Genomic DNA, 144,179 nt, shown 5'->3' with positions numbered 1-144,179 from the left:
ACTAAAGAGTTTCTGCACAGCAAAGGAACTATCATCAGATTGAACAGGCAACCTACAAAATGTGAGGAGATTTTTTCAATCTATCCATCTGACAAAGGTCAAATATCCAGAATCTGCAAGGAACTTAAACAAATTTAGAAGAAAAAAACAACTCCATCAAAAAGTGGGCAAATGATATAAACAGACACTTCTCAAAAGAAGACATTTATGTGGCCAACCAACATATGAAAAATAGCTCAACATCACTGGTCATTAGAGCAATGCAAAAAAAAAAAACACACACACACACACACAACTAGATACCATCTCACGCCAGTTAGAATGATGATCATTAAAAAGTCAGGAAACAACAGATGCTGGAGAGGATATGGAGAAATAGAAATGCTTTTGCACTATTTGTGGGAGTATAAATTAGTTCAACTTGTGGAAGACAGTGTGGCAATTCCTCAGGATCTAGAACCAGAAACACAATTTGATCCAGCAATCCAATTACTGGGTATATACGTAAAGGATTATAAATCATTCTACTATAAAGACATATGCACACATATGTTTATTGCAGTGCAATTCGCAATAGCAAAGACTTGGAACCAACCCTAATATCCATCAATCATAGACTGGATAAAGAAAATGGGGCACATATACACCATGGAATACTATGCATTCATAAAAATAAAGTGAGTTCATGTCCTTTGCAGGGACATGGATGAATCTGGAAACCATCATTCTCAGCAAACTAACACAGGAACAGAAAACCAAACACCGCATGTTCTCACTCATAAGTGGGAGCTGAACAATGAGAACACATGGACACAGGGAGGGGAACATCACATACCAGGGCCTGTCAGGGGGTTGGGGGTAAGGGGAGGGAGAGCATTAGGACAAATACCTAATGCATGTGAGGCTTAAAACCTAGATGGTGGGTTGATGGGTGCAGCAAACCACCATGGCACATGTATACCTACTTAACAAACCTGCATAGTTCTGCACATGTATACCAGAACTTAAAGTTTAATAAATAATAATAAAAAGTAGTAGAAATTTAGGTGTGATGAGAAACTAACAATATTATCTAAAATAAAATGGGGAATGTGTGGTAGACAGGAGAGACCATGTTGGTAAAGTACATTAAGATTGGAAAAACACATCAGAATATTCACATTTTAAAACTGTATTATAAGAATATATATTTTTAATATACATCATGTATATTATAGGAATAGTCTATTACAAGAATAAAATTCTACTGGAAGGGAAAGAATATACAGAGATTTTCTTAGGATGGCATATAAACATAATCATACAATGTTAGACTGGAGAAAATTATGATAAAGACATAAGCCATATATTGCAATCTCATTTTTACATATGAAGCAACAGGCTTAGAGAGATTCAATGACTTCTCCAAGTTCTTACGTTTTGTGAATGGCAGTCATGGTTAGTATTCACAAACTTTACAGTATATTCTTCCTAAGAAAGACCATACCTTCTATAGAAAGAAACAATAGAATCTCCTTCTATGACTAACTTAAAAAAAATAGAAAAATCAACTCTCTTGTACATCTTAATAGTCAGAGTCTAAGCATTTTGATTTATTTTAAAATCAGCAATAAACTAATCATGTATGAATCCATAAATAGCTTTTAATACTCTGAAATGTTTTTTATCTTATTAATGCTCATTTAATTGTATAGAAATGACATAAATGACAAATACCTACAAAACTTGTGCATACAATGATAATTGCTGTGTAGCATAAGATCTTTAAATTAGAGTCATTAACAGCTGCTTTAAAATATAGGAGAATAAATTGAATTCCATTACATGATCCATTTTCACATATAACTTGACTTCATAGTTAGGATGCTTTAATTCTTTCACCCTTTTCCAGTTTTATTCCCGAACAATGTTAATCTTGTTTTCACACCCAGTATGAAAGTGGTCACTGCTTACAATTCTCCTGTTCTTCTACTCCAGATTCTCTGGTTCTTTCATTGTTTGTCCCAGGAACTTTGCACTTGTTTTTGTTCATACCTAGAATTTTTTCTTGAGACTCCTGCAAAGCTGCCTCTCTCTTATTATTGATCTTCCACCTCAACTCTCACTTTATTAGAAAAGTTATACCTTTCTCACTTTATCTCAAACAGTTTCTGCTTTCTGCATCTTTTCTATTGCATCCCTTTTTTCACTTTACATACTACTTTTAACTATCTGAAATTTTTTATTTGCTCATTATATGACTTCCCTCTAAGACTAGATTAAACATATGTTCTTTCAGTTTTTGGTTTTACTTGATTTCATTTCCCTACCTTCTCTAGGACATTTAGACTTTTTATCATGGCATTGTGGGGCTGCTATTTCCTAAGGTAGACATTGCACTCACTAATACTGCCCAAGACACTTTCTTAGCATATCATCTCATTGGCTCATGTGAAGCCTGTATGCATTAAGGTTTTCATGCAAGTTGCTATAAAGACTCTTCTCCCAAATTCTATAGATATTTAATTAACTTTTAAGCAAATTTAAGTGAAGGACTTTATAATTAAGTGCCATAAGAATTTCAAAATATAAGCCAAATCCTTTAGCCATGTCCTTAGAAAGTCTCTGTAGCGCTCATCTATCGAGAAAGCAGACAAGAAATCCAACATATAGCCCTGTTTAGTTTGCATTCCTTTTTACTTACTGAGCATACCTCATCACTTTAACTCCCCTGTGAAATTATGTTTCATGCATCTAAGAACTCTATATAATACCCATACAAAGGCTGCATTTTGAGTGGCTTGGGGAAATATTTTCAGAATCTTGTTTTGAAAGCAAAAAATATAATAGTGGTGACTCTAGGTGGAATGGCAAATTGCTTGTGTTATGTGTAAGGGAAGCTGTTGGCATGACTGGTGGAATGCTCTTTAGCTATTTGTGAATAAGAGATGCTGTTAATGTGTTAGATATGGTTCGTCTTCCAACTCAACCCATGCCTAATTACACTGTATTGGAAGTTAAGTAGACACTGAAGTTAGGGATGTGGAATCACAGGCAGTGTATCCCCATTGTGATTTCTCCCTAGCACCACACAGTTGTGTTTATTTTAATACTGTAGGGAACTTCATAATTATACATTTTCTGCCTCTGAGAGATCCAGTGTATAATTACACAGTTCAAATACAACAGTGCTGGTTACTGTCAAATGCATGTAGCTACATGGGATTAAAATATATTTAACCCTAATTGCATAGAAATTAGGTGTTTCTATGCAATTATGGGACCTATTACTTATTTTATTGTGAATGTGAAACGTGCAGGTATAATCTACTCCATTTATATGTGAAGGCAGTGTCTATCTCTGTATGTGACATTGTACAAGAATACAGTTAGTGTAATGCTTTTGATATTTTAACACATACTTTATAAACATTATACAAGAAAACGAATAAAATCTGCAGTGGGATGTATCTTGGGTACATAGTGCATATTTATCACTTATATATTTTGGAGTTATTTTGCTGTTTTTTCTTTTTCTTTTTCTTTTCATTTAACAAGAACTGTCAGCTAATCTCATCGGTGAACACCAGATGGCGCTGCATTGAATATCAGTGCCTTGGCAATTTTCCGTGAATGCTATAAACATTCTGGAGGTGAAGTGCATGTAAGAAATAATCTTGTCCAACTCTCATTTCTCAAATGAAAATACTCAAACTCATAGAGGTTATGTAATTTTTACAAAATTATGTTAAGTGTAAAAGTCTGACACTGCATTCACACCTTGCTGGGTTTTGCATATCCTATCCTATATTACTTGGGACCATGGTTTAGTTGCACTAAAGAAAAAGCAGCACAAGGATAACGGTCAAATTTTAAATCTATGATGTTTCATTTACTAGCTGTATGACAAGTAGGAAAGCCATTTAGCCATCTTCACCTTTAGTTTCCTCATTTGTGGAAAAAACGAAGGATTCAAAACCTACTTACTTTATAGTTTTATGTTGATTAAATATAAACTCTGTATTAAATAGCACAAAATGTGCTACACAGGAGATGCTGTAGATATGATTCCCTAGATGAATTTAAGGCACCATACATATTTCCTCATTTTCATAATCCCAAAGCCTTTATTACATACTTAATTTTACTTTACGCTGTATTTAAGATAATTTACCTTTTGCTTTTTAGGAGCTTACACCACAAGATAGATATTCTGATGTAGATATGTAGACGAACAGCAGAGTTCAAGTACTCCAAGGAAATAATAAGTAGAAAGATATTAGGCAGTGATGTGTGAAAGGGATATGGTGTTTCTGCTTGACCAGTGCAGGCAAGGGACAATGCAAATTAATTCTCAAGTGGGTTACTTAAAAGCAACTTCACAGGACTGGACTCTCAGACTCTCCACTGATTGGCTCTTTTAATCTCCACTTCAGCTGTGTTCAGCCCATGCATTCTACTCACATTCTTCACTATTACCGCATGCTGCAAACTCTCCATTAGAGCTTCTCCTCTGGATTTTGGTGTCATCTGCATTCTGAATCCAGTCTTTGACAATAGTTAGATTTATGTGCCTAGCCTGGCACTTTTCTATTGTGGCTCCAATTTATTTACATGTAAAATGAAGCGCTGAACTAGATAGATGGTGTCTCTCTGAAATTCTCTAGTTCTATTTTTCTCCCGCTCTAGTCTCCAATGACAAACCTTCTCCCCTCCACACACACATGCAAACGTAAGCCTAGTCCAAATGTACCTTCTGGTGGGTCTCAAAGCTCTCTAAAATGCCAGTATTGTATCTCTTGTCTTCTAGACCTTGTTTAATCCTCTCCCACAGTCACAGTACTTTTTCATGTGACTTGTTGTGGCCAGTGAGTTGTTAGCAAAAGTGATGCAAGCAGAGACTTAATAAACACTTTTTTAATGGACTTGTCTTTTGGAAAACTCGTTTGCAAGCATGAGATCACCATGCAGGGCTCATGCCAGAATTGTGGATAAATAGCAAGGGACCTAGACAATAAACAATTACAATAAACAAAATAAATAACAGACATATGGCTCACCCAGCTGTCCTATCCAGCCCCAGCCATTGAAGCCACCCCCAAATGACACCCTAGACCTTGTGAAGCCCCCACCCTCATGTCCAGCCCTGTAGTGCTGCCCCATGGTGACTCTACTGGGTCCAGCCCAATCTGTGGTAGAATCCAGAGATCCTGCAAATCTCTGACTGGTAGAATATAGAGCAAATAGAATGATGGATGTTTTCAAGCTATTAAATTTCTGAGTGGTTGTCACACTTCAGTTGATAACCAAAACAATGTGTAACCTTGTTGACTAGTTTTGGCTTAGCCTCTCTAAGCCTCAATTCCCTCATGTGCGAATGAGGGATAATAATGGTACCAATGTCACAAGATTAGGGTTATTAAGTGAGAATTCATGTTATTAATATGTAACAAATAGTGATTAAGGCAGTGATAGGAATAGAGAAAAATCTCAGTATATAATACTGGTTATTATTAAAGGAAAACACTGTCATGATTTGATAGATTTTGTCCCAAAAAATCTCATTCAAGTAAAATTAAGGATTGGTTATTAGAAGGTTAATGAAATAACTGTAGTTAATCTGCACAGCTGGCAATTAGAAATTCCAGTGTGGCCTTTGTGAACCAAATATTTCCCAGTTCCAACTGCTGTTTAGTGTACATGCTGATATTTTTTAGCTGTACCTTAAAAATGAATGGGAAGGACTTGGAGTTTTCTAAATGTTTGGGACTTCCAGAACTTCCCAGTTAATTGACATCTGTTTCTCTCACTCTATTGAAAGACACTAGGTCAAGAGATTAGTAGATTACTGGTGACACAAGGACCCACATTTTACTTCCTTGTTTCCCCTCTTTTTTTTTTTTTAACTATTCCCTCCCTTCTAATTTCTTTATCCCAATCACATTTTCATCAGATATAAAAACTTTTGCCTGCCTCCATTTGAGAACCAGGTTTGGGTGAAAGAAATGATGGGCTATTGCAAAGCATGTTTAGGTTATGTTATCATGGTGCTTTATTGCATTATAATTCTTTGTTATTATTACCATAATAATATGCTATTTTACACATTTTGTGTATTAGAATACAGATGTAATAAAATGTATACATTATTACTATACACATATTATATATTAAAAACTGCATATCAATAATGTTAAATCACATGCCTGAAATAGCATAATGAATAAGATTTGAACTGGAACAGACAATCATCTATCACTGATGGCATTTTCCCCATGTATATATTTGGGACAATTGTACCTACTACTACAGTCATTGTGAAGATTTTTAGTAATAATACATGTAGATAGCCTAAGATAGTGCCCGGTATAGAACTGTTACAGATCTACCTTCTTCCACTCTGGAAAATATTCCTCATCAAACATCCAGGACCTCGTTAGTGGTACTTTGTGTACATGAGATGATACCATCATCAAAGACCATGAAAAGACCTCTCATGAGTCCTTATGACAACTTAGCACTCTATAATGCACACCTGAATTACCTAATATATAAGTGATAAGATGAACATTTGCATTTTTATTTTTGGAGTTTGTTGTTAAATTACTGACCTGGATATCTCTTCTGCTGCAAGCACCATGCTCTGGAGTTTGTTAAGTCTCCTGTGTATTGTCGCTACTTCTATAGATCATTTCTGAGTTACTTTTTATTTCTACAGTAAATTAGATTGAAAGACTGCTAGTGCTGCTCAGTGCACCCAGGAGACAGCTGTAACTTGATCAGGGTCATGCAGCCAATCAGTAATGGAGGGAAGCAGAGGTAGGAGACCTCAGAGGAGAGTATTATTAGGCCAATGATAAGCTGTTATTTGGTCCTCTGGGGAAGCAGGTCATTAGGTAGGTATCAAGGCGAGTAACATGATGCACTTGCCTGAATCATATCACTGAGTGTCTCTTGGGAACCAAAGCATCATGCACCATGGCGTTCTCTCATTCTAAAACTGAGGCTGCTCTGTCGAAGGCAACTAACATTCTGTCCTTCTTTCCCTGGTTTCCCTACTTCTTGGTAGCCATTCTTAGGTTCACTTAGATCAAGCGAAGGAGCCAGGACAAAGCCCTGACAGGCTAGCCTGGATACTTTCCTATATTTTATGTGTGTTTTCATAGTATCATAGAATCAAAAATTTTGAGGTCAGAGTTTATTATCATCTGACATGGCCATTTCACAATACGTAAATTCTCTCTGTAATAATTCTTTTGGTAAACATTTAGTCTTCTATTTCAACACATTTCTTGTAGGGAAATTCATTACCAGGTAAGTAGTCCATTCATTTCTTCAGATTTTTCTAACTCAGTAAATATCTTGCTTTCCTTAAATTTTACTTATTTGTTTCTCTATTATCTTTTTGTCATTAATAAATCATCAGATATCTGAAGTACACAATCAAGACTTTTTTTCATTTTCACCACTCTTCATGCTTTCCAATGCCAAGGGAAAAAAAACTACAGTTCTAGTAATTCTTTATTTCTCATGTATTATGGTTTTGAATTTCCTCATCAGTGTTATTTCATGAAAAAAATATATATATAGCCTTTGGATTCAGATCTGGCTCCATTTCTAGCCATAGCAGTAGATTTGTGATTCAGTACAAGTTACTTAAATTTCATGCCCTTATTTCCTCTTCTGAAAAATGAGATGAAAATATTTTATAATTTGATGTTTCAGGCATTTATCCACCTGACTAGCTTCTTTATTGGAGGAGCCATATCATATGGTTGATTGATTAGGAAATTATATCAACTAAATACCCTAGATTTCCTTTCTATTTTTTTTTTTTTTTGTCCTTAACTCTGACCTCCTCACCTCATACTTACATAATTGGTGTTCTAACTTAACACAGTTATTTTTACTTTTCTCAAGTTTTAACTCAAAAGATTCATCCAGGAATACAGAGATTTAAGAATTGTTTCGCTATTTCTGACTAGATAGCCATATGATTGGCATTGGCTCATATTTTTATTAGGGAGTATGTGGTAGGTTAGCTTGATTGCTTAATGAAGGCTATAGAAACTAAGTGCAATCCTTGGGTGGGTAACTGTTGCAGTCAGAGACTAAGCAGGATCCTTGGCTAGCCTTCTTGCAATTGCACAACAATGGTGTCATAGTGATATATTGTGCCTGGATTCAAGACTGCAGCTCATAAATGAGTTAGGGTATATTTCATGTTTATGTGTGAAGAGCAAATGTTTCTTCAACAGTAGGGTCCTCATTTGAATTAGCATAGGATTTTCATTAAAATGGACATTTGACTGTTAATCTCGTAATTCGTTTATTTTTTGGAACTGGTGATATGACCCCTGAGACTCCTTAAATTTATAAAACAGCAGCTTATTGCCACCCCTACTCCAATAACAAACAGGTGGGAGTTACCAGGACTGCTAGTAAGAGTGACATATGTATATGACTTTGCTTTATTTACTCATTCAAATGTACTTGCAAATTACTTTACTTGAGTTTCATTAAGAAATTTGAAGTGACCAACACATTCCACAATATGTGGAATTTCTAAGTAAGTTTCTGGATATTCACCTGATCCATTTTAGGCTCTTTGTGGATAAGCCTGAGTTATATTGTTTGATTTTGGCTTTCTGCATTCCTTGGCAGGGTAGCTGTTAATACAAACATTCCCCTTAGTTCACTTAAATAAATGTGTGGTGGTGCATTTTTGACATATTATCTGATGTTGCAATCTTCTAAAACTGTATAAGCTGTTTCACTATTACATCTTGCTTCTGGCCTTATGGTATTTATAGTTTTCCTTTACCATCACCACTGTCTTTGAAAAATGTTTTATATGTTATCAAAACCTTTGTATGTCCTTAAAACCTTGTTTTCTTTCTGTAAGTCTCAACAGTTTATTTAAATCCAATATCTTGGAGACTAGCCATCTTATAAATTTTCCTAGATGAAATTTAAGACACCCAAAAAGTAGTTGAGTGTTGAATTGCCTGAAGGATGTGATGTTTTAAGGACTTCTTTTGTGGATATGAAGTCATGACTGGAATAGCAAAATCTTTATTTTGTGTCGAATCTAAGTTTGCTTCCATTAATAGGAAATTTGCTAGATAAACTGCATTTATCGTTAATATTTTTATGTAAAAAAGGCTTTCAATGTTTAGACACAATCTGTTTTCAGTGCTTAGCAGTGTGTAATTGAATACCAGAATGTTAAATACTTGCAAAGTAAATTTTTAATGCCTATTTCTCTATAGATCTGTGTACACTTAAAAATGTTAGTCACATATATTAACTCATTTACCATAATAACTCTGTAAGTGGTTATTATCACTTCAATTTATAGACGAGTATAACTAAGTCTAGAGAGGTCAAAGGACGGGCCTCAGGTCATTCAACTATTAAAGCAACTGAGCTGAGAGTCAAATTTTAGTTTTTTTGACGGTCAACAAAATGTTATTTCAATTGTGCTGGCTGTATATTTAGGAAAAGGTCTTATTCTTGGCCCTTAAGGGACAAAATACTTGTATATAAATAAGACAATTCCCAAAATACCAGAGGTATAAGATAGAAAAAATAAATAAATGCTGAAAGATTGTTGCAAAATCAAATATAAAGAAAAAACTGTCCTCTCTTTACGAGAACATTTATAAAAACAGATTTAATTTTGTGTCAATGTCCCTGCATCTCCTGGAAGATTATTAGCTCCCTACATTCTCAAACCTCTTCTGCCCTTCTCACAGTTGTAGTCCCAGTGACTAGCGCTGTGCTTGGCACACAGTATGCAATTAATAAAGTTTGCCATATGAATGTGAAATGCGTGCTATGAAGGCACATAGGAATTTTCTCTTTCCTGAATTTGCAGATGAGAACCCCACAAAGATTATAAAATCTTAAGGAGCAAGGAGAAAATATCCCATGATCTATGCTCAGCCCTAGGTTCCGATTTTGCCATCTTCCTTATTCCTTGAGTGAACATGAGCAATCCTAACCCAGAGACTTGCTGGTTTAATGAGGGTAATCATTTGAAAGTAAAAAATGCAATGTTCTCCTTTAAATTTTGTAATATACATTCTTTATCCTTCTCAGGTCTTGGCTTACATCTAACTAAGGAGAGTTTAGAAATGCAAAAATAAGGAATACAAATAAAACAAACAAAAACATATTTGTGACTTGTATTTAAAATTATAATTCAATAAAACAATTCTCCAAGTTTTATACAAAATAAGATTTTTCAAAATTCCCAAATTGCATTTTAAATATCAAATATTGACGTTCTCAGATTATTGCATTAGCCAGAATGGAAGAAAAAGTAATTATATAGAAATGAATCAACCTTTCTGGCCAAATAGATTATGGAAAGGAAGATAGAGATCTAGAGAGTTAAATGCATCTCTATTTTTTTTCCTTATACTGGCTTAGACTCAGGGAATATGAAGATGCTAAGGATAAATGACAGCAGTACTATTGCAGAAGTATTTTTAGCCACTGTCACTAGATTACGATTCTGGAAACAAATTATTTCTCTAGCAGTTATAACACCAAACTGGGATACAGCCATCTAAATTTGGCATTTCAGAGCTTTTTTCAGTTCCCAGTGACATGAAAACTGACATGAAAGCCAAGAAGATTCCATGGATTCTGCCCTGGTGGGAAGAGGCACCACTACCCCAGAGACCAGTGGGCCCACAGGTTTGATAAAGTAAAGAAGCTATGCAAGGATTTGCAGCCAGCAGGAACTAAAGTAAGACCTTCAAATGAAGTATCACCATTCTCTGATGAAACAACATTAGAAAGACTATGGGATGTAAACCCCAAATTTCAAGCATGGAGATCATTAATGCTCTCAGTGACCAGAAAAATACAGAATACAGTAAAAGGATATCAGAAGAATCTGAAGATCTTGTCCCTCTCAACTATAAAATAAGCCATAAAATTTCATAAACCACAACTCTCTCATAAAAAGCTAGATGTCATTTTTTTTTTTTTTTTTTTTTTTTTTGAGACAGAGTCTTGCCCTGTCACCCAGGCTGGAGTGCAGTGGCATGATCTTGGCTCACTGCAACCTCCACCTCCCAGATTCAAGTGGATTCAAGTGCTTCTCCTGCCTCAGCCTCCCGAGTAGTTGGGATTAGAGGGACGGGGTTTCACCACGTTGGTCAGGCTGGTGTTGAACTCCCGACCTTAGGTGATTTGCTTGCCTTGGCCTCCCAAAGTGCTGGGATTATAGGAGTGAGCCACTGCACCTGGCCTAGATGTCATCTTAATGAAAGCATCAGGGTCCTAGAGAAAGAACTGATAAGTTTTAATCATGTAATAATATTACCTAGAGGGATTATTTAAACTACTTAGCAGGCTAAGTTTATCAAATGGGATTAAATGAAATTTCTTAATTTTCTTTTCTTTTTTTTTTTTTTTTTTTGAGACAGAGTCTTGCTCTGTCCAGGCTGGACTGCAGCGGTGTGATCTTGGCTTACTGCAACCTCTGCCTCCTGGGTTCAATTGATTCTCATGTCTCAGCCTCCTTAGTAGCTGGGATTACAGGCATGTACCACCACACCCAGCTAATTTACATATTTTTAGTAGAGACAGGGTTTCACCATGTTGGCCAGGCTGGTCTCGAACTCCTGACTTCAGATGATCTGCCCACCTTGGCCTCCCAAAGTGTTGGGATACAGGCGTGAGCCATGGTGCCTGGCCCCAAATTTCTTAATTTTCTAATTAAATAGAAAGTGGCATTTTAAGTAAGAATAGGTTCATAACAGACTGAAGGTACTATTTTTATTTTTTTCCCATAGGTTCCAATTGTAGTGCAATTGAGTTTTGAGACTCATTACATTAATGAAATATGGATTTTTTTTGAGTTCTGTTTTTTCAACATCGGCAAAAGGACAGCTGAAGTTAGACAATCTGCATTTTGTGTATGTTTGTTATTGTCATAAGAGCAATAGGTTTTTCCAGTGTTCTTATCCCTTTGCTAGTTGATAGAAGAAACACAGGTGATAGCACTGCTCGGGGTTCAGATGGCAAAAACAATTCAATCAAAAATTGGTAGCCTGGGGTTTCCAGTTTCAGGTCCAACATCTAAAGAACTGTCCATCACTACCACCCTTACAACAAGAAAAACCTGAGCAAAAATCTTACCTTGAAATTACCCAGGAACTGCAGTTACAAGGCAAACTGCATCTCCCAAAATCTGGAGAAAGAAGCACTTACAGAGAGAGACAGCTGAGGCTTGCTCACCTGGAACAAAAGCTGTTACATCTCTTAGATGGTTAGAGGCAGCTAAGTGCTAGTTTTGATGATGTGCTGAAGGTTGAGCGCAGTCTATCATGAGAATGAGAAACACCTGAGGATCTTAGTCATAAGGTAAACCACATATTTTCGTAGGCTTTCACTCCAGGAAACCCTCGAGGTTCCCACTGTGAGGAACTGAGAAAGATCACCTCCTGGCCCTGGCAGGAATAGGGAAAAAAATGCTCTCATGAAACCCATCCAGTGTCTTCTCTTTAACAAAGACCTAGCATCCTGAGGAAGGAATTTTCCAGAGCATATGCTGAAACTTGATTCAAGCTAGGGGAAGGAGATTCCTTCACACTCCAGCCCTCTCCTAACTTCCACCTCACCTAACAGGGTAAAGGTGAGGGTAGACAACAGGGGAAAAGGCTTCAAGACAGTAGATTAGTGTACTGCAACCAGAAGAGGCAGTAGGGAAAAGCAAGCAAAACAAGCAAACAAAAAATGACCTTGGAAGATAGACTAGAATACTTTTGATGGCCATATCCCTGAAACATTGGTCCACTAAGACTAACACTTCATTAGAAGATTATAGAAATATGCCTCTTATTCGCATGCTTCCATGACAACAGAAAGCTTCAAATATAATAATAATAGTAATAATAATGAATTATGGCTGAAAGAGCTGCAAGTCTCAGATCTTCTTTAAGCATCATTACAAAGGGAAACTCAAAGTCAAGGAGTACAAACGCAAGAACAGGAGAGGAGTTTGAAGCCTCGGGTACTTCTGTGAGACATTAAGCAGAGCTCAACTAGCCACATTAACATAAATCCTCACATTGAAGGCCTATTTACTTCACTTCTGTAGCATGCTTGGCTTTCAACAAAAAAATTATCCATACCAAAAGACAAGAAAAAAACACAGTCTAAAGAGACAAAGCCAGTATCAGAATCAGTCTCAGATATAACAAAAATATTGAAATTATCAGATAGATAGGATATTTAAAATAATTGTGGTTAAGATCAAACAACTTTTAATAGGAAAACACACACACATACAACGTACAAGACCAGATGGACACTGTAACCAGAAAAAGAGGAATGATGGGAAAAAAAAGGAAATGTTGTAAATTACAAAAATAATCACAGAAATGAAGAATACATTCAACAGGATTATCATTAGATTCCACACATCTGGGGAATTACTCAATGAACTTAAATATAGGCCAACAGAAATTTTGCAAATTAAAAAGCACAGATTAAAAAGAGTGAAACAAAAAAAGACAACAAAAAATAGATCAGAATATGTAAGAACTGCAGGATAAAAGGTGTGATACAGGTAACCGGAATACCAGAAAGAGAAGAAAGAGAGAATGAAGCAGAAGAAATATTTAAAGTAATAATGACTGAAAGCTTCCTCCAATTATTGAAAATACCAAATCATAGATTCAGAAAATTCAGATTATATCAAACTGATTCATCTACTTACCATTCCGCTACCCTCTCCTTCCACAAGAAAACACCTAAGCAAATTATATTCAAACTGAAGTAAACAAAGACAACAAATATTGAAATCAGCCAGAAGAAGAAAAAAATAGTTTAAGTATAGAGTAACAAGATTAACTATTACTCTCATCAGAAAACAAACAGCAGGAAAATAGGGAAATAAACTATTTAATGTATGAAAGACAAAAAAACACCAAACTCAAATTTCAGATCTAGCGAAATTATCCTTCAAAAGTGAAGAAGAAATAGAGAACTCTCAGATGAACAAGAACCCACGGGCTTCATTGCCTGCAGATCTTCTGTACAAGAAATATTAAAGTAAGTTATTTATGAATGAAAAGAATATATTAAAAACTTGCATATACACAAAAAAGAGCATCAGAAAGAAAACAAATGAAGGTAAAATAAAGCATTTTATCTTTTAAACGTTCTTAATTTATCTAAAAGAAAACAATGTTTTAATCAGCTCGGGTATCATAACAAAATAACTGAGATTGGCTTACACAACAGAAATTTTATTTTCTCACCATTTTGGAAGCTGGCTGCGTTCTTCCCCGAAAGAAACCATAAAGCCAGTCTAACAATAAGAAAAATGTGACAAATGAATCTGAAGTATATTCTACAAAATATTTTATCTGTATTCCTCAAAAAAAAAAAAAAACAAAACAGAGAAAACATCTTAGTCTAAAGCAGTCTAAGGAGAAAAGACAAATATAATATGAAATCCAAATAGAATGCTGGAATAACAAAAAATATTAGATAACAACGAAGGAAATCTGAATAATATATTGATTTTAGTGAATAACTATCAATGTTGGTTTATCAGTTTTGACAGATGTGCCATGGTAAAGTACGATGTTAGTAGTGATGTCAACTGGGTTTAAGATATACGGGAACTCTCCGTGCTATTCTTACAATGTTTCTGTAAATTTAAAGCTATCCTAGAGTAAATAATTTAAAATATTTCATGTTGCCTCATGGTCAGAATAATAAATATGAACTCTCATTCAAAATTTGGGATGACTGTTAGTCTCCATTTTTACCTACACAGCAATTGAAAACTAGAGACAAATTTGAATTTAAGTGCCTATTTGAGACACACACCCTCCACTTTGCCCTTGTCCCTGTCACCTATTTCCTTGAGTATGCTCTACTTCATACATTTTTGTTACGTACCTATCTTCTTTAGGCATGTGAGTTGCAATCACTGATATAAAATCTATAACAGCCTAGAAATAATTTTGTACTGATAAATAAAATTTGATCATAAAAAATGTTTTAATCTGAAACATTGTCATGTCCTGACTCCCTGGATAAGATTAAGCAGTTGAAACAGACGTAGAACTGCCTCCCCATGCCCACTCCACCAGCACTACACAATACCCATGATGTGAGGGAGCTCAGAAGGTTTGAAAGGGAGGGACAAATGTGAATCAGTCTTGTTTGGTAAGGGGAGTGGATCTAATGAACAGTGAATTTATAAGATGGCCTAGCTCTTGCCAGGACAGTGGGCTTCACCCTTGATTGTTTATAATTATGCTCTCAGTCCCTATTGGAACTCTCTGATTCTTACTTAGAACAAACAACATCAGTTAAAATGGAAGACCTAGAATTAACTAAGTCTTAGTTTAAGATGAGTAATTTGGTGTCAAAACTATTTCAGCCACATTTATTTTAAGAGAAATAAATAAGTCTAGTTAAAATTCTTGGTGTTAAAGAAAACATAAACCACTTGAGCTGTAAGGGTAGACAATGAATTGAGCAATACTCCTATACTTTAACCCACCAAAGCCATCATCAATATATAATATGGCATATTGATGATATAATTTGGCTGATGATATGTGCAAAAGACTTAGAATGTACTAGCAGGTAGAACATATTAAAAACGTACAGATTGGCTTTCATTCTGATGTGTAGTAAATATGCAGGATGGAAGAATGGAGAGTTGGGGAAAGGAAGAACAGAGCCTATGGAAGAAATACCAAAGGAAATAGAAAGTACAGGGTGTATTTGACAGGGATAGAAAGTTTTAAAGCTCAGCTACAGAAGTTTCAGGAAATATTCATGATGTATTTCTTAAATTTTGTTTTCACCTAAAAAAAGTGGCAACCACAAAAACAGAAGTTTCATAAAACATTTAACTGGATTAACTTTGAGGACAGATCCAACTAGAATAATTTAGGGGTATCATCACACATTCCATTTTCATCCAAGAAAGTAGCAGTGTGCCTTACATGTCATAAGTACTGAATTACTAATTATTTAATTTATCCCTTTTGTTTTATATATATAACATATATGTTATACATATCATGTTTTATATATGTTATATATGATATATATGTTATGATATACATCATAGATAATATATATCATATATGTTGTATATAGTGTTATATATATCATATATAACATATATATGTTATATATCATGTTATATAATATATGATATATATCATAATATATATAACGTATATATTATATATATAACATATATAACATATATATAACATATATACATATATAACATATATATGTATATATATCTACATATATATGTATATATAACATATATATGTATATATACATATATATAAATATATATGTATATATAACATATATATAACATATATGTGTATATATATATAACATATATATATACACATATATATGTTCTTGTATGGTCCTCTTCACATAAAAAGAAAAGACTTTCTGGAACTTACTTGCCTTTGATATTTCTCTCTATTTGATTAGACTTCATTATGCAAATCAAAACCACAATGAGATACCATCTCACACCAGTTAGAATGGCAATCATTAAAAAGTCAGGAAACAACAGGTGCTGGAGAGGATGTGGAGAAACAGGAACACTTTTACACTGTTGGTGGCAATGTAAACTAGTTCAACCATTGTGGAAGTCAGTGTGGCGATTCCTCAGGGATCTAGAACTAGAAATACCATTTGACCCAGCCATCCCATTACTGGGTATATACCCAAAGGACTATAAATCATGCTGCTATAAAGACACATGCACACGTATGTTTATTGCAGCACTATTCACAATAGAAAAGACTTGGAACCAACCCAAATGTCCAACAATGATAGACTGGATTAAGAAAATGTGGCACATATACACCATGGAATACTATGCAGCCATAAAAAATGATGAGTTCATGTCCTTTGTGGGGACATGGATGAAATTGGAAATCATCATTCTCAGTAAACTATTGCAAGAACAAAAAACCAAACACCGCATGTTCTCACTCATAGGTGGGAATTGAACAGTGAGAACACATGGACACAGGAAGGGGAACATTACACACCGGGGCCTGTTGTGGGGTGGGGGGAGTGGGGAGGGAGAGCATTAGGAGATATACCTAATGCTAAATGACGAGTTAATGAGTGCAGCACACCAGCATGGCAAATGTATACATATGTAACTAACCTGCACATTGTGCACATGTACCCTAAAACTTAAAGTATAATAATAATAATTAATAATAATAATAATAAAAGAAAAAATAAAAAAATAAAAAACTAAGCCAAATTGGCCGGGCACAGTGGCTCAGGCCTGTAATCCCAGCACTTTGGGAGGCCGAGGCAGGCAGATCATTTGAGGTCAGGAGTTCGAGACCAGCCTGGCCAACATGGCGAAAACCCACCTCTACTAAAATATATAAAAATTAGCATCACTTAAAAAAAAACATATTAGAGACTATACATAAATGAATAACAAAATGTACTGCATACTGATGAAGATTTCAAAGAAACATATTTAATTTCTTAACTTAGTCCACATATTTTTCTTATAAAATAAATTTTTCTTATAAATCTGAAAATTATTACCTATAAGAATATTTGTTTTTTGTTCAGATTCTACTCATAAACCATGCCCTGGACTCTTCTCAATTGTTCGAAAGAGATTGCTGTTTTTTTGTTTCTTTTGTAAATGTAATATAAGCAGCAAAGAAGCAAAGGAAAGAAGAACTCTCTACATATTTGAGTCAGGAATTAAACTTTATTCAAAATCCTTTCCAATAGTACCTTCCCTCTTCCAAGTCCTTCAAAGTGTCGAGAGAAAAAAATTCAATCAAGATCCCATTTCACTTTATGACAGACCAAAGCTATTTCTTCTTCTCCTTCTTCTTTTCTGGAATTTCTGCATTTAAAAATTATTTTGTAATTTTTAATTTAAAAATTATATGGAATTTTCCAGTTTTAATATGAACTGAATTTCCTTTTCCCTGAGACCTAGGAGAAGCAAGAAAGAAAATAAAATTGTTGATAAATAAAATGTTTCTCTGAGGAAGACAATTATACATGCAACTAATTACAATTTCAAAGGGATGAAATACATTCTCTAACACTACTACTGTATGGGAGCCCAGAAAAAGAAATGATTAATTACAATAGGTGAATGGATTAAATACAAAGAAAAACTCCATGGGAAAAAAAATAAAACATTGAAATTGGCTCAGAATCATAAACAAGAGTGGCCATGCTGGAAGTCAGAGGGGTGATATCCCAGGCTCAGAGAAAAACTTGACCAAAATACAAAGCTGAAATCACATCTGATTGAGTTGGAATAGAAACCAATTCAATATGGTTAGAATGTAGTTTATTTGAAAGTGTATAATAGGAGCCAAGGCAGGCCAGGAACATGGCTAAATAGGTTAGAGGATTGGTTAAATCATTTAGTTTTTATAGGTAAAAATTAACTGCTGAAACTTCTGAAAAGGAGAGTTTTCAACCAATTGCTTCCTTTTTATTCCTTTTTATTCAATGTCAAGACATACAGGCTAAAATGTTGAATAATACTCCATTCTTACAGTGAGAAATTTTATGAAATGAATTATGCCCCCACAACCTTCATGTTGAAGCCCTAACTCCTTATGTGATTGTATTTAGAAATAGGGTCTTTAAAGAAGTAATTTTGGTTAAATAAGGCCCTGAAGGTGAAGTCATAATCTAGTATGACTTATTGTCCTTATAAGGAGCCTGGTCTGTAAAGTTTCCTCTACCACCTTATCCCCTTTTCGTGATTGTTATGGTTTCGCTCTGTCCCCGCCCAGCCCAAATCTCACCTTGAATTGTAATAATCCCCACGTGTCAAGGGTGGGACCAGGTGGAGATAATTGAATCATGGGCGTGGTTTCCTCCATACTATTCTTGTGATGGTGAATAAGTCTCACAAGATCTGATGGTTTTATAAATGGGAGCTGCCTTACCAAGCTCTCTTGCCTTGTGTTATGCGAGATGTGACTTTGCTCCTCATTCGCCTTCCACCGTGATTGTGAGGCCTCCCCAGCCATGTGGAACTGTGAGTCAATTAAATTTCTTTCTTTTATAAATTAAGTCTCGGGTATGTCTTTATCAGCAGCGTGAGAACAGACTAAACACTGATTTATTTTTCTCCATAGTTTTTATCACCAGCTGATATTCTACGTATTTTATTTCTTGATTTGTCTCACTGTCTCAACTACAATGTGTTCAATAAGGAATTGGGGGGCTTGTTTGTTTTGTTTTTTCCCTACTGTAGCCGCAAAACAGCCATACAACAGTGTGGGGCACATATTAAGAAATGAACAGGTATTTGCTGAATACCGAGTGCATGTACATAAAAAAAGAAAGAATATAGACAAAAAGGAAGACTTAAAAATAATTTAAATAGCTTACATTTATGAAATATGATTATTCTATACGAAGAACACAAAAATTATGAAAAGTTGCTGGTTTGAGGAAAAATCTAATAGTTAGCTTCGTATATATAGGTCTATATATAAGTCTGTAGGAAGCAGTGACATCTGTGTTTTAGATAGTGGGAAAAATGGGTCTAGAGTCCTAAGAAAAGATTAGACGTATAAAAATAGCCCCAAGAGATCTTCAACAATTAAAAGAGCACTTTTTATGAGAAATGTGGCCCTTAATGTCAGAAATCATTTTAAATTTAACTATATTTTCAATGATTATTTTACTAACCCCTATCTGCTTGTTAGTAACATCAGACATCATATATACACAAGATTGTTGGCATTCAATTTTTTAAATATGTTTTCCAAATGTGGGATTAATTAGTCCTCTTTGACAAGGCACTTGGGTCAGTGGCTTAGGTGTCTGTTAATAGTTTTAAAGAGTGTGAATTGTCCTTTCCATTACTTAACGAAAAGGGTCTATTCTCAGTAGACCTCTGCAGGTCTGGAAGGAGAAAGCCACTAACAGTCTCTGGGTTTTGTCAACATACTGAAAAGTAACATTTTCAAATGTAATTGTGATTATGCAGAGGCACTGGTGCTCTTCCTTCACCTTCCCTCTGTGGGTACTCTGGGTGTGACACCAGGATTTCCCTTTAATTTATCTGAAGCTATGTCAACTCTAACATGCAAAATGAAATGGGATAATGGGAGCGTATTTCACAATATTTTTCACTTCAAATTCAATAATTTTAACTCTAGATTAATTTTCAGCCAATTTTATCCAAATAAATGGTAGTGAGCCAGTTCTCTATTATATTAGAAAGTTAAATTATTTTAAAAAGGCAACAAGTGCTACTATGTTTTATAAAGAAATGATTAGTATGCACTTATATTTTCCTAACAAAAATATTGAAGGAGTCAAATGGACAGAGGTAGAGGGATAATGTGATAAGAGTAATCAGAAACATGTGCTTTAGAATGAGAGGATAATGAGCAAAAGAACCAAGTCTCAGCTGTTTGACTGTAAGTGAGACGAGAGTCTCATTTGCTACAGATTCTTCTGTGAAATGGGGATCATCACACTCACGTAATACCGTTGATTAGATGAGTTAATGTAGGTCGATTTTTGGCAACATTTTCTGTAGTTTGGAAGAACTCAATAAATGGCAGCTATTAATAGAAAATAGGCAGAGATAATAGAGCTTTGAAAAGTGGAATTTCCTAAACTATGCCTAGTGTTCCATTACTGGAACGCTTAGCACATGGGAGTTATTTATAGCCCACTGCTCAGGGTCATCACCAAGGTCTGATGGCAAATATTCAAAAAAATTGTAACCTCAGGCATAAGTGGGTTAAAATGATTCAAACTAAAAGGTATAATTTATTAGGCCAAATGAGTGGTTTTGAAGGTTAGTTTAAGAAAGAACTGCATAACAAATACGAGTTCTCATGTTTCTTTTTTTTTTTTTTTATCTTCAAAGGGTTATGTTAACACAGAACTCCTTGAGAGCTGCAACTGAGATCATTGTAGCTTCAAAATGTCATTGACATAGAAAAAAAAGTCCCATCAACTTATTTCAGGAAATAACTTAAGGATTGTGGAATGTGAGAGAAAGGCATAATTATCTTAGATAGTCTATGCATTTTTTGGAGGAAAAGAATTCAGTGGATCTGTGTAAGTCTTTCATAATCTGAAGACAGCTCATTTTGAAGTGTACTTAATGAGCTGGTCCTACAAAAGAACTTAAAAGTAAACACATTGCAGACCTAAGAGAAAGAACAATGTACTGGTACAGCACTCTTTTCATCTAGGTGGTTCTCTTGTTACCTGAGAGAGCTTTTACTAACCTCAGCCAATAGGATGGACTGGATCAGTGGCCTGGAGCTAAAGTGCAGTAACAACATCTCATAAAGGCAGCAAACCATATAGGTTTACATTGGCTTTGAAGTAAGAGTGTCAGGGTTCTAAAGTCTCCATTATTGGTTAGCAGTGACACTAAGGTCAAGTTACTTAATTTCTCCAAGTCTCACATTCTTCATTTGTATAATTGGGATAACGATAGTACCTATTTCATAGGATTTATCAGAAATTAAATAAGGTAATTCATTTAAAGCATAGCATACCACCTGGCACACAGTAGCAGATCACTAAACGGATTACTGGCTGTTATGATGCAAATAAAAAACATTTAATTCTTTTTTTTACAAAAGGTAAAGAAAACTCAGAGCTGGGCATCAAACATTCATCTTTGTATTTCCAATTACATTTCAAGAAGGACTGCTTTAATGCTTACATATTTTTAATAACATTTTCTTCTGCACCAAAGAGTTTTCTATACAGATAAAATTTTAGGGAGAAGGAGATATTATGGGAGATTGTATAATCTAAGATTGTTTGTGAAATTATTTCAATGTCTCTCATATTTCTTGCAGTGAAGAGGGGTAGAAATACAACCTTAGGAAAATAATCAAGTCACCCACCCCATGGGCCCCTCTAGCCTAAGTGAACACACAGAGGAGAATTGGAAGTGAGTGCAGCATGGTGCTGGGAATGTAGTCTCAGCAGACCTCACCACAAGACAGCGTTTTCTTGAATCTTGATTACTTTAATGAAGCATTTCAGGTCACCGGCCTCAAATTTTACAAATATGAATTTATGTTAGTTTCTTCAGTCTCTTAAAAACACTTTCTGTAGCTCTGTACCTGATTTTAAAATAACACTTGCATCTGTTATTTACAAGCCAAATTTCCATGGAAAATAAACATATCTTTGGAAATTGCTGAACTCTTGGACAATTCTAGTGAGTCTTTTCCTCTCTTTAAATTTATTTGAAGACATGGAGTCTCTTTTACTCTCTATTTTCTCTATTTATTTTTTATTCATTTTGTAACATAAAAGATAACCTCTGATAACCTACTATTCCTTATGTGGTTTATATTATCCAAACTTAATACTCCCTTTTAGTGGTACAAGTATTAATGGACTTTTTTTCTTGTTTTTACCAGTTTTGCTGTTTCTGAAATAAATATTATTGACTATAAAAGTAAGAATGCATCATTCAAAAGCATCTGTGTTTTTTTTCCAACACATGACAAATTATGTGTGAATAACTTACTGTCTGACAAAGGCTACTGTGACAGTGAAAAGCTCTGAAAAAAACTAGAAGGAAAACAAAATTAACTTAAGAAAAATCTTAATTTTAAGGTAAATTTCTTCCTTTGCCCAATTTTGTTATAGTAAATTGAGGTTACATTTTAATATAGGGTTCAGACACAAAGATTATTCATCTTAGATTGGTAACTATATATATATATGTACGTGTATATAAATATATGTATAAATATATATAAATATATATATATATAAAATCTCCACACATACACACACACACACACACACACATATATACACATATCTTGTTAATATTAAATGTATATGGTTTCTCAGGATACCATTTACACAATTTCTTCACTAATCACCTTCCCTTTTATTTGATGCTTTTTTTAGTTCTAATTCCTCATCTTAATTTTGAATCCAGAAAATATTAATATTTAGTGGTAATTTTCTTAGCCCTTTCACATAAATTATGTTGTAATAATTTTAGCCACCTTAAAAGGGCATACGAAAGAAATGCTATCATATTTATCACCATCTTGCAGATAGAGAAACTTAGGAAATTGCCTTTTGCTAGAAGTCAGCAAAATAATAAAAAGTAGAGCTAGCTCCCTATTTTCTAGTGTTTCCATATTTGGCACCAGCTGCAATATTAGGCAAAAGCATTGACTTATAGAATGCAGTATATGGTGTTAGGTGGCACATGGGAAACATAATGTCTGAGATGTGTCGGACAAGTCTGAAGTCTGGGTGCTGCCCAGAGGCCCCACTTTTCTTTCCCATAAGAGCCACCATTTTGCTTGAAATGCTATTTTCTACCATGCCTACCTGGTTGGCTCCAACTCCTCCTGCAGGATATAGAGGAGATGCTCCCTTTCCTGGAATATCTTTCCTGACCCCTCTATCTCTAATGAAAAGTTCTTTCATCTGATGCTATAATGCGCTGGGTTATCTCATTCATTGATTGAGCAATTATAGAACACTGTACTCTTAGAAATTAGAAAGGAATCACATTGTAATCACCTTCTTTGTTCAAATACCAACTCCTCGCCCAAACCTAGGAAACTATTTCTGGGCTGGCAAAATCTACCTATAGACAAATAAGCATTTGTTGACACATAATTTTTTTCATTTTTGTTTTTGTTTATTTCTATGCCTATATCCACCAAAAGATTATCATCAATTTGGAGGTTTAAATTTGCAACTTGTAAGTTTTACATTCTCAGAGATCAGAACATCTCCTGAATTTTATAAAAGAAATTAAGAGAGAAAAGGATAGCTAAAGAATGCATGCTTTAAGTGCTTGACCAAGTAGACATTTAATAATCTTTCAGGCTGTGTGACAAACATAACTCTTCATATTTCATCAGCTACACTAATCCTGTTCTCAGTACAACTCTGTAGACCCAGGCCTGATTATTAGGGAAAACAATATATTGTTTCTATGATATGTTGATTGTTAATAATTGTGGTCAACTAAACCATATTACACATATTAAAATCTATTCCCTAGTAGTCATCATTTTCTTCAGTTCTACTGGCTCCAGACAGTCTGGCATTGAATCAATTCTTTGTTCTGTGGAAGAAAAAAGAAGTATTTTTAGAACAGGAATGATTAAAAATAAACTAATATCATTCCACCTGGAGTTTATTTGTAAGAAACCATCTGGCCATGCTTGGATCAATACTATCAGGAAGCTTGAAAAATTAAGCTAGTATGATAACTTTCCTTGGTGACTGGTTATTAAAAGAAAATAAGGTGGTACTTATTTTGAGGGGGCTTCTTTTAATAAAAGCTTGTGCTTCCCTGAATCTTAAATATAAAATGTAGATTTCCATGAGAGGACTGGAGACCTTAGAAATGATTCAAGTCAGGTGTTAGATAATGTCACAACATTATGTGATATATTAGAGAATGCCACAGGATGTTGAAATGTAGTATACATAGTTTTTTAACTATAGAGAAACCATTTGTAAAAGCAGAAGGAAATCAAAATATGAGAATGTTTATTAATTGTGATGATTTATTCAGTAATAGTTATGGAGACTATATTATGTGTCAAACACTATGCTGAGCATCGAAAAGATTTAGGAGAGATGAAATTATCTCCTCAAGAGAGTACACTGTAGTGTGGCAAGGGGAAAAAGCAACAGGTAAAAAATTATTATAAAGTATGAGATAATAGTATAGTTGAGGTGTGTATAACATGGACAGGGATGCAAAGGAAGGCCACACAACTTGCAGTAGTATAAGGAGTTCTTAGAAAACTCTATAGAGTAGGAAATGCTCGCCCTGAGCCTTAAAAAATAAAATAAATGGACATATCTGCAAAGTAGATAAAGGATTCCAGTAGGAGAAACCAGATGGGCTAAGACAAAATCAAAGCATAATAATTTTGCAGAATGAGTAGTAATTTGGTACAGCTAAAGAATAGGGTTTCTTAAAGCTGGTATCAGTTTTGCAAATGTGGATTTAAATTTAATCTTAAGAGTATACCCCAATTAAGTAAGCTAAACATTTTTCAGCAATTAACTTCACATACATAAATATGAAGCAAAACCCACAGAGATTCTTAAGCATATGCAAATGAGAGAAACAAACTTTATTTGGGGTACCTGGGAATGTTATATCATCCTTGTGGTGTTCATAGGTTAAGTGATTAGACAATTGAGAGCATTGACTTTGGAGGCAGAAAAAGCTATTGTCACATCCTCACTTTGCCACTTATTACCTGGGTGACTTTGGGAACATTACATAAACTGCTTAATGTTAGTTTACTTGGCACACAAGATAATGTAAATAATAAACTCTTCTTGCAGAGGTATGCCTGGAACCTAGTAGGTCTTCAGGGAATAACAGCTATTATCTTTGTCATGCTGCTAATTACAATATTTTCAATTTGGTCTAGAAGAAGTATTACTATAACAAATAAGACATTGCACTTAGAGAATACACAACATTTTTTTTTATTATACTTTAAGTTCTAGGGTACATATGCACAATGTGCAGGTTTGTTACATATGTATACATGTGCCATGTTGGTGTGCTGCACCCATTAACTCGTCATTTACATTAGGTATATCTCCTAATGCTATCCCTTCCCCCTCCCCCTACCCCACAACAGGCCCCAGTGTGTGATGTTCCCTTTCCTGTGTCCAAATGTTCTCATTGTTCAATTCCCACCTATGAGTGAGAACATGTGGTGTTTGATTTTTTTGTCCTTGCGATAGTTTGCTGAGAATGATGGTTTCCAGCTTCATCCATGTCTCTACAAAGGACATGAACTCATCCTTTTTATGGCTGCATAGTATTCCATGGTGTATATGTGCCACATTTTCTTAATCCAGTCTATCATTGATGAACATTTGGGTTGGTTCCAAGTCTTTGCTATTGTGAATAGTGCTGCAATAAACATACGTGCGCATGTGTCTTTATAGCAGCATGACTTATAATCCTTTGGGTATATACCCAGTAATGGGATGGCTAGGTCAAATGGTATTTCTAGTTCTAGATCCCTGAGGAATCGCCACACTGACTTCCACAATGGTTGAACTAGTATACAGTCCCACCCACCAACAGTGTAAAAGTGTTCCTATTTCTCCACATCTTCTCCAGCACCTGTTGTTTCCTGACTTTTTAATGATTGCCATTCTAACTGGTGTGAGATGGTATCTCATTGTGGTTTTGATTTGCATTTCTCTGGCCAGTGATGATGAGCATTTTTTCATGTGTCTGTTGGCTGCATAAATGTCTTCTTTTGAGAAGTGTCTGTTCATACCATTTGCCCACTTTTTGATGGGGTTGTTTTTTTCTTGTAAATTTGTTTGAGTTCTTTGTAGATTCTGGATATTAGCCCTTTGTCAGATGAGTAGATTGCAAATATTTTCTCCCATTCTGTAGGTGCCGGTTTTCTTTTACTGTGCAGAAGCTCTTTAGCTTAATTAGATCCCATTTGTCAATTTTGGCTTTTGTTGCCATTGCTTTTGGTGTTTTAGACATGAAGTCCTTGCCCATGCCTATGTCCTGAGTGGTATTGCCTAGGTTTTCTTCTAGGGTTCTTATGGTTTTAAGTCTAACATTTAAGTCTTTAATCCATCTTGAATTTTTGTATAGGGTGTAAGGAAGGGATCGAGTTTCAGCTTTCTACATATGGCTGGCCAGTTTTCCCAGCACCATTTATTAAATAGGGAATCCTTTCCCCATTTCTCGTTTTTGTCAGGTTTGTCAAAGATCTGATGGTTGTAGATGTGTGGTATTATTTCTGAGGCTTCTGTTCTGTTCCATTGGTCTATATCTCTGCTTTGGTACCAGTACCATGCTGTTTTGGTTACTGTAGCCTTGTAGTATAGTTTGAAGTCAGGTAGTGTGATGCCTCCAGCTTTGTTCTTCTGGCTTAGGATTGACTTGGAAATGAGGGCTCTTTTTTGGTTCCATATGAACTTTAAAGTAGTTTTTTCCAATTCTGTGAAGAAAGTCATTCGTAGCTTGATGGGGATGGCATTGAATCTGCAAATTTCCTTGGGCAGTATGGCCATTTTCACTATATTGATTCTTCCTATCCATGAGCATGGAATGTTCTTCCATTTGTTTGTGTCCTCTTTTATTTTATTGAGCAGTGGTTTGTAGTTCTCCTTGAAGAGCTCCTTCACATCCGTTGTAAGTTGGATTCCTAGGTATTTTATTCTCTTTGAAGCAATTGTGAATGGGAGTTCACTCCTGATTTTGCTCTCTGTCTGTTACTGGTGTATAAGAATGCTTGTGGTTTTTGCACATTGATTTTGTATCCTGAGACTGCTGAAGTTGCTTATCAGCTTAAGGAGATTTTGAGATGAGACGATGCGGTTTTCTAAATATACAATCATGTCATCTGCAAACAGGGACAAGACAGGGATGCCCTCTCTCACCACTCCTATTCAACATAGTGTTCAAAGTTCTGGCCAGGGCAGTCAGGCAGGAGAAAGAAATAAAGGGTATTCAATTAGGAAAAGAGGAACACAACATATTTTCTAGTCAGTCAAACTTACGGGCAGGGCATCTTCGTCCCATGTGGGGCTATCCTTTTTACTAAAAATGTCTCAAGCGAGTCAGAAACTACAAGAGCAGAATTGTTATAATGTGAGTATAACTTTTGAGTCCTTTTCCACTACTGACTTCGTATTTCATGTCCCGTTCAAGCTTTGCTGTTTTATTCATAGAAATAGGCAACATAAACAGAGATATGGCCACAAAGTGAAGTGGTGATACAATTTTTTTCAGTGTAATGATCAATTATTAAATATATAAAATGTAATAAACAGCTTTCCAAGCTTTTGAACAATGATTACTAATTGATTAGTTAAATTATCTTATGTAATTTAGACCACAATTTCAAACCAGTATATCTTATTCCTACTTATTAACTACTTTTAAGATAGAATATATATAAATACAATAATTTCAAAACTATTCCTAGAGTTATAATAAAGCCTGAGACATCAACACTGATTTTAATTCATATTTCTCTTTCAGATCTTATGTTTTTCAAATGTTATACTTATTTTGAGAGCTTAGTAGGGTTTTATTATTTTGATGCTTTCCTAGGGTTTCTGTAATGTCATTAATTAAAAGTCTCATAATATAATACGTAAAACTTTGCTGTAGGAAAATAAAGGACTCCATTTAATGTTCCTACAAACAGGTCTAATATCTCAACCAATAAATAAATCAAGTGATGATGTTCTTATTGTTATTGCTCTGTTATATATTGAAGGGTTAACCTGTCACAGGCACTATGCTAATGGCTGTAAAAAATGCGTCCTTATTAATTTTCAGGACATCCTTGTGAGTTAGCTACTGTAATAATCTGCATTTTAGAGGTAGGAAAATTGAGGCTTAAAGTGGTTAAGTTTGATCTCACCCAAGGTCAAACATTTAGTAAGTGGTAGATCTAGAACCAGAATCCAGCCTATATTCTAACTCTCATAAAACTAACTGCTATGTTCAGGATAAAATTATATTATTGTAAATATAGAATATTTTGTGCAATTATAAAAAGGGCAGGAAATAAATGTCTCTATTTGCAATGTCTTTTTCGTGGCCTTGTTCTAATGTGTAGAAGTCTTGAAGGAGAAGACTGCAAACACGGTACATCCCCTAGCCTTTATACATCATATTATTCTTCCCTCTGATCATATATTAAGAAATATTTATTGAACAGCTACTTTGAATTAGGAACCGGGGTTTCTGTGATGCTCAAAGCACGTTTGCTACCTTTTCAGCTCTATAGAATGTACAATAATAAGAAAAATAGGGTTAAGCAATGCTTATAATACATTATGACAAGTGGTACATAACAATATTTGAAGGCATGAATAACTCTGCCTAGGTTGCAATTAACAAATTTCTTATTTGATAAACTGTATTGTAATAGGATAGTGCTATAGTGACAAATATAATTGATTTTTTTTTTTAGCTGGGCCATGAAAGAGTGCTTATAAGGTTAACTAATAGCCACGTACATTTCTGCCAGAATTACTGTATAAGGCATATTTATGGATTCATTTTAACTATAAATCAAAAAGCAAATGCCTGGGCTGCCTCCAATTTTGAGCAAGTGCCAACAACTCTAGAGTCTCCCTTACAGTTCCTTCTAAGTCTACCTTCTATTGATTTCTTTCTCAAAATTCAGTGTTTTATCCTGTTTGGGAGTCAGCCAGACTTGCAAGATTATAGGTCACTTACCTTAGAAGAGGTTCAAGAGGGACTGTTACATGCGCTATATTCAAGGACAAGCCAGGATTCCTGTTGCCCAGCAGGTATTGGTCTGACTGTCTTAGGTGGAGAATAATCTGAAATCTTGCATACCTTCCTGAAAAATGTGACACTTGATGGAAGTGTCCAGTCACTATGATAGGATGGGATACTTTAGTACATATGATAGCAAAATTTATTAAAATAATCCTTTATATTTTGTTTATATTGCTATTGAAATAAGGCTATAAAAATTACTAAAAATAATGGTCAGTTTTGACTCCCTTCCCTTTCTGATTGCAACCAGTGATGTTTTGAAAAAAGCAATACTATTTTTGGTTTTTTTTTTTTTTTTTTTTTTTTGAGACAAGATCTTGGTCTGTTGCCCAGGCTGGAGTACAGTGATGAGATCAAAACTCACTGCAGCCACAACCTCCAGGGCTCAAGCAATTATTCTACCTCAGCCTCCTGAGTAGCTGGGACTTCAGATGAACAGCACCATGCCCAGCTAATTCTTGTATTTTTTGTAGAGATGGGGCTTTGCCATGTTGCCCAAGCTGGTCTTGAACTCCTGGACTCAAGAGAAATGCAATACTTTAAAGAGCTGACTTTGACTTTGTTCCAGAGTAAAAACGTATTTATGTGGAAAAGAGCAGAATTGTTTTAGTGGAGGAACAACACGTGGGATAGAATCAAGGAAATGAACATTGGGTATAGGACTTGGAAAATGAGGAAGAAGTGGCCCATATTGGCAGTGTGTTTTAGAATGAAGCCTGTTAATTCTTAGAACAGTGAGCTGCTTAGCAGAAAATGACTCAGTGGTATACCTACAGATGCTGAATCTTGTTCACTGGGACTTCTGTCCTAATAAAAGTCTCCAACATGCAGATTCAGATTTTCAAGGATACAGTTACTTTTCAGGGCATAATGCAGCTTAAAAAATGAATATGTAAAGGTCACCAGGACAGACCCAAGCCAGAGGAGATGTGCTAGATATTTGGACTAAATAAAACCTTCTAGACTTCTTTATGTTTCTGGAAAAGAGGCAGTCCATCTCTGGCTAATATATAATTTCTCTAGCACAGTAGAGTAGAGGAGAGCTGCAGATGAAGTATGAGCTTTTAAGAAACGAATTCAATCTTCCTTATATATTCTCTGAGGGCTCCAATTAATATTTACCACGGAAGTAAAGCCTAAAGGCCATTTAGGCTATGATCCCTTGGGAAAGCTAGAATGGACACCAAAAGAGAAATGCACAAGCTTTAGGGAAAGGATTAAAAAAATGATTAATCCGTGGCATCAGTAGCCCTATTGATTAACTATGTTGACTGAATGCATTTGACTAAGCAGGCACATTTCTGCTTCCTCCCTTTCTACTTTATATGCATCTTTTCTGTAGCAGCTCACACTCTCAGATAAAGAAGTAAATTTTACTTTATATAGGGAGATCAAGTATTTTTAGAATCTAAGACAATTCTGACTCTAAATCCTTCTATTACCCACACAACAGACTTTGAGATATAATTTTCTCTGCGTATGAGAATCACCATATGCAAGCACAAAATCTTAGTTAACTTCACTGATTGTACTGAGGATAGCGATAGCAAGATTAAAATGAACATCAGATAACTTCTAAATCATTTATGTTTAAGCACCAGAATACATTTTATAATTTCCTTACTAAATCCTCACTCTTAACTTCTTTTGTGGGAGATAAATTTAAAATGGAATGTCCATTTATATTTGCAATCTCAGAATCCATCTGTGGTAGGCAGTCTTTAAAATGGCTTTCAATGATTTCTGCCTCCTAGTGTCCACAGCCTGTGTAACCCTCTCCCCTTGAGTGTAAGCTGGACTTAGTGCCTCATTTTTAACAAACACAGCATGGCAAAAATGTTATCATGCCATTTATTATATCCTTTTCTCTATCTTCATATTCTATCTTCTCTATCTCTCACTCCTGTGATTCTATGGAACCAAACCACCATGTTGTCACTAGCCATATAAAAAGTCCACATAGCAAAGTACTGGAGTCTCTGCGCAACATCCAGTGAAGGCCTGAAGACTACCAGTAGCTACTTGAGTGAGCTTGGAAGTGAATACTTCCCCCATCTGAGCCATGAGATGACTGTAGCCATTTATGACAGCACACAGCCTTGTGAAATTTCCTGAGTCAGAGACACCAGCCAAGCCATGCCCAGATTCCTGACTCAGAGAAAATGTGAGATAATAAATGTTGGTTATTTCAAGCTACTATGTTTTAGGATAATTGTTATGCAATATTAGTTAACTAATATACCAGCTGAATGGTGAGAGAAGGGCAAGAATGAGTATGGGCTAATGGATGCAGAGTAGAGAAACCACTGGTGAGAGGCAAGCTTGACATAGTCATCTGATCTAGGCTGAATAATCCTACCTGAATACTTACTTCTCTATATAATCAGAGAAAAGACAAGGTACAACTATTGCATCTACAGAAGACACATTCCAAGGAATACAGCTTTCTCAAAGCACATCACATGAGCCCTGGGCTCAGCTAACAAGAAATCCCCCTGAACATAAACAGATGTTTTCATGTGCAGCTTCTGTCAGCTAATCTTGTAAATGGTGCCACATTTGCTTTCTACAATGAACTTGTAATAGTATTTCCTTAATATATCAGCAATTATGTTCCTGAAACTCATATTTGTTGAACATTACAATTGTACATTGATTTACCAGTTCTGAAAATCAGTTCTTGACTGTTCTTTGTAAATTTGAGTGAGATTCCAGAATAGACAATTCCTTTATTTGAGAATGAAGTATGTTTATATGGTATCCTCTTATCATGAAACCCTCACTATGGCCTTGAGTTTAATGTTGTGTGTGCATGTGTGTGTGTGTGTGTGTGTGTATGTAATATAAACAGGAATCAAAGAGTTCTGGTAGTGCTACAGAAGAGAGATACATTGAACAAAATTCTGTTCTCAAAAAAGACAAGCGACTGTTAGGAATAAGTGACATGTTGATTTCTTGAGGCAAGATATGGGGTTACCATGGTGATAATTGCATAACATCTATATTTCTATAAAACCATCTGGGAGGGAGTAGAACATTCTTTTTAAAAAAGACATTATATCCTTGGCATATTATTTGTAGTTGGTTAAAAATAGCCCAGGCATGTGGGCGTTTGCTATTCTTGTCATAAGCTTAGGCTTAGAAGAAATGCACACCAAACATCTCTCTCCCACCTCACATTCAGTAATTGACACATTACTTTCTACTCTTCTGTCCAGTAATTCTATAGTTTCCTCTCCAGTCTGCAAGGAAAACCTAAGACTACAATTTGGAGTTAATTTCTTACTACTTTTAGTAGTAAGACTACCTTAAGACTAATGCCTTCAGTTACACAACAGGTAAATACCCTATACTGTCCTTCTCCAGGTTAGATTTTTCCCTAACTGGATGACACAGTCTTGCCTGAAGATGGTCAGTCACCACAACACTTAGACAGATAGCTTTTCATAACTACACTTAAAGTATTGAAAAGAAGTATAAACAGGTTTTGAGTGGCTGTGGCATCAGTGATGGGGGAGCCACAGCTGTTTTAGAACAAAGTTTTCTTGTTAGCAAGTGAGTTTTCTAAGGATAGAGGTTGTATCACATTCTTCTCTAAATGAAGTACCTAGCAAAATGAGGCAAACAAAATGTGTTGTGAACATTTTGGCTGAATATGGTTCATCAAAATATTGGTTACCAGTTGATATTCAAAGTGTCACCTTTTTCACAAGTTGAATTGTTCGTTCTGAAAGTATTAACCCTCTCAAGCTGTACTGAGTCATGTGATAAACTGTTTCTTCTCAATAATCTTACTAATTAGGACAAGAACAATTTATCTAAAGCAAGAAGTGTAGCTTAAATATATATAACTATTGATCTCATTTGTTTAGGATTTTCTGCCCTAATCACGTTCATCTGCTATTTATAGTGTGTTGTCTTAAGAATAGGCAGGCAAGCTTTTAGCTTGATACAAATGAATATATGTGACATTCTTTTGGATGACATATTATGAAGTTGAATTTTGTATATATTTTGATCTTATTATTTTCACTTTTTATTAAACTCTTAGAATTATTAACAGGTGAATTAGTAATAGGTGATTTATGAATCAAATTTTTTTGTTTGTCTCTTACCTGCCTAAGATTGTTTTCTAAAAGGACTTAGTCTCGTCAGATCCAACTTTCATTTTAGATAAAGTAAGAAGCTGCTGACAAGGATGTGATATGGGAAATATCAGGAAAGCCCCTTGACCCAGTTATCTCCTATTTCTTCCAGCTTGTATCTTTAAATTCCAGTTTTCTCTGGCTTAAAAGCTTGAAGACACTGTTTAAAGGGCAAGTACTAGCTGGACTAAATAGAGCATTTATTTAAAGTCTATTATTTTAAACTACCACATAATTACACTGTTGGTGAGGCATCCTATCAGAGAGCAGGGCACAAAGATGATAGTTTAAGCAACAGACAACTTTGGAGTAGAGCATTAACCTTTCTCTGGAAATGGGGACCATCTCTGAATACTCCATGAAATTTGAAGACTGTGGGACGGGGTACCTAAAAGGAAGTGAAGAGATACTGACTATAATTATTAATGATGTCGCAGTTTTACTTAGGCCCTTATGAGCTGCTGTGCGGAATCATTACATTTTTCGTTCCTGTCAGTAAATCATTCATATGTATAAGAGACAATGAAATAGGGAAACTGATGAACCACAGCAATAAAACATATGCATTCTAAAAATCCGAACTAGAAGTGTTAGTAGACATAATTTTGTCTTATCCTATTTTTCATCTTATATTACTCTCTTTTAAACTTTCAGGTTTAGATTGCTATCATTTATCCAATAATCACTTATTGGATCAAAAAGAAATGTGCTGAGAAGTCACTGTGCTTAACTGTCTAACATAGCAACTGCTAACACAGCAAGCTAATACAGAAAGTTTCAGATATTATGAAAACCCAAAATAGAACCTGTCAATTACTGCTGATAGATTGAGTACCTACTCCGCTCTAAGTATTCCTACTAAGATCAGGTCATGAATATGTTGTGATTACAGTGTGTTTGATTAAGTTAACATTTGTCAACCCCAGGAGTCCTGCACTAACAGAATCAGATATTTTATTCCTTTCCCCTTTAGTTAAAAACAAAAAGGGCTATTAGAAGTTTCTAGTATTCCATCACCAAGCAGAAAACCTGGTAAATGCCTACATTCAACACACCAACACAGCACCAAACAAAAAATAAAGCAATTACTTTTAGAGGAAGAAGCTCTGGTTTCATAGGAACCTCAGCCTGCTCCTGGCCTCTCTTAGATTGTTTTGAGTTATTTGGGTCTGACTCAAATCAGTAATAAATTTGGGAAAAAACAGCAGTTTTGGCTTAGCTTCCTCCACTTCCCTCTTTCAAGTGAACTGTGCAGAAGTTGCATTTCCCTTTGCTGCTTCTTGTTGAGTGTCTTATAGAGCAGGGGTCCCCAACCCCCAGACCATGGACCAGTACCAATCCATGGCCTTTTAGGACCTGGGCTGCACAGTAGGAGGTGAGCAGCTGGAGAAAGAGCATTACCCCCTGACCTCTGCCTCCTGTCAGATCAGCGGCATCAAACTCTCATAGGAGTGCAAATCCTGTTGTGAATTGCACATGTGAAGGATCTAGGTTGTGTGCTCCTTATGAGAATCTAATGATAAATGTAATGTGCTTGAATCATCCCATAACCATCCCTCTGCCCCGCCCTCATCCATGGAAACAGTGTCTTCCATAAAACCTGTCCTTGCTGCCAAAAAGACTGGGGCCACTGTATAGAGAGATGCTTACCCAAGTTTGACAGTGCCGTAACTTGGAAAACAGCTTGTCTTCTTTCTGGACTTCATTACTAGTAGTCCTACTTGCACAAGACATAAACCACGTCCTCTAACCTGAGTGCTACCATTAAGAAAAATGTTCTTTATGCTTCAATATTTACTTACTTAAAAAAAAATATTTTCAGAATTCAGAGATGGAAGGCAATACTATACACTCTGAGACCCTTAACAGGCACAACCGCAACCACATTTAAGGATAAATAGTAAGAGCTAATATTTGTTACATGCCTAATGAACATCAGACACTGTTTTATGTGCTTTACAAATATCTACTCCTTTAATCCTCATATAAAATTTTGGCATATGGATGTATGAAATGGTTACTATATATAGGAAACAGCTATTCTCTTAAATATCTTGAGATTATTGCCTCCCTGCAAAAATTGCAACAGATGGCTTTACATGCCCACCAATAATGTGTAAGAACATTCATGGCTTTACCTTTTTCCAAAAGGCATTTTGTAAGACTTCAACTTTTGAGATTATGTTAACAATAAAATTTATTTTGATCATTTTTAATTTGCAAATCCATTATTATTAAAGTTAAGTAACTCTTTGTTTATCCCATTATAATTTCTTGTTGTGTCAAATGCATGTTGCCTATTTTTATTTTGTGCTGTTTTTTTGTTACCTATTCTTAGTATATTTGATATATTATGCATAGTAGTCCTTTGTTCCTTCCTATGTTAAAAATATCACATCCCACTCTTTGACTTGTGTTTTTACTGCCTATAGAGTTTTATAATAAAGGTAATTTAAATATTATCAATCTTTCCTTCCTTTCTTTGTTAAGCATCTTTATTGAGATACAATTTAATATCATAGAGTTCCTCCACATCTTCACTAGCATTTCATGTTGTTGGTATTTTTCATTTAAGTCATTAGGATAGGTATTTAGTAACATCTTATTATGGTTTTATTTAGCACTTTCTTGATGACTAATGATGCTGAATATCTTTTCAGAGGATTATTTGTCATCTATGTATTCTCTTCTGTAAAGTATCTATTCATATCTTCTATCCATTTAATACATGGATTTTTTTTCTTTTACAATTGATTTTGTGTGCTGATTATATATTTTGGATTCTAGTCCCTTATCACATAGATGTTTTGCAAGTAGTTAAATAGTTTGCTCCAGTTCTGTTTTTTTTTTTTAAGTAGGGTTTTGCACAAAGTAAATGTTTTTAATTTTGATGAAATCCAATTTACCAAATTTTCTCTTCTGCATTGTGCTTTTTGTGCCAAGGCTAAGACCTCTTTGCCATTCCAAGGATGTCTATCACCTTTCAAAAGGCTTTTTGGTTTTTACTTTATGCTAAAATCCATGATCCATTTTAGGTTAATTTTTATATAAGGTGTGAATTTAGAAAGCCTTTTTTTTTGGCATATGGATATAAAATTGCACCAGCACCATTTGTTTAAAAGATATGTTCCTTCATTGAATTGTTTTTGCATCTTTTTCAAAAATTAATTAGACAATTTTTATGAGTCTTTTATGAGAGGTTCTGTATTTTACTCCACTGATCTGGAGATCATGTCAATTTATTCATTAATACCACAAAGATTTGATTACCGTTGGTACAGGATACATCTTAAAATCAGGTAGACTTATTCTTCCCACTTTATTCTTCTTCAAAATGGGTTTAGATATTCTATATCATTTGCCTTTTGATATAAAGTTTATGATAATGTTGTCTATAGGTAAACAAAATACCTTACAGAAATTTTTATATGAATTGCATTACATTGGAATACGTATTTGGGGGGAATTTGTTTTCACTCTGCTGAATCATTAAATCTATCAGCATTGCATCTATCCTTATTTATATATTATATATAATATATTATATATATTATTTATATATTATATATAATATATTATATATATTATTTATATATTATATATAATATATTATATATATTATTTATATATTATATATTATATATTATATATATTATTTATATATTATATATATATTATATATTATATATATTATATATTATATAATATATATAATGTATTATATATATTATATATTATATAATATATATAATGTATATTATTTATATATTATATATGTGTATATATATACACACACATAATATACATATACACACACATATATGTAGTGTGTGTGTGATTGCTGTTGTCAGTAGATTATAGATACATATTTATTATAATGTAAGTTTTTGTTTCTACTGGTACTGTCATATTACTAGCTAAAATGAGACATATATGTATATATACATACACACACATCTATTTGAATTTATTATTTATATTTATCTTATTTCTTGCACCTTTGTTGAATTTCCATTTTGGTTCTTGATTTTGTTGTAGATTCCTTGGAATTTCCTATGTAAGTAACCATGTCAACTATAAATAAGAACAGATATCCTTCTTCCCTCCCTCCCTCCCTCACTTCCTCCCTCCTTCCTACCCATCCATTCATTAAATAAATAAATTAAATTCATTTTATTATTTCTTTTGAGATTTCCTAAGTTATGCATTATTTAAAAATATATATATTTGATTTGCAAGTATTTGAAGGTTTTTCTGTTAACTTTTTATTAGTGATTTCTATTTTGCTTCTATTGTAGTCAAAGAACATAGTCTGTGTTCTCTTAATTCATTTAATTTTTTTAGACTCAATTAATAAATCAGCATATAATCCATCCTAGTTAATATTTTGTAGGCACTTGAATAGTATGTATATTCTGCTGTTGTGGGTTTGAATAGTCTATGAATTATTAGAACTTCATGTAGGTGACTTTTTTTTAGTTTTCTATTATATCTCTGTTAATACATGTGGCTGCTCTAACAATAGTTAAAACAAGGACATAAACATCTCCAACCATAATTTTGGATTTGTCTTTTTATTATTTAAAGTCTATCATTTTTTGATTCACATGTTTTCAGCTCTGTTGTTTGGTACATACACAGGCATCTCTTCTTTGTGAATTGACTCATCTGTAATTATATAATGTCCTCATTCACCAATAATTTTCTTTGCCATTCACTTTGGTTTATATTAATACAGGTACTTACTCCTTCTTATGGTTGATATATGTATGCTTTATATTTTTCCATACTTTTATTTTTACTTTGCCTATAGCATTATATTTGGAGTATGTTTCTTATAGATGGCATATAGTTGGATCATGTTTTATTCACTCTGTCAATCTGTCTTTTCATTGATGTATTTAAATCATTTACATTTAATATACCTATTGATATATTAGGGGTTAAGTTGGCCATTTTTGTTCCTTTTTCCATATGCTGTCTGTTTTTACTTTCTATGTTTTCTTTGTCCTGCCTTACACTGGGATACATGAATATTTTTAGAATGTCACTCTTATTTATCTCTACAATTTTTGAATGCATATTTTTGTATAGATTTTTCTGTGATTGCTGTTGGCAGTAGATTACAGATACATGATTTATTGCAATATAAATTTTTCATTTCTATTGGTACTGGCATATTACCAGCTAAAATGAGAAATATAAATATTATCCCCATTTTATCTCTTTACTTTCACTAATTTATAGTTTGTGTTAATTTCTCTTCCTACATTTGGAACTATATCAGATAATGTTATAATTTTTGCTTCACATATCAACTATAATTTAGGAAACTCAAGAGGTGAGAAAAATTCTATTGTATTTGCCTATATAGATGCTTCTCAACTTATAATGGAGTTACCTCCTGAAAAACGTATCATAAATTGAAAATATCATAAGGCAAAATGTATTTAATACACCTTATCTACAAAACATCATGGCCTAGCCTAGCTTATCTTAAATGTACTTAAAGCATTTACATTAGCCTACAGGTTGGAAAAATCACCTGACATAAACACTATTTTATAATAAGGTATAGAATATCTCATGTAATTTATTGAGTACTGTACTGACGTAGTTTCTACTGAATGCATTTCGCATCATTGTAGAGTTGAAAAATGGTAAAGCAAACCACTATAAGTCAGAGACTATCTTTGCTTACTGTTTCTTCTTTCTAGATACCTCAAGAATCTCTCTTGTATTATTTCCTTTCAGTTTAGAGAAATTCCTGCAGTTATTGGAAAATAAGGGAATATCTGCTTATGAAAAGCTTTTCTGCTCCTGATTTCTTGACTTAAAATGTCAAGAATTATCTTCATTTCTCTATCATTCCTGAGGCATAGTTTCACTAGATGTAGTAAGCAAAGTACAGCCTGAGTAACATGCTTTAATACTAAAAAACTTCCATTTTAAGATAGGTCTGCTACAAGCTTTTTATCTCAGTTTCTATTTATCTGGGAATATTTATATTTCACCAGGGCCTTTGAAACATATTTTTTTCTGGTTGTAATATTGTTGGTGGGCAGTTGTTGTTGTTATGGGTTTTTTTGTTTGTTCATTTTCTTTTAGCACTTTGAATATGTCAGTTTTCTTCCTTATGGCCTCCAGTGTTTCAAGTGATGAATTAGTATATTATCTTATTAAATTTCTGTTGTCTGTGAGGAGTCATTTTTCTCTTCCTACTTGGAACATTTTCTCTTTGCCTTTGGGTTTCAATATTTTGTTTGTAATGTGTTTGGTTGTGGATTATTTTATGTTTCTCCTACTTGGTGTCCCTTGAGCTTCTTTAATGTGAATATTAGTATATATCATCCATTTTGAGAAATTTCCTTTCATTATTTATTTAAATAATTTTTCATCTTCCTTTTTTCTCTTTGCTCCCATATAATGGGTACTCCCATTATATGTATCTAGGTGCAATTAATGGTGTCCAGATCTGTCAAAGGTTCCATTCACTTTTCTTTTTTTTCTCTGTTTCTCAGATTGTTTAATCTCTGTCCATCTGTCTTCATATTTGCCGATTATTTTTATGATAACTCAATTCTACCGTTGAATTATATAGTAATTTTTAATTTTATATGTTTACTTTTAAGATTTATTTACATTTATATGACATGTAAATATAATTTTTTTTTGTATTTATAATAGCTGATTTGATGTGTGTTTCTACCTCCGCCAATATATGCTTACTCTCACAGTCAGTTTGGTTTCTCTTAGACAAGGTTTTAATATCCAAATCTGTAAGGAACTTAAGAAATTCAACACACAAAAACCAAATAACCCCAGTAATAAGTGAACAAAATACATGGACAGATGCTTCTCAAAATAATACATACAAACAGCCAACAAACATATGAAAAAATTCTCAACATCATTAATCATAAGAGAAATGCATCAAAATCACAATGAGGTACCGTCTCTCACTAGTCAGAATGGCTATTACCAAAAAGTTAAAAAAAAAATATTCTGGTGAGTCTGGAAAAAAGGGAACATTTATACACTATTGATGGAAATGTAAATTAGTTCAGCAACTGTGGAAGAAGTTTGGAGCTTTCTCAAAGAACTTAGCACTACCATTTGACCCAACAATCTCATTACTCGTTATCTATCCAAAAGAAAATAAATTGTTCTACCAAAATGATGCATGTACTTGAATTTCCATCACAGCATTATTTAAAATATCAAAGACATGGAATCAAACCAAGTGCTCATTAATGGTGAATTGGATGAGGAAATGTGGTACATATACCCCATAGAATGCTACACAACCATAGAAAAGAGTCACATTGTCCTTTGTAACAACATGGATGCAGCTGAAGGCCATTATCCTAAGTAAATTATTTCAGGAACAGAAAACCAAATACCTCATGTTCTCACTTATGAGAACTAAACATAGGGTATTCATGAACATAAAGATGGCGACAATGTACATTGGGGACTACTAGACAGGGGAGAAGAAGGGAAGCAAGGGTTGAAAAACTAAGTATTGTGTTCTATGCTAGCTACTTGGATAACAGGATCAACCATACACCAAACCTCAGCATCACACAATATACTCAACAACAAATCTGCACATGTATCCCTTGAACCTAAAATAAAAGTTGAAATCATAAAAAAAAGGAAGAGAAACAAAAAAACTACATCACACCACACATACACACACACACACACACACACACACACACACACACACAAATAAAAAGCCTGAAAAAATTACAGTTACAATTTAAAAATATTTCCCTACACTCAGGTTCTAAAAGTATTCACTTTTGTTATTTGAAATCTTAATTGTTTTGGCCTTTTGGTATGGTTTGAGGTCTAACATTTAAGTCTTTAATCCATCTTGAGTTAATTTTTGTATAAGGTGTAAGGAAGGGGTCCAGTTTCTGTTTTCTGCATAGGTCTAGCCAGTTGTCCCAGCACCATTTATTAAATAGGCAATCCTTTCCCCATTGCTTGTTTTTGTCAGGGTTGTCAAACATCAGATGATTGTAGATGTATGGTGTTATTTCTGAGGTCTCTGTTCTGTTCTCTTGGTCTATATATCTGTTTTGGTAACAGTACCATGCTCTTTTGGTTACTGTAGCCTTGCAGTATAGTTCGAAGTCAAGTAGCGAGATGCCTCCAGCTTTGTTCTTTTCACTTAGAATTTTCTTGGCTATTCGGATTCTTTTTTGGTTCCATATGAAATTTAAAGTATTTTTTTTCTAATTCTGCAAAGAAAGTCACTGGTAGCTTGATGGGAATAGCATTGAATTCATAAATTACTTTGGGCAGTACAGCCATTTTCACAATATTGATTGTTTCTACCCATGAGCATGGGATGTTTCTCCATTTGTTTGTGTCCTCTCTTATTTCCCTGAGCAGTGTTTTGTAGTTCTCCTTGAAGAGGTACTTCACATCCCTTGTAAGTCGTATTCCTAGGTATTTTCTTTCTCTTTGTAGCAATTGTGAATGGGAGTTCACTCATGATTTGGCTCTCTGCTTTTCAATTCTTGGTGTATAGGAATGCTTGTGATTTTTGCACATTGATTTAGTATCCTGAGACTTTCCTGAAGTTGCTTATCAGCTTGAGGAGTTTTGGGCTGAGATGATGGGGTTTTCTAAATATAAAATGTCATCTGCTTTGCTTTTTTGTCTTGTTATTGTGTAGTATTTATTATGATGATATTTGTGTATTTATTTTTGTCTCTGATTTTAGCCTTTTATCAGTGAGTTTGTTTCATCCATTGTAATAAATTCCTGCATGTTATGTTCTCAAATACTTCATGTCTCTATTCTCTATTTCACATATTTCTCATGACCAAATTATTTACACACACACACACACACACACACACACAGAGTACTCTTATCTAGACTGGATATCTCTTAAATTATTCTACTTTTCATATCTTTTAGTCTGTTTGCATTCCACTCTGGTTGCATTCTTATCTCTTTTGCATTTTGAAGAAATAACTCACTCTTTTCCTAAACTATTTTAAAGCCACTGTTAAATCCATGTATTGAGTTAAATCTCAGTTATTATATTTTTTAGTAAAAATTGCGTTTAGGACTTTAAATGGATTGTTGATAATTTTTGTGTTAAGATTTATTTAAAGAATTTCCAATTTTTTTAATATACAGTAAGCATCATTATATTCTGTGCCTGGTCCCTCTGGATCTGAATATTAGCATATTAATTTCTCCTCTTTATTTTTTCAGCTGGTTCTTGCTCACAGTCCTTTGTTTCATAATTTTTTGAGAATGATTGCTCATATTCTTAGAAAATTAATTTTTATAGTCATTTACAAAATGGATGAATCATTTACAAAAAGAATGAAAGTATGTTTCTCTAGAGTTAGTCAGCTTTGTTTCTATAAAATGCTTATGAAAACATTATTAGAACAATTCAATTCAAATGAATTTAAGGCTTAAGGTATTGTTTTGTTTAGTTCTGTTTCTTTCCATTCATTGGAATGAAGAATCACATTTGTTCCCAAGTGACATTACAACATTTTTTCTTTCTCTGGAAAGTGCCAAAGAAATATTTATTATAGTTTTATTTTAATAAATTATTTCTAGTTTATCACCAAATGTATGCATTTTGGGCATCAGTTTCATTCAACATTCAGGGCAGAATGTTGACCTGCTGAGATTCCCCAGCATCAGTAAGCCCTATATTTTTTTTTTCTTCTTCCCATAGCCCTCTGACATAGGTGAACTAGAGTTTCAATTATCCAGGATTGGCAAATTACCTAACAACATGGTTTTACTGTTGTCATTTCTTTCTGGAGTCCTACCTTCACTTAGATTTGATATGATAATTCTTCACTATCTATGAGGCTTTTAACATTTTTATTATTTTTTTCTGGTGTTTTCATTTTCAGCAAGGAGTTTGGTTTGACCATGTAGGAAGCCATATTTCCAGAAATGGATGTCTATTCCCATCTTTATAGATACACTTTTACAGAAGGAATTTTGGATTGTAGTGCTATTTCCTCACACCCAAATTTTGCTGTAGAACCTCATTGCCACTCCAACTGCATATTTGATAAATCATATGTTTATACGTTTTCTGAAATATGTTCTTCCCTTTTCAATGTACATATTTTACCCTCAACTGGTCTTCTTATCTCTTTTAAAAGCAGACAAAAAACACAGGCAAGAACAGAAAGCTAAGATTGCTCTGCATTTTAATCAGCAATCTAAGCAAAATTAAAATGAAGACACTGGATGCATATTTAGTTCAATTAAGAATATATATCTAAAAATATCAATCTATGTAAAGGTGTAAGTCTGGTATAAGGACCCTTTCGTAAAATTATCTGATTCTATAATCATAAAATGTAGGTTCATCTCTTTTACTAGGTGAGTAATCTCCATATTTGAAGATATGAGCCACCATTCCATAATGCCCTACCAGAGTTTAATTAGTAATATTTATTGCTTTTTATGAAAACGAAAGGCATTATGTGCATGCACACAGTTTATAAAGCAAGGGATTTTCTCTAGTGTTTGGTTTACCTGATTTGTATTTACATGAACAAATTAGATCACTGGCAAATTGCCATTTCTGTTGATATGTGAATAAAAGCTCAAGTAAAATAGTACTCTGAAGAAACTATAGACAGAAAAAAATGAGTCATTGGGCTCTAATTCTCTCAGATGTATATAACTTATTGGATGTTCTCACATTGCCTTATACATCTTTTCTCTAGGTTTATCTCTCTAGGGAGGTCAGATTTTGCAAGGAATCTTGTGTATGACTTACATATATTATAGATTACTATAATTTTGAAGTTACTCAAAGGCAGTTCCTAGTTATTATTTTTACCCATGCTTTTTTGATTAATATAAAAACCTAAAACTGATGCACATGAAGTTTTGACCCCCGTTTAATGTTACTTAATAGTGCATGAAACCAAAATAAAACAATAATTTTGAATATATATTTTTGAATGATAAATGCTTCTCCTGAATTTCTGATACTAGTTTGAGTATCACATCCCTTTTCACACTGTGAGACTAATCATAGTGTATCTTCAGCTGATGGAACTTCCTGAGGTATTAGCTAAAATAGTGACCTTGCTCATATATTTACAATTTTGGTTTTAAAATTATTCTATTAAAGAATTGAATAAATGTCAGGCTTAATGACTCTACTGAGATTCTGTCCTCCTTCATGTGTGGTAGAGTGTCTTGCCTTTCCATACATCTATTATCAATTAAATAAGATGAAGGACATGAAAATAGAAAATAGTTAACAAAATTAAATGTTAAAAGTGATTTAAAAATCTGGCCAGTATATTTGGAATAATTCCTTCAAATAGGTTTCATTTGAATAACACTTCTATTTTGACACCTAACAGGAACTTTACTATCTCTGTATGAAAGATGGGATTTTGTCATAAATTAGACTTCAACAGGAATGTCTCCTGTTAGACTTAATCACTCTATATCAGCTGTGACAAAAAGAGTATAGCATATATTAGTATGTAATTTTCCTCCTCCTTCCTTCAAACTGGATAAAGGTCCAAGTTATCATTTTTTCAAAGTACCATCATTCTCAATTCCACTAATATTTTCATCTGGCATATAAGAAATCCAAGTCAGAACTGCAGAGAAAAATAACAGTTCTTATTTCTGGAGGGCTGAACAGAAACTGGAATATAAAAACTGGAGTGCCTGAGTAGAAGAAATTCTGTCCTTGAAACTTGGGAAACCAATTTTATGCAAAACAAAGAGCAATTTAAGGCCAAGAATAGGATATATTTGTGCTAGAGTAATAGTGAATACCTAAGTATCTATAAAATAAATAGATTCATGCTTTTTGGCATATTGCTAGAATAATATCATGTACCACTCTATTTGTTTTTAGACATAGTCCATTTTTGCTTGAGAGGTCTCATTACTGGCCTATTCACAGTCCATATTGGATGTTAGACACAATTCGATTATATTCTTTTTGTGAGTTTTGCCAAGTTCTGTGTGTTGGCATCATTAACAGTCTCATCCTCAACTCCAGTCCACTTGAAACTCCCTGTAACTGTTGCATGCACAAATTATTTCCTGACTGCCTGACTTTGCTTTGGTCTGGCTTATAGTAAAGTCCAAGAGAGAACATCCAGGAAAGTAGGAGCATAGGCTGCATAGCCCTTCTAAGTATTCAGTCTTGTATAGTACTGTGGTGATTTCTCCGTAAGGTCTACCTAGCATGGAATTCAAAATGATGTGGTGTGAATTTTATAATGACAAAATCAAAATTTAAACAAACCATAAAATTAGAAGGATGAAGAAGTGTAGCTTTATGAGAGCTCAACAACCAACACTTACTTTCTTCAGTCATAATTAAATCCAAAAGCATTTCTGTGGACTTAAATGCCCCATGTGAATCTGGCCCTTGCCGACCTATGAGGACCTATCATCACATTCCACTCTTTCCTTCAATCACTGTATACCAGAAAACCAATCTCTCCATTTCTCTTAACTCCTGAGCTCTTTTCTCCATAAGGTCTTTGCTGCTCTATCTTCCATAGGTTTTCCTTAGATTTCCATCTACATGATTGCTTAAGATCTCTGCTCAACTACTCATTAGAATAACCTTCTCTCACTACCTGCTCTACATTAGCTCTGCCAGTCACTCCTTATCACATTAGATATGGATACAGTAGATTACAAATTACATTTCCATTAAAACTGTCAAAGAAAGAAATGAATAACAAAATGATAATCCTCTGAAAAGTTTCCTGTGTGTGTTTTGACCTTTTTTATATTAAAATCCATAAACAAAGGAACATAAGCAAACTTTCAAAAAGTATTTTATCAAAATATCAAATAATTTTGGATTAATTTATTATACAGTTTTGTAGTCTATATGAATACATATGTATATAATATAGGTGCTTCCAAATATGAACTATGTAAATATATTCATAAATATACCTTGGTTTTACACATTAAAACAAATCTATTCTTAGTCACAGTAATATATTCAAGATGTTAAAATTCTAATACAAAACATATTGAGTATGATTTAAAATGAACAATTATAGTGCATGGATGAGTGAGTAACACAATAAAGGAAATTATCACGTGTCAAAAATATAAGAAAAGTATAAACCTGAGAAGTAAGCAAGCCCCAAAGCAGATGGCTGCCTAAAGGCATCTGATAATCTCCAGTGTTCTCAGACTTCGGCTGTAAAAAGATGCGATTCACTGTATGGGAAGTTAGTTTGGAGACCCCTGTATAAAATCAAGAACTTGAATGGGAATAACTCCAAGTGAAATTCTGGACTAGTAAAACAGTAAGCGAGAAATGAGGAAGAGCAAGGAAATATTCCTGTCTCCAACAATTAAAAAATGTAAAAGAAAACTCCAACAAAGGTTTGGAACATGGATTCAAACTACTCACATGGCCAGAGGGGAAAAAAGACTAGAAATTTAAAGGAGACTTGGATGATAAGGGCCCTAGGTACCTAGTAGAAACTAAAATAAATCTTCTCTGTCAAATACCCCACAACCAAGACCTCAGAGAAATCTCATCAAGTTTTAATGAGTATAATCTTAAACTCAAAAACAACACAAATGCATAATAAAACAAAAAAATTAGAAACTCTAAAGTGAAAATACAAACATATGTGTGATTTTGGAATTACTGTATGAAAAAATGAGAATATGTTATATGTTTAGAGAAATAAAAAGTAAATGAAATTATGAGTAATATCAAAGCCTATCACAAGAGTAATTTGAAAATTATAGTTAGATATTCTATATCTGAATACAATATTTCAATGAAAAATATTCTAATTAAAATCAAAAGCTCAATGAAAGGATTAAAAGGAAGATTAGACATAGATTAAGAATTACTGAACCAGAAGCTGAACTAAAAGTAAAAAGTCAACAAGAATTCAGCCTGAATTACTAAAAAAAAAAAACAGCTGCAGAGAAGTGTTGAACAAAGAAAGCATATAAGTTAATGGCATAGTTAATGGCATAGTTAATTCAGTTTATTATGTTATTTGGGAAAATAGTAAATATACTAAATACTAATAAACTTTGTTCATTGAATGTACATTATGTAATTAGGAATATCACTGTACATAAATGTCACATGTAATATCTATATTTTGAAACTTTGTGTGGTGAAGGAGAATTGAAGGTAAAAACATGTACAAATAAACAAACTTGAAACCTAAATCTATCCAAAACAAAGCAGAAAATCCCTTATCCTTTTATTTTTATTTTTAGAGATAGGGTCTTGCTCTATTGCCCAGGCTGGAGTGTAGTGGTGCAATTATGGCTCACTGTAATGTCAACTTCGTGGGCTCAAGCGATACTGCCACCTCAGCCTCCCTAGTAGCTGGGACTAAAGGTGCACACCACCATGCTCAACTTCTTTTAAAAATACTCTGTGGAGACAGGGTATTGCTCTGTTGCTCAGGCTGGTCCTGAACTTCTGGCTTCATGCCGTTCCTCCTTGGCCTCCCAAAATGCTGGGATTACAGGCATAAGCCACCATACCCAACTAGGAACAGTTTGCTAATGCATAAAGTAAATTCAAATTAAGAAGAAAACCAATTATATTGAAATGCTCTATTATCTACCAACTCCCTATGGGTCTGTCATGCTCCAGTTAAGAATTCCTATAAATCTCAGCCAGTGAACTATAGCAAGAAAAATAATAAAAAGATAAAATGATTTGAAAAGAAGAGAGAAAATATCTACAAGTGATAAATAAGAATACCTAGTAAAAATGTATTTGCATTGGTAGGATTTAACAAGGATGCTAGATTTAAAAAATTAATACCTAGATTTAAAATATTAATATACAAACAAAGCTTGTACTTTAATACTATAGCATCATGTAGTCAATACATTGCAGACAGGTACTATTTATAATAGGAACAATCATATCATGTACAGAAAAAGCATAATATAAAGCATGCAAGGCTGTTATGGAAATGTCTATAACATGTTAAATGCATGCAAAAAGTCTAGAGACACTTATACCATTTTTAATTAAAATATAATATTTTAAAAATGTAAATTATCCTGATAATGACTCATAATTTTGATTCTTTTCTAATCAAATACCAACAGATGTATTTTCTGGATGTTGATGCATTAATTCTAAAATATATGTGGAAGAGGAAAGAACCAGAAAAAGCCAAGACAAGCCTCAAAAACACCATGATTGCAGAGCACCATGGGACGTGTGAGAATGAGTGTGTGTGTGTGAGTGCGCACGTGCATATGTGTGTATGAGAGAGAGAGAGAGATCCTTACAGAATTCCAGACCTATAAAAAAGTTAGACTAATTGAGTCTATGTTTTATAGTTGTGGAGAAAGACAACAAATTAGGCCAAAATTAGAGAACAAAGTTTCCAAACACTGTCTCATGGATATAAGAAAACTGACATGAGACAGAGATGGCACTGGCATTGAAGGTCAGTAGGGAAAGATGAAACTATTGAGTAAGCAATTGTTCATGCAATTAATCCAATTATCTATGAGGAAAAGTATAAAACTGACTATCTACATTATTCTATATTAAAAAATCAATTCCAGGTAGAGTAAAGATAAATGTCAAAGACAAAACTTGAATTAAAAAAAAGAAAATGTAGAAAATAGTCTGTTTTATTAGGGGTTAGACAAGGATTTCTTCAGCAACACACACTTAGACTCTATTAAAATAATAATTGAAAAATTATCAATCAATAAAACTGAGAACTTTCATTTATCAAAAGATAATATTAAAAAGGAATATGGAGCCAAAAACTAAAAGATAGTTGTAATATGTTTAATTGAAAAAAAAGTAATATCTAGAATATATAGAGATAAGATATAGATAGCTGTATTTTAAGACTGTGTGTGTGTATACACATATGTATATATAATTATATATGTGTGTGTATACACATATGTATATATAATTATATATGTGTGTGTGTATATATATATATAAAATCAATATATCAAAGAAGAACAGCTCAGTAAAAAATGGGTCAAAGATATGAACAGAGTTTTATGGAATATGAAAGATAACCAATAAATATGTAAATATGCTCAACCTAATTCATAATAGGGGAATTGCTAACTAAAACCACAGTGAAATTTTACTACACATCCAACAGGATTAGGAAAAAAAGTCTTGAAATCTCAAGAATGTCGAACATCATGGATGTTCATAGGCTACTCTGGAAAGCTTCCCTGGTATTGTTGACTGTGCACACACTGATGATGCAGAATTACCAGTCCCAGGAATAGACTTTTGGCAGGTTCAGGAAAGATTTATATAAAAACATGTTTAAAGGCATCTTTAAGAAAAAAAAAGTCTCTGAAATTAATGCTATGCCTAATAAGAAAAAATTGAGAATAGTGGTCACTCTGATGGTAGTTTCTTTTGCTGTGCAAAAGCTCTTTAGTTTAATTAGATCCCATTTGTCAGTTTTGGCTTTTGTTGCCATTGCTTTTGGTGTTTTAGTCATGAAGTCCTTGCCCATGCCTATGGCCTGAATGGTATTGCCTAGGTTTTCTTCTAGGGTTTTTATGGTTTGAGGTCTAACATTTAAGTCTTTAATCCATCTTGAATTAATTTTTGTATAAGGTGTAAGGAAGGGATCCAGTTTCAGCTTTCTGCATATGGCTAGCCAGTTTTCCCAGCACCATTTATTAAATAGGGAATCCTTTCCCTATTTCTTGTTTTTGTCAGGTTTGTCAAAGATCAGATGGTTGTAGATGTGTGGTATTATTTCTGAGGGCTCTGTTCTGTTCCATTGGTCTATATCTCTGTTTTGGTACCAGTACCATGCATGCTGTTTTGGTTACTGTAGCCTTGCAGTATAGTTTGAAGTCAGGTAGTGTGATGCCTCCAGCTTTGTTCTTTTGGCTTAGGATTGTCTTGGCTGGAAACCATCATTCTGAGCAAACTATCGCAAGGACAAAAAACCAAACACCACATGTTCTAACTCATAGGTGGGAATTGAACACTGAGAACACTTGGACACAGGGTGGGGAACATCACACACTGGGGCCTGTTGTGGGGTGGGGGGAGGGGGGAGGGATAGCATTAGGAGATATACCTAACGTAAATGACCAGTTAATGGGTGCAGCACACCAACATGGCATGTGTATACATATGTAACAAACCTGCACGTTGTGCACATGTACCCTAGAACTTAAAGTATAATAAAAAATAAGTAAATAATGATGAATAGTGGTATATTCACATAATAAAATATATAGCAGATAAAATTAATAAACTGTGGATACACACTAAACATGGATGAATTTTTCTAAAATTTTGGGGTGTGAAAAACAATTTCAGAGTTTTTACTACATTATTTTGTTTATATAAAGTTCAAATTCAAACATATATTCATAGATACATAAACATACATTTCTTATATGCACATATACACAAACATACGCACACAGACACACTTAACTAAAACCATGAAAAAAGCAAAAAATTAGCTAACATAATGTTTAGGATAATGGTTATGTTTGCTGGGAAGGGAGGAGAATGCATCCCAGAGACAATCACAAAGATAAACACAGGGCCTTTGAGTATTGATGTTTTATTTGTAAAGTGGAGGTGTAGTTATATAGTCAATACAATTTATTATTCTTTCAATATTTTGTATATCTCAGTGAGACTCTTTTGTATGTATGAAAATAGAACTGAAAAATAAACACAGCGGAAGAAGACTGTAGCCATTGCAACTCTAACATTAGAAATAGTATAGTACACAGCCTGAGCATCCTGTGGGTATGGAACTTTACATGTGCAGAATAACTCTATTTTCTGTCAAATTTTTAAACTAATTAGCTGAAATAATGAGAATATGCTTTAAGAAATGTTGCAACTAATTTAAATTTGTTTTCTAAACCACCTTCATCTTCCTTTAGCATAGAGCAAATGTTAAGGATTATGCTAACGGTTTCCTGCAGAAAATGGGTGAACCAAAAACACTGTCTGGTCTCATCTTATTGTTTTGTTAGCTATATAACAGGCTCTATCAGGCCCTGAGCAAATTATTCGTTCATTCATTTTTATTCACCTGCGAATTGAAAATAAACTGTTGATATGTACTCTGCTGCAGGCACCGTGCCAGTGACTATGGGTACAAAGACGGATAAAGCATGAATTTGCCTGGACATAACTCACAGCTGACCAGAGCAGGAAAACCTTGGTACCATCGGTAAGTGATATCTGAGATTATACTTGCTTCCTTAGCCTTGGTTTACTTTTTAATTTCAGTGTGTTTCTGAAATCTAACCTATATCTTTAACTCTCAATATCCTTATCGGCATCCTGAAAACCTGATTTTCAAGAGATGTTTGTCACTGCCTCATCTGGAAATGAGGAGCATCAGAGAAGATCTTTTCCAAACATACTCCCACAATCCCTAAATGTTTCTGTGCCCAGGACTTCCTGCTGTTATGCCCTCACCTTTCCTTTGGTGGTCTCTGGGATACAGCTAGAGATATTCTGTATTGGCCTAACAGTTGGGATTTCCCTCTACAGTCAGGCCATGTTGATTTGCAGGGTCCTTTCTGGTTTTTGCTTCATTTCCTTCAAAGTCTAAAACCCTGAAAAGCTAGCATGCCTCAAGATTAAACCCCCAGCGTTTCTAACATTGTCTTCCTCTTAAGTGCTGCAGCAAGCAAAATGCCAGTGAGAAAATAGCCTGTGGGCAGTCCCTGAATTAGCTTAGCTTTGGGATGCTCTTGGACCCTGTGTGAAGTCTTCTGCAGAGGAATCTCTGGGGAATATTCCTCAGCCTGTGGTTACTTAAAGTTTCATTTTAAAAGAAAATGGTTCTCAGCTGAACAAACAGAATAGAAGGCAGCTGACTTGACTAAGGGAAGCTGAGATAACTGATTTTGACCATTTGGGCTTTTTTCTTCGGGAGCCAGAAAACACCTACATACCACATTGTGAGGCTGGAGACTTCTGGGTTCTGTGGTTAAACTGCTAGCCTGGCATTATTAAGATCCAGAATTCATGTGTTCCTCCCTTTAACAGCTGAATTAAAGGGGAAAAAAATTTCCCTAGGGAGAAAGTGGACAGTTCTTACAGGAAATTATAGTGAAAGGTTATCTCCATCATATATATAGGTTGTGCAAAAATTTCCCTTGGGAGAAGAACTGGAGAATGACTAGATTTAATAATAAAATAAACAAAATCCAAAAATGAGGGATTCATCACAATATTATTTAATAATATTTTTAGTAAAATATAACTTTTAAAAAATAAGCAGCTGTATTTTCAAAAGGGAATATCTGAAATCACAAATATAAATTTCATCTTCACACATATTTGTAAGCTTTTGTGTCTTTGAGGCCTTCAGTTAGATGCTATGGAGCATACAGTGATAAATCAGAAATGGGTTCTGCCCTCAAAAGAATGGCATTGAAGGAGAATAGATAACATGTACAAAAATATCTAAAATATAATGCATAAAAGGGTAAGTACTCTAATAGAGGTGTTAACAAAATTTTCTGAGCTGATGATGAAGTTTTCACTCACAGCTATCTAAGCAAGAAAATAAAGTAAACATCATCCAAAAAATTAAAGAATATGGGGGTTGAGAAATAGTACGTAGTACAGGTTTGTTAGGATAATAGTGATAATTATCACATAGGGAGTGAAATCTGAGACTGCTATGAATAGACTTCATGTCATAAGTGGATAGAGTTGAAAGTTTTTGATTGTATATGTTGTTTGGTTGGGGATATGTCATAATTATAACTTCTTTCTTGAAAAATTAACTGGCTGTAGCATCCATATTAGAAATGGTAGGGAAAATGAAGTTGGAGACCATGAAAAAAGTATTAAATAGAGATATGAGGAGGTCAGAAAATATAAATGTATCTATGAAATGGAGCAATAGGAATAAATATAAATGATACATTAGCCAAAGACTGTACCACACTTGACAAAATAATAAATATGAGAAGATTAAAAGTGAATTAAGAAATTCAATTTAGCAAATATTTTGAGCGCTTGTTATTTCAGAATATATTGAGTTCTGAGTTCTTTGATTAAAGAATTTATAATTTAACTATAATAATGATAGTATCACCACTAACAATAGATAAAATTGTCTTTGAAGGTAATCGATATAGCACAAATTGAGCTTGACATGGTAGAGACATTAAGAAAATCAAGTCAAAATGTAGTTGTAAATTTGGAGGGGTAGGTGGAGAACACAAAAGAGAAATTAAAAATGTGGGTGGAAATTCATAACCAAAAAGTGAGATATGAAACTGTAGAGAATAGTTGAAAAAATAGAGGAAAGAAAGCTTTCCCTATATCATTATCAACATTGAATGTTGTTAAAGGTAAAAAAAGATGTTAATAAGAGAGACGAGAAGACTTAGGGGAGAACTGATGAAATAAAAGGTATTTCAATGTCTTGGTGACTAAGAAAAGGCAGAATTTCAAGAGGTAGGTGTGATAAAGCCAAAATTGCATAGCTCATTACATTAATTGGCCTATGGGAGAGGGCAATAATGCAGTTATTAACACTTGATAATATGAGTTTGAATATAAGGCAGGAGAAATAAAAATGCAATAGTTTAGTGATACAATCATGACACAAAAGAATAGATGACATCGACAGTATTTTCAAAAAGCTTTAAAGTAAAAGAACAGATTATACTATGATGGTTGGTCCAAGGGAAATAGCTTCTAGTGACTTTTTTTCTATAATTTGTTCCCGTATAAAGAAGACATATATGTATAAGGACATATATAGAGAGAAAGAAATAGAGCCAACTACAGTAGTTATTGGTTGTCTTTTAGACATTTAATATTGTTTTACAAACTCATAACCCAATTTCTATTTGAAATATTAACCCTCTCTTCTTGGTCTATGTGACCATGGTGCAATTGACTTCGTACTCCCTTGCTCACTCACCTTCCTTAATTCTAGGCTTCCTGAATTCAGATCTGATCAATTTAAGCACTTCCTTCAACTGGAGAGACAGATTGACTTAGAAACGTTATATGATTGAAAGACTACTGTATCAGAGATATTGAGAGACTATTTCAGAGTTTTTGTTTTGTTTTGTTTTTTTGTGCCAACAAGGGAATAGATTCTTATTCTTCCCATAGATCTGATGATGGATTGAAGTGATACTGAAGTTTCTTATTACCTGTATCTGGAAACTGAGAATTAAGTCAGTGCAGCAGAATGCACAAGAGGAAAGTGGGGGAAAACACAGTCCCCATGGTAGCATTTGATCCTTTTATCTAGCCGTTCCTAAAGCCAATTTTACTTGTGGGATTTTTCACTTAAATGTATCTATACATTCTTGTAATTTTAATTTGAGTTTCTAACCACTTGCCACTGAAAGGGTCTTAGATGGTATGCTGGTTTCATTGGAGGGTGAGGGAAGTGGATTAAATTGGAGTATGGATTTTGAGAGACTGGGGGAAAAACTTTATCTAGATCAGAAGAAAAATAAGAGAATTTATAATTTATATCTGTCTATCTATCATCTAGAAAAAGAGAGATTGAAGATGGTAGCTTTAGAAGTCTTGCCTTGATAGATTATGAGACAATGACTACTATTGAGGATAAAGGAGGTGCAAATTTGACTTGGAGTTTGCAATGTATGGAAAAGTTTTGAGTCAGTTACTGTGCAAACAAGAGAGCTAACAAAAAATAATAAATAATTACTCAGTTACAGTAAAGCACAGTTGAAGCGGCTCTTTAATTTGGTACAAATTAGATCAATAAAAATACTTGGAAGCTCAGAATTAAGGGTTAAACAGCAGGCAGTGAGGCTTTTTTAAAGCATCAAGACTGGTAGATTTTTGGATAGATAAATATGGTATTTTGAGATGTACATCAATAACATGACTGATCATGAAATTCAAGTGTATAAGGAAGAATAGAAAGCCAAAGAGTGGTAAATATTCACTATAAGAAAAGTGAGAAAGGACAAGTAATCAGAGTATAAGAGGAAGTTCTCACTAGAAGAAAGAATTTGAAGAAGATACAGTATAAGAACTGGTTTTCAGAGTAGAGGATTTTAAGATTCCAAAACTTGAAAACTGAATAAGACTGCATGATGATTTGAGTTGAAGCTCTCTACTGGGTAGCTAAAATAGAGATGAAGTTTCTAAGATGGGAACTTAGAAAGAAATGTCAACAGACTTAAAAAGAATACTAAGTAGGCGATGGAATTTGTCAAGGAAAATAGTGGAAGATTAGTGTAAACAAGGTGTGTAAACCATAGGTTATTGAAGAAGCTAGGACAAGGCTGTCAACATTGGCAGCTACTGGATTTATCTTAGGTTGGAGACAAGGTGTTATAAGATGATAGAATGAATTTCAAAACAAGGGAATAATTTTGGAGCAATGGTTATCTGAATGAGACAGTGATGAACAAGCATATTTTAATTTCTGCATTAAAATGTACCCAGCATTTGTTTTAAGCAAGTAAGACATGCACACATAAAAATGATTGTCATAAAGGAAGAAGTTTATACTGACAGACCCCTAGAAGCAGGGGTCACATAATTATATGATCACATAATTATATCAATTTAATTGAAGATATAATTTTTCATATATATAAGAACTAAAGACAAATTGGGGGTAGTACTGTGTATGCTAAGCCACAAATCAGTAGAATAGGAGTTGATAATATATCCATTAAGGCATTACCTGCTGGTAGCCATGACTGGGATTAATTGGATTTCATATGTGCCTTCTTGTTAAAGAGCTGAACTGGGGTCCACTCACTGGGCACAGTAGAACCAGATATGTACAGCAAGGTTTGCAGCTGTAGAAAGGAAGGTGTTGGTCTGCAGGGCCCAAGCAAGGAGGATCAGGCAGCAAATGCTTAAATTTAGAAGACCTCTTCTAGGGGTCACATGCTTCATGTGACCATGAAGGGTCACAGGGGAAGGAAGAGGGTCATTCAGGAGACAAAGGAGCAAGAGGGGAGAACATGGCCCAGAGCCTTTATTGGGGCTTTTACAGGAAGAAATGACAAGGCAGGGTTGATATGCTAAAGTTTAAAATTAGGCTGTTTGAATAATTTCAGAGGGTTGTAAGTTATAGGGGTGGTTCTGACTTTTCTGGTATCTGGCCCAAGGGTGACTTGGGCAGGGGAAATACTGGCTTGATATGTGAAAATGTGATAAAGGAGAGGGCTGGCGGGGTAGGGGAGGGGGGCCGGTGCAGGTTTGATTGGTTGGTTTGTAATTCAAAGCAGCCCTTGCAGGGTAGTTCTTTGCTAATTCTAGGAATTAGCTAGCCCTGGTGGTGGGGGTAGTTTCTCTGGGAATCATAGCGCCAAATGTTAGAGCATCAAGAATACGGAAAATGGGAAAATACAGTGAATATACCTTCTCTTCCAAGTAACTATGGAGAATAGAGGAAGTGACTAATTACATATTTCCTTTCATTAGCTAATTTAACTCTGAATGTAAATTTATTAACATTAAGATTTGATTACTTTTTCTTGAAACAAATACTAAAATGAAGAAAAAGTTCATGACTTTAATGATAAAATTAGTCATTATTTTGAATACTTACCAGCTACTATGCTAAAAACTTTTCACACTTCATATACTATACAATCACTGATTACACTATATAATCATCAGGAAAACCATAATGAGATAACTACTGTTAATATGTATGTTTACACCTAAGGAAACTGAGGCTTAGATAGTTTAAGTAACTTGTCCACGTTCACTGGGATATAAATCTAGGTCTGTCTAGATTCAAAAACCTAGGCTTTCTGTAGCAATATCTACCTATTTTTCATGCAATGTGTTCTTAATTCAGGAAATCACCCATTCAATTCCATATCATTCATTGGAGGCACAAGTTATAATAAAATAAAAAAGTATAGAAGCTGGTATCTACCTTAGTGGTTTCTGATTTGCTTAGGATTTAACTGAATTTCATTAGTTTTTCACTCTGAATAAAAGCAATCCTTACAATGATACATGGCATACAGTCTATCTTAAGTTTTATTTTGAACATGACAGTGGCATGTAATTTAAAAAAAAAATCAGCCTAACACTAAGTGTATGAGGCAATAAATCTCAAGTCTCCAGAGCAACATTTTTCTGCCACCCCCTTCCTTCAGACATAAAGAGATGTGGGACTGCTGCCAGAGAAATATAATAAAATGTAAGAACATTTATAAATGAAATACAATCAGAGGCCAACAATCTGCTTCTTTGCTAGCTTGCTTTATTCCTTCCTTGAGGATTCTATTTCTTTCTCTCCTTCACCATGATATTCCATTTCCCTTGCTTTCATTTTCCTACATTTGCCACTATTTATAACATTTGCCCTTTCTCATTTATTCTCTTTTATGTGTTTTCTTTTTTCTTGAAGAAAAAAGATATCCTATGACTTCATTCCTATGTGTATTCAGGATCAGGGTTAGCTTTTTCTTTTGCCTTTTATTACTTTTTTTATACTGGATATTAATTTTTTCCCTCCTGTGTCTTTTTCCTGCATTTAGTTGGTATTAATACTGTGATCTTACTTCTGGGTTGGATGGAGCAGTTTCCTATGGACTATCATGTTTAGAGATTTTTTTTTCTCTTACCAAAGCCAGTCATAACTTTGCTTATGGGATCAGACACCAGAGTCCCTGAGTCTAAAGAACAGTGCCAAAGTATGTTGAAGGGGTTTACTCTTTCACTCTTTTACTTAGGTAGGTGAAGATATATTTATTCATTTACCCTTTCTTTCATCTCTGTATCCGTCCTTCCACCCTTTAACCAAGTATTTATTGAACACCTTATACTCATTTATTGACCCAGTTAATGATCATTTATGGAGCACCTATGATGTGCCAGGAGTCAGTGGCAAATGCGAGAATAGATGGAAGCAAAAGATAAGATATGCATTGTCATGAGGTAATTTAAAAGGAATATTGAAGTCAATTGTCAGTCTTTTTTTAATCATCCTCACGTATCCAGATTTCTAAACGATGCTAGTGATAATCCTTCCCATGGAGGCTGTTCACTTCTACCACTTTCCATCTCCCCATTGGTGTGGAACTTTCTAGTACAGAGCACAACAGATAAAAATTCCTGGCCTCTTGAAGGTTACATTCTAGAAGAAGTGGGTATATGTGTGTGTGCACATATATAACTATATTGATAATTATATCAATTTAATTGAAGATATAATTTTTCATACATATAAGAACTAAAGACAAATTGGGGGTAGCACTGTGTATGCTAAGCCACAAATCAGTAGAATAGAAGTTGATAATATATCCATTAAGGCATTACCTGCTGGTAGCCATGACTGGGATTAATTGGATTTCATATGTGCCTTCTTATTAAAGAGCTGAACTGGGGTCCACTCACCTGGCACAGTAGAACCAGATATGTAAAGCAAGGTTTGCAGCTGTAGAAAGGAAGGTGTTGGTCTGCAGGGCCCAAGCAAGGAGGATCAGGCAGCAAATGCTTAAGTCACAAACTCGCCGATGCCTTGTAGGTAAGGGTTTCTAAAAGCAGGGGTAAATTGGGAAAAAAAAAAAAAAGAAGTTACAGGCAAAACTGTAAATCAATGTATGGAGGTTACAGATTGGTTTTGGCTTAAAAGGCCAGGGTATCTGAAAGCAGAGGCTTATAGGTCATAGGTAGATTCAAAGATTTTCTGATTTGCATTTGGTTAAGGAAGAGAAGCTTTGCTTAAAAATTTGGGGTCAGTAGAAAAGAACGTTAGCTCTAGCTCATGGTATGACTTTCTTCAGGCTTCTTAGGAAGAAATTTAGAACAAGGAATGGCAGCCAAAGTTCAATCCTCAGTTTCCCCTTATCTGAGGTCTATGTGACAGCAGGTCAAGTCTGTGGGTGTCTGGGTTTCTGAAAAACAACTGAGAGCTACATGTTAAGACGTTATCTTTACTTTCTTTAGAAGAACCAAGCATCCCCGTGATTTCAGCTTCCTTGGCTATTGTTTTTTTACTACTGTTACCTTCTGACTTATCAAGGTCCTTATTTGCTTCTTAAGATGAGCTAAGTTTCTGGAATTTCCTTTGAAGGAACTAAATATTTTTCTTTATTTTCATATTTGGGGGACCTGGCAGGCCCCTGAAGGGGTCTTTTGTCTCATTCTGTCAGTGTTGTTACATGCACTTGAGCATCATAATCACCTAGGGGTGTTCTTACAAATAGAGGTGTCCTAGCCCCATTCAGAGAAATTTTAATTTCATTGCTCTGTTGTATGACCCAAGTGTGTATATTTTATAAATTCCTCAGATAATTTGGGCAATCAGTGCTGAGAAACATATACTACATGACCCAAAAAGATCATGAAAAGGAAGTTAAACTAGATGTTGTAGGTTTGTGTCTTCAAAAATATAATATTCCTGTGCCTCAGTATGTCAAAATATGACCTTATTTAAAAGTAGAATCATTATAGATATAATTAGTTAAGCTAAAATTGGATCTACTGGTGTAGGCTGGACCCTTAATTCAATATGACTGATGTCCTTATAAGATGATGTGGAGACATACAGGGAGAATGCCAGGTGACGATGGAGACAAAGATTGCAGTGATGCAGCTGCAAGCAGTGAACACCTGCCACCATCAGAAGCTAGGAAAAGGCAAGAAAGACTTCTACCCATAGCATCAGAGAGAGCAGGGCCCTGATAACACCTGGATTTTAGAGTTCTCCGTAACTGCAAGATAATAAATTTCTGTTGTTTTACAGTACCATATTTGTGTTACTTTTTCACAGCAGCTCTAGACAATGAATATAGTAGATTTTGTCATCTGATGTTTATTGTGAATTTATGGTGATGAAGCTAGGAAATATCTTTGCTTTGAGCAATATTTGCATCTGTGTCACCTATATTTAGCCCTGTTGCAGGAGAACAATACACAGTGTTGGACCATCAGGAGAAAAATGTCAAGGAAAATGATTCTAAAGAAAACACATCTTGACCTCTCCACCCATATGAACTTTATTTCTATGCAAACACTGAAGGTTCCTCTAATGTTGCCAGCCAGTTACTAAATTGTTGGTAGCTTAAAATCAACCTTGATAACAGTATATAAGCTATGGAGATCTGCAAATGCAAAAAGTCAGGCTTTTGTTATTGTTGTTGTTTTTCCAGAGAGTGTTCATCAGCATACTACTACAGGGCCTGGTGAGTCATATAAATGCGAGATGTTAAATGTAGAAAAAAAGATGGGAAAGTTAATGGGCTTTCTTGGGCATGATAGGATAATAGGAAAGCATGAAGTGTAAACACCTTCCCTGTAAACAGAGGAAATCATAATGCTACACAGCATCTCAAAGAAAAGTGAATATGGGTTCAAGTTTGACTAAGTGGTTGAACTAGCATGGCTGCTGGCTTCCACTCCCAAGTTCAGCTTCAGAGGAATCAGTAGGGACAAGGGAGAAAACTGACAAACCCCTGGGAGATGAGGTTTTAAATTGGTGTGTAGGAAGAAGTAGCTTTGACCTGTGACAGGAGGCAGTCAAGCACTGCTGAGGTTTAAGTACAGTGAGGATTATTGGAGTTATGCTCTTACTTTTTCCAGGACATTTCCTGGAGGCGAATAAGGCCTGTGCCACACAGCTGGGTCCAGGTGTATTAGGAATAACTATCAAAGAATCCCTAGGGCTTACTGACTTCAGTCAATTGCTCCTCCATTTCCCATCTTTTCCCTTTCAAAACTCTAAAGATTAGGAACTATATTCCAAGTACTTAATGAATACTTCTTGGGCTGAGAAGGATAAATAATTGATAAAAATGTTTGTTTTATAAGAAAAGGAATGATTGAATCTGATTTTCTTAGACGGCTCTACCCTTGGGCTTTTCTACTCCACATCTTCTGGATTTATCAGTCTGACAAATACTGGGGTTTCGGTCTTCCTTAACTCTCATTGCCTGAGGAAGAAAAAAAAAGCTAATATTCCTGAGGAAAATGAGTTCACAGATCAAAATAACAAGATATTTAGGTGAAAAAAAAACAATTTCAAACTGTCACTTCAATATGAGAACATGATAAAAACCATATTAGAAATGTACAGTATCAGAAGTATTGTAACTGAGAAACTCATTAAATTTTTGCATGTAATACTTAAATCAGGAGTGGAAGTGAGAAAGACCAAGACATGTAAAACGATGCTGATTTCTATTTTATTAAAAGAGGTATACAGTTATCAATTTAAAAAAGAAATAATTAAAATAGACATTGCAAAAATAGGATATAATACAAAAATAAGACAGTAACAGTTCTAAATAAATCAATAGTTACAATAAATAAATATGGACAACCTTAACAGTTCAAAGACAAATTCTGACAGACTGAGAATAACATCCAAAATTTTGCTATATACTGATTACAAAAGACACTTAAAACATGAGGATAAACAAAAATTCAAAGAGAAGAGATAAAGACATTTAACACATGTTTTTCATTTCATTTCATATACTAGCACAAGGAAATTGCCATACTGATATTAGATAAAATACAGTTAAGATAATGATACAGGGTAGTGTCACTATCTAATGATGCAATTTCAATTTACCAAGAATTTATAGCTATTAGTAATGAAGTAATTTTGAAATATATGATGCATAAGCTGAGAGAAATACAAAAATAATTTCATAAATCCAAAATTTTATCAGTAGATTGAACACACATCAGTCGTTTACTAACAGTTAAAAATGAAAATGAAAAGGGGTATATAAATATTTACAACAAAATCAGTAAACTTGCCCATAATCAATAAATTCATGGAATACATATATATATATTCTACGTTGAACAATTAATGAAAGACATTTTTCACAGACACTTGCAAAGCCTTAGAAAATTTCAAAGGCAGGTATCATAAAGATTATAATCTTTGGTCACAATATAAATTAGAAGTTAATGACAAAAATATAAATTTTTAAAATATCACACATTTGAATAATATAAAAACATTGCTAAATAATTCATGGTATAAAGAAGAAATTATACTAAGGAATGACTAGAACTGAATTTTAATGAAAACATTATATATCAAAGCTAGTAGGATACAACAAACCAATGCTTTACGAAACACATGTATAGCCTACTTAGTTTTTTTAGAAAATTAGAAAACTTCTAAATACATAAGCTAAATGCCCATCATAATAAAGTAGAAAAATAAAAATAAAACTTAAAGAAATTAGCAAGTGAAGTAAAAATCTAGCAAAACTCATTAAAATATAAACCAATACTACTGAGATCACCAAAGCCTAAGTAGTTGTTTGAAAAAAGAATTAAAGGGAGACAAACTTTTGTCAACAGTAAAAAAGAAAAAGATATACATATAGAATGATAGGAATAAAAGTTGTAACACTAGAAGTAATATGCCAACACTTTTGCCAATAATTTTGAATACTTTTGATTAAATTGAAATTTGCAGAAAATATATCTTACTAGAATTAAACCAAGGAGAAAAAAACAGCATGGATAATATAAGCATTCAAGTAATTGACACAGTGCTTAAAATAATCCCACAAGCAAACACTAGGCTCAGAAGGTTTTAAAGATGAGTTCTTGTAAGTGTTCAAGCACATGATACCAAGTTTATTTAGTCTCTGACATGAAATTTTAAAGGAGGAATATTTTCCAATGTCCTCTATGAGGCCTCATCAACCTGGTAAAAAAACTAGAGAAAACTATGTAAGAAAGAACAATTGCATGTCTATTTCACTTATGATGATAGTGCAAAAAAAATTAACATATTAAGAAATCAAACACAACAATGTACAGAAAAAATATTACACCACAACCATATTGGTGTTATTCCAGATATGAAAAGACAATATAGTATTAGACAGTCCAGAAATTCAATCCAACAAATTGATTAATTTAAAGGGAAAATAATATAATATTCTCTATACATGCAGTTTAAAAAATTAAAACCCATTTACAAGGAAGATTATTACCAAATTAATAATATAAGAGGATTTTCTTAATATAATAAAGGGTATAAAAAACCATGAGCAGCCATCATCCTAAATTAGAGACATCTTCTTTTAAGACAAAAATGTCTATTATATTAGTTACTTATTCCATGCCCCACATCCTTTTGGCTCTCCTTTTACTCAAGTCATATTCGTGGCATTCAGCTTCATTAAGGTGTAAACTGATAGCACTTTGCTTCAGTTACACCTCGCATTTTCGCTTTCGGCCTTGGATGTTTCTAAAAGCATGACTTAAGAGACAAGGGAAATCTAACTGATTTTTATGCATATGTGGTCTGGGAAGGTGAATGAATACCTCATGGACAATTCTTGACCAGGGTGAGACAGGAGCCAGTGAATAAATTCTCCCCTCTTTCTTTTCTCAAGTGAATAGTTGCGAAGTTCAGTCTACACAGTATCTTATATAACCTTGATGATGCAAATGGCCTCATTTATCATGGAGAGCAATCAAAAATCGGACGTACCCTCTGTATTGCCTTCCTCTCCTTACATATTTTACTCTCATTAGCTTTCTGCCTATCTTCCCTGAAATTTTTTCCACAATTAAAATCCTTGTTTTGTTCTGGATTAACCCTGGTTAAGACAGATGTTATCACTATTCTAGTCAACATTGTGTGAGCAGTCCTAGACTATGATTAAAGGCATAAGTATTAGAAGGAAACAGAAGCTAATGTAGCTATAGATGTTATGACCTCTCAATTAGAAAATTTAAAAGAATCCATACGCATATTATTAAATGTAATAAGAGCATTTAGCAAGCTGGCTGGATATAAGATTAAAATATAAAAACGATACATTTTTAAACAGTAACAGCATATTTTTTACACCAACTGCTGAATATTAAAGAAAAAATATTTTGTACAGTAGTAACATAATATCCAAAAACATATTTAATAAACTATAAGACTTCTGCAGGAAGAAATAAAACATTTTATGATGAGATATTAAAGAAAACAAATAGGGACATGTACCATCATGGATAACAGGAATTAATATTTTACAGATATTAATCATCAAAAGATCAACTTTTAAATTTAATAAAATTCCAAACAAATTTTAACAATTTTTATTTTGGGAACTTGATAAATTGCTTCTTTAATTTTATGAAAAATTACTGCACTAAGTATATTCGAGGCGTTACTGAAGGCAAAGTCAGGAGGAGAGGGATATTACTTGATTATATGTTAGAATTAAGTTTGAAGCTAAAGAATTACTTAAAAAAGAAGTAGGGAAAAAAAAGGAATGCACAAAAGTCCATCTTGGAGTTGTGCAATGGTAAAGGCAGTGATAAGTCTGGAATTTACATTAAAGATCATATTAGAGAATATCTTAAATTCCATAACATAAGGAATTTGTTTCCTGTAAAGCAGTGGGAAAAGTTTGGAACATGTCTAATGTGCTGGAATTTTAGCACATGTTGTGTAGCATACATTGAGAAGAAAGAAGACTTGAAAGAAGCCAGGATGAGAAGTTTTTAAGTTGTCAGGAAGTGAATAAGTAATTGGTTAATGTTTTTGGATATTCTTAAGAACCTCTGACTTAACATATTTAGATATTAAGATACCTCCTTTTGGATACACTTAAATTACCTCCAATTCAATATATTTAAATTGACTCCTATCATTTGTGTCTATTGATTTTATGATGCATAAGTACATTACTCTAACGATTAGCTAGGTATGATTTTTTATATAAATATTCTAGCCAATAATCATAAAACATTCAATGATAATAAACCCAGGGCTGCAAATTTACAATGATTGACATAACTTGCATTTATTTGTGTGTGTTTAGTTAACATAGTTAAAATTAATTTTATTATTTTGAAACTATATATTGCATATTTATGACTTATGAATTTAATATATGAAATAAAAATGTTTATGAGAATTCTTTAGACTTGAATCTCTCATAGGAAAAACTTTGATTAGTATTTTATAATTTCCACAGTTATAATATATGTGACTTTTTCCAGAGCTTGATCTTTGGACTCTTTAACATTATTTCTGAAAAGAACAAAATTTTTCATGCGTATGTAATAAAATATATGAATGATGAATTATTAAATAAAATTCAGGCCAGGCGCGGTGGCTCACGCCTGTAATCCCAGCACATTGGGAGGCTGAGATGGGCGGATCACAAGGTCAGGAGACCAAGACCATCCTGGCCAACACAGTGAAACCCCGTCTCTACTAAAAATACAAAAAATAGCTGGGCGTGGTGGTGGGAGTCTGTAGTCCCAGCAACTCGGGAGGCTGAGGCAGGAGAATGGCATGAACCCAGGAGGCGGAGGTTGCAGTGAGCCGAGATTGTGCCACTGCACTCCAGCCTGGGTGACAGAGCGAGACTCCATCTCAAAATAATAATAATAATAATAATAATAAATAAATAAAATTCAATTAATATTTTACTAATAACCTTGAAGATCTGGTAGCACAACAAATTTCAGAATTGAAATAGCTATTATAGATTGGTTTTCTTTTGGCTGTTATTGTTGTAATTATCAGGATATATGGGATTAAATAGACTCTCCAAACAGAATATAAACATTTTATCCTTTGCAGATATTTTTGGCCTCAGTTATAGATGACTAGTAAAAATTTACTGGTCTTTTTCTTTAGAAATTTTGAGAGATGGATATATATATTTTCTTTTTTCTCTTATTTTTGGTGTTTTCATTGCATTGGGATGACAAATGAAATAATGATTTTACTGACTATAAATTCTTTTTTCTATTTTCAAATATCACAGATTTAAAGTGGAATTATTTATCTCAAAGGATTTACTCCATGGCCAAAATAATAAGAACAAAAATGAAGTTTCTCTAGTTAGGTTGTAGTAAACTTCACCAAGGACTCAGACAAATCTATTAAACAGCAATTATTTGACTGGGCACTCAGTGCAAAGGATGTTATAGACCAGGGGTCCCCAACCCCTGGGCTGTGGATGGGTACTGGTCTGTGGCCAGTTAGGAACCGGGCTGTACAGCAGGAGGTGTGAGGCAGGCAAAGGAGCATTACAACTGAGCTCCCCCTCCTGTCAGATCAGTGGTGGCATTTGATTCTCATAGGAGCATGAACCCTATTTTGAACTCACATGTAAGGGATCTAGGTCAAGTGCTCTTTATGAGAACTAATGCCTGATGATCTGAGATAGAAGAGTTTTATCCAGAAACAACCCCCTCTGCCTTCCCTCCTTGGAAAAATTGTCTTCCATGAAACCAGTCCCTGGTGCCAAAAGGCTGGAGACCACTGCTGTAGACAATAAGATGAGAGAAGGCCTGGGCCATGCAATTCAGATAATTTTTATCTTTACAAACTATGAAAACATTGACGATTAATAGTGCAACAGAAATAGTCAAGATGTAACTACAGCTAAGAGATATAGTTGTGATGCAGGAGAACATTATCATTGTTTCTAGTGGAAAGAGATCATCTTTCAGTGGATGTAAACTCTTTTCAGAGAAAAGGGTTTAAGAGGTATTTTCAAGTTTAGCAACTTTTAGATAAATGGAGAAAGACAGTGAATAGGTGGTTGTAAGATAGATAAATATTTATTTACAGAAAACTTATGAGAAATTAGGACAGGAATGTACGTTGAGATAATGTATCTCAGGACTTGAATGCCAAACTAAAGATTTTGGACTGTTTTCTAGAAAATGGGGAAGAAATAAGCAGTTAAATAACTAGATGAAAGTAGTGGTTTCAGGAGATAAATGTAATCATAGATGGTTTTATATAGATGTGTGTGTGTGTGTGTGTGTGTATGTATGAGTATAAAAGTTACTACAAATTTACTACAAGAAGAAATACTGAGGGTAAAAAGAACAACTGGGAATAAAGACTGGTACAAAGACATAGTACTTTTTTACAATAATAAATGTGTATTTTTCTATACTTTGAATTACATAGTGGCCCCTCCTCCCCATTCCAATAATAGCTAAGGCATTTTTATCTTTATTGTTCAGCAAGGAGACAACACAGCAGTAAGGCAGAATACTTAGAATACTTGGGGTTTTATTTTTTAAGATAGCCACTTATAATTTATATTAGAGACAGCTTTGAGGGAAATAAACAAAAATTATGAGTTTCAAAACTCTGAACTTTTAAATGTCCTCTGCCATAAAGAAATTGCATAATACATGTATGCCATTAAGAAAAAGTAGTTTTAAAGTATAACCCATGGATCAGGTAACATCAGAATCCAGGAAGTAACACTGAGACAAGGGAACCTTCCCCACCCAAGGAAGTAGTGGGTAAACGTGCGACCCTGGGAAACCACACTTCTCCCACGGACCTTTGCATCCCTTGGGTCATAAGATCTCCTCATGAACCCACTCCATAAGGGCTTCTAGTCTGACACACAGAGCTGTATGCAGTCACATAGAGCAGCTGCTCAAGCACATGTAGAGACCCAGGAGCTTTAGATACTCTGGCTTTTTGGGCTTCCAAGAAAAGGTAATAGCAACTCCAGCAAAGTGGGAGGTTAGACCTCCATACATACCCTGAGGAAAGAGGCTGAATCCAGGTGGGCAAGCAGCAATGTTCTGCAGGCCCCACTTCCATGTGACATAGGTCTGTCTCACAGGACACGACCCACTGGCTTGGAGTTGCAGCCAGCCACCAGTAGCAGTGTTGCCCCTACCTGGGACAGAGCTCAGTCACTGTTTGGGCAACTTAGCCATTCTAGCCTATAGGCTTTGGAGAGTCCAAACCGATCAGGAGTGGAAAGGATCCTCCAGCACAGCATAGCTGCTCTACCAAAATGTGGCTAGCTTGCTCTTTAAAGTAGGCCCCACATCTATTCCTCCTCACTGGGCAGGACCTCCCAACTGGGACCTCCAGCCACTTCTGCTGGTGTTCTCCTGCTGATAGATATTTGAAAAGTCCCAGGGACAGCACTCCCAGAGAGAGGGGCATGCCACCATCTTTGCTGTTTGGTAGAGTTAGCTCTTCCAGCCTCCAGGCTCTGGAGAGCCCAGGCCAACCAGGGGCAGAGCAGTACCCCAGCATAGCACAGCTGCTCTATGAAAGCATGACCACACCACTTATTTAAGCAGGTCCCTGATCCCATTTCTCCTCACTGGAAGAAACCTGCAAACCTGGGCCTCCAGCCACCCCCAAAGATGTTCTCTGGCCTACAAAGATTTAAAAACTCCCTGGGCAGAAATCCCAGAGGGAGGGGTGGGCCACCATCTCTGCTGTTTGGGCAACTTAGCAGTTCCACCCTCCGGGATTTGGAGAGTCTAAGCCAACTGGGGGTGAAAACAGTACCCCAGCACAGCACAGAAACCTGATGAAGCTATCCAAATTGTTTTTATAAGTGAGTCCCCAACCCCATCCCTCATCACTGCGTGGAGCCTCCCAACCAGGGTCTCTGGCTACCCCCACTGGTGTTCTCTGACTGACAAAGGTTTTAGGCCACCCAGAGATGAAGGGGTAGGCAGAGGGTGATACCTTCAAGTGGACCCCCAGCATACCACAGCAACCCTGTGAAAAAGTAGGCAGACTGTTTAAAAAAAAAAAAAAAAAGACGCATTCAAAGGTCAGCAACCTCAAAGATTGAAGATGGGTAAGCCCCTAAGGATAGAAAGAATCAGCTCAAGGAAACTGAAAACTCAAAAAGCCCAGAGTATCCTCTTTCCTCCATATGACCATGTCATCTCTCCAGCAAGGGTTCAGAACCAGGCTGAGGCTCAGATGGCTGAAATGACAGACGTAGAATTCAGAATTTGAATAGGAAGAAAATTCACTGAGATAAAGAAGTACATTGTAATGGAATGCAAGGAAGCTAAAAATCATGATAAAACATTGCAGAAGATGGCAGACAAAAGAGACAGTATAAAGAATAATGTAGCTGACCTGATAGAACAGAAAAACATATTACAAGAACTTCACAATGCAATCACAAAAGTATTAATAGAAGAGTAGATCAAGTGGAGGAAAGAATATCAGTGCTCAAAGACTGGCTTTCTAAAGTAAGTCAGGCAGACACCAAACAAAGAAAAAAGAATGAAAACCTCTGAGAAACATGGGATTATGTAAAGAGGCTGAATCTATGACTGATTGGTGTACTTGAAAGAGATGGGGAGAATGGAAGCAACTTGGGAAACATATTCCAGGATATCATCCGTTAGAACTTTTCCAACCTAGCTAGAGAGGCCAACATTCAAATTCAGGAAATGCAGAGAACCCTAGTAAAATACTCCATGAGAAGATCATCCCAAAGACATATAATTATAATATTCTCCAAGTTCAAAATGAAAGAATGATAAAGGCAGCTAGAGATAAAGGCCAAGTCACCTACAAAGGCAAGCTCATCAGACTAACAATGGACCTCTCTGCTGAAACCCTATGACCCCAAAGAGAGTGGGGTATCAATATTCAATATTATTTTAAAAAGGAAGTTCAAACCTGAAATTTTGTATCTGGCCAAACTAAGCTTTATAAGCGAAGGAGAAATAAGATGCTTTCACACAAGCAAATGCTGAGGGAATTTGTTACCACCAGACCTGCCTTGCAAGAGTTTCTGAAGGAAGCACTAAAATGAAAAGACAAGACCATTACCAGACACAACAAAAACACAATGAAGTACCCAGACAGGTGACACTGTAAAGCAACCACATAAACAAGTGTGCAAAATAATCAGCTAACATCATGATGACAGGATCAAATTTTCACATATTAATATTAACCTTAAATGTAAATGGGCTAAATACCCCCAAATAAAAGACACCGAATGGCGAGTTGGATAAAGAACCAAGACCAATTGGTATTCTGTCTTCAAGAGACCTATCTCACATGGAATGACACATACAGGCTCAAAACGAAAGGATGGAGGAAAATCTACCAAGCAAATGAAAAACAGGAAAAAAGAAGAGTTTCCAATCCTAGTTTCTGACAAAATAGAGTTTAAACCAACAAAGACAAAGAAGGTACACCCAATACAGGAGCACAAAGATTCATAAGGCAAGTTCTTACAAATCTTCAGAGTTAGACTCTCACACAATAATAATGGGAGACGTTCACTCCCCACTGACAATATTAGAAAAATCATCAAGAGAGAAAATTAACAAAGATATTTAAGACTTGAACCCAGAACTGAATCAAATGGACCTCATAGATATCTATAGAATTCTCCACCCAAAAACAAGGGAATATACATTTTTCTCATTGCTACATGGCACTTACTCTAAAGTCAAGTGCATAATCAGAAGAAAACACTCCTCAGCAAATGCAAAAGAATTCAAATCATAACAAACAGTCTCTTGGACCACAGCACAATCAAATTCAAAATCAAGAGTAAGAAATTCACTCAAAATCATACAATTACATAAAAACTAAATAACCTGCTTCTGAGTGACTTTTGGGTGAATAATGAAATTAAGTCAGAAATAAATGCTATTGTGGAGTAAGTAAAGGGAATAGAGTTTTGACAAAGAAGTTTTAATATTGATAAATGTTTTCTGAGGTCCTGAAAAGATTATCTGAAGGCATTCTTCTCACAAAGAATATTAAATTGCTGGACCTAGCCCTAGAAAAAGAAAAGGAACTATGAGAACACATTGTCATTCTTCACCTGGTTTTTTCTCTTTTATAATTAGTATGTTATATGGTCAGTGTATAAGTAATAACTAACTTCAGTGGAACAATATTGTCTAGACCAAGATCAGGGAAATGTAGTAGTTAACTGTCAACAATGAGCAGAGAAGCAGAGGAAGACAATAAGTCAGCTACAGTCACAGAAAGTTAGTTGGAGAATGAAGGAGAGTGGTAGCAGCAAATGTAGGATGAGGTTTGGGTACAGTTACTAGGAAAGCAAAGGACAGATTCAATTTCTGAAATGATAAAGTAAGAGAAAAGATACTGTATCGGTTAAACATTGCAGAAACCAGTGATTCATGAACATAGAGGTGCTGGGTTTTGACTTCGAAAGCATATGTGCTAGGGTGCTTTCAGATGCCAATAATTGAAATTCTAAATTAAACTGTCTTACAAATAAAGAAACATACTGTCAATAAACCCAGCAATCTGGTGGTCTTCAGGTATTGGTATGGTCAGGATACTGACTCCATTTCTTTGTGATTCTTTGTGCTCTGCCTGTCTATGTGTGTTTACTTGATCCTCAGAAGGGTTTGCCTTCTGGTTGCAAAATGGCTAGCTAGCTACAACTGAATAGAATTCCTAGCTCACATTCAACTGATATGACACTCCTCCTCCAATCAAAAACTAGTCTCCCTTTAAGTTTATTGGTTCAGTTTAGTCTAAGCCATTCCCCAAATCAGTAGGAGTTTCCAGAGAAATGTTTTACATTCACTAGATTAAGCCTCAATCCCTGGAAAGAGAGATTAAATCATCATAGTTAACATAAAATGAACAAAATCAGCTTTTCCTGAGTCATAGGGATGCATAATTTAAGTTTTTGGAACAAAACTAAAGTTCTGTTAGGAAGAAAGAAAAGTTAATGTCTTCACTAGCCTTTATAGAATAGATTTTGTAAAATGCAGGATTTTCTTGATTCCAGGAGACATTTTTCTCCCCACAGGTTTTAATACCTCTAAAGTTGGGATGTAACTTACAATCAATGTCATCCTAAAGTTGAGTTGGCAATGATCTATTTTCTCTGTTTTAGAGTGACATAGGACACAGTGTTGCATATTAAAATTTTATACCGTTATAGATCTTAGGTAACATGGTATTTCCTTCAAATATTAAAACTTTGCAAAAACTAGGACTTTCTTTATATAATGTGACTAGTCCTTTCATTTCTGCAAATGCTTACTGAATCAATTCATTTAGGTATGTGAAGGAAATAATCTTGTCAATAACATGTAATAAACATATTTGAATTCTGTCAACTTCTTATTATGTATTCTACAATTTTAGCCCAAGCTACTGACACTTCTCTTACTGATTGTTTCAGTAGTCTCCTAACATCTTTCAGTATTCATTACTGGTCCCCTTTGAAATCTACCACATCACAGTTAGATGGGATTATGTGGAAGTTTGAATCTGCAATTCTGCTACAGGTAATTGTAGAACAGCTTGCATCAGACTTACTTGCAGATAAGTATGACAAAAACTACAAACAAAATATTAAAAATGACTTTCAAAATGGTAGACTTTCAAAAGCAGAAAAAAGCCAAAAGCAACCAACCACTGAAAGAAGTACCTGCACTCAATAAGATATCTGTTTATTGACATTTTACATTGGAACACACCCTAAAACAAGTTCTTTGCTAGAACTCAAGTCAAAAGAGCAAGTGGGGTGCTAGGACAAACAGGGGTGCTAGAATTCAACTAATATCAATCAGGGACTGTGGCTCAAGTAGTCAGACAACAGAGTTTGGGGCTTCTTGAGAATCCAGAAAGAGACAGAATGCAAAAAGAAAGGAGCCATAGAGTGGGCAGCCTCATCATAAGCTATGTATATTCTCCAGCTAAATACTTGGATAACCCTCCAACTAAATACATGTATGGTCCCAAAGTGCATTCACAGAAAAACTCCCAGGAGCCTGGTAGAAAGTAACATCTAGGGAGACGGAGTATAAAGTTTGAGTCCAGCCAAGTCAACAGCTCACTAAGAGGATGGCATCAGCAAAAACAACATTCTTCAGATAAAGATGAAAGATTCCAGACATCCTAGGATGTATTACAGCATTGTCCAGGATAAAAAAATAAAATAGCAATTATTTGCAGTAACCAGAAAAGTAGCCTCTCATCAAAAGAAAATCATTCAATAGAAACAAAAACTTAGCTCATATTTTGAAAACATAATGATAAAGTTTCAGATTTAAAAAGTACAATATCTAAAATTTAAAAGATTGCCAGCTAGGCTTAACAGAAAATCTGAAATGGCAGAAGAAAGGACTAGGTAACTTGAAGACAGTTCCATAAAAATTACCAATCTGAAATGCAGATACATGTATTGAAAAGATAAAGAGTCTCAGTAATTGGGAGAAAAAAACCCCTAGATATTGTACGTAGTTATACTTACTCATAGCTGTAATTGAAGTAAAAGAAAAAATATTAGGTCAGGAACAAATATTTGAAGAAATAATTTGGGAAGTTTTCTTGAATTTGATTTAAACACTCCTCCTTCCTCCCCATATACACTTAGGGGTTCAAGAATTTCAGCAAATCTTAAAGAAGATAAATACAACAAAATGCAGGATAAAAGACAACTCACATATATTATAGTTAAAAAGAAATACCTAGAAAGCAACCAGAGAAGCAATATACGTAGAGAGGAATAATGACACAAGGAGAGCTGACTCATCAGTAACCATGTAGGCCAGAGCATGATATAAGAGCATCTTTAAAGTGCCAAAATAAATCCAAAAATCTGTCAACCTAGAATTTTCTATCCGGTACTATTATATTTCATAAACATACGCAAGAAAAAGATAATTTCAACTGACATAAACTAAGGGAATTAGTCACCAGCAGATCTGCACTACAAAGAAAGCATTACAATATTCCTTAGAATGAAAAGATCTACAGAAAGGAGTTAAATGGTAAGTCTTTGGACAAATATAAAAGAATATATTAAGTTTCAAATAATTTTTATTTATAGACAAAATTTTTATTTATAGACAAAATTATTTATAGACAAAATAACCAAATAGTCATCATCATCCAATACCCAGAGAGCCCACCACCATGTGTCTCCTAACATGAAACACCAAGAAGGAAACATCAATTTTGTCAAAAATTGATTGCCTAAATCTAAGCATGAGAAAACATGGAGCAAACCCAAATTGAAGGACATTCTAAAAAATAACTGGTCTATGCTTTTCAAAAATATCATTGGCAAAAAAGGAAAGAAATGCTGAGGAGTTGTTCCAAATTAAAAGATAATATAAAGATATGGCTAGTAAGAGCAATGTCTGCTCCTGGGTTGGATAATAATCAAAAATAACATCTCTGAAAAAATATTACAACAGTTTGAATACAAACTGTTTATTAGTAATAATAATGTATGATTGCTTAATTTTCTCATAGTGATTTCTAAAAAGTATAGATGTGTTCAAGTCTCTTCCCTATTTGACATTGTATCAAGGCTTACTGTTGGTTTCAAAGAAATCCAACGTTAACATTAACAAGATCTAGATGGTTCCAAGCATTCTGGCTTCTGATTACCTAGCATCTTTCATCTCAGCTCCTTGTATGCTAACTTTGTTCAAAGCACACAAACATACATTTTGTGCACTCTGTATCTCTCTTTATTATCTCTCTTTTATTTTTCGTGATTTTGGTATTCCACCTGTTCTTTCTTATATGTATTTCAGCAGTTCTTTCTTTCAACTGTTCTTGTTTATATAGGGTTTTTGCTCCTATCTGGTTCTGTTAAAAAATGTTACTACCTAAGCCCTACTCACTCTTCAGAACTCTCCTTAAAAATTTCTTCCATAGAAAAATATTTTTTTCACATGCCTCATAATCCTTCTTTTATACACCACCCTAACATTATGTATATCTTCTTTATAAAATGTAGAATAATTGTAAGCCAGTAATCTACTGTGTTATTAGTTATATATTTATCAGTTCTTCCAGGTAGAATGTAAGCTTAATAAGGATAAGGAATGGATCATTACTCTTTAGTACTATAGCTCCAGCAATCAGCTCAGTGCTTGGCAAATAGACACCGCTGAATACATTTTGTTGAATGAATAAACAAGAAAGAGTGTGAGTATGGAGAGGAACAGTTATAGGTAAGTGTTGTTTGTGTAGAGAAAAAGACTGAAGAGACTCTTAAGTGTCTACTGCACTCCTAATTTCCTTTTGAAGAAAGTGGCTGCAGTTGTTGACACCTAAGAAAAGTTGTTCTCATTTTGCATCATATAACTATGGTTCACTGGCCACAGCTTATTGGCCTATGGATCACTCTAACCAACGGCATCCATTTAGAGGTTAGAAAAGAAATGAAAGTTTCTAATCTTTGAGATGACTCCAAATGTGAGTGCTGTACATTAGTTCTGTACTAGGTTTTGTATTGAATGGTGACTGATTGTGGTAATAAGTTTCTCACTTGGGTTAGGAGTTACGATTAAGAGACAAAGATATAAAGATTATTTAAAAAGAATGGTCAGCATTGTAGAAGATATCAAACATAAAAGATAAAATTAAAATAGATTGAATAGCAGAATCCTAAGAATGCCAGTCCTGAGAATGAAAATCTCTAGAATAAAAGAAAGTAGATATATTTTATCAGGAGTAACAGGATGGCACTACCATGGACTCCCCTTTTCTTTCTATTATATATTAAAAGAAAAGAATCTGAAAGAATTAAACATATGTCACCCCATCATATGCCAGTCTGGAATATGGACTATTTTGAGTTAAAGGTACTTAAAAACCAGCAGGTACAAGAAGATCACTGTGACCTTTGAGCTATTTCTTAAAAGCAGGAGATAAAATTCCCATATGAAAATGTCTTCTTTCTACCAGAAGGAAAGTATCATTCTAGTATCATTCTCATCTTCCAGGACATAAAGTTGGGGCTGAGAGAAATCTGTATAAACCTTGTTAAATTAAGCCTTATCTTTCTTGCCACATCTATACCCAATTAATTATCTTAGCCAAATCCCTTTTGCCTTGTCACATTTTCATAGTTTACTACTATTTCTCCAATTCAGTAGATAAGCTTTCAACTCTAACTGCATCTTTGGTTCTTCATTTACTTGAGGAAGACCGCTATGTCACATAAAATTTACTTTAAATAAATTTGTAGGCTTTTTTCCTGTTCATCTTTCTCTTGTCAATTTAATTATCAGATCCAGCCGAAACACCTCGAAGATATAGGTAAAATGTTGTCTCTCCTACAGATTCATCCTACTTTTCTATTTAAGACCTAGCTTTGTGTTTGCTGATATGGTTTCTTCTGTTGCGTTGCTCAACCCTAACTACCTCTGGTAACTTGATCGTGTGCCTTTTACATATGACACATCTTTCTGTTCTTCTAACACATCTTTTAAGAAAGAAAAATTGTAAACCATATCTTAGTTATATTGTCAGCCAGGAAGCATAATAATAATCATAAATTAGGGTATTTTTGAGATTTCTATTACACTGTTTTGTCATTTATTTTGAGTAATATTTCCTTCAGTGAAAATCAGTTTTACTCATAAATAAGTACAAATAAGTGCTACTTTCCATGTATACCTTAGAATTTTATCAGTTAGCAAGTTCACTACAGGTGTCCAGCTTAGAGCGTTAATATAACTTAAAGACAATGATTAGTCTACACAAAATTACAAACAGAATGGTATACATTCAACAGATTTTCAAGGGCATTAAATGACTTGTGTAACTAGTTGCTGTATAATCAAATCATGTTATAATAAATTACATAGAATAATGAAAATTCTCATAGGCATGCGCACAGGCAAGCATGCATCACAATTACACATGATGCTAGAAGTTAGACTGAGGCAATCACACTAAATTTATTCAGATGTTATTCATCCTAAATCATTTAAAATCTAGAACAAAGCTTATCAAATCTGAGATCAATAATATCTTACAAGGACTCTATATTATTTAATGAAGGACTTTTAAGGTCTTTTATTTTTCATAATGTATTTTTGGAAGTGCTGAATAGACATTAATGTAACTGCACTTTAATAATTTCAATTAAATACATTTGTCAGAACAATGTCACTTGTTAATGTTCCTCTACAGATATTTTCATGGAGGAAACCATATTAATGCTAAAGTCAGAGTCACTGCCTTTAAAAGCCCTTAAATGTTATTTGTGTAAAATGTGTGACTGGGAACATATACAACCAGTGAAATAGCAGGTTCCAGTATAGGAGATTATAACCCACCACAAATAACCTTGATAAAAGGCCAGTAACTTTCAAAAAAATCTTATCCAGTCTGCAGAGCCCACAAAATAAATTTTATAAGTGGCCCAGTAAAGAAGGTCAAATATTTTACACTGACAAAATTTTATTAAAGTGGCCCGGATCCTCAAAAGAATTACTGACAGAAGATATCTGAATCAAATAATGGCTTCTCTTATTTGCCCTATTGTATTTTCTTATTCCCTTTGGGCAACATCTCTCTTCAAATTGCCAAGGCTCCTCAGAGTCTCACACTGATATTTGCCATCTGTGTGTGCGTATGCTGATCCAGCTGTCACTGCCTAGTTACCTGATATATAGACTGGGTTTTGATTCTATCTGTTTTCTTCTAGTGTTTGAGCCTTGTGTATATACAAGTTGATTCTTTTCTCTATATCTGATGCAGTTTGGATATTTGTCCCTGGCTAAATCTCATATTGAGATGTAACTACCAGTGTTGGAGGTGGGGACTGGTAGAAGGTGTTTGGATCGTGGGGGTCGATCCCTCTTGAATGGCTTGGGTCATCTCCTTGGTGATAAGTGAGCTCTTGCTCTGAGTTAATAAGAGATCTGGTTGTTCAAAAGTGTGTAGTAGCTTCCCTCCCACTCTCTTGCTATTGCTTCTGTACTACCCATGTGAGGTTCCTGTTCCCCTTTTGCTTTCTGCCATGATCAGAAGTGCCTTGAGGCCTCCCCAGAAGCAGATGGAGCTATGCTTCCTGTACAGCCTGCAGAACAATGAACCAATTAAATCTCTTTTCTTATAAAATATTCAGTGTCAGGTATTTCTTCAGAGCAATGCAAGAATGACCTAATACAATATCATTGCTTAGTATTTCTCACTATAGGGTCAGCAAGTGGTTTGATGAGTAATGTCAAAGGAAAACAATGACGAAAACATTTTTAAGTATATTTCAAAATTTTGAGATGCTAAGTTAATTATGATTTTAGTATACATCCCATAGTATTCTTAATGGTTTTTACATTTCTAAAGGTTTTTTTAAAGAAAGAAATTGATCATTTAATATTATTTGATATTAAATAGCTTTTAATGTAATTTTCCAATGTCTTTAGCATGTGGTGGTTTATATTTATCAAACATGAATGTTTCGATAGAAATGATTTTTATATTCCCAAAAAATAAAAATAAAAAGAATAGCTTAAAAGTGGTTAATTAACATATCATCACATTGTCATTGTACTAGAAAATAAAGCCTAAAAAATGTAATAATAGTAAATAATTAAGAGGACATTTGGATGAATTTCTGTTTCTGGGGATAATGAAATTTAAAAGTGTCATGATTTTAAATAATTAGAAAGGTATGTAAAGGAAATGTTCCGATGATCATTTGAAAAAATAGATTTTTGGGGAACATCAATTCATTCTTCTCTAGTCCCCAGTGTGTTGTAAAATAGTGGCATGTAGCCATCAAGTGCTTTAATTTCTCCCCCAAAACAAAGTTAATTATTTTATAAAAATAATTGTTTTTCCCCCAGAGACAGTACAAAATAAAGCTCTCCATTATGAAACTGATTATTAATGTGGTTAAGACCACAAAAACCTCATTCAAATTTTATAATCTCAAAGACTGAGAGCAGAATGAGCTTTTGGCAAAATTTATCAAATGATACTTTTCAGTGTCCTAGAAGATGAAGTCCAACAGCATGGAAGAGTAAAACTACCAAATTTACATATTTACATTCTGGGTGATTTTTTTTTTTTTAACAAAGGAAGTGGGAAATACATTATCAGACAGCTTTATTTTCTTCCGAAAGTATCTTGTGAACATTACAGATAATTTAAATAACACAGAGGTGGTATAAGCTATAAGGCTGAAAGAATAATTAAGTGAAGAGAGGAGAAAAGATGCATGATTTAGAAAAGCATAGAATAAGCTGAAATTTGTAAAAAAAAAAAAATTAAAGTGGCATGTCTACTACAATTTGAAAACTAGCTTAAGCCTTCATTTGCCCTTTCATTTTGTGAAGGCACAGCATTTGTTCCCCCTGGAGGATGTAGCAAAAAGGAATCATCTTGGAAGCAGAGATGGGCCTCTCACCAGATACCAAATCTGCTAGCATCTTGATCTTGAATTTCACAGCACCCAGAACTGTGATACATAAATTTCTATTTTTTATAAATTCCCAAGAATGTGTCAATTTGTTATAGCAACAAAAATAAACTAAGACAACAGATAGATAGATAGCTTTATATCTATTTTATTGATTTTTTTCCAAAAACCATCTCCCAGATTTGTTGATTTTTAGAAGGGTTTTTCATGTCTCTATCTCCTTCATTTCCACTCTGTGCTTGGTTATTTCTTGTCTTCTGCTAGCTGTGGGGTTTGTTTGTTCTTGGTTCTCTAGTTTTTTAGTTGTGATGTTAGGGTGTTGATTTGAGACCTTTCTAGCTTTTTGAAGCTGGCATTTAGTGCTATAAAGCTCCCTCTTAACACTGCTTTAGCTGCGTCCCAGAGACTGTGGTACATTGTCTCATTGTTCTCATTGGTTTCAAAGAATGTCTTGATTTCTGCCTCGATTTCATTATTTACCCAGAAGTCATTCAGGAGCAGGTTGTTCAATTTCCATGTAGTTGTGTGGTTTTGAGTGGATTTTTCATCTTGAGTTCTAATTTGATTGTGCTGTGGTCTGAGAAGACTGACACGATTTCAGTTCTTTTGCATTTGCTGAGGCATGTTTTACTTCCAATTATGTGATCAGTTTTGCAGTAAGTGCCATGTGGCCCCAAGAAAAATGTATATTCTCTTGTTTTGGGGTGGAGAGTCCTGTAGATATCTATCAGGTCCAGAGCTGAGTTCAAGTCCTGAATATCTTTGTTAAATTTCTGCCTCAATGATCTGTCTAATACTGACAGTGTGATATTAAAATCTCCCACTATTATTGTGTGGGAGTCTAAGTCTATTTCTAGGTCTTTAAGAACTTGTTTTACGGATCTTGGTGTTCCTGTATTGGGTGAATATATATGTAGGATAGTGAACTCTTCTTGTTGAATTGATCCCTTTACCATTATATAATGCCCTTCTTTGTCATTTTGATCTTTGTTGGCTTAAAGTCTATTTTGTCAGAAAATAGGATTTCAACCCCTGCTTTTTTCTGCTTTCCATTTGCTTTGTAAAGTTTCCTCCATCCCTTTATTTTGAGCTTATGTGTGTCTTTGCATATACGATATGTCTCTTGAATACAGCACAATAATGGGTCCTTTTTTTGTTTGTTTGTTTTTGAGAAGAAGTCTCCCTCTGTTGCTCAGGCGGGAGTGCAGTGGCATGATTTTTGCTCACTGCAATCTCTGCCTCCTGGGTTCAAGTGATTCTCCTGCCTCAGCTTCCAGTGTAGCTGGGACTACAGGCACATGCCACCATGCCTGGCTAATTTTTGTATTTTTAGTAGAGATGGGATTTCACCATATTGGCCAGGCTGGTCTCAAGCTCCTGACCTCGTGATCCACCCGCCTTGGCCTCCCAAAGTGCTGGTATTACAGGTATGAGCCACTGTGCCCGGCTGGTCTTGTCTTTTTATCCAGCTTGTCATTTTGTCTTTTAATTGGGACATTTAGCCTATTTACATTTAGTGTTAATATTCTTATGTGTGAATTTGATTTTGTTGTCATGATGCTAGCTGGTTAATTTTTCAGACTTGTTAATGTAGTTGCTTCATAGTCTCATTAGTCTGTGTACTTCAGTGTCTTTTTGTATTGGTTGGTAATGGTTTTTCCTTTCCATGTTTACTGCTTCCTTCAGGAGCACTTACAAGGAAGGCCTAGTGATGATGAAATCCCTCAGCATTTTCTTGCCTGAGAAGGATTTTATTTCTTCTTTGTTTATGAAGCTTAGTTTGGCCAGATAGGAAATTCTGGGTTGGAAATTCTTTTTTTTTAAGTATGTTAAATATTGGCCCCCAATCTCTTCTGGCTTGTAGGGTCTCCGTTGAGAAGTCTGCTGTTAGTCTGATGTGCTTTTCTTTGTAGGTGACCTGGCTTTTCTGTCTGACTTAACATTTTTTCCTTCATTTTGACCTTGGAGAATCTGATAATTATATGTCTTGGGGTAGATCTTCTCATGGAGTATCCTATTGGGGTTCTCTGGATATCCTGAACTTGAATGTTGGTCTGTCTTGCTAGTTTGGAGAAGTTCTCCTGGATGATATCCTGAAGTGTGTTTTACAACTTGGTTCCATTCTCCTTATCTCTTTCAGGTATTCCAATCAGTCGTAGATCCAGTCTTTTTACATAGTCCCTTAGTTCTTGGAGGTTTTGTTCATTCCTTTTTGTTCTTTTTTTCTCTAATCTTGTCTGCCTGCCTTATCTCATTTGCTTGATATGTCTATTGATAGTTGTGTTTGCATTGTGAAGTTCTTGTGCTGTGTTTTTCAGCTCCATTGGGGTGTTTAGGTTTCTCTCAAAACTGGTTATTCTAGTTATCAGCTCCTGTAATCTTTTATCATGGTTCTTAGCTTTTTTGAGTTGGGTTAGAACATAATCCTTAAGCTCAGTGAAGTTTGTTATTACCCACTTTCTGAAGCCTACTTCTGACATTTCATCCATCTCAATTTCAGTACCATTCTGAGCCCTTGCTGGAGAAGTGTAGCAATCATTTGGAGGAGAAGAGACATCCTTGCTTTTGGAATTTTTAGTGTTTTTGTATTGTTTTTTTCTCATCTTTGTGGATTTATCTACCTTTGATCTTTGAGGCTGTTGACTTGACCTTTGGATGGGGTTTTTGTGGGGTCTTTATTGTTGATGTTGTTTCTGCTTTCTGTTTGTTTTTCTTCTAACAGTCAGGCCCCTCTTCTGCAGGTCTGCTGCAGTTTGCTGAGGGTCCACTCCAGACCCTGTTCATGTGGGTATCACAAGTGGAGGCTGTGGAACAGCAGATTGCTGCCTGCTCCTTCCTCCAGAAACTTCATGCCAGAGGCACACTTATCTGATACCATCCACAACTCTCCTGTATGAGGTTTCTGGCAACCCTTTTTGGGAGGTCTCACCTATTCAGAAGACACACGATCAGGGACCTGTTTAAGGAAGCAGTCTGACTGTTTCTTAGTAAAGCTGTTGCACTGTGCTATGCAATCTTCCTCGTCCAGATTGCCCAGGCTCTTTAGAGCCAGCAAGCAGGAAATATTAAGACCACTGAAACTGAATGGGTTTATGGAGTTTCTCATGCTGACATATTAGAATTCAAACTCCCCTAGTCTTTTTTTACTGATTGTCAGTTCAGAAAATCAAACCCTTTCATCTTCTGTTGTCTAATTTCTGACATATGCTTATAGCAAATATATTTTGCAGTACACCTGCTATATTTTAATGCTTCTATAAAAACATTATGTATTATTATAAACTTTGATTTATTCTCCCTACTATATTTCCAATCATCTTTAAGAATTTCAAAGCACTGCTACATTGGTTATCCATGCATATGCTCCATTAACCACTTTGCATGACTCTGGAAACATAGGTTTAAACATGTTTTCTAAGTAAATTGTAGGTGGGTCATAGTTAATTGTAAGCTTTCTTCCATCATGAACTTCAGATTCTAATAAACAATATGACATTGAAGAAGAATATGTTGTTATCAAAAAAGAAAACATCTCTTACAAGTCTTTCTGTCTACTTTACTCTTAAGCTCTTAATTAGTGATGGAAGGGAGGGCAAACAAGCCTTTAAAGACAACAGAGAAGTAATTGAAGGTGGTGTTTAGTGACAAGAAAAGGCTATCTATTATATATACCAAATGGTGTTTATTGGAACACTTTCTGCAAAGTCTGTAAGTGGCAGTGTCAATCCCCTGGAAAGATCTGCAACAATGTGGCTTAAAAGAGAGACCAAACCCTTAACCAGGAATGCCTGAAATCTTGACAGAATAAGTGAACCTTAAGCCTTCCAGCACTCTGATTATATGCTATATATTTCTGTTGACTTGGAGTTATTTCCCTAAGTGCCCTCTTTTGGGGTACTATCACTGAAATAGCATCAGGTGTAACATTCCTATTTTTCTCATGATATGATGAGGTGACTGTAGAAGAAAAAGAGATTAGTAGAAAAGCCTTTTTATTCAATTCACAATTACATAGATGCATATGCATGTAAATATGTAATAGTTTCCATAGATTAGAATAGATCATAATTATTGACCGAAAAGTAAAATTAGGTATAGTGCTTACTGTTATATTTTTAAAGATTCTAGCACTAATTATGCTCTGGTAATTTCACATTTAAAGTGATTCTGTCTTTTTTTTTTTTCTGAATCTTTTACCTCCTCCCTTGCTCTATATTCTCTGGCAGCAGCATCCTTCTCTCAACTTCTTCCGGTTTTACTATAATAATTTCTTATAAATACAGATCATCTGAAATAATACAAGGTTTAGCACCACATTTTACAACCAATTTGAGATATGGGCTGTTGTCATTGTTGTGAGAACATGGAAGAGTCTATGAATTAATCAACAAAAGGTAGTAAACATAAATAAATGAGACAGTATTTTCCACTTGTAGTTTAAAGTGCATTGAGTCTGATAACCTTTATTAAACCTTGTGTTCACTTGCGAGGAAATCACTATACCTGGTGGAGGTGACTCGGAGCCCTGATGTCCAATTTGCTGAATTCAAATCCCAATTTTACAACTTATGAGCTATTTGAGTTAAGGAACTTATTCAAATGTTTGTATCTTAATTTTCCCAATGATTAAATTTGGGTTAAAAACAATATCTACTTTAAAATTATACATGGATTAAATAAATTCATATGAAAGTGCTGAGAATAATGCCTGGTACATGGTGAATACTCAATAAACATTAGTTATTAATATAGTCATTCAATATACTGAAGCTAGTATTGCCGTTATCTTACCATCTCTTTTCCATTTTTTAACTGAATTTATTCTATGAATGCTTCCTATTTTATGCTTTTTTTAAAGTTCAAACATCGTATGTAGATATGTCTTATATCTCAATATAGCAGAGAATGTACTTCCAGTCTGTATAAAATATCTGTTTCTATAGCTAAATATTCTCACTCAGCTGGCTTTTTTTATTGTACTAACTCCCTGTCACAGTTTAGGCTTTCAAATTTTTTTGAACTCATAAATGACTTCATGATATGATTAACCACTGAACTGCAATATCATTTTTCCCATTTTATTTTTTAATCTAATAAATTTGGCTTGATGTTTCCTAACTGTGCTTATTATCCAACTAAATTATAACTCTTTGAGAATAAGGACTCTGTTTTATGCTTCCCCATATTATCTGAAAGATGTGTTGATTTAATGAAAATAGATTACATAAGTAACAATATAGCTGAGTTCTATAAAACTCACCAGTGACTAAATCAGGGCTCATAACATAATGAAATTGGGGTTCCTTAATGAAGTCTCACTTAGATTGGTTTGGTTGCTTCTTCCTGTTTCCTAAGTCACATGTAAAGACTTGTGATCCTCCAGTTTGAACTTGGTACAAAATGGTATTCTTGGAGAGTACTTTACTAAGTCTTTCTTGATGTAAGAGACACAGATTGTAGTCCTGTAACAGTGAAAGAGATATTTTTATTTTGGATTTTGCTTGCATTAGCACTTTCTTCATTATTCAGTTTAGGTCCCAAGCTAATATAGCACAAAGAAATAACTCTTCATACTTAAACATATTAGAATAATTATGTGGTCTGAAAAAAATATGGACTTTCTGGCAGAAATGTAGTACAGAATAAACACAGACCAATGAGTCAATAAAGATATATTAAAATGATTAAGTATGATAGCTATACCATTACCTCCAGGATCTACATTTGGATAGACTTCATTGATTTTACTTGCAGTCCTATCCAAATTTCCTTTACACTGTATTCTTTCTTGCAATGACTCATTAATATTTTGAGTTCCACTTTGCAGAGACTATATTTGCCTGAGTTGGAGACCTGTATATAGAAAAACATTTTACAAGTGAAAGTAAAGACTACCTTAGAATTTTATTTAGCTGGAACTTATCAGATTACTTACTCTTTTTGTAAAATAAGATTTTATTTAATCCAAGGGAACTTTAGAGGTTATTTAAACTTATTTGGGTAGTATAAGGGGTAAAAAGGACTTAACATTTTTACTAATAAAAGATATCAATATCTTACTTTATGGAAACTTAATCACTTGGACTTCATTATAAGAAAGATAATACTGCCTTATTTAATTCTGACAACACTCTCTTGTAGGAAATACTATATTAACTATTTTACAAATATAGATCAAGGTTTCAAAGTGAATGCCTAGCTCACAATGATCGACCTGATCTGTGATACAACACCATCTGTATCTGAATTCAGATATTTTAACCTTTTAAAATTCATCACCCTGCTTTCATACTTTATTCTCTGTACAATAAAATGTCACATTTATATGAGCATGCTAATTTATCTGGCCCTCAAAATATACAGAATCTAATCATAATGACAATATTATAATTGCATTTTACAAATTCCATACTATCTTTGATTAATACTAGTAAAGAATCCATAATATTTGCTTCAATAAGATATTTTTTGAAAGGGGATACAGATGTGAAATCATTTGACTTACATGTAATTTGCATATTCTGAATGACAATTTTGCCCTGAAATCCTCAGTGACCGTTGAATTTTAAGTTGGACCATACGTCATCAAATAAATAATTTGCCTTGGAATTTGACTTGTAATAATGCCTAAGCCTTCAACTTTGACCTTATTGTCATTAGATATTAATGATCTATACCAAAGAATAGCAAAGTTTATGCTAGCTTTTATTGAGATTTTATTTACAAGGACATACAGTCACTAAAATTCATTAGGTTCATAAGTGGAACTTTGTATCCTGAATGTATTCATGCCTTAAATGAATTGCTTTAAGATATGAAATTGAATTCATATTATACAGTTAATGAGAATATATTACATAGATTTTTCTGTTACTTTCTTAACACTTTTTTCTCCTACTTAGGTATTAGAGTAATTTGGAGTTTGAGGGTAAAAATCCATATTTTAAAAGGGCACTGTTTAAAATATAAAACCAGTTATTGGAAGATAAACCAGTCTTATGTATGACACTTGAATTTATACTCAGTAGAATTAACAAATCTATACAAAAGCCTCTTCAAAAATAAAAGTGACCATGATCACCAGTAATTTATTCCACCATGTTTTACACCATATAGTCCATGTTTATGAGCTAACATTGAATATTCCTTACATCTCCCTGTTCAGAATACGGTGCAGGGAAAGGTATCTGTATGCAACACCGAGCAGTATCAAAAGGCAGTGGTCATGCCTAAAATACACTATAAAGGTCACTACTGGAAAAGGAATAAATGTTGTATCCCAAGGCATACTTTCTTCATTATCTCCTGAAATGCTCTCAAATGCGGTATCTCTGTAAGAATTATAGCATACGTAACACCATCTTTCATGGGGCAAAGTTCATTTTGCTAAAGCATTCAGCATTTCATGATTCTTCCTTGGAAATTTGACTTGCAACAAGAAGTCCAAGGGTAATCTGAAATAATCCACGGAGGCTTCAAAAATTTCACTGTGCATTCTATAAAATACACTTTATAGAAATAATTTCATTGAGAATACCTAATTAGGCACTACATATTGACGCTATGCATCAGAGATGGGAGTTATATCAATTGACCATTTCATTTATTGAGTTTGACAATCTAAATTCTCAATTAAAATGATAAATGACTTTCTTGTAGCCAAATGATACTTCACCTTGCAATTTTCCTTTCCCTTTTCAATCTTATTCTAGCATAAAGACAGAGACTATTGTTCATAAATATTGTAAACATCTACCATTTGCTTTGTTCAGCCTCAACGGTTATTTTTATGCAATTAGCATCTTGTATCTATTATTACTGGCAATTATCATACGATATTTAAAACATATGATTTAAGACAATAAACACTAGAATGCCTTAGACTCTACCACCCTCTAATGTGTTTCTGAGAAGAAGCCGCAGCCTTTGTCATTGTTTCTTTCAGCAAATATTTACTGCAATGCTTTTTTGTGCTGTGCACTTTACTGGGTGCTTTAATTGATGACTCAGCTCTGCTTGTTTGATACAAGAAATGTATCTCCGTTCATCTTTTTTGCTTCTCTCTCTGTTCATTGTTACTTAAAATCTAGCTTAAGAACTCCACAGATGTGATTTGGGAGTTTCAGGGAAGATCCTTATAAACAAAGATCATGATTATTTGAAAAGAATGACTAGAACATGCTATTTTTCATGTGATATATTTTCATCTGCAAAGCACATCTGGACAGAACACTTCTGGCAATAAATAATAAAACAGCAACATAGTAGATAAGGGAAAGTCTGATCCAAAAGAAAACCAGTCAAGGCTATACATATTGGCCAGCAGGCAAATAAAAGCAAGGGAAATCACTGTTTACAGTGAGCAGGTGGTGGTAGAAGCTGAGCTATAAAAGAATGAAAAAGGAAGAAAATAGGATTCATGCTCTGAAGATTTTGAAGTCAATGCTACAGCTGGCCTGGTGACCCAAAACACAACAGTGCCCACCCCACAGGCACAACATATCTGGCTCAAGGCTGAAGTCACAAACACAGTACTGAGTAACCCTCTGTCTGGGAACTTTAAAGCCAAACAAGGTCATGGAAGAGTCAGACTGTTCTTTTTCTTGACAGTCAGTGCATAGAGCAGGGTACAAACTTAATTTTTGCACAGCTGTGGAATCCACTGAATGTTCCTGCACAGAACAATCTGCCTGTGATGGAGATGATCTGCTGGAAGCCCTACAAAGCAAGAATTACAGACATCAGGCAGGTTTGTTCGTGAAAGCAAGGCTTACTACAATTATGTCCAAATAAGCAGTACAAAGTACATGTTGCTCTAATGGTGTAGGGGGAGGTACCAAATTCATGCTATTTCAACTATGTAATTGTCAAGTAAGACTGAGTCACTGCCAAAAAGCAATTCCACATTTGTGAGATTGGTGCACTGCCCTCCTATAAATCATTCAGCAAGACAGGTGCTTAGCCTTCAGTTGTGCTTTCTCTATCTGGGAAGTGTCTGGAATTTTGGAAGAAGCAAATGGGAGACAGAAGAATGAATAATGAACAAGTTTCTTTGGATTTACAATTTTACTGTTAGAAGTTCTTCACTTCACTATAAGAACATAAATTATAGTAGTAAATTTATATATAAAGCATATTATGTGCTAGATGTGGTTTTAAAAACCTTACAAATAATAACTGCTTTAATTTTTGTTAACAACCCTACTAGGTCAATACCAATAAGGAAATTAGTAATAAAGAAATCAGTGAATGTGGGATTTGAACCCTTGGAATTTGGCTCCATACTTTGTGGTCTTTAACCCTATTCTATACTGACACTCTAGGAATAGAGAGATAAATAGAAATAGATGAGTGATAGTAGTATGGGAGAATTAGGTCTCTTAATTGTAAGCAACAGAAAGAAACTGGCTAAGAGAAAGGTTGGTTATGAAAGGATGAACACAGAATCAACAGGAGGCAGGGGTACAGGAGAACATTGAAAGGACAAAAATTAGCAAGTGGGGAACATGAAGATTGTTTCACAGCTAATGAACTTGGTCTGTCTGCAGCCACTATTGCTGCCTCTGAGATAATTAACCAACTTTAAACCTACAATGTGCACCCCTACCTCAAGACATAAAATCCTAAAACTGTCGGTGTTTAGGCCATGTACCTGCCTTCTGTCTGATGGGCCTTGAAGATAACCTATATCCTTTTTTATTTCATTTGAGAAGTAGATTTTGGAATTATATTTCTCCTAAAATTAATGGGACAGAGAGCTTTCTGAAATAGGAAACAGAAAGTTGTAACATATTCACCCATACTGCTATCACTTGCCCTGCACAATGGACAAGTAAACACACCTGCAGTTTCACTCTAAGAACTGTGCACAAAGATGGCTGGTGTTTTGGAGCTGCTCGGCATGGAGTAATTGTGGAAAAAGAACGAATTTTCAAGTCAAGCACACTCAATGGATGAGGTATTTATCTATCTGAACTTGGTTTTCTCATTTATTAAACAGAGTTAGTAATTATTCCTTTTGCATAGGGTTGTTGTGGGGATAAATTAAACAATGTGTGTGTGATGTTCCCCTTCCTGTGTCCATGTGTTCTCCTTGTTCATTTCCCACCTATGAGTGAGAACATGCGGTGTTTGGTTTTTTGTCCTTGCGATAGTTTGCTGAGAATGATGGTTTCCAGCTTCATCCATGTCCCTACAAAGGACATGAACTCATCATTTTTTACGGCTGCATAGTATTCCATGGTGTATATGTGCCATATTTTCTTAATCCAGTCTATCATTGTTGGACATTTGGGTTGGTTCCAAGTCTTTGCTATTGTGAATAGGGCCACAATAAACATACGTGTGCATGTGTCTTTATAGCAGCATGATTTATAATCCTTTGGGTATATACCCAGTAATGGGATGGCTGGGTCAAATGGCATTTCTAGTTCTAGATCTCTGAGGAATTGCCACACTGTCTTCCACAATGGTTGAACTAGTTTACAGTCCCACCAACAGTGTAAAAGTGTTCCTATTTCTCCACATCCTATCCAGCACCTGTTGTTTCCTGACTTTTTAATGATTGCCATTCTAACTGGTATGAGATGGTATCTCATTGTGGTTTTGATTTGCATTTCTCCGATGGCCAGTGATGATGAGCATTTTTTCATGTGTTTTTTGGCTTCATAAATGTCTGGTGGGGGGAGTGGGGAGGGATAGCATTAGGAGATATACCTAATGCTAAATGACGAGTTAACGGGTGCAGCACACCAACATGGCACATGTATACATATGTAACAAACCTGCACCTTGTGCACATGTACCCTAAAACAAAAGTATAATAATAATAATAATAAAACAATGTGTGAAGCATCTATGTTAGTAGGCTCTCAGTAAATGTTATTCCCTTTCTTCCTAGATTCATTTACTGAGTCCTCATGCACTAACAGAATTTAATAAAAATTGCTACCTTTTATTGTATATTCTTTATGCTCTCTGCACTTCTGCTAAGCTTTTCAAATACTGTTTCTTGCTTTAATCTTGCAAAAATCCTGTAAACATGGGTTCTATCATCTTCATTTACAGATGAAAATGCCAAAGCTTAAAAAGGTTAGTTGATTTATCCAGTGTCACACTGCTTGTAAGTAACAATGCTGAAATTCAAACCTAAATCTATCTTTACAATCTGTCTTCTTAAACTTTCTTCTTAGACTTCTTCTTAGACTTTATCATCCTAGACTTTTTAAAAAAAGTATAGTTTGTGATATTGTATCACAAGGATATTTTTGCATTTATTTGCTCTATTTCCCAAATACCTGTATAACTTTTATTATTTCACTTAAAATATTATTTATTTTTTACTATAATCAATGAAATTGAAAAACTTAATAAACTTTAAATTCAAGAAATATAAACATAAAACTCAATTTATAGTACATATGAGAACAGATTATGTTTTAAAGTAATTAGCAGACAAAATTAATATTTTTCAATAATATTAACACAAAAATGAAGAAAATTTAACCACAAAGTATTTAAATGAAATATTCCCATTAATTTATTCTTAAAGAGGAATTGTTTTGAGGTACGGAAATACTTTGAACATATTTTTTTAGCTGGTGAAAGCTATTTCTGATTTTAAACCAATCTGCTAAATTGAGTTATGACCTAACTTCAAATATTTTCCTCTGACTCCATCTTAAAATAATGACCCATCCGTGTTGGAACTTGAAAATAAAAATAAAGTGAGACAACGGGATACAACAGGCATTGCAGACATAAGTGAGTTTTCTCTGTTCCCTCTCAGTTTCAGGCTGACTTAATGGGAAGTGGCTACAGGATGGAAATATGAAAAGAAATTCCTGAATGCCCAAAGTGTTTGCTGAGAAATCACTAACTCTTGTGGTCTTGGTGGCAGGTATGAGGGCAATGTTAAGTACAGAGAGATTATTAGGGGTCAGTTATGTCCTGTTTTAGGTTAGTCACAAAGAGTAAAGAGGGTTGGGTCCAGCCCTATAAAAACTGTGTCCTCACTTGCACCTTTTAGGCCATAATAGAGAGAGACAGATTTTGTCCTGAGGTCGATGAATGTTTTCCATATCTTAGGAGACCTGGTCATCTGACTCTTCTTTGTACTCCCAGGCAAAGGGCCTCTCTACATCTAATGAGCTAAACTCTTGACCAATTCCCATTGTCACAGCCCGCATCCAGAGTTAACTGCATTTTAGGGGAGGAGGACAGAACAACAGAATCACAGTGATAGATGCCTGAGTCAGAATCGAGAGGCCATTTTTGTCTTCCTGACCAAGAGTAGGAGTCCTGGGTCAAAACTATATCTTCAGATGAAATACCCAGAACGTGTCTGACCTCTTTGGAAGAATTTGACCTCCATTCCTAATTTATTACTGAAATGTTAGTATTTCTTCAATAAATAATGGGTATATTGTGAATTTTTTAATATGCACTATATACAGTTATGCACCACATAAGGATATTTCAGTCAAGACCATACAACAGCAGTCTTATAATAATATAAGAGCTGAAAATTCCTGTCACCTAGTGACATCATAGCTGTTGTAGCATCATAGCACAAGGCCTTACTCACATGCCTGCAGTGATACTGATATAAATAAACCAACTGTGCTGCTAGTTGTATGAAGTATGGCACATACAATTATGTAGACTACGTAATACATGATAATGATAATAAATGACTGTTACTGGTTTATATATTTACTATACTATGTTTGTGTTGTTATATTAGAGTGTACTCCTTCTACTTATAAAAAAAAGTCAAGTGCAAAATAGACTTAGGTGGGTTCTTCAGGGGATATTCCAGAAGAAGACACTGTTATCATAGGAGAAAACAGTTCCATGTGTGTTATTGCCCCTGAAGACCTTCCAGTGAGGCAAGATGTGGAGGTGGAAGATAGCGATATTGATGACCCTGACCAGTTGTAGGCCTAGGCCAGTGTGTGTGTGTGCCTTAGTTTTTAACAAAGAAGTTTAAAAAGTAAAAGAGAAGATAAAAATATTAAAAAGAAAAAAGCTTATATGTTAAGAATAAAAGAAAGAAAATATTTTTTTGGAGAGCTGTACATAAAAAGTATTATAAAAGAGTCAAACAAATATAAAAGTTTATGAAGGAGTTCGTAAACCTTAGTTTATGAAGCTAAGGTTAATTTATCATTGAAGAAATAAAAATGTTTTAAGTAAATTTAGTGTAGGTTCAGTGTACAATGTTTCTAAATTCTACAATACTATAATGTCCTAGGGCTTCGCATTCATTCAATACTCACTCAGTGACTCATCCAGTGTCACTTCTAGTCCTGCAAGCTGCATTCATGGTAAATGTCCTATACCAGTATATCATTGTTCAAATCTTTTATATCATTACTTAACCATGCATTTTCTATGTTTAGATATATTTAAATGTACAAGTATTATTGTGTCCCAATTGCCTACAGTATTCAGTACAGTAATGTGCTGTACAGGTTTATAGGGTTTATAGCCTAAGGGCCATATACCATATAGCATATGTGTGTAGTAGGCTATCCCATCTAGGTTTGTGTGACCACATTCTGTGATGTTCACACAATCACAAAATCACCTAACAATGCATTACTCAGAATGTATCCCCACTGTAAGGGACACATGACTGAATTAGAAACAATATTGTAATTACTAATTACTTTGATTTATGATGATACCTTCAATTCAACCTCCCCAAATGAATAAAGAATTAATAACAAACATATAGAATATACACAGTAGTGTTAGATGCATTTCTAAGTAAGTGCATAAATCTAAAATCTCTTCCTTAAATATAGATTCTCTTTTGTTTTTCACTAATACAAGGGTTCTTTGGTAACTTGAAATCTGGAAACAATTTAATAAAACAGCTTTCCTTTACCAGGTATGGTCATGGCTATTCTGGACTTGTATTCTGAATCTTAACATTTTTGAAGAGAACACTAAGATTTCTATGTTATTTATGTTAGAATAGACTCAACAACTAGTCAGCTGAGGCAAAGGTTCAACTTGCATAAGTGATTGAAAGTGCTGCTTTCAGCCTAAACCTTTAGAAATAAATGCTGAGTTTCTACTTGCTTTATATGGTTGTTACCTGTCACTCTGTAAGCCAAGTGCAACTGAGTTGAAACTGACAATCACTCTAATAACTGTTATGATGTTGCCTTATTGTTAAACTGATAGTGATGGGTCAGGCAGAAGAGGACACATTCCATCTGCCACAGAGGAACCATGCTGTGCAGCCCAAATCCCTCATCACCTTTGCAGCTGCTTCTCTCATGCATTTGCCAATTTTATATAGGCCCCAAAAGATAAAGAGCAGAACGTTCTATATCATTCGTACCTTTGTTATGGGAAGCAAGGATAGTAGTAGGGCCACAGGAAGTCGAAAATTAGATGCATTATTTTTCAAGAAAATATTTTGCCACAATAACTTTATTAAGGCTTTAAAATGACAAGCCAATTATTGGTTCAGAAATTGAGAGAATAAACATATTTTGATCATAAAGAAAACTTCTTAAACAGTTTCTTAAACGTTGAAAACCTCCCACAATTCCTGGTTAAAAGTTAGACATATAAAATATTTCCTTCTTTTTCTTTTAGAATCACATCTTCCAGAAGAAACATTCTCATGTCTATTAATTTAGAATTTAGAATTTAAGTTTAAAATTCCATGGAATATAGGATAAATCAAGGGATGATCATGAGGTCACTCCTTTGTACAGTAGGTAATTACATAGCCATTTGTGAAAACTTGAATTAATCAGCTTTTTAACTAAAGTATCAGCATGGAGATTGGAATGCATGTGTTTTCACTTCTAATAGAGAAGCTTTCACAATATTAACTTTTCAAGAAAGACCTACATTTTCAGGATGGCTGATAACTTCCATTATATGAAAATGTTTTCAGTTAGTTGTGTTGGTGGTATTAGAAGTGAATATATGGTTATAATACCATGAGCTACAGTCAGGATAGCTACCTACTGGATATGTGTGTTAATAAACAGACCTTGCTTTAGTAATATGTTTATGTATGTAGTGTGTTTGCGTATGTTTGTGTGTGTGTGTGTGTACATTAAAATGTTCTGGTTAATTAGATTTTATGAAATAAATGATAACCTGTAAGGCAGCCAGATACAGAATGACAAATAGTTTGCTTAGGAAACTGAGAACCTATAATTTACACATGATTTTTTTTTTTGACATTGGCCTTATATGCAGTTTTAGGCAAGACACCTACTTTCAGGAACTTGATTTCTTAATTTCCTAATATTTAAAATGTAAGTAATAATACAACCTTCCAGAACTCCTTAAGCCCTTTTCCAGTGTTCATTTGTCACAATTATCACTGCTCAATATGTTTTCACTTGAGTCTGTTTTTGTCCTCTACCTAAAAAAATCTAAGTTCCATGAGAGCAGAGATAAGTGCTCTGTTCACCACAGTTTTGCCAGCACCTAAAGAGTGCCAGTCACAGAGTAGGCATTTAATAAATACATATTAAATTAATTTCTTACTAGACATTTTATGAAGCAACTTTGCACATCCAAAATTATGTAGCACAGGTTAACATTGAGTCAGATTTCAGCCCATCTACCAAGGAATAAACAACTGAAAACTGCTCACCCTTTCAAGCTCTGCCATCAACATCTGAATTGTTTAATGTGCCTGCATATCAAAAGTTTCAGCAAATCTGAATTGATTTACTTTATTGGTATAAAATAATGGAAGTCATTTCTTATGTATAATCTCCAGATTTTACCACATACAAATAAAAAATTCTTTATTTTGTTGTGTAAATCATTATCTCCAGGGTTTACTGTATAATCAGACTCTAAGACTTACTGGAATTCTACTGTAGGTATATGTCTGTGTCCAATGAAGAGAAGTATGAATGGGACTGGAATTCTACTCTAGGTATATGTCTGTGTCCAATGAAGAGAAGTATGAATGGGCTTTAAAAAAAATGGTCTTCTTTCACATAGTAAATATCTTGGAAGAGGATTACAATTTTAAGTTGTTCATGTGCAGGGTTAAACTTTGCATTCAGTTTTCAGTTTTCTTAACTATGTCACTATAGGATATAACAATGTGTTAGTACAATCATTGAAACTCCCTACACTTTAATTTTAATGTACTGTGCATTTAAGAATATGTGTGTTATTCCTTCTAAACTGTCTAGATACCACTAAAAATAGATACCACTCACCTCTCACCGACTACCGCCACAGCGCTTATTTTTCTCATGCCCTTTAAGAATGATTTTCTTCTGAAGTTTTCACTTCACCGAGCACTTATTTCTGGTGTCCACGATTGATCATTTTACTCTTTTGCCATTGCACACACAGGGATGACTCACTTAGAGCTAGCTCAACTTCCGCAGCTTTCTTCCAAATAACCAATCTCAGACTTGATCATTTTCCTGAAATTTGGTTCTTCTGGTACTGACACTGATGTCTTTTAGTCATTATTTCTGGTCTACTGAGCGAATTCTTGGCAGCTTAAAGAGTTTCTTTTTATAACTTAAACAGAAAGTAGTTGTATGAAATATTATCAGGTACCTCTTGGAATGAATTAGACGGTTGATGAATTGGTTTAGGCAGAGACTAAGGGGACCCCAGTATTGTCATATGAATATTCACCTTAGAATACTAACATAGCACTATCTACAGCTTTCTACATAGCATTTGGTGCAATGGTGCTGAACCTGGGGTCAGATCACCATGTCACTAGATTTTCAATGTGCCCTAGATGTCATTAGAAATAATCCTCTGTAGAACCCTATGTCTTTGTGTCAAATTCTCAAATTTAAAATTTTAGAGGGAATATCTAATTGACCATATATTTTAACTGCCAGGGGTTTGGGAGAGGTGTTACTCTCCTTAGTAGCCTTTTGTAAACAAAGAGATAAAGCTTTGGTTTTCCCCTGTCTTTGGGAAGATTACTTTGCAAATAATGAGAAACCCTTGTGATAAAATCTAATACAATTGTTCTGGTAAATGCCAAAGCTGAGTTTCAAAGTGGTCAAAATATTTAATCACAGTAAACAGATAAGGTGTAACAGGAAAATACTAACATCAAGATTTTCTGATTCTTAAAGCAATGGTAATTTTACAAAATTAAGCTATCTTTGAAGTTTGGCTGAATTAACCAAACTTTAGTAATGGCTAATAGACTTTCCCACAAAGCATGTACAAAAGGCTACTTCCTACAACTGTGATCATGCTTTAAAATGCAAATAGTCTTAACTCTCTGAGACTTAGTTTCTCTATCTCTAACATACAAATCGAAAGGCCTAGTTGCCAACTTAGCAAGTTGTTTAAAATATATGGCATATTACTCTGTATCAATACATACAATATTTTTAGCATTTGTGCAGTAATGTTAATGGAAATGATTATGTGGAGACATTTAGTCAATATTCAGTTTCGCTGTGTTTATTTTTTAAATATTGAAATGTCTTGATATTTAAACTGCCTTCAAGCCCCTTATGTGCTTCCCTGCTTCCTCCTCAACATTCCCCAGAATAATTCATCATTGTAAGGAGAAAGAGTTAGTGAGCAGGGGTCCTGTATAATCCTTCTTCTGTGCTATTATCAGTTTTTGTTTTAATTGGTATATATCCAGTGAACTTGTGAAATATTTTAAATATTACCCCTATTTATTCTGCCATACACACACACACACACGTATGCACACACATACACCTATGTATGACCATATATCATATTACATTTATACTATATAATATACATATACATATAACATATAGTACTTTTAATGGCAAAAATCACAATTACTTTTTCACCAACTATATATATATATATACATAATTATATATTATTTATCATTGTAAACTCATAGATAATGGTACATGAAAATCTCATTGTATTTGAGGAGCAATTGGCTTTAAAATTCTGTTTATTTTTGGATGAATTATATGGTGTTGACTATTTGTATTGATCCAGACAGTTATATAATTGCTCCTGTTGTTTCCATTCTCCCAGGATAAAAACTACCATTGAACTACAAGCTTTGAGGAGAAATATGAAGATTTTTAGCTTTCAAGAAGTAAACATAAACATCCATAAACAACATTATTTTAATTCACAGTTATATCTTCCTATTTTAAGATTAATTTTCTAAAGTTAATCATGGCAAATTAAAGAACACTTTCCATTAGTGGCCACAGATTTTTTTGTTATAAGTAGTAAACGGCATCACTGATTACACTCGTGACAACATACTAGCTTAATCTGAGAGGGCAGAAGCAGAAGGAGAACCCCTTGCTTATCCTGAGACTTTCGTTTGTATTTATGATGCAGACGAATCTCTACAGCTGGTTGTCTCCAGTTTCCTTGAACAAATTTACCAATAATAGAAATAGGCAGCTACCCTTATTGCTTTGTTTTATGGAAAGGGGTAACACATACACCTTTCCATTTGGTAATAAAATCTAAATTTCCAGCTAGATTACCAAAACATTTGCTGTTAAAATATAGTTAGTTATCTTTCAAAAGAAAACAAGTATCTTTTCTGAACACTCCAGTCCTTGGAAATTTTAAGGAAGATGTCAGTAGCAATCATTTATCACCACTTGAGTTGTATTCTTAATAAAATCAAAACTCATGTTAGGTAAGTTTTCATTATGGACCTTGGCCGATATGGCAATCTACTGGGAAGCAAATACTCAATAGATCAGTTACTCTAGTCCTGATACTAAATGTTTGTAACTTCCTTACATTTCATGTAACAATTACTTGGTATATGTTTCTTATGGTGCTAGACATTGTGGATACAGGTATTAAAAAGATGGCCAACTAGAAACCTCTAAGCTCTTCTTTTCTTCAAAGAAACAAGAAACAATTACAGACTGGCTAATATAACTTTTTAGAAGTTCTGGAAATCAATCAGTGATTTCAGTGGCCAAGTGAAAATCCAATCAAGAAAGAGTCACACTCTGAATGGTGGGAAATCACCTGGCATTTTGCTCATTCATACCTCCCTCCCTCCTTATGTGTCATGGAGTGGATTAAAAGCACTGGGTTGGTCCTTAAATTCCTTTCATAAGCCTTACAGAGCAAAGTGAACCTAATTTACAGTATTCTAACTTGTTTGTGTGATTTTTTATTAGTTCTCTGTGTCTTAAAATTCTTAATTTACAAGGGATTTTTGTTGTTTGTTTTGTTTTGTTTTGCTTAAGAACTTTAAATATATAATTCTACTCCCTTTTGACTTGCAGGTTTTCAGCTAGAAGTTACTGATAATGTTTTTGTGGGCTTTTCTTTGTAATGAGTCATTTTTCTCTTGCTGCTTTTAACAGTTTTTCATTCAGACTTATGAGGTTTCAGATGGATATGAGGAATTTATTGGGAACACTGAATTTCACAGTGATGGTTGAGGGTATCTGGTGGAAGAAATTTCCATGCAGCAAATTGTTCAATTGTTGACCTGGCTGCTTCTAACAACATATGTTTATATGCATGAGCAAAGAAATGATCTGAAAATGGAACTTGTATTTAAAAGGGAAGCAGAACATAAAGTTTGGAAAATCTGCACCCTGACCATGTGGTAGAGAAGAAAAACCCATTTTTTGGGAAGAATTCAAGCCTGCTGCAGAAATTTGCATAAGTAAAGAGGAGCTGAAAGTTAATAGCTAATATGGGGGAAATTTCTCGAAGACATTTTAGAGTGCCTTGTGGCAGCCCATCCCATGACAGACCCAGAGGCCTATGGAGGGAAGAATGGTTTCATGGGCAGGGCCCAGGTCTCTGCTGCTGCCCTTTGAAACCCAGGGACACTGCTCCTTGCATCCTAGTGGCTCCAGCTCTTGCTGTGGCTAAAAGAGTTCCAGATATGTCTCAGGTCATTGCTCCAGAGGGCTCAGGCTGTAAGCCTTGGCATCCTCCCTGTGGTGTTAAGTCTGCAGGTGTGCAGAGGGTGAAAGTTGAGGCTTTGGATCCTCCACCTAGATTCAGAGCATGTATAGAAAAGCCTGAATGTCCAGGTAGAAGTCTGCTGCAGGAGTGGAGCCCTCATGGAAAACCTGTACTAGGGCAGAATAGAGGAGAAATATGGGGTTGGAGTCCCCACACACAGTCCCCTCTGGGGCGCCTACTGGAGGTATGAGAAGAAAGCCACTATCCTCCAGACCCCAGAATGGTATATCCACTGAAAACTTGCACTGCGTTACTAGAAAAGCCACAGGCACTCAACACGAGCCTGTGAAAGCAGCTACAAGGGCTGTACTCTGCAGAGCCACAGGAGTGAATCTGCCAAAGGTCTTGGGAGCCCACTCCTTGTATCAGTGTTGCCTGGATGTGTGCTACGAAGTCAAAGGAGATACTTTTGGAAGTTTAATATTTATGACTACCCTGCTGTGTTTCAAAATTGCATAGGGACTACATCCCCTCTCTTTTGGATGATTTCTCCTCTTTGGAACAGGCCTATTTACCTAACACCTGTGCTCCCATTGTATATTGGAAGTAAACTAATTTGTTTTTGATTTTACAGGCTCATAGGCAGAAAGGACTTGCTTGTCTCAGATGAGAATTTAGACTGTGGGATTTTAAGTGAATGCTGAAATGATTTAAGACTTGGGGGAGTGTTGAGAAGGGGTGAATGTATTTTGCAAAATGAGAAGGATGTGATATTAGGTAGGGGCTGGGGAGGGAGGAATGATATGGTTTGGATTTTTGTCCTTGCCCAAATCTCATACAGAATTATAATCCCCAATGTTGGATGAGGGGCCGGGTCAGAGGTAATTAGATCATGGGTGCAGTTTTTCTCCTAGCTATTCTCATGATAGTGAGTGAGTTCTCATAAGATCTCATTGTTTAAAAGTGTATAGCACCTCCCCCTTTACTCTATTCCTTCTGCTCTAGACATCTAAGATCTGCCTGCTTATCTTTCCATTATGACTGAAAGTTTCCTGTATAGTCATGCTTCCTGTACAGCCTGAAGAACTGTGAACTAATTAAACCTCTTTATAAATTACCCATTCTCAGGTATTTCTTCATAACAATAAGAGAATGAACTAATACAATCCTCATGGCAAAGGCAAAGGAATATTTGTAGAATACATAGAAGAGGAAAAGAGAAATGAATCCAAATATGTCCATACAATAAATCAACTAAATACAAAGAAATTCAATAAAAGCAAAAATGAAAGACAAAAATGCTATAAGACAAACAAAACCCAATTAAAAATAGCAAAGTGAAATATTTCCCTGTCAGTAACTATTTAAATATAAATAGATTAAATTCCACATTTAAAAAAATATATTGGCAGAATGTATTTTTGAAAAACAAGATCCAACTATATCTGTAGAAACTCATTTTGTATCTAAAAACACACGGTGGAAAATGAAAATCTGGAAACCGACATCTCATACTAATTAATAATTAAAAGAAGACAAGGTTTGTGGACTGACGTTATCTGACTTCAAGAATTATTGTAAATATATGTGATCAAATTAGGGTAAAACTGGTAAAAGAATAGACAAACAGATAAATGAAACAGTGGAGAAAGTAGAAATGAGACACCTAACTGTAGTCAACTATTTGACAAAGAAGCAAAGGAAATTCAACTAAGACATAGTCATTGCAATATGTGGTGCTGGACCAACTAGACAGTACATGCAAAGAAAAAAATAATCTAGACATTGACCTTATATACCTGATCAAAATTAATATAAAAGGAATCATAGACTTCAATGTAAAACACACAAATATGAAATTACTAGAAAGTGATATAGAAGAAAATTTAGATGATCTTGAGTTTGGTGATGACTTTTTAAATATAACACTAAAGGCACAATGAATTAAAAAAGTTTGATAAACTGGACTTTATTAAACTTATATTTTTTGCAGAAGACATTATCAAGAGAATGAAATGACAAGCCACAGTCATATCTGATAATGACTGATATCCAAACTATACGTAGAGCACTTAAAACTTAATAAGAGAACAAATGACACAATTTAAACATGAGATATGGCTGGATGCAGTGGCTCACGCCTGTAGTCCCAGCACTTTGGGAGGCCGAGGTGGGCGGATCATGACATCAGGAGTTTGAGACCAGCCTGACCAACATGATGAAACCCCATCTCTACTAAAAATACAAGAAAAAATTAGCCGGGTGTGGTGGTGGACACCTGTAATCCCAGCTATCCGGGAGGCTAAGGCAGGAGAATCACTAGAACCAAGGAGGTGGAGGTTGCAGTGAGCTGAGATTGAGCCACTGCACTCCAGCCCGGGCAACAGAGTGAGACTCCGTCTCAAAAAAATAAAAAAAATAAATAAATACTTTAACAGACACCTCATCAAAGAAGATACAGAATAGCAAATGAAAAAAAGGCCCATATGCTATATCATTAGAGAAATGCAAATTAAGATAGCAATGACATACCACTATACTCCTATTAGAATGACAGAAATCCAAAACACTGACAATATAAAATGCTGGCAAGAATGTGGAGCAACTCAAACTCAGAATGGAAGACAATTTTGCAGTTTCTTGTAAAACTAAACATGCTCTTACCATATGACCCAGCAATTGTACCTTTTAATATCAACCCAAAGTATTTAAAAACTAATGTGCACACACACAAAAAACAAACAAACAAAACTGCATATGGATGTTAATAGTAGCTTTATTCATAATTTCCAAAACTTAGAAGTAATCTAGATGTCCACCTATAGATGAATGGATAAATAAACGGTGATACATCTAGACAATGAAATATTTTTCAGTGCTAAATAAATGAGCGATCAAGCCATGAAATGTCATGGAATAAACTTAAGTGCATATTACTGAGTGAAAGAAGCCCATCTTAAGGGTTGCAAACTATATGTTTCCAGCTACGTAACCACTGTAAAACCAACAGTGGTTGCCAGAAGCTAGGAAGGAAGGAGGAATTAACAGGCAGAGTGCAGAGTGTTTGTAGGGTGGAGAAATTATTCTATATGATGCTACAATAATGGATATACCATTAGGCACTCAAATATAGAATGCTTTTTGTAGAATCCTTTTTAAAATATAATTTGATATGAAGAAACTTCAGAGCAATAGGGTTAGCACATCATCTATCTAGATGTGGAATAGAAAATATTCAAAGTCCTTTAAAAAGTCATAATCTGCTAGAAAGATTAGAAATATTTGAGCAAGAGTCAAATCAGAGAGAACGAATGAGAAATAAAACCCCCTACATTTGGTCAACTCCTTTGCTTCTTTATGTTCTAATCGTGGAAGACATTCTGAGTGTCGAGTATCATAACTGCTGTAGGGCTGCTATAGAAATGAATATTGTGCCATTATTGCAGATGCTGGAAGGTGAGCAACTTAGCCAAATGCTGGGTAAATATGCATGGCTTAGGCCAGTGCTTGTTAAAATAAGGTCACATAATCAGTACTGAAACACAAGCAGTGAATGGCAGAAATTGAAAATAAATGTTTAGAAACTAGTATTTTGAAATTGATGTGATATTTGAGTATTGTCATTTTTCTGGTCATTCATTTCCATTGCATTTCACAAAATTAATCAGGTACAAAATAGAATTTAAAAAAACCCACATGCTTCATCACAGATTGTTTGAAACCTTCTGGATTAGACTACAATCTGCACCCCTGGAGATATCCAGGTGACATGAGGTAGGTGGGGGAAGGAGGGAGACTCAGATGTGAATGGCAGATGCTAGCATAGGGTACATGGCCAAGTGTAGCAAAAGGGGGATCTGCAGAACCTGGGAAGGTCTTAGAAGGCAACTCAGGAAACAGATGCTAGGACTCCTTCTCCAATAATCATGAAGTGATATGAATAGTAGATTGTTGTGGTCTTCTCAGTATGTTTAGAAACACGAAAAAATAAAGGTTAGTGTGGCCTTTAGTTATCTGGCTTCTGTGTGGATAGAACTTCCCTAGAGCAACATCTCTGTGATCTCTCAACCTCTTCACTTTCTCTACTCCAGTTAGGAAGGAGAGACATCTTTTTGGGTTTGAAAGAAGGAACTGGGCATGCCACTTCATTTCTGTTTGGAATTGCACACAATTTCCTTTTGCTGTGACTTCAAAGGTACCATTTCTTAAAGGGGAAACTTGTGGTTTGTACTCCATCTAGTTGAATGAGTAAGTCTATCTTATGGATAAAGTGTTGTCAAGTCAACTTAGGCAAAACATCAAAGTCACATTTTCCAGTACTATCAGTGTTATCAATAATAAAGGTGATTATTTGTATCTCAATTTGTAAGACTCTTAAATTTATCTTTCAACTGATCCTAAAGAAAAGTCTATAAGTAGTTCATGGAACACAAAGTTTGGAAACCACTACCTTAAAATGAATCATAAATGTCTATGGCTCCTTTCAATTCACTTAGGTTTCTACTGTTCAGAAAGATGTATCTAATTTTCATAACTTTGTTCTTTTGCAAATGGTTAATCTTATATACTGTATTTGCCCACCTAATTAACTGTCAAACAGAACTAATCAAATTCCAGTTTTACAAAATTTCAATTTTGTGGCTAAAAATAGGACTGTGTCAGCAAAAAGAAAAAAGTACTCTGAAGTAAGAAAGTTAGTCACATGTAATAAATTCCTGAATTTATACGTTCATTTTTTAGCAGGATGAGGATTGAAACCATGCATTCATAGCATAACTAAACGATTTGCTCAATTGCCAATGATAAATCGACATTTTTGTTGTTTGTAAACTCAATGAGATGTTATATCTTTATGTGTTGTACACTTTCACAAATTTATTTTGCAAAATTTTATATTTTTTCCAATATTTCACAAAAATTGCAAATGTATTTTTCCCAAGATATATGTAGGTTTTAAAAACAAATTTTAATTTTTTATGCTCTGCCATTGACTTAGATGTTTTTAAAATCTTATATGTAATGTGTTTCTCTTAAATACCACGATGTAGCTATCTATAGAAATAGTTGCATTATTAGGAAAAACATCAAGTTGAACTCAAGAAGTTATTTCCTAAAAATCTTTTATAATTTTTTTCCACTGCATTACAAATTGAGGAATGGTAAGTGTTGTTCTACGAGGATAGAGGGGTTTTATGCTTTTATTTAATTACTGGTAAAGAGAATATGCTCACAAAGACCTACAGAAAATCAGGAGACAGCCTTATTATATCAGAATAGTAGGAAACCTACAATATAAGTTAAAAGGCAAATACTCTCTAAGACTTCATTACATATTTGAGAGAAGTTTGGTATATTTAATATTAGTTGGACCGTATTATTCATCCATTCAGCACTCACTGAGTACTTACTCTGTGACCAGCACTGGAAATACATCATGGTCTTTGACTTGGAAAAATATATGATAAATTTAAAAAAGGTATATGTGGCTATATATACATATATACATGTATATATACATATATGTATCTATATATACATATATACATGTATATATAGATATATGTATGTATATATACATATATACATGTATATATACATATATGTATCTATATATACATATATACATGCATATATACATATATGTATCTATATATACATATATACATGTATATATAAATATATGTATGTATATATACATATATACATGTATATATAAATATATGTATGTATATATACATATATACGTATATATAAATATATGTATGTATATATGTGTGTATATACATGTATGTATGTATATATGTGTGTATATATGTATATAGATGTATACGTGTGTATATGTGTATATATGTGTGTATACATATATGTATATAGATGTATATATGCGTATATACACCTATATGTATATATAGGTCTATATATAGATGCGTGTATATATGTATATATACGCATATATACATCTATGTATATAGATGTATATCTGTGTATATACGCATGTATATATCTATATATACATATATGTGTATATATACACACATACAACTGAGATATGCAACAAATATTATAAATAGAGAAAGAGGACACTGTGGAAACACAGAAGAGGCAGGACTTAAGTTTCCTTGAGTTTATGAAGTAAGGTAATATTTGATTAGGGTCTGGAAGAATGAATATAAATTTCTTAGAAAATTACTTTCTGTAAGTGGTGTTTTTTAAATAAATAAATGTATCATTTCAAAAGTCATATTGTATTATGGAAGCCATAAACTCATCTTATGGTACTAGAGATAAGGGAAGGAGTGATATTTCAAGGTGAACTTGGAGAAAATATTTGGTACCAGTTGGGATGAACTTATATTCCATCAGGACTTAGGGTCTGGGTGGAGCTTAATAATTTTAAATGCAGGCACATAAAATGGTCACACCTCTTTTAAAGACAAATTTGGCAAAATATCAAATAGAGGAAAATGAGTATGGGTATAATATTGGAAATTGTGAAATAAAGTCGTTATAAAAATCTAATTGAGAAATGAAGAAATTAAGAAATAAACCAGGTCAGTGACCATGACAGCAAGAAACTGGTCTTCAAAAATTCATTGAGGATTGTATAAATATGATATATCCCAAAGTAAAATAAATTATTGAGAGGTCTGAAAATAATGTCATACAGAGTCTGTGAAGGTGTTTTTCTTTGAGAAGACCAAAGATTTATTTTTTAGACCACATGAAGGTATGTACATTTTGTGGTCCTCATAATATAAAAAAATAAAGTTACAAAGTTGCAACCAGGAAAGATTTGTAATAGTCTTATACAAGAAATCTGAATGTGTATATGCCTTCACAATGCAGTATTTATTTAGCTTGAATCAATACGTGGCTCACAAAAAAGAAAGAATGTAAAACCTGAATCACAGGCAGAACACACAGGAGGCTGCTTAAACACAACTATGAAGAGTAGAGCTGGGATGTATTATAACTGATATGAGAAACTCTTTCTTAGAAGTAAATGAATAGAAGGAAATACCTTTCAGTGTATTTTAAAGGGAAGTAAACATTGCTCAGTAATATAGATGATATATATTGAACCTAAAATGAATTTTGAACAACTGCTAATAGATACACTTTTCAAGAAAGTCATAAAGCCCTGAAATAAAGACATAATATCTTACCCTAGATTACAGTTGGACTCAGGAAAGATAATAGTAAAAATGTGGGGAAAAAATGAATGAGACATATTGAATTCACTTAGCTGTTCCTGGCTGAGAATTACAACAATCCACATGAAAAAAGAGTCAGAAAATTGAAGGGCTGGAAATATGCAGTATTGGTCAAAATGTGAGAAAATTACCAACTGGACTCTTTTAATGAGTACATAAATTGGCTCTTGTTGACCATGCAGTTTGGAATTATATCACAATTTTTTTTTTAAGAAAAGCATGTTATCAACTGAATTGCATTGGTCAAATTTCACGTTAAAGCCCTAACCCCTGGTTCCTCAAAATGTGACTATATTTGGAGACAAGATCTTTAAAGAAGTAATTATACTGGAATGAGGCACTTAGGGTGGGCCCTACTGCAATATGATTGGTGTTGTTAAAAGAAAGGAGATTAGAATATACAGAGAGAAAGAGAGACCATACAGACAGAGACTATGTGAGGACTTTGTATGATGGTAGCTGTCTACGAACCAAGGAGAGCTCAGATGACACTAGACCTGCCAATACTTTGATTGCAGGTTTCTAATCTCCCGAATTGTGAGACCATATGTTTTTGTTGTTCAAGCCACCCAGTTTGTGGTATGTTGTTATGGCATTGATGATAGAAAAAACAAATTCTGCCAAAATATATTTAAAGAGGTTTATTCTGAGCCAATATGAGTGACTGGCCCAGGGTGACAATCTCAAAAGGTCCTGAGAAAGTGTGCCTGATGTGGTTGTGTTACAGTTTGGTATTATACATTTCAGGGATATAGGAATTTCAAGTAAAATCATATATCAATGATATAGTTTGGTTGTGTCCCCACCGAAATCTCTCTTTGAATTTCTTTAATCCCCATGTGTCCAGGGTGAGGCCAGGTGGAGATAATTGAATAATGGGGGGCTGTTTCCCCATACTGTCCTCGTGGTAGTGAATAAGTCTCATGAGATCTGATGGTTTTATAAATGGGAGTTCCCCTTCACAAGCTCTCTTTCCTGCCACCACGTAAGATGTGACTCTGTTCCTCCTTTCTTTCTGCCACAATTATGAGGCCTCCCCAGCCATGTGAAGTCAATTAAACATCTTCCCTTTATAAATTACTCAATTTTGCGTACATCTGTATTAGCAGCGTGAGAACAGACTAATGCAATCAATAAATCAATATGTGGAAGCTATACATTGGTTATGGTGGAAAAGGCAGGATTTCTCCAAGTGTGGGGGAACTGGTAGGGGTTCTTACAAATCATAGGTGGGTTTTAGGGATTCTTTAGTTGACAGTTGATTGAGAGAGTAAAGCTATTGTTTAGAGACTTAATGTCAGTAGAAAGGAATGCCTGAGTTAAGATAAAGGGGTCGTGAAGGCCAAGGTTCTTGTTATGTCTATGAAGTCTCATAAATAGCAGCCCTCAGAGAGTATAGATGGTAAATGTGTCTTTTTCAGACTTTAAGGTGTCTGTTAATCTCTCCTTTATCAGGTGTCTCAGTTAATCTCTCCTATATCCAGGAAAGGCATAGAAAGAGAAGGCTTGGCTGCATTAGTGGTGATTCTCTGCAGATGCAAATATCCCCTACAAAACAGGGCTTTGCTATGACATTTCAATCTGTTGGCCCTGTGGCAGCAATTTCAAAATATGTAAAAGGTATATATTTTGGGCTAAAATATTTTCATTTCCTTCAGGACCTGTTCTCTCTCATGTGATGCTATACCAGAGTCCATTTAGAAAATAAACCACATTATACAAGGTTAATAAAAATCCATCTAATGAGATGTTATAGTTTGCAGGGTGTGACTCCACAGGCCCTTTAGTTAGGAATTTGGGCAAGAGAAAAATAAAGGTCAGACTTTAGTCTCCAGCAGCCATAGCTGATTTATATAGCACATGATTTACTATGGTGTGTCTACTTTTAGATATCTATCCTCTAGAAATAATTGCACATGGTCCCCGAAATCATAAATAGACATTGTTTATCATTAAAAATTGGAGACAACCTGAATGTCCATTAATGAAGGAATAATTAAGCTATGTTACATTCATACTATGATACTTTGTAATAGTTTATAGGAGAATACCAGTCAGGGTCCAACCCAGAGACAAGACAAAAACTGCATAGTAACTTGAAAAGGGAATATTTAATATAAAGATTGTGAAGTATAAAAGACATTGGAGTAATGAGGATTAACTAGTAAGAAGTAAAGTGAATGTTAAAAAATACAGAGATAGTCAAACATAACAAGCAACCTCTAGTGCTATGGTAAAACCTGCAAGGAAAAGGTCATCCTCCCATTTGCAATGAGATCCATTCCTTGCAGAAAACAGCAGGGCTTTGGCTTCCTGGATGACAATAAAGCCCCTGACATGTTGTGCTGTTGGAATTTTCTGGAAATATGCCATACAGAATGATGGGGAAGCTGTCTAAAAGCAATGTCATTCAGAAAAAGGCCCTAATTCTCTTCAGTTCTATGAAGACTGAGAAAGGTGAGGAAGCCCAGAAGGAAAGTTTGAAGCTAGCAGAGATTGATTCATGAAGTTTAAGGAAAGAAGCCATCTTCATAATATAAAAATGTAAGGTGAAGCAGCAAGTGCTAATCTAGAAGATGTAGCAAGTTATCCAGAAGATTTAGCTAAGATAATTGACAAAGATGGCTACACTAAACAACAGATTTTAAATGTAGATGAAACAGCATTATATTAGGAAAAGATACCATCTAGGACTTTCATAAATTCTATGCCTAGCTTCAGAGCTTGAAAGGACAGGCTGACTCTCTTGTAGGGGTAATGAAGCTGGTGGTGTTAAGTTAAAACCAATGCTCATTTATTATCTCAACAATCTTAAGGCCCTGAAGAGTTATTCAAAATTTACTCTGTCGGTGCTCTACAAATAGAACAACGAAGACTGGAAACAACAAATCTGTTTATAGCATGGTTTACTGAATATTTTAAATCTACTGTTGAGATCTATTCTATAAAAAGTTTTCTTTCAAAATATTATTGCTTATTGACAATGTGCCTGGTTACTCAAGAGCTCTGATGGAGATATATAAGAAAATTAATGTTGTTTTCATGCCTTTTAACACAATATCCATTCTGTAATCCATGGATCAAGCAGTAATTATGGTTTTCAAATCTTATTTCAGAAATACATCTCATAAGGCTATAGCTGCCACAGACAGTGATTCCCCTAATGGATCTAATCAAAGTAAACTGAAAACCATTTTGAAAGGATTTACTCTTTTAGATGCCATTAAGAATATTCATGATTCATGTGAGAATGTTAAAATATTGAACTAGCAGTAGTTTGGAAGAAACTGATCCAACCTTCCTGGGTGACTTTGAACAGTTCAAGATTTCAGTGGTGGAAGTAACTGAAGATATGGTAGAAATAGCAAGAGAACTACAAATGGAGTCTGAAAATGTTATGGAATTGCTTTAATCTCATAATAATGCAAATGAGTTGATTCTTATAAATAGGCAAAGGCAGTGGTTTTATGAGATGGAACCTACTTCTGTGTAAGGTGCTATAAATATTGTTGGAATGAAATCTAAAAATTTAGAATATTAGATAAACTTAGTGATAAAGCAGCAGCATGATTTAAGAGAACTAACTCCAATTTTGAAAGAAGTTACATTGTGGGTAAAATGGCACCAATCAGCATTGCATGCTACAGATAAATCTTTCACGAAAGAAAAAGTCAACCAATGCAATAAACTTCATTGTCTTTAGAAATTGCAACAGCCACCCCAATCTTTAACAACCGCTACTCTGATCAGTCAGCAGCCATCAACATCAAGGCAAGACCTTCCACCAGTGAAAAGACTACATCTAGCTGAAGGCTCAGATGATAGTTAGCATTTTTAATAATAAAGTAGTTTTAAATTAAGGTACATGCATTTTTAGACACAATGGTATTGCACAATAAATACACTGCAGTAAGATATAAACATAATTTTATAAGCACTGATAAATCAAAAAAATGGTGTGACCCACTATTGTGATATGTGTTTTGTTGCAGTGGTCTGAAACTAAGCTCGCAATATCTCTGAGGTATGCCTGTACATTAGTAATTTACAGAAAGATTAAAAAAATCTAATCATATGAACATAAGAGATTTTAATATATTCAATAGAGATCCATCTATGTTAAATATTATGTATGTGAATACATGGAGAACAAGATATGAGAACAAATAGATGGTCTGATAACACTGGTAATAACTGCTGAAAGAAAATGACTAGAATAATAATACATTTATTACTCAAAATGTAAAATAAATTTTTAAAAAATTTAATTTACATTATCTATAATTATCTTAGAATAGATAACTATTTTAAATGCATATATTTTTCATTGTATGATGCAGATGTTAATTTTCATCTAAAATACAAAATTATTACAATTACATAATGCATTATACACATATTAGAACTGAATGATATATTACTTAATTTTAGTAGTCAAGATTCAAACATATTTAAGAGATAACACTAACCTGACGTTGGGATCTGGTGGTGCTAGGCATAAATATATGCTTTCTTTCCTCTCTCATCTTATGCTTTGTTAGATTTCTTTCTTTCTTTATTTCTTTTCCGTCCTTCCTTCTGTCCGTCTTTCCTTCTTTCCTTCCTTCCTTCCTTCATTCCTTCCTTCCCTCTTTCCTTCTTTGTTTCTTTCCTTTTTTTCTTTGTTTGACACTTCCATTGTTTCTACCTTCTCTTCTATCGTAGCATGTTTCTGTTGAAATATCCTGGCTGCTTCTTCCACTTTTAAGGATTACATTGTTCCCATCTGGATAATCTACAGTAATTTTCATATTTTAAGGTCAATTGAAAAGCAAACTTAATTCCATTTGCAAAATTAATTTCCTTTTGCCATGTAATGGAAAATATTTATAGGCATAACACCAGGGGGTAAAGAGAAAGGGTCAAAATTCTGCCTACCACAAGAACCAAGTTCATTTTTTAGCATATATGAGTCCCATTGTCTAGCACAATTTTTCAAAAAGACTATCTGTTTATCATTAAATTACCTTTGAATCTTGTTGAAAATTAATGGACCATGTATGTCTGGGTCTACGTCTGGACTCTCTTCTCTTCTGTTGGTTTATATGTATGCATTCACCCATAACATAATGTACTGAATATTGTAGCTTTATAAAAAGTCTTGAAATTAAGTAGTTTGATTCTTCCGATTTTGCTCTTCTGCTTTCTGTTACTTTTCCTAAATTTAGAACCAGCTTGTCAATTTCTTAAAAAAAAAAAAAAGAATCCTGGTATGATATTGATTGGGATTACATTGTGTCTATAAATCAGTTCAGGAAGTTAGAGGTCGCATCTTAACAAGTATGAATTTTCTAATGTATGAACATGGTGTATATCTTTATTTAAAAAAAGTATTTGTCAATGTTTTGTTGCTTTCTCAATACAGATTTTTGTAATAGTTCTATACGTATTGCATTTTTGCAATATGTTTTTATTTTTATTTTAAATTATTTTTTAATTTTAATTTTAAACTATTAATAATATATTGAGATATTATTGAATATTTATATAGATCTTTTATCGTCTTTCTTAATTCACTTATTGATTTCAGCTGTGTTTTTTTTAATATTCCCTGGCTTTATTTCTTCCTTTTCAATCTTGATATTTTTTCTTGCTTTATTATATTGGCTACAATACTTATTATGATGTTGAATATGAATATGAATAATAAGGCTAGATATATTTTCCTTGTCTTTAGTCGTTGGGGAAAAACATTTAACCTTTCACCACTAAGTACAATACTGTCTCTAGGTCTTTTTTGTACACCTTTTATTAGGCTGAAGAAGTTCCTTTCTTTCCTAATCTATTTAGAGATTTATTTATCTGTAATCTATTTTATTTATTATTTAGTTATCTATAATCTAATTAGAGATTTATTAAGAATGGATGTTGAATTTAGCCAAATCATTTTACTGTATTTAGTTGATTATATTGTTTTTATTCTTCATTCTCTCTATGAGTAACATTTCTTCAAGTGTAATTTATTTTAAATGCTGAACTAGTGTTGTATTGCCAGAATAAAATTTATTTGATCATGTTATTTTAAATATTTTATATATTGCTAAATTAGATTTTCTAGTAATAGTTGAAAACTCTAACAGGTATATTTATTAGGAATACTGGCTTTTAGCTTTTTTTTTTTTTACTTCTTGTATGTTAGCCTATTATTGGTAAAAGGGTAATGATGACTTCAATAAATTAGGTAGGACATTGTCTTCTTTTGAATTTTAGAAGATTTTGGATAGCATTGCTATTTTTTCTTTCTTACGTGTTTGGAAAAACAGTGAAGATATATGAACCTGTAGATTACTTTGATAAAAGGTTTGTATGAATGTATTTATATCACTTGATGTAAGATCCTTCTGGTTATCTATTTCTATTGCAGTGACTTTTGGTAGTTGTTCCGCTCAAGAACTGTCTTTATTTCATCAAAGTTGTCAAATATATTTATACATAATTGACATAATTCCTGTTCTTTTTTTTTCTTTCTTTCTTTTTTTTTTTTTTTTTTTTTCCTGAGACAGGAGCTCTGTAGCCCAGGCTGGAGTGCAGTGGCGTGATCTTGGCTCACTGCAACCTCTGCCTCCTGGGTTCAAGCGATTCTCCTGCCTTAGCCTCCCGAGTAGCTGGGACTACAGGTGTCTGCCACCACGCCCAGCTAATTTTTTTGTATTTTTAATAGAGACAGGGTTTCACTGTGTTGGCCAGGATGGTCTTGATCTCCTGACCTCATGATCCGCCCACCTCGGCCTCCCAAAATGCTGGGATTACAGGTGTGAGCCATGGTGCCTGGCCTAACATAATTTTTTAATATATTTCTGTTGCCTTAGTAACTTTATGATTACCCCAAACCTTATTACCAGTATTGGAAAATATTTATTTTTACCTGCATGGCAAGAAATATATCAGTGTTTCAAAGAAAAACTTTTTGTTGTATTGATGTTTTCTATTGTGTTTTCTAAATTCTATTTCATTGATTTCTACTACTTAATATTTTTAACTCTTGTATCCTTTTCATTTAATTTGCTATTATCTTTACTGTCTTGTAAAGTAGAAGTTTAGGTAATTGTTTCAATACTTTCCTTCAAATACAAGTACTGCTGTAAATTTCCTCCTAAGCACTATTTCATCAGCAAGTGATAAATATTGATATGTCTTAATTTTATTCCCATACAATACAAAATAGGTTCAATTTTCCCTCATGAGTTCCTCTTTGAATCACAGGCCATTTTAGGCATATTGTTTAATTTCCAGTATGTGGGGGATTTTAAAGATGTATGTTTTGTTAACTTCTGGTCTAATTCCATTATAGTTATACACTGTGTAATTTTAAATCTGTTTTACTTAAGGATTGTTTTATGGGCCAGAGTGTGGTCTCTTTTGGTGACTATTCCTGAAAATAATGTGTATTCTATCATTGTTGGTAGGTTTTTCTACAAATATTAATTAAATCAAGATGTTTATCAGTGTTGTCCAGGACTTATATATTCTTACTGATTTTATTTCCACAAATAAAATTTTAAAATAGGCAAAACTTCCTTTATGGTGATAAAATTCAAAACATTAGATGACTAGCAAAGGGCCTAAGAAAGTTTCTTAGGTGACTGTTCTGTCTTTATCTGAGTCATTTGAGTGAATATATACGTAAAAATGTATCAAACTGTAAACAAGTTTTGTACACTATAATGTATATATGTTTTAACTCATAGAGTATGATAAATAACAAAACAACAAAATAACCAAATTTACCTATTCTCTTAAGAACTGCAGTACATCTAAGCCCCATATATATAAATTAAGATTAAAGTATATTATATGTTTTCTTCCTTGATATAATTCCAGCATGTCCATTTACATAATTAGAATATATATGTTATATCTTCTGAATCTTTCCAAATATGAAAATTTCAATGCATGTTCTCCCACTTTTTTCGGACACATATCTTAATTTTCATATTCAACTGACATTGTGATTTGGCAGTCTATAAGTTTCAATCATTATTCTTGCTCCCATAGTCTTGAGGCTACAAAGTATAAAAGTTCCTTCAGTCACAATTTTAAATGTTTGTTATTCTCTAGTTGTTACATAAGCCAAAAAATTACTTAGTATTTTCCTAAATTTCTTGTCTCCCTAAGCTTTTCAAAGTAATTAGAGCCATACAGCTTATTACATAATGCTAGAATTCCCCATTTCATTTACTCTGTTCTATGGAAATTTATTGCCCTCACAGCCAATATTCAACTCCAATATTCGTTCTGAATGACAACAGGTAATATATTTTTTTCTTAATCACTAACAATTTTTATTTCATACTTATTTAAAGAGCCCTTTTAGGCTTATTTAGGTATAGTTTGTTTTAGAATGAACTATTTCTTTTAAATGGTTTCCTTTTTTCAAAAACATTGTGAAAATAATACAGAAAGTACCTATATAACCCACACAACATTTCCACTATTACTGATATTTTAGCTCCAAATTTGCCAGTCTCCATCTAAGATTTCCATTACCTTGGCAGTCTATTGTTTTTGATAATTTGCAGTTAACAATATATCAGCCAAGGACGTGCCTTGTGGCAAAATCAATCATTCTGTCATTCTAGCTAATTTAAGCAAATAAGTTCAGATTCGCTCAGGATATTATTAAAGTCATATAATTATTGATATTATGAAAGGATCATTCCCGAAGTCTTTACGTCTAGTAATACTGGCCAAATCATCTTACAGGGCTTCCCAAAAGAAGACCCAGTACCATATTTGCCTGCAGAGATATGGCAGTTCTCTCTTCCGAGTGTACACTGCTTTCCTGAATCTCCACCAGTGATCCTCCAAATATTCAGATATGTACACTCTCATCTCACAGTAAATATGGTCCTCATAGCACTTGAGTGTTCGCATGAATCATTTCCTGTTTTGGGGATGTGTATGATTGGCCAGCCTTTATCACATGCCTACTTTTAGTATGAAGGAAGTCCAGTAAGTTGTGACATTTACTGTAATGAGACACCAATAAAAAACAGGACATTCCCCAAACATATGAATAGTGCCTCAAAGATACCAGGCTGTCAGAAAATATGGCAAATATTTTAAGTGTGATGCCACTGGTTTAAGAAATAAATGGTAAAGACCTAACCTATGCAATCACCAGGTGATGGGAGAATAGATTACATAATCGAAGGATCGTGTTTCACGGTAAGAGTTGGCAGGAAATGTGATGAATTTTGTATGTTTTGAGGGTTTGTGAAAAACAATTAGGGAAATGCTATCCCAAGCTATTTTTGGGGGGGATGGGGCTATGTGCAAGGATTGGGTCTTGCTCTGTCACCCAGGATAGAGTGCAGTTACACAGTCTCAGCTCACTCCAACCTCTTGGGCTCTAGTGATCCTCCCACCACAGCCTCCAGAGTAGTGGGGATTACAGGCATGCGCCACCACACACGGCTGATTTTTGTATTTTAGTAGAGATGGGGTTTTACCATGTTGACCAGACTGGTCTCGAACTCCTGACCTCAAACGATCCACCCAGTTCAGCTTCCCAAAGTGTTGAGATTACAGGCATGAGCCACTGTGCCTGACGCCTATACCCAGCTTTAAACTGATTTTAGCACCATGAGCGTGATGAGCATTGCATCTTTATATCCACAGTTTGCCTAATTTCAACTGTTACTCATCTGTTGTGCCCAAATAAATCTTAGGTGCTTCTTCCATTATGCTTCCACTACAATTTGTTCAAACTCCTATGTAGGTAGACATGTCTTTTATGTATTTTTCTTGCCTAAGCGTCATTTTCTCTCCTTCTCTAGAAACAGCACCACAATTTTTCATGAGTTACTACCCTTCTCCACTTTCAATAACAGAAAGGAAAACAAGACTGGCAAATCAGAACATTCTCTCTCTCTTACATCAGTGATTGGTTTTTGCTGTGATGCACTAACCAAACAAATCAAATTAAACTTAATTATGGAGATTATTTTTTAAGCTATAGAGAAGAGAAAATTTATCTATGTATTTTTCTGAGATAGTTTACAGACTTGAAACCGAGGGCAGCAGTCTTACCTAAGCGTGGATCTATCATAGAGGAAGAGAAAACTGAGAAGTGATGAGAGTTAAACTGTCTTTATGACATATATTCATCTAAATCCAGCCATTGATATGTCATTAGACTTATAAATTTTTAGGAACAAGTAATTATCTCCATTGTTTAAGCTACTTTGTGTTGGACTTCTGTCTCTCCCTACTGAAGAAATCCTTAAAAATACATTTTTTTGCGATCACATAATTATGCTATTATAATTTTGTATTTGGGTAATTTTCTGATTAAAAACTCCCCAAATCTAGAGACCATGTCTTTTCCCATTTTTTTTATATTCTCTAACACAGTCCCTAGCAAATATCTGTCCCTTATTTCAAGAATGAATGAATGACATATAAGATAGATAAGTAACTAAAGTCACGTAATTCATACCAAAAGTAGGGAGCCTAACCCAAGACACCTGCTTCTCCTACTTATATTCTTTCTATTATGTTTTATCATAGAGGTAAGAAACGAAGTTACATTTCCAGAAGCATTTTTTTTTTACCATAGAACCATGAGGTAGACCATTTTCATCACATGTTCTTATCTGCCCTCCTAGCAAAGTTTCACTACATGAAAAAACAAAGTGAATTAAGATACCTTAAGCCTTTTCTGAAGGGGTGTGTGTGAATGTGTGTGTGTGTGTGTGTGTGTGTGTATCAGAAGTATCTTTTATCTTTTATATATATATATACAGATTCACACTCTATTGACAAAGAAATATACTCTTAGGAAAACCTCAAACATTTCTTCTCCTGGGAAACAACTGCCCTGTGATACAAGAGAATGACCTAAATGTCTCATTACAGAAAATCCCTAGATCAGTGTATTGATGATATTTTTTATCATTAGGATTCAAAACATAGCTTTCCTCAAGGGTCACTACTGGGCAGCTTAGTCTGTACTTTTACATAGTTTTTTTTAAAATTTGTCAAAGAGGTGACCCAAAAGGAGTAAAGTCTTTGTTGCTTCTATATGAGCATTAATTTGCTACCAATGACAGATGGTTCTCTAATCCACTTTCCTTTGTTTGGGAGTTGGGATAATTACACTGAAGAATTTGAGAGAAGACAAAGTTTTCTTGCTTACCTTTATTATCTTGTTCCAGTCCAGTAAGAGGCAAGTAAATTAACCCTTAATATGACAATTACACTAGTGCTTAAAAGTGGTTGATATATAATGTGTAAAATATATACTTGATTTTCATTTCATTTATGCTTGGCAGGTACATATTAGAATCTGTAGTTTTTGAAATCTATAATTAAAAAATGTAACATGTAGACTACTCAAAAAAATTTTGAATAGTGTTCCCTTTTCTGTGTTTGTATGGATGATTGATATCATAAATCACATATGCACATGAACAGTGTTTCTTTTTGAATATGTTTAGTAGTTTCTCTTTCTCCTTCTTAAGCTAAAGAAAGTAAAAGTGACTGCAACTTGATAGGAAGATAATACATATTTCATATAATGAAAAATTACTTTCATAGACATTTTAAATGTTAGCATTTTTTAAATGGAGGTTTCTGATTCTTATTTAAACACAACTGGGGATATTTGAGGAGTACATATTTCTCCTCTGAAGTATCATATTGTATAAATACTTGATAACTTAAAGTGGCATTCTCTAGCTAAGCAAGTGGTTCCAAAACTGGGCCGTATCATCAATAGAACATTAAAAATATATTTATGGGCTGTACTCCAAGTCAGTTGAGCCTAGATTCAGGAAAACTAGGATCCACAAATCAGAAACGTAAACTACAGCCACAGGATTCAGGGTATCCAAATTTAGAAATCACTGTAGCAAGTAATTCCTGTTTTAAAAATAAATTTCTCTTTTTATCCTAAACTTAACTTACTGATTTCACAAAATCTTCACTTCTTTTTCAGAAGCAGCAGCACTGGCAGTTGAAACAAGAAATATATTTTAGTATGAGGATGTTAGTTGTAAATTAGGTGATTGCCCTCCCTTTGCTCAGATTGGGGTTAAGAAATGTTTAATAATAGAGGTTTGCTGATCCAACAAATACGTATGAAGTCTCTACTACATGCCAGGTTCTGTCCTAGTTATTGGAGATAGACCAGTAAAAATAAAACAGAAAAAACCTTTTTCCTTTAAAGGACCAGGAATTCTTGGAATCTGACCTGGATAAGGTTTTCCCAGAAGCTTACCCTGAGACAAGGATTTGAGTAAAGTAGTTTATTTGGGAAATGATCTCAGAAAGCGACTGAAGGAGATTGAGGAATGAGGCAGAGAAAGTAAGTTAGTCATGGGTGCAGGTTATCATGTAGGAAGCTGAAACCTGATTCCACGGGGGAAATTTGGGAGATAGTATAGAATACAATTAAGTGTTATCCCACTCAAAAGTGCCAGGGTATTCACTCTCCAGCTCTACCAACTCCCAGTACTGCTGGTTTCGTGAGGTTGAAAATAAACCTTCAGACAAGGAACTGCGGGTGTTTTAATAGGATGGCGTAGGCATGGGCAAGAACAAGGAGTGCTGAGGAAGTATGGGCAATGTTCTAACACCATCTACTACTGTAGGATATAGGCAGAAATAAAAGTAGAATACTTGGAAGGTTGTGTTGTGATCAGTAGTATGAGCAATATAAAGCATGCAATAGCAATATGGAATGTATTCATATGTAGAATGGCCAATGTGGAAAGCAAAAAGATGGTTAAAATGGCCTCATGGAGAAGGTGATTCTAGAGAAAGCCTGAAGCAGATAAGGGAGCAAGGTATGTGACTATCTGGGATAGAGAGAACCATAAGTTCAAAGGCTCTGAAGTTAGGTTGGACATTGCATGTTGGATTAACAACAACATATTTTAAATGCTCTGTAGATGATTCTGATATATAATCAAGTTTGAGAACCAGTTGCTTAGTTAGAGGGTGTGACTGTTGATAATTATACATTTATGATGTGTGGCTGGAGCTGAGTGGATTAGGAGCTGAGAGCTGAAAGTGTAAAGGGGCTTTATCAGGCAGGTCTTTGGCAATTCAGGGCTTTTAAAGAAGTGAGGGGGGGAAACCCTCAAAGGACTCTGAACGGATGTTTTCTGATTTATGCTGAAACAGGATCATTCTGGCGGCTGTGCAGAGAAAAAGTAAAAGGAGAAATTGTGAGAAAAGAGAGATCAATTTAGAGGGTTGTTATAATTCAGTACAGCGATAGTAACTAGGAACAAGGTAGAAGCAGGAAAGGTGAAAAAACATAATCACATTGGATATATTTGGAAGGCAAAATTAATGGTATTTGTTGATTAACTGAATATAAAGTTAAGTGAAAAAGTTTAATGAGGGAGATAGAGGATAACTAAGAATTTTGACTTAAAAATTAGACAAATTGAATTGTTATTACCTAAGGTAGGAAGCTTTGGTGGAAGGAAGGGCAGATTTAGCAGCTTGTGTTGGGGCATAAGGTCAGAAGTATAGTTTTGAACATGTTAATTCTCTCTATATATTACAATACAAATAGATTCCTCAATTGTCTTTACAAATCTCAACTTCGAGCCAAGAGCTGAGCTAGGAATTATCAGCCTAGAGGTGATATTTAAAGGTAGAAGACCAGATAAGAACACCAAATCAGAATGTGCAAATAAAGATGAGAATACATTCATGGTTTGAGTCTGGACACGTAATAATTAGAGGTTGGAGAGATTAAAGTACGCTGGAAAAAAAGACTGAGAAGGAATGCAATGAGGTAGGAGAAAAACCAGTAGAATGTGGTGCTTTGGAAGCCAAGTAAAGAAAATATCTCGAGAAAGTGGGAGATGCCATTAAATCAAATGCGTTTTTTAGGTTAAATAAGATTGGACCACGTGGAATTTCTGTTATTGCAGGTCTAACATGGTCAAAATCAGCAGTTTCTCATGGTTCAATCTAAGTAAGATGAGGACAGAGAACTAGTCATTAGTTTTAAAAACAGGAAGCTTGAAAAGAGCAGTTTGGAGTGGATATTTGGAACTAAAGCTTTATTTGAATGGATTTAAGAAAGAATATGAGAAGGGGATTGGAACGTGTGAATAACACCATTTTTATTACTATTATACTTTAAGTTTTAGGGTACATGTACACAACATGCAGGTTTGTTACATATGTATACATGTGCCATGTTGGTGTGCTGCACCCTTGAGCTCTGTTCTAAGGAAATATGGTAAAATAGGTTGGGTCCTACTGGTAACAGTCCAGGACTGGGATGTGCCAGTATCAGACATCTAAAAACTCAGCGTTTGCTTGGATTTCTATTTGTTTTCTCCCCTGACACAAGTTGATGAGTGGATTTATTTATTTATTTTTCCAAACATGAGACCAATATCTTTTATAGGCTACGAAAGAGCAACATCAATCAGGTGAGTGGCACAAAGAATTAGAATCTTAGTCATACAAAGAGAGTCCCATTTCCCTGCAAAGACTCCTGTCAGCTGCAACATTTTGAAGCATATTAATATCAAGCCCTGAATATGTGTCTTGTTTTAAATACTGTAGTATAGGGCAATTCATCAGCCCTTTTGGAAATAATGATGCAAATTTGAAGTCAGGCATATTTTAAAGAAGAAGTGCTCTTCAGTTTTTTGTTTTTTGTTTTTTTTTTTTTTAGAATTTTTGCTTCCTAAGAACAAGGGACTGATAGTCAATACAAATCAGCCAGATTCAGAAGTGGGGCAATAAGCATAGTGTACAGGATGGTGTGTATTAGGTCTGATTATGCCTCTTAAATATATTCTGATATTCTCATAACTTCTCTGCAACTGAGCAGTAGCATTCATGCTGCTGTTTTATTTCTCATAGTGTCCAAAAAAGAAATCCACCAAAAAGAAAAAACCAAACAGATCTTTAAATAAAGAGAATAAAGAGGAGAGTTTTATCCAGTCTTTGATTTTTAAAATTTCAAATAGCAAAAGATCTGTTACATTATAATATCATATCCCAAATAGAAATTTAGATAATTTTAGCCAGGTAAAAGAGATTTTGAATGTTTTATATTCCTTCTTATTTGTAGTATCAACAGGTCAAGAGGTAAGTGTACTCTAAAGCCAAATTTAAAGATCTAAAATTATTCATTGTTTCTTTTTGCTGCTTATTATTCCTAATAAATAATAACTAACAAGGATATGGTAATTTTGATTTTGCTGAGAAAGACAAGCTGTCTTATGACAATGAAAATATGCTTGTAATAGTAACTAAAATAAAAATCCTAATATTCCTTAATCTACACTATTGAAAAATAAAATAATAAAATTAAAATAAAAGATCCTAAAACTATCAGGGACCTTAGAAATAGTTTTACTAAACCACCTCTCTTCAAAAATTAGAAAAATGAAATTTGAGGATAGTAACAAACATATCAAGGTAACACTGGTATGACTTGCAAAAAGTGGCTAGAGAACTCTGCTTTCCTATTCACTAGCCCTGTGTCTCTTTGCTTATGAAATGCAGGCTTTCCTCAGTATTATGAAGGTAAGAGGCTAGTACACTGGCTTCTCTGGCTTCTTAAATAGTGCAATATATGAGGGATATAAAGAAATCTAACACATTCTTTACTGGAACTAGATAGAAACCTCTTGTGAACCCTTAAGTGGAATGAGTGAAATAAGCAATTATCCTAGCTGTTGCAGCAGAAGGAAGAAAGAATGAAATTGACCTAAGTTATCTATTTAAAAAGAGAAGAAAAACTGGAATGAGAAGAAACCTAGCATCATGGTTCAACCAAGAGTTAATATTTGTATCATTTCAGAAAAATGTAATCATTATCTGTTGTAGATGACTTTTTGCTTCATGTGACGGTTCTTACATTGCGGTCAATAAATAAAAGTTGTGCTGACAGAAAGCTCGTGTGGTAGATCATGTAATTTACAAGAGACTGAAATATATCATAATACTGCATCTAGTACTTAACCAAGAGCTTCAACAACACATAAATCTTACCTTACTTTGACACAATCATAGAGTCTTGTTTCATACTAGGCTTTTCAATTGTAGCTGAGCATTCAAGATTGCTCTTGTAATAAGTACCATTTTTCTCCCCCATTTCTCCCTTTGCCCAAAGAAATGGAATCTGGAAAGTGCTAAAACAATTGAAGCCTCCAGGAAATTGTCTTGAAACCAGAAACCAGCAGGAAATTGTTCTGAATACCCTATAGGCAACATCCAAAGTATTGTTTAAAACATATTCCTTTGTAATAACTGTCACTATTTTTTAATAAGTGCAATAGTATTCATATTCGAGCTACTGAACTCTGTGCATAGATGTTGGACTGTAGTGTAATATCATCATAAAAGCTCCAGCACAGGGAGAATTGAACTTTTTATGGGATAAGGAATTTATCTTCACAGCATGTTTAGGATCATCATTGAATATTGCAACTGTCATTAAAAGCCTGCTTAGTGTCTGTACCGGAAAAAAATTCTACTGAAATCCTGATTCCTTTAAAAATTATCTAAAGATATTTTTGAGGAAATGCTTTTTGCTCTATTTATTTCCCACTCCATTAAGTTTTTGCACTGATTATAATTTGTTTTTCTAACAAGCATCTTTAGCACTGCTCCTTACTACGATAGCCTCTTGTAGAGTTGCTGAAACTGCTCTTTAGAGTTTGAAATTTTTTTCTCACATAAATAAAGAGATAAACAGTATTCACCAAGCCCTTTTGAAAATATAACATGCTACCCTCATTTTATTTGATTCTGTAGTTAAATTGGTTAAGCTCATATGTAGTCTTCTCTTTTCAAGTCTTACATTTTACAGTAGGCTGAGCTCATGGGATTGCCCTTTCTATAGCATCTTCAGGTTGCCATTCTCCAGATGGAATTTTCTCTCCAGTCTTTTAAACAGCACACCATAATCACACGTTTTGCTCTTTTATGTAGCTTTGCTCTGCATCTGCAATCTGGTGCCTACTTTGCCTCTCTTTACAACACCTAAGGGTGAATGTGCCTTTGAGCAATAACTCCCAATGTACTTTATGCCGGGATACTACATAAATGAAAGGAAGTATAAATGCATGAAGAACAGGAAAGAAAATAATATATCTACCTCAAGTATAAAAGACAGGCATGTTTTATATAACCATTTCCATATTGCTATTACCATTTCTACATTATGGAAATGTATATTTACATTATCCATGGGGCAAACTGAGAACATGAAAATTAGTGTTTTTCCCCGGTGCCTCCTGTTTTTAAATGAAATAATAAATGAAATCGTGTTTTCAGAGCCTGTTTTCTCGTTCTATTCAAAATATCACTCTTTTTCATAGTGCATATAATGTCAGTATTTTAAAAATTGTTCTTTATGTAATCGTAGTTTTTATATTTAATATTATTTTTCAGGTTTTTAAGAGAGATATATATGTATTATAAAACTTAGAAAATATAGGGAAGACAATAAAACTCATCTGTAATCTTGGACCATTTTTACTTTTATATAATACTCAAGATGAATACATTTAATAAAATTCTGAGGCTATTAGGTACATTGTTTTGTAATCTATTGTTTTCCCATAGCATATCATAAGTTCTTTCCTACATTATTATTTTTTCTTTTTTTAATATCTATCCATGGGGCTTTATACAACTAACAGTAAATCTTGGTATCCATTAAGACAAGCATCCTCGCTTTTTTCTTTTTATTATTATTATTATTATACTTTAAGTTAGTTCTAGGGTACATGTGCACATGCAGGTTTGTTACATATGTATACATGTGCCATGTTGGTGTGCTGCACCCATTAACTCGTCATTTACATTAGGTATGTCTCCGAATGCTGTTCCTCCCTCCTCCCCCCACCCCACGTCAGGCCCTGGTGTGTGACGTTCCCCACCCTCTGTCCAAATGTTCTCATTGTTCAATTCCCACCTACGAGTGAGAACATGTGGTGTTTATTTTTCTGTAGTCTTCCATCATGTTCGGGTTTGTTTTCAATTTGTTACTAATACAAATAATTTTGTGTTAAAAGTCACGTGCTTAAAAAAATTCCAGTGCTTAAATTTTTGTGTAAATCTGTTTCTTTAAGTTTGTTGATAAATTGTAAACTTAAAAAACTTTATTATCGAGTCTATTTTTTTTCATTCTAATTTTGTCTTTGTTTTACTACATTGTGTCAAAATATAAAAATGTAGGAAAACAGGAAATGCTTGATATCTATAAAAAACTTTCCTCTTATGGAGAGTAATGTCTATCTAGTTCAACTCCTCATTGATTGCTTAGAACTAGGGGTATTGGGAATTCAACAGACTATGCCGAAGTAACATTAGATGGTCACCAATCACCTTGTAAGAGGGTTCGGTTACTGACAGAAATTTGAGGTTTCTTGAATGCCTAGAAAAGTAGGGAAGCTAATTTGGATTACAGAGTAATTGCTCTGGAGAATAGAGGAGTCAGTGAATCTTGTGGCCAAATAAGAAAGGGAAAAAAAAGAGAGAGAGAGACCTAGGGTGCTAGAAGGATGAATTGCTATAAATAAGATTACTGACACTGAGTGCAGGTATAGAGGCGGAGAGGAAACAGCAAAGAAAAGAATGTGGAAAGTTAAAATGTGCCTAAAACAGTAAAAGAAATACTCCTTAAAGTAAGGTATCTTGAACCTTAAGGTAAAGGCATCTTGAAAAACAGACATATATTTTGATGATGATGATCAGAAGAACTCTGGACTAGAGGCTGAAGTCCTCCTATGCTTGGCAAGTTTCTGAGAGGCAGACGACCCCTGTCTACACAGAAGAAACATACGTTAAGTAATTATAATATCAAAGGATGAAATCCAGAGAAGACAAAATATGTGATAAAACACCAAAATCTTCCTCATACTTACAGATCTACATATATATTTTCCCTTTGCTTTATAGTTATGAAAAATGTTGCTACAAAGCAGAGGAAAATTTAAATAAATGTTAATAAGTGTAAATCATCAATTGCAGCTCTGAATGGAGAACACAAAAGCAAACATAACAACTTGAGTGAAGAGACCATCCGGCATTCTAATGTGAGAACCTGACAGGAAATGAAGGTGAATCAGAAACTGAGAAAACTTAAATAAGAAATAAAAGGGAAAAAAGCCCTCTTAGAAACAAAGATGAAATATAAGAATTTCAATGGAAAATAAGCACAACAGAAAACATGGTAGGGAGATAGAGATTGCATACGAAATGAACAAATGAAAGGAAATAGAATTACAAAAAAGCAAAATAAAAAAACGAGAAAACAATAGCCATTGGAGATATGATATCTGTAATATTGGAGTAGTCCAGAAGAAAAAACTAGAAAAATAAATTATAGTCACTTTAAAAATTATAAAACTGAACTTAAATAACTGGAAGGAAATGGTATTTTCCAGGGAGAGTTGTTGTACACACAACCCACATAATTAATACAAGAATACAAAGTAGGCTGGGCTCAGATATATCCACAGAAATATTCAATTAAAATAAATCCAGAATATTTAGTAAAAACACGTTAAAAATACATACACGGTAAGTCAGTGAAGACGGTATAGTAGAAGTATCAGGAATCTGTATTTCCACCTGGCCAATAATTATATTGGCAGAACTTTTCTGAAGTGACTATTTTGGAACTCTGGAACTTATTTGAACACTTGCAGCTTCCAGGGGAAAGCATTGCTTATATGTTGCTGTTAATTTCAGTCCACTTCTACTATTAGCATGATTGCTATCCATCCTTCATCCTATATCCCCTTGGAAGGCAGCTGTGGGGATGGCAATCACATATTTGCCATGGATTGATGGAGCCAGGGTGAGAAATACAGATGTTGTCCTCCAAATCTCAGGATCCCAAGTTCTGCTTGTGAATTGATGCTTCTAATTGCTGATGTCAAGCAGATTGACTGCCATGTGACTAAAAATGGATCCAAGACCTAAACTTTAGAGCTGAAACTATATTTACGAATATGACACCAAAAAGCACAGGCAAAGCAACAAATTCAAAAATAGACAAATTAGACTTTATCAAAAATAAAAACTTTTGTGCATCAAAATACACTATCATAAAAATGAAGACTACCTACCTACAGACTAAATGTGAGAAAATATTTGCAAATTATTTATTTGATAAGCGTTTAACACCCAGAATATATAACCATCTCCTACAACTCAACAACAAAAACAGAACAAATGACCCAGTCAAAATGGACAAAGATTGCTACCACAAACATACAAAATATCATAAGAGGCTAAAATGAACAATTATAGCAACAAACTGGATAACCTAGAGGAAAATGATATATTCCTAGAAACGTATAACGTACCAAGACTGAATCATGAGGCTGGGTTGCGGTGGCTCACGCCTGTGATCCCAGCACTTTGGGAGGCCAAGGGGGGTAGATCACTTGAGGTCAGGAGTTTGAGACCAGCCTGGCCAACGTGGTGAAACCCAACTCTACTAAAAATACAAAAAATTAGCTAGGTGTGGCAGCACATGCCTGTAATCCCAGCTACTCGGGAGGCCGAGGTGGGAGAATCATTTGAACCTGGAAGGCAGAGGTTGCAGTGAGCCGAGATTGGGCCACTGCACTCCAGCCTGGGCAACAGAGTGAGACCCTGTCTAAAAAAACAAAAAACAAACAAACAAAAAAAACCTGAATCATGAGGACGTATAAACAGTAATTAAAAAGTCTGTTATCAAAGCAAAGTTCAGGACCAGATGATATCATGACTAAATTCTACCAAATATTTAAAATTCTACCAAATTCTAAATGCTACCTGATATTTAAAAAATACAAGTACCTATCAAACTCTTCTAATGACTCAAGAAAATAGAATACTTCCAAATTCATTTTACAAGGCCAGCATTACCCTGATATCAAAATGAGGCAAAGATACTGCAAGAAAAGAAAATTATAGGCCAATGTCCCTAATAAACATATATGCAAAAATCCTCAACAAAATACTAGAAAAATTAATTCAATAGCACATAAAAAATTCACAATGATATAATAGGATTTATCCCTGGAACGCAAAGATGACTGAACAACTGTTAAATTAAGTTTAGCCTAAAGCTGCCTCCTTACATATACATTTGGCCAAAGGGCTTCTTCATACATATTTAACTATAACCTAACTGGGTGTGTAAACAGACTTCAAACTATTCTTGTAACAAGGAGCGGAATCTCAGCTAATCACAGCGGCTGAGTTTCAGACAGTCACGGGTGGCCACTGTGCCTCATTTCCGTTTTTGGTACATCACTTTCCCTTTGTGTTCATAAATGTTATTAAACCATGTGGCAGCCCCAGAATTGCTCTGGAACTATTCTAGTTCTGGTGGCTCCCTGATTTGCAAATCTCTTTGCTCAATTACTCTTAATTTAATTTGTCTATTTTTTTAAGTAATACATAAGCCTATAAATGTTATACAACACATTAATAGAACTAAAGACTAAAACTATGTGTTTGTTCTAATAGATGCAAATAAAACATTTGGCAAAATTCAACAGCCTTTCGTGGTATAACTCAAAACAAGTATATCAACACCATAAAGCCTACATATGACAAATCCACAGCTAACATTATATTCTACAGTGAAAACCTGAAAGCTTTTCATCCAAAGTCTGAGACAAGACAAGGATGCCCACATGTTCCACCCTAATTCAACATTGTAGTGGAAGTTATAGTCAGAGCGATTAGGCAAAAAAAGAAAGAAAATCATCAAGAATAAAAAAGGAAGTTGTCTTCCTTTAGCTGATAGCATGATCTAATATATAGAAAACACCAAACACTCCACCAAAAAGCTATTTAGAATTGATTAATTCAGTAAAGTTGCAGGATACAAAATCATACAAAATTCAGTAGCACTTCTATATACTAACAATAAACTATCTGAAAAAAATTAGGAAAGTGATTCCATTTATTATAATAGCATCAAAAATTATAAAATGCTTAGAAAGAAATATAACCAATGAAGTGAAAGACCTATATATTTGAAAACTATACAATATTGATAAAGAAAACACAAATAAGTGGAAAAATATACTGTGTTCATGGATTCAAAGTATTAATATCATCAAAATATTCATACTACCCAAAGTGATATACAGATTTAATGGAATATCTATCAAGTTTCTATGACACTTTTCACAGAAATGGAAAAACAATCTTAAAATTTACAACTACAAAAGACCCTATACACAATCTAGAGCAAAAAGAAAAAAGTTGGAGGCATCACACTACCTGAGGTCAAAATATAAGACAAAGGTATAATAGTCAAAACAGCATGATATCGATATAAAAACAAATAGACTGATGTAACAGATTCTAGAAATAAACCTATGCATTTGTAGATAATACATTTTTTGACATAGCTATAAATAACACAAAGAAGAGATAGATGGTCTTTTCAATGATGTTAGAGAAATTGGATATCCACATGCAAAAAATGAAATTGGATCCTTATGTGACACCATATACTAAAATAAACTGAAAATGAATTAAATACTTAGTAAGACCTGAAAACATACAACTAGTGGAAGAAAACATAGGGAAAATGCTCTATGACATCAGTCTAGGCAATTTTTTTTTTTATGTAACCTTAAAAGCATGGAAACAGAAGCAAACTCAACAAATGGGTTTACATCAAACTAAAAATGCTTTAGCACAGCAACGGAAGCAATTAAGAGTGAAGAAAAAGACCTCTAAATTGGGAGAATATATTTGACAACCATATATCTGATGAGGGTCTAATATCCAAAAAAATAAACAATAAACTAAATTAAGAAACTCACAGCAAGAAAAGAAATAAACTGATTAAAAAGTGGGAAAAGAACTTGAATAGACATATTTCAAAAGGAGACATACAAATGATTGACAGAAACATAAAAAATTCTCTACATCACAAAGTATCAGGAAATTACAAAATAAAAGAATAATGTACTAATATCTCACATCTGTTAGAATGGCTATTACCAACAAGACAACAGATAAGTGTTGAAGATGTGGAAAAAAGGAAACCTTGTTCATTGTTGATGGCAATGTAAATTAGTACAGCCATTATGAAAAACAGTACAGAGTTTTTTTCAAAAAACAGAAAATAATATTAACATTTGATTGAGCAATTCAAAAAAATTGAAATCTGCATGTTGAAGAGATATCTGCACTGCTACGTGTATTACAATGTAATTCATAAGGGCTGGGCGCGGTGGCTCACACCTGTAATCCCAGCACTTTGGGAGGCCGAGGCAGGCGGATTACCTGAAGTCAGGAGTTTGAGACTAGCCTGGCCAACATGGTGAAACCCTGTCTCTACTAAAAATACAAAATTAGCCAGCCGTGGTGGCACATGCCTCTAATCCCAGCTACTTGGGAGGCTGAGGCAGGAGAATCACTTGAACCCAGGAGGCGAAGGTTGTGGTGAGCTGAGATCATGCCATTGCACTCCAGCCTGGGCAACAAGAGCAAAATTCCATCTCAAAAAAAGTAGAATTCATAATAGTCAAGATATAGAATCAATCTACGTGTTCATCAACAAATGAGTGAATAAAATGTTGTATCTATACACAGTGGAATAGTATTCAGCCTTAAAAAAGAAGGAAATTTTGTTATTTGGAACAATATGAATGAACCTGGAGGATATTATGCTAATTGAAATAAACTGAGCATGGAATGACAAATACTGCATGATCCCACTTACATGTGTAATCTAAAAAATTTTGAACTCATAGAGGTAAAGACCAGAATGATCATTACCAGAGAATGGAGGTGAAGAGTGGGGAATGGAGATATATGGATGAAAGGATGAAAGGATGAAAGTATAATTTTGGTGATATAAAAGGAGTAGGTGTTTGAGATCTATTGAACAGCATGGTGGCTTTAGTTCATAATAATGTCATGTGTGTTTCAAAATTGATAAGAGAGTAGTCGATTTTAAATTGTCACTCCACGCCATTAAAAAAAAGTATGTGACTTGATGGCTATGTTTATAGCTTGACTTAATCATTCCATAATGTATACATGTTCTAAAACATTACATTGCACTCCATAAATACATAAAGTTATTATTTATCAATTAAAGTAAAATTAAACAAATAAGCAAAGGACTTTAACATTTTCCCAAAGATATACAAATGGCCAATAAATGAAAAAGAAATTAGCTCAGCACCATTAGTTATTAGGGAAATCCAAATTAAAGTCATAATGAGATACCACTTCACACCTATTATGAAGATTATAATTTTGAAAAATGAAAAATAGCAAGTGTTGGCAAGGATGTGAAGAAATTAGAACACTCATGTTTTCCTGAGGAGAACTTGAAATGGTACCACCACAGTAGAAAGCAGTTTGGTGGTTTCTCTAAAGATTAAATACAGAATTACACATATTCCTGCAATTCCAGTTCAACATATCTATCCAAAAGTATTGAATGAAGGGGCTCAAACATATTTGTATTCCCAAGTTCACACTAGCATTCTTAACAATAGTCAAAAAGTGGAAATCACTCAAGAGTCCAGCAATATATTAATGGATAAACAAAATGTATGTATATACATACAATGGAATATTTTTGAGCCACAAAAATGAATAAAATTTTGATATATGCAACAACATGGATATACTTTGAAAACATTATGCTTAGTGGAATAATCCAGACAAAAATAACAAATATTGTATGAATCTTCTTGTATGACTTACCTAGAGTAGTCAAAATCATAGTGTCAGAAAGTAGAATAGTCATTATGAAAGCAGAGAGAAAGTGATTGTTTAATGGTTACAAAGATTTTGTGGGGAATGATGAAAACCTTTTGGGTATAAATAGTGAAGATTACACAGCATTGTGAAGATATTTAATGAACAGAATTTTATACTTACAAGTGGTTAAAGTGATGAATATTTTGGCACATATATTTTATCATATTAAAATATGCAAAAAATTATTAGGCCAGATATAAAAACAATATAATAGAATTTAAATCAAGCATATCTGTCATACAAACCATGTAAATAGAATTAATTTACTTTATATGAAATAATTTGCAAATTTTCTCCCAAAGTAAACTCAAGAAACATGACTAAAATTTCTTATTTGTCAATCATTACCTGCACATGTGCACACATACATACAGAGCAAAAGGAATCCAAGCAAATGAACATATTAAAAAAATCAGGGAGATAATATCATAAAAAGAATTTTTTCAAAATTGTTAGGGTGAACATTTTAAGAACTCTGGGAGTTAACCAAAGTCTTCCAGCAATTAAGGAAGTATTTAATTAAGAAAAATGCTGCAACTTGGTAAGAAAAGTGAGTTTTACGGCATTTAACTTGAAATACTCTCATTCTCCTATCTCCAGCTCCACTGTAGCCTTGAAAATCAACAGCCCACCATCATAGTGAGTATTGCAAACCAGTAGAATGGCAGCCTCCAGAGACTGTAAAAGGGGGCTGGAAATCTTTTAATGTCTCACTCTTAGATAATTGTCGTTCTCTGACATTTTTTATAGTTCTCCACAAAATTCCACTTAAAAGGCTGTGTTTATTTGATCTATGATCTCACATACCACAAAAATCCTTTTTACTCAGGAATATATTTCAAAAATAATGAGAATACATTGTTTACATTTCTGGTTTCCTGGGACAATAGATAACAGTTGGGGACAACAACAGGCTATTCAAAACACTTGCTGGTGAAAGATGGGCAATGACATGTTCATATTGTCTTTGAGCAAGCTCTGAGATATTCCTGGAAACAAGGCCATATGTATTTGTATGACTGCGTGCATGCCCAGGACTTTCTGCGTATGAAGAAGTAACAGAGAAGGCACTAAGTTCTCACTTCTGGCTTACTTTGAGACTTGGTGCAAGCAGAAGGTGAAGAATAAAGGACACTTCTCAATTGCCTGGTTGGGTCTTGAAGTCATGCCCAACACAGAGTCCCTTAGCAAAAGATTGGGAAACTTATTGGTTCTAGGCATTCAAGAAAATGTCATCTCAATCATTAGCTGACCACTAAGCTAACCCAGCAGAGACTTTCATGGCTACACCATCCAAAGAAACCCTCCCCTAACCCCAAACAAATGACTGTTAAGTATACTAAATAATTTGAAATGGTTGCTAAATATAAGCTCAGTATATAAAAAATTAATTGTGCATAGTGTATTTCTTTGCACTAGCAATGACTGATTTAAAAATAAAAGCTATAAAACAATGTTACAGTAGAATCAAAGTAAATAAAATACTTAGAAATAAATTTAACGAAAGTGCAAGATATGTACAATGTAAACTACAAAACATATTGAAAGAAATTAAAGATGGCAATTATCCCCAAATTAATTATCTAATTAATCACAGTCATTACCAAAAATTCACCTTATTTTTAAAATTAATGTGATTCCTTTATAACTGACAGATAATTGCACGTATTAGGGAGGGAGAGTGTGATGTTTCCATTCAGTTATACATTTTATAATGATTAAATCAGCATAATTTTACTCATTACTTTGTAAATGTATCATTTCTCTGTGATGATAACATTCAAAATCTTCTTTTCTAGCTATCTTGATATATATACAACACTGTTATTAGCTGTAGTTACCTTACTGTGCAATATAGAACACCAAAACGTATTCTTCCTATTCAACTGTAACTGTGCCTGTTGACCCCACTCTCCTGGTTCCCTCACCCTTCCACAGACTCTGATAACTACTATTCTACTCTCTACTTCTATGACACTAACTTTTTTAGTCTCCAAGTATGAGTGAGATTGTTTGTCTTTCTGTGCCTGACTTTGACTTTTTTCACTTAACATAATGTCCTCTAGCTTTGTCTACATTTTTGCAAATGACCTGATTTTCTTCCCTTTTATGAATGAACAGTATTAAATTCAGTATTCACATTGTGTGTGTGTGCGTGTGTGTATGTATGTATACATGTATTACATTTTCTTTATTCATCTATAGATGGGCATTTAGATTGATTCCATATCTTGGCTATTGTGAATTGCATTGTAGTAAACTTGGGAGTTCAGATACATCTTCCACATACTGATTTCATTTCCTTTGGATATATATGGAGTAATGGATTGCTAGATCATATGGTAGTTCCATTTTCAATTTTTGGGGGGAAGCTCCATACTGTTTTTCATAATGGCTGTATTTATTTACATTCCCATCAACTGTGCATAAGAAATCCTCCTAACTTTTTTAAAAAAGATTGACAAGCTTATTCTCAAATTCCTATGAAAATGCAAAGAAACCAAAGTGACTATAATAATCTTGAAAAAGAACAAATTTGGAAGACTTCTTTCCAATTTCAAAACTTACTACAAAACTAGAGTAACCCAAATGCAGTATTGAAATTAGAATATACATGGATAGCAATGTTTCCATTTTTGAAACATTTTATAGAAATAAACCAACAGATTTATAGTCAATTGATTTTTTACGTGTGCCAAGAAATTCAATGGGCAACCAATATTACAACAAATCTACATTCATAGGAGACAGCTATTTTACCTAGTAGTAGGAATAAGTAGACTTCAAGAGATGTGTTGTTGGAGTAGCAAGAGGTTATAAATTGATGCAAAGAGGGAAAGCCAGATCAATAATAGAGCAATGGCAATAGGGTATAAAACAGTCTCTCTCCTTATCATCATGAGCTCAGAAAAGCAGAGGTACAGAGTCATTTATGCTTAAGAAATACAACTTGAGCTTGTGTCTCTGTATTTTCAGAACAGATCAGGAGAGACATAGGTTTGCATAAGTAGATTAGAGCCTGATTTGGAAGGCTATTCATACTGTGTAGGTATTTCATGTCAATATTAAAAAAGAGAGGGGAAAAGAAAAAGAAAGACAAAACAAGTCACCTATAATTCCAATTTCAACTGAAAGGCAAGTTATATTTGTATCTGAAAACTATTTATCACTAAATAACCTATAATTTTCTCACCCTATGCTTTTGTGCATGCTATTCTCTAAGACTAGAACATATATTATTTTCCTGCTTTGCCATTCTCTTCAACTCTACCTCCCATTATCTTTCACTACGCCAGTTTATATAGGTCTGGGTTAAAATGCTGCCTTCTCTGTGAACCCTTTTCTGACTTCATGCAGTTAATTTCCCCTTTGCTGTGTGCCCACACAGAATGTGTACAGTTTTTCACTTTCACACATATCACCTTGAATTGTAATCTATCTGATTTTTCCTCTAGAAATTCATCTTCTTGAAACAGAGATGACTAGGTCTTAATTACCTCTATATCTTACTGCCTACACTGCCTCTGACATATGAGAGATATTCAACAAGTTTTAGTTGAAAATGTATGAATAAGTATCCCCAGTTAATTGATTCATTGGTTAAGACTATCAGCTACTGCTCAATCTGTGCATAATATGAAGAGAAAAACTTTAATACTGTTACTTCCATGCAACACTAACATAAACAATTGATTATTTTACTTTCATTTAACTTCCTCTACAACTGTTCCAGCCTTCTGTGATCCAGTCATGCCAGCTCTGCATATCATCTGTTTACATGTATCTGATCAAAATATTATTTTTCAGAAATCATTTCCTGGGCATGATTTCTAATATAAGCACTGTGTGGTCTGTGTCTTCTGAAATAAATGGTTGAGGACATTGGCAAGCTTTTGCTGTCAATCTTACAGCTGAAAAAAGATTGGTAAGCTCACCAAAATTTGCACTATAGCTGAGGTAGACTGATTCCATACAATAGGTGGAAAAAAAGTAGCATCAGGTCCAATTGGTTGAGTGTCAAATTTAAGTCCAGGACTTACTTGTTAGGTTTCTGCTTTGATGCTGTCTAACACTGTCAGTAGAGTCTTGAAGCCTGTTACTATTATTTTGTGGCTGTCTAGTTCCCCAGAACAATCAGGCAAGATAAATAAATAAAAGATATCCAAATATGAAAAGTCAAACTATCTCTTTTCGCCGGTGATATGATTCTATACTATATCTAGAAAACCCTAAAAACTCTGCAGAAATGCTTCTAGAACTAATAAACACATTCAGCAAAGTTTCAGGATACAAAACCAATGTACAAAATGAGTTGAATTGCTATATACCAATAATATTCTAGCTAAGAGCCAAATGAAGAACACAGCCGTATTTACAATAGAGAGAAAAAAAAATGAAGTACTTAGAAATACAGCTAACCAAGGAGGTTAAAGATCGCTACAAGGAGATCTACAAAATTCCACTGAAAGAAATAAAAAAAAGATACAAATGTAAGAAGAAACACCCAAGCTCCTGTGTATCAGGACTGAGGCAGATCCAGAAGAATCTATCCAGTGCTTTGGGGATAAGCCAGTTTGATGGAATTCATCGGCATCATAAAATTCATCTTCACTAGCGGAGTAAGAGAACTCTGGGACTGTATTTGGAGACAAGTTCACATGGCTTGGAGAAGTTAGACTGCTATTCGGTGGTGAATGGCCACTGCCTGTACTATTTGGTGTAGGAGTCTTATCCTGTCCCAAGGTAGCCAACACAGGTCCAACTGGTAGGGAAGATGGATGCTGCTGTTTTGACTTACACAACTGAACAGGTTCTGGAAGTAACAATCTGGGAAGGCGTTGTGCTGATCACAGGTTCCAAAGGACTAGGTTGATAGATTGCATCTACAGGATTAATAGTACTTATTCCATCTGCGTGCTTTTCTGCATTACCCTTTAGCAATCTGCAGCAACACAATGCAGTGTTTAGCTGAATCTACTATGCTATTTGTTGTTTCTTTGAGAGTTTCCATTTTCTTTCTCTGTTCATCTTCTTTGTAGTTTTGAAGCTTGTCATCAAAAAACTTTAATTGTTCAATCAAGATTTGTAGGTAATTACATCAGCAGCAGCTCAGGAAATAGTCTAAAACATCCAGATACTAGAGAATCACTTAATTCTTCCATGTCCAATGGAACAAGTGATGCTGACCTTTTTGATTCATATGACAGTAGAGATGATGATGTGTAGGCGGAGTCCGCAGGGAGCACAAGAGCGTTATCATGCATCTGTTGTCACAGGTTAGGCTTGGGATGGATCTTACTAAGGTAGTTCTTCCAAGGTTTATTCTTGAAAGAAGATCTCTTTTAGAAATGTATGCAGACTTTTTGCACACTGGGACCTGTTTGTGTCCATTAGTGACTAGAAGGATCACAAGGATAGAATGGTTCTGGTTGTGAAATCATACCTCTCAGCCTTTCATGCAAGAAGGAAAGGGCCAGTTGCCAAAGAGCCATACAATCCCATTTTGGGCAAGATTTTTCAGTGTCACTGGACACTACCAAATGATACTGAAGAGAACACAAAACTAGTTTCAGAAAGACCAGTTCCCTGGGTTTCCAAAAATACTGTAACATTCGTGGCTGACCAGGTTTCCCATCCTCAACCATTTCAGCCTTTTATGTTGAGTATTTTAACAAGAAGATACAATTCACTGCTCATGTCTGGGCCAAATCAAAATTCCTTGGGATGTCAATTGGTGTTCACAACATAGGGCAGGGCTGTGTCTCATGTCTAGACTATGATGAACATTACATTCTCACATTCCTCAATGGCTATAGAAGGTCTATCCTCACATGGTCCTGGGTGAAATTAGGTGGAGAATGTTGTATTAATTGTTCCAAATAGGCTAGAGTGCAAATATCATCTTCCATACTAAACCCTTCTATGTGGGCAAGAAGCACAAAATTACTGCTGAGAATTTTCTCCAAATGACAAGAAGTCTTTTTGCTCAACTGAAGGGGAATGGAATGGTTTGATGTATGCAAAATATGCAACATGGGAAAATACATCCTTTGCAGATACCAAGAAGTTGCCTGTAATCAAGAAGAAAGTGATGAAGCTAGAAGATCAGAACAAGTAAGAATCCAGCAGCCTTTGGAAGGATGTCACTTTCAACTTAAAAATCAGCAACTGAAGCAAAGCACAGGCTTGAATAAAAGAGCAGAACCCCAAGTAAGGAAAGAGAAGGAAATTCAGTGGGAGACAAGGTTATTTCATAAAGATGTAGAATATTGGGTTTATGATGAACCATTACTGAAATATCTTGGTGCTGCCAAGCATTAAGTTTGAAGATGCAAAGTATATACCTGATGATCAGGGCAGTAGACATAATTCAGCAACAAACAATCTTCCTTTGGGAGAAACCTGTTCACTACCTTCTTATTAGAGTGGTTCCTATCTCAGGGATACTGGACTTTTGGACTCAGATGAACAATTAAACTGCAAAAAACTTCCCTTTTCCCTCTGTGGCAGTTATGATTTTGACTTCAGTCCTGAGAAAAACTTCAGGTTTTGAAAACGAGATAATGTCTGCTCCTTTTCCAAACCCCACACGTTGAAAATCATTTATAAATCCAAACCTGAAACTCTTTACTCTAGTACTGCTATTAAGATATACAACCTGTTTCTTAGTACATATAATCTTGAGATACGTACATGCACACACACACACACACATATATATACACACCACATACACACACGTGTATATATGTATATATATGTGCATATATATGTGCGTGTATATATATGTGTGTGTATGTGTATATATATGTGTGTATATATATATTATATATATGTGTGTATATATATATTATATATATGTGTATATATATTATATATATGTGTATATATATATTATATATATGTGTATATATATATTATATATATATACACACACACACACACACCTGGTGCCAGATTTTTTCATAAATACTCTGCCTAATGTAAATATGGGTTCCTCTGAGTTGTTTTAGAAAATTACCATAATGTATTAAAATCAAGTGTTAGGAAATGTCATGGTCTTACCTATAATAACTTTTATTTTAGAATTGGACTATTATTAAACTGTATCTAATCCTGGAAAAAAAGGAACAGCCCATACTCATAGATCAGAAGAATAAAAGTTGTTAAAATGGCCATACAGTCCAAAAGCAATTTATAGAATCAGTGCTATTTCTATCAAACTGCCAACATCATTCTTCATTGAATTAGAAAAAAAAATTCTAAAATTCCTATGGAACAAAAAATAGCCCAAATAGCCAAAGCAATTCTAAACAAAAAGAACAAAGCCAGGGGTAGGCATCACATTACCTGACTTCAAATTATACTAGAAGTCTACAGTAACCAAAACAGCTTGGTACTGGTACAGAAACATTTGCATAGACCAATGGAACAAAATAGAGAACCCAGACATAAAGCCACATACCTTCAACCATCTTATCTTTGACAAAGTTGACAAAATTAACCAATGGGTAAGAATTCCATATTCAATCAATTGTGCTGGGATAACTGGCTAATGCAGAAGGATAAAACTAGACCCTTACCTTTCATGGTTTACAGAAATTAACTTGAGATGAATTAAAGATTTAAATGTAAGATTTCAAACTATAAAATTCTGGAAGAAAACCAAGAAAATACCCTTCTTGACATCAGCCTTGGCTAATGTCAAGAATTCCTAAGAAGTTATGGCTAAGTCCCCAAAAACAATTGCCACAAAAACAAAATTGACAAGTGGGACCTAAGTAAACTAAAGTGCTTCTGCAAAACAAAACAAAAATCAATAGAGTAAACAGACAACCTACAGGGTGGGAGATAATATTTGCAAACAATACATCTGACAAAGGTCTAATATTCAGAATCTATAAGGAACTTAAACAGTTCTGCAAGTATAAAACAAATTACCTCTTTAAAAAATGGGCAAAGGTCATAAATAGATACTTCTCAAAAGAAGACATACAAGCATCCAACAAATATATGAAAAAATGCTCATAATCACTAATCATCAGAGAAATGCAAATAAAAACCACAATGGGATGTCATCTCACACCAGTCAGAATGGCTATTATTAAAAAGTCAAAAAACAACAGATGCTGGCGAGGCTGCAGAGAAAAGGAAATGCTTATTTACTGTTGATGGGAATGCAAATTAGTTCAGCCACTTTAGAAAGCAACTTGAAGATTTCTCAAAATACTTAAAACGGAACCACCATTCAACCCAGCAATCCCATTAATAGGTATATATGCAAAGGAAAATAAGTTAGTCTACCAAAAAGACAACATGTACTCAGATGCACTATTCAGGATAGCAAAGATATAGAATCAACCTAGGTGTGTGTCAATGGTAGATTGAATTTAAAATGGTATATATACACCAAGGAATACCAGGCAGCCATAAAAAAGTGGAATCATGTCCTTTGCAGCAACATGGATGCAGCTGGAGGCCATTATCTCAAGTGAAATAACGCAGTAACAGAAAACCAAATACTGCATGTTCTCACTTATAAGTGGGAGCTAAACACTGAGTACATTTGGATATTCAGATAAGAAAAATAGACACTGGCAGACTACCAGATGTGGGAAGAAAGAAAAGGTGTGTGGGCTGAAAAACTACCTGTTATGTATTATGGTCACTACTTGGGCTATGGGATCATCTGAATCCCAAACCTCAGCATCACACAATATATCCATGCAACAAACCTGCATATGTACCCTCTGAATCTAAAATAAAAGTTGAAATGTTTTTAAAAATTAATTTTTTAAAACATGAAATAAGGAGTAGAATCAGCCAGTAGGGTTTATGCAGCACCACCCAGCATCAGCCGACACATTGACACCTGAAAAATGATGACCCTTGATGTGAATATCTATCCCAGGACCTAAGATTCTCTTTCTCTCCTGTTCATTATCACCTGTTGAGCTTTTGCTTTTCAACAGCTATTACTGATCCCAATCATTGTCTTCCTCTATAGGCTTTATTTAAGGGAAAATATATTTGAGTTACAATAATTTTCATAGAATAGACAACTCACATTATATTGTTGCAACAGATATGGCTAGGAGATGAAAAATGTCCAAACAGTAGAGGGTTTCAAATGCAGTTTGAACAGTTTGCCTGCTAGGGGAGGGAAAGTGTTGGGATGTGATGGAAGAATTTTGAGCAGGCGATGGTGATGTGATTAGGTTTATGCATCAGAAAAGCTAATCTGAAATTATATGCAGGCCATATCACACATGATAAAAACTGGAGGCAGGAACACTAGCGAGGAAGCTAGTCCAGACAAATGAGAGGCATTGAGTGCAGGAATTAGGACAATGGAAGGGAGACTGATATTTCTGAGGGCTGACTGGAACATATGCTCTGTATATCTGTCAAGAAACTCTTAAATTTGAGATACTCTCCATCCCCAAACAACAAAGTACAAAAAATTAAAAGCTCCTTCATCTCCATCCCCAAGCTACTCATTATTCCCATCGCTGGCATCATCTCCTTCACTTTTCTCAACTCATCAGTCACTCACTCCTGTTGATTTTATTTCCCAAACACTTCTTAAACCCTTTAACCATTCTGTTTATATTGTCTATGGAGAAGAAGGAAACATTATTTATTGAGCATAGTTAACCAGGTAACTGATCCAGTCCTACCCACAGTGATTAAATTAATTTTAAATGATCTTTGGTGAGCCACTTAATCTTGCTGCATTTTCCCCCTTATCTGTCAAGAATATAATAATCATATAAACCCAATATAAACTATGAAAATCAATATTTTACATTTGGCAACTTTATATTTTTATACTTTCACAGAATCTGGAGACTATTTCAGTAGTTTTCAACTTTAGCTTCTGTTGGAATCATTTGAAGGGCTTAAAATACATTTTCCGGTACCATCACCCCAAGAGTTTCTGGTGTGGGCTTTAGAATTTGCATTTCCAACGTGTTTTCAGTGTTGACAGTCATGCTGCTCATCTAGAGACCACACTTTAAGAGCATTGACTTATTTGAGTTCCCCTTGAAAACTAAAATGGACTTAAAGTGAGTTTGATTTTATTCTAGTTCCAACACTAACTAAGCAATAGTATCACCATAGGTATATTCTTTGACTTTATAAGCTATAGTTTTCTCACCTGTAATGAAGTAATTGAGTCTCCAAAACCTATATTTGTTGCTATGTCCCTATTATGCTTCTGAAGTATGCACATATCTTGCATCTTTATGAAGTATGCAAGTAAAATAAAAAGATCATTGTTTCTGAAGGAAAATGTAAGAACCTTTAGTTTGGGTATAAAGATCATTGTAACATTGGTGAAGAAATTATTGTATTTAAGTCTACCTCTCTTAAATTCTCTATTCAGGTGATTCCTGTACCCAGAAATTCTTTCACTTTATCCTGCTTAAGCAATGTTTTAGAGTTTTGGAATATTAATAAATGTTCATAATAAGAAATAATGGAGTGGAGCTGAAATTTATAAAAATAGTGAAGTGGAGCTGAAATTTAAAATTTTGGTACAAAATTTAAAAAATTTTAAAAATATTGTGCCAAAATCACAGTAATTCCTTGTGACTTCAGGTGTGTAAGGCTGGCTAATAGTAGTGTAGTAGCAGAGTAAGATGGATCAACAGATGCATTTCCTATCTTATTTCAGTGACTCTTGGCTTGAAAACTTCAAGTTTTCCTTTGACTCTGCTCGAATGCATCTCAGATGGGCTAAGGCATTATGCAATATAAAGGGAAATACCCAACATAGATCGGTGCATTTGAGAATCACTTAGCCTAAGCTATTTTTGACTGAGTGCAGTAGCTCTAGAATGAAATTTCACAGGTCAGTTTCTCTGCCACTATCCAGTGAAGTGTTATCTGCTTCTATTTTCTCAACTAACTAATGTAATAACACATGAATGATCTTTAGGAAATGGCCGTTGATGTCAGAAACTTGGAAATTGAAAGGATTAAGTTATGATTTATAATATAATTAAGAAGTTAATTCTAGATGGCACATTGTCCCTTTCACTTACATTTAATGTACACATGGGATGTAGTACAAAAAAGTATCTCATGATATGTTCTGAAGGATGCAAGTGACACTGAGCTTTTCCTGTCACTCCAATCGAAGAATGGTCATGTTCCAAATTTAACAAATGATAAATTTGAAATGTTTTAATTGATATAATGTTCCCAATAATACATTTTTGTTAAATATTTGGAACATGCTCCTGCCTACCTACATTAGAATCTGTCATACAAAGATGTACATTTAAACTCAAATATATTCTATATCTTATTTTAGAGTCAAATAGGGTTAGGTCTAATATGTGTCATAATATTCCACTCACGGTATATTATTTCTCTAAGTGCTCTGTTGCTTGAACATGTCTAAAACCACTATATTTTAAAGATAAAGAATGGTAAAAATTGACTATTAAAATTTCACGAACAATTGAATTAATGAGCTTAGTTCAGACAGTATGAAAATCATTATTTCCTTCTGTGTCTGGTATAGTTGTCTCTTGAGTTTTGTATCAGGGAAAAAAAATCAAGCTGTTAATGAAATTGGAACGTCAAGAGCATTGTTTCTAACATACAGTAGGGTGAAAATAAAGGTTGATTTCCTTTCCAATGGCAATGGTGGTGACTGCATATACTGGATTCAAGAGATATTTGAAAATAATAGATACAATGAAGTAAGCAACAGATTTAACTTCAGAGTGAGGGAGAGGAATCAGTCTATAAGGACTCCCAGATGTCTAGCTTAAGCCAACAACCACAACAACAACAAAAAAGAAGTTTGGATGGTTAATTTTTTGTGTCAACTTGATTGGGCCATGGAATGCCGAGATACTTAGTCAAACTTTATTCTAAGGGTTTCTGTGAGGGTGTTTTTGATGAGCTTGATATTTGAATGGATTGAGTAAAGTAGGTTGCCCTCCCTAATGAGTGTGGACCTCATCCAGTCAGTTGAACATCTGAGTAAAACAAATAGGCTAAATAAGAAGTCAAGTTCTGCTTGACTACTTTGAACTAGGACAGTGGTCTTTCCTTGCCTTCTGATTCAAACTGAAAAAATTGGCTCATCTTGGGTCTCAAGCTTGCAGACATTCATACGGGAACTACCTTCTCTTGGATCTCCAGCTTACAGATCTTGGAAATTCTCAGCCTTCACAGTTGCATTAGCCAATGTCTTATAACAAATCTATTTCTCATTCTTTCTCTCCCTCTCTCTCTCTCCATATATATATATATATATATATATATACACACACACACACACACACACACACACACTTGTTTATATAATGAAAGTTTTATATATACATATATATACACACATATAATGAAAGTTGTTTGTATACACACATATAGTGATGTGCTTCATAACAACTTTCAGTCAGTGATGAGCTGCACATATGATGGTGGTCCCACAAGATTATAGTACCATATTTTTACTCTACCTTTTCTATGTTTACATATGTTCAAATGCACACTTACCATTGTGTGACAATGGACTACAGTATTCAGTACAGTGACATACTGTATGTGTTTGTAGCTTAGGAGTAATAGGCTATCCCATATAGTCTGGATGTATAGTAGGCTATACCATCTAGGTTTGTGTAAGTGCACTCTATGATGTCTATACAATAAAATTACTTAATTACGCATTTTTCAGAATATATCCTCATTGTTAATATATATACACACACATCTGTACACACACGTGTGTATATATATATAGATATATACACATATACATGTATACAGAGTATATATGTGTGTGTGTGTACATATATGTATATATATGTATATATATATACACACATACACTTATTGGCTCCCTTGAGAACATACACTTATTGGCTCTTTTGA

At 34.3% G+C, this 144,179-nt stretch overlaps 1 long non-coding RNA gene and 1 pseudogene across 1 annotated transcript; one reads left to right on the top strand and one right to left on the bottom strand.

Annotated features, from left to right (window-relative positions):
- Positions 1-23,659: 23,659 nt before the first annotated feature.
- LOC129136356 (uncharacterized) lies at positions 23,660-94,051 on the bottom strand. Its single transcript, XR_008537914.1, has 5 exons — positions 93,755-94,051; positions 85,108-85,251; positions 84,659-84,860; positions 58,868-59,007; positions 23,660-24,124 (listed from the first exon to the last, which is right to left on the bottom strand). It is a non-coding gene; the product is annotated as an uncharacterized LOC129136356 (long non-coding RNA).
- A 5,019-nt stretch (positions 94,052-99,070) lies between these two features.
- Positions 99,071-137,731, top strand: LOC100613586 (oxysterol-binding protein-related protein 9-like; annotated as a pseudogene).
- The last annotated feature ends 6,448 nt before the right edge of the window (positions 137,732-144,179 follow it).

Source organism: Pan troglodytes, chromosome 9, assembly GCF_028858775.2.
Source record: "Pan troglodytes isolate AG18354 chromosome 9, NHGRI_mPanTro3-v2.0_pri, whole genome shotgun sequence".
NCBI lineage: Eukaryota > Metazoa > Chordata > Mammalia > Primates > Hominidae > Pan > Pan troglodytes.
Note: the sequence above shows the minus strand (reverse complement) of the source record. Positions and strands in the feature narration are given on the sequence as shown.